This window comes from Oncorhynchus kisutch, linkage group LG5, assembly GCF_002021735.2.
Source record: "Oncorhynchus kisutch isolate 150728-3 linkage group LG5, Okis_V2, whole genome shotgun sequence".
Lineage (NCBI taxonomy): Eukaryota > Metazoa > Chordata > Actinopteri > Salmoniformes > Salmonidae > Oncorhynchus > Oncorhynchus kisutch.
Window position 1 is genome coordinate 3,559,072 of NC_034178.2, and position 121,896 is coordinate 3,680,967.

General features: G+C 43.9%; 3 protein-coding genes across 3 annotated transcripts; 2 read left to right on the forward strand and 1 right to left on the reverse strand.

The window, feature by feature from the left end:
* Positions 1-4,124: 4,124 nt before the first annotated feature.
* On the reverse strand, positions 4,125-18,688 carry LOC109890354 (uncharacterized). Its single transcript, XM_031824107.1, has 5 exons — positions 17,714-18,688; positions 13,366-13,632; positions 13,144-13,215; positions 9,569-9,595; positions 4,125-5,622 (listed from the first exon to the last, which is right to left on the reverse strand). The coding sequence occupies exons 1-5, from the start codon at positions 18,018-18,020 to the stop codon at positions 5,477-5,479; spliced, it is 819 nt and encodes a 272-aa protein (XP_031679967.1). The 5' UTR covers positions 18,021-18,688; the 3' UTR covers positions 4,125-5,476.
* A 45,378-nt stretch (positions 18,689-64,066) lies between these two features.
* Positions 64,067-67,623, forward strand: LOC109890081 (T-cell surface antigen CD2-like). The gene is made up of 5 exons (XM_031824108.1): positions 64,067-64,231; positions 65,399-65,677; positions 65,972-66,217; positions 66,414-66,569; positions 66,703-67,623. Exons 1-5 carry the CDS (start codon positions 64,171-64,173, stop codon positions 66,999-67,001), a joined length of 1,041 nt encoding a protein of 346 aa, XP_031679968.1. The 5' UTR covers positions 64,067-64,170; the 3' UTR covers positions 67,002-67,623.
* Positions 67,624-73,117: 5,494 nt separating this feature from the next.
* Positions 73,118-119,702, forward strand: LOC109890355 (prostaglandin F2 receptor negative regulator). The gene is made up of 11 exons (XM_031824109.1): positions 73,118-73,414; positions 78,572-78,940; positions 83,961-84,371; positions 85,573-85,938; positions 93,457-93,776; positions 93,883-94,003; positions 100,074-100,293; positions 100,431-100,615; positions 101,533-101,640; positions 116,792-117,097; positions 117,194-119,702. Exons 1-11 carry the CDS (start codon positions 73,375-73,377, stop codon positions 117,355-117,357), a joined length of 2,610 nt encoding a protein of 869 aa, XP_031679969.1. The 5' UTR covers positions 73,118-73,374; the 3' UTR covers positions 117,358-119,702.
* Positions 119,703-121,896: the final 2,194 nt, after the last annotated feature.

Here is a 121,896-nt window from a genome sequence, read left to right on the forward strand (position 1 = left end):
CTCCGCGGAGGGCCGAGTGTCTGCCGATTTTCAGGCTGCGTTCCAAACACGTAAAAGACACACCCTCCTCCACTTACACTTGCCTTACGCCCTTGGGGGAATCCCCGTGGCCATCTTTGCCGTCTGTCCAAACAATTAGCCAAGCAAGGATGTTGGCAACATAACCCCTCAGACCTCGTTTGTGATAGTGTGCGAGTGTATAATTCTGTTCACTCCTGGGCCTGAAATGGCCCATAATACAATTTGCGATGATTGTAAGTCTGCTAAGAGAAGTCAACCTAAACTTAAAACCAACATCAATATAGAAAAGTTAACATACAAATGTAAGTCAAAAATAATGCACATGACGGCACAAACACATCTCAAAAATAATTAAGGTTTTGTTTGGTTAGCTTTCACAACTTTCCTGACTTTACGCTTATACATAATACGTTTGGATTTACCCAATATCGTTGGATGGCTGGAATTCGATGTCTGCAGATGCGTTGTCTTCTAGCCAAGATAGGAAATACAATCATAATAGACTGTAGACCAGATAAAGCAGATGACTAAAAACGAAACCGTGGGACAAACGAGTGACGTATTTCCGGGCAAGGGTGATCCATTTAACATTCATTCATTCATGCCTGCCTGCCTGCCTGCCTGCCCGCCCTGCAAGTGTCAACTCGTCATCAGAAGTGTCCACTTAATTTGAGGGCTGAGGGTGTGTTTGGAATGCAGCCTCACTCCTTGATTGATGATTTATGGTCGTCACTAATTAGTAAAGAACTCCCCTCACCTGGTTGTCTAGGTCTTCATTGAAAGGAAAAAACAAAAACCCTCAGACACTAAGCCCTATGGTAGAAAATTACAAGATTATGTTTTAATACTGTTAATGCATCGAATAACGGCTGGGAGCGTCAGCTGAATGGATACATCATGAACAGATAGAATTAAGGGTGAAACTGATTTGTTTCAACAATTAAAACTTGAAAGTGCACAGGATTAATACTCGGATAGTACTAATTGAATATTGTGGGCAGTTTAGGCGAAAATGTTGAGTGGGCAAGTAAAAAATGTCTGGCAGCTAATGATTCACTTTTTCTTGAAAGAAATGTTACCCTTAAACTCCTAGGTTGTGGAGTACGGTGAGAAGAGAATTTAGTCTCTTATTTTACCTATGAATGAAGTGGGCAACAAATCTGTGAGGGACTTGGAGTAGGTTTGGAAAATAGAAAAGGTCTCTTAATATGAACCCTAGGAATATGGAGAATAGGTGTTATATGGAGTGAGAAGGAGTGTTATATGGAGTACCTAGTGAGAAGTAGATGCATGTGTAATAAAATATATATATTTTCTTATTGAAGGACAATATTCCTGCAGGTTTTAAAAATATTAAGTGTGTTTGGGGATAGTACTGTGTAAATGTGATATGAGAGCTGTGTGAGTGTGGACATAAGTGTTCATCTGAAATGTGCATGATGAACTGATTGAAATTTGGATGATAAGTTTCGATATATAACGTTATCTTGGGGTTCTGTCCTCCACGGCCCATCATAGTCTGGGACTGCTAGTAATATCACAGGATGTTATTTTCTATGTATGGGAATTAGCGGCAAGTCTATCGTTTCTGAGAGCCGTTGAGGATTCGTGTGGCGCAGTATTTCCATGACCCGCCGGGCAGCGTCCAGGAAACCAAAGGTCTTTGGGTTCTGGGGAAGTATGGTTGCAAAGCTGAACCTTGTAGCAGCTTAGTCGTTGAAAACGCACATGGATTGATTGATGTGAGTAGCTATGATTTATAATGTTATATATGGATTCTGTGAAGATAACGTTTTGCATTGTATGACTGTCTTAAAAAGGTCTGGGAAATATTCTCAGAAAAAGATTGGCATATATCCACTTTTGGCAAAGGTATCGGACTTGACTTACCTCTAACCAATACAACTATAAACGCTTATGGTATTTTCTCCATCCTGGTAATACATTAAAGAAAATGCTCATAATCAATTACATCACTTTTTATTAGTCACATGCGCCGAATACAACAGGTAGGTACAGTGAAATGCTTCCTTACGAGCCCCTAACCAACTGTGCAGTTTCAAAAAAATGTGAATAAGAGATTAAAGAGCAGCAGTATAATAACAATAGCGAGACTATATACAGAGGGGTACCGATACAGAGTCAATGTGCAGGGTCACCGGTTAGTTGAGGTAGTATGTACATGTAGGTGGAGTTATTAAAGTGACTATGCATAGATGACAACAGAGAGTAGCAGTGTTGTAAAGAGTGGGTGGGGGGCACTGGAAGTAGTCTGGGTAGCCATTTGACTAGGTGTTCAGGAGTCTTAAGTCTTGGGGGTAGAAGCTATTTAGAAGCCTCTTGGACCTAGACTTGGCTCTCCGGTACCACTTTCTGTGCAGTAGCAGAGAGAACAGTCTATGACTAGGGTGCCTGGTGTCTTTGACCATTTTTAGGGCCTTCCTCAGACACCGCCTGGTATAGAGGTCCTGGATGGTAGGAAGCTTGGCCCCAGTGATGTACTGGGCCGTATGTACCACCCTCTGTAGCACCTTACGGTCGGAGGCCGAGCAGTTGCCATGCCAAGCAGTAAAGCAACCAGTCAGGATGCTCTCGATGGTGCAACTGAAAAACCTTTTGAGGATCTGAGGACCCATGCCAAATATTTTCAGTCTCCTGATAGGGAAAAGGGGCTGAACAGAACCAATGCAAAGAAAGTCAAAGTCAAAGCCCCCTCTCATACCTTACCTGCCTACCCACCACTTAACTAACTTAGCACCACCTGGTGCGCTAACCAAAATACAGGGGGTGGTCCATCCAGGTCTTACCTAGTGTGCATAGACAGTAAATACTACAGGTTGTGTATGGCCGCAGGCCTCTTGCCTAAGCACTCCCTAGGTGCCTTCCCCTTCGGGAACAATAACAGAATAATACAAACAAATTCAATAATCATTCAATAATCAAACAAATTCAACAATAATGACTCAAATCTGGATTTCTGATTGTACAGTGGGCAAAAAAGTATTTAGTCAGCCACCAATTGTGCAAGTTCTCTCACTTAAAAAGATGAGAGAGGCCTGTAATTTTTATCATAGGTACACTTCAACTATGACAGACAAAATTTGAAAAAAATCCAGAAAATCTCATTGTAGGATTTTTAATGATGACAGAGGTCAAATGTTTTCTGTAAGTCTTCACAAGGTTTTCACACACTGTTGCTGGTATTTTGGCCCATTCCTCCTTACAGATCTCCTCTAGAGCAGTGATATTTTGGGTCTGTTGCTGGGCAACACAGACTTTCAACTCCCTCCAGAGATTTTCTATGGGGTTGAGATCTGGAGACTGGCTAGGCCACTCCAGGACCTTGAAAGGCTTCTTACGAAGCCACTCCTTTGTTGCCTGGGCGGTGTGTTTGGGATCATTGTCATGCTGAAAGACCCAGCCACGTTTCATCTTCAATGCCCTTGCTGATGGTAGGCTTTGTTACTTTGGTCCCAGCTCTCTGCAGGTCATTCACTAGGTCCCCCCGTGTGGTTCTGGGATTTTTGCTCACCGTTCTAGTGATCATTTTGACCCCACGGGGTGAGATCTTGCGTGGATCCCCAGATCGATGGAGATTATCAGTGGTATTGTATGTCTTCCATTTCCTAATAAATGCTCCCACAGTTGATTTCTTCAAACCAAGCTCCTTACCTATTGCAGATTCAGTCTTCCCAGCCTGGTGCAGGTCTACATTTTTGTTTCTGGTGTCCTTTGACAGCTCTTTGGTCTTGGCCATAGTGGAGTTTGGAGTGTGACTGTTTGAGGTTGTGGACAGGTGTCTTTTATACTGATAACAAGTTCAAACAGGTGCCATTAATACAGGTAACGAGTGGAGGACAGAGGAGCCTCTTAAAGAAGAAGTTACAGGTCTGTGAGAGCCAGAAATCTTGCTTGTTTGTAGGTGAACAAATACTTATTTTCCACCATAATTTGCAAATAAATTCATTAAAATCCTACAATGTGATTTTCTGGATTTTTTCTCTTTCATTTTGTCTGTCATAATGTAAGTGTACCTATGATGAAAATTACAGGCCTCTCTCATCTTTTTAAGTGGGAGAACTTGCACAATTGGTGGCTGACTAAATACTTTTTTGCCCCATTGTAATTCAAATATTGACATGGTTTTCTTAGCTACATACTGCAGCAAGTGTTTGTTTTAAGATGTAAACTAAACGATTTAGCGCCTTTCTCAGTTCAAATTGAAATACTTATTTATTCAACATGAATAGCAAGGCGATTGAGGTAATACGTTTTTGTGTTGCCTAATAGCCTGCTAGAATAGGCTACTGAGAACGGTGTCATAATTTCAATCACTGAATTAAATATTAATAATTTGGATATGAACTGAATATATGCTTGTCAACAACAGCCAGTGTTTGTTTTATTACCTGTAGCCTAATCTGACGGGTTGTTACCTAAATCTAATGTTTTCTATAAACAGCTGATCGGCATTAGAACTGTGAACATGATCACAATTGATTACTTCCAATTGAATGATTGTTATCAGTATGTGGATGGTAATGTTATTAGTGGTTTGAATACACTAATAATTCAATGTTTTAGTTGACAGGTGAAAGAGAGTGGTGCGCTGGGCTCGAGCGGGCTGTAAGGGATGCATGTGGGATATTTGGAGCAGAGGTATGAATAGTTGAATGGGAGATGTTTGACAATTTCTAATTATTATTACTCAATGTCATAGTTTGCGTAACACCAGTGATTTAAGCAGGAATGTAATGTCATCTAAAACGATAATTGGTTTCCATTACGTGGAACAGAATCTGAGATTGAAGTAAATGTTTTAGTATCGAATATTAAGCTGATAAGACGGCACCAACTTTTTGAGGACCCTAGATTTGTTAAACAACAGGTTTTATACGTTCACTAAATCAATGCAACAGGTGAAAATGATAATGTTACCAGAAAGTGGCTCTGGGATTGTTTACTTTAGAAGGTGTCTATTCCGCTTACTGGGAAACTGTATCATCTGATGTGTCTGAAGTATAATTCTGGATACGCGTGGTTTTATCAAGGCTTCCTGCCCAAAATGCAACATTTTTTGGATACAGCATAGTGAAAACAAAGTACATGTTTATTATTTTCAGGACTGATGGAATGTCCACCACCCAGTTGTCTGAGTTTTTACCAAGGATTCTGTATCTCTCCCTTTGAAATGTTTCTTGAGGCAGGTGCCTTGGGAGAAGAGTTAGTGAAATTCCCGCACCTCCATTTCCCTCTCCTTTTTCAGCTGTGTTCAGGTCGCCCCCCGGGCCTCCGCCTCTTTTGGAATTGCCGCAATCGCCGCCTCCGCCGCAATCGCCGCCTCCTCCGCAAATGCCACCTCCTCCGCAATCGCCGCCTCTGCAATCACTGCCATCGCCGCCGCCATCGCCGCCATCGCCGCCTCCATCGCCGCCTCCACCGCAATCGCTGCCGCCTACGCAGCAATCGTCGCCGCCGCCTCCTCCACAATCGCCGCCTGCGCATTCGCCTCCGCCGTCGCCGCCGCCTCAACAATCGCCGCCGCAGCCGGTCCGCCGCCGGCCCCTGTACCGCCACCCCTTTTAGGCTCACCATCGCGCCCTGAGGAAACAGTATACTACAATATACTACAGCCTCTGCTGAACCACCAGTGTTTCACAGACATCAACATTTGTTCCCAGCAAAAAGAGTAGAGAAGGTTCCTTGAAGTTAATTGAAGTATTTGCCCTTTAATTTTGCGTAAGGTTATGAGACCTTGGAAATGTTCTGGATTTACTGCTGTGTAAGTAAAGGTCTCTAGTTCAATTAAAACTCATTTCTGGTGATGCCATTAGGGGAACAGTAACCTCTGCAGAAACACACACAGAAGGACAACATCAATAACAATAAAATATATTTCACAGCGGTTTAGATGGTACAACTATCCTCTACACCAGGTGTTCCCAAACCCCCAGGGTTACACACAATGCCGTCGGGGGTACGCCACATAAAAATGTGATTCACAGTCCATGTATATTTTCCAACGGGGCTATACATTTGGGTGGGTTTTTTCTCTCTTGGGGATTCCACTAACGGTCCGCATGTAGCCAAACGTAGCTGTTGTTCATTCCGTTTGCTGGAAAATGTATAAATGGTTCTTTAAAAAAGGCCCGCGTCCATTGATACACATACCAGCTCTACTGGTAGTACTGCTACTGGTAGTACTGCTACTACCAGCAGTAATACACCTGCACCTGTCGACAACAAGTTCCAGCTAGCATGGATACTGACAGTTGTGAATCTGATGCAGACAAAGAGCTACTGCCCCCTTACCCGGGAAAGCACCAAACAACAGACAGGGATGTTGGACCATCGTAGAGGCGCAAATATGATGAGAACTACATTGATTTGGGGTTCACTTATTTTGGGAGAAGTGCCTTTCCTCAGTCACAGTGTGTTATATGTGCAAAAGTACTATCTCACAACTGGATGAAACCTTCACTCTTGCGCAGACATTTAGAAACAAAACATGCCAATTTGAAAAATAAGCCACAGGAGTTTTGAGCGAGAATAAAGCTGATTTTCAAGTAGTAAGACATGTATAAAAGCAACAGATACTATTAATAAGAAGGGGGTAGAAGCATCTTATATGATGAGCTACCGAGTGGCCAGGACGGATAAGCCCCATACTATTGTGGGGGACTTAATTATTTCTGCTGCCGCGGATATGGATGGGACAATGCTGGGGGAAAGGCCAAAAAAAACAGACAGACAATGCCTTCATCAAACAACACTGTTTCACGACGTATCAGTGACATGGCAGGAGATTTGTGGAAACAATTACTGCTTTGCATAAAAGCCAGTTAATTATATGCGTTACAGCTGATTCCAAGATGGCGTAGCAGTCAGACGTGTGTTTTGTCCCGTCCTGTCCCATGTAAATATAGTTTTTTGCTTGTTCTTTCCCCTTTGTATATATCTTAATCTCACTTTCCATCTACGGACTGAATATACTCTCTTGCAACCCGCCTCACCCAATGTGGTATGTATCTGCTATGTTTATACTTTAGAACCGGAACCCCCTTCAGCAACTAGCTAGCTAACTAACTACGAGCTAGTAGTCAGTTAGCCACTTCAGCCTTAACTTGGACACCAGCCAGCCTCAGCTCAGTCAAAACCTGCCAGTCTACACAGCGCAATATCAATCCAGAGTATATCGTACTGCTTTTTCTCTACCACATCTCCGGATTCCTACCGCAAACTCTGAACCTTTACACCGGATCATCGCAGCTAGCTAGCTGCAATCCGAGTGGCTACTCCTGGCTAACGTCTCTGTCCCGAAGCAAGCACCAGTTAGCCTTGAGCTAGCCTCAAACTAGGAGTAGCTAGGAGGTCCACAATACCTCTTTTGCCAATTGGCCTGGACCCTTTACTGCCCGACACGGAGCCCCACCAATCCATCACAACTGGCCTGCCGAAGTAATCGTCCGAGGTGGTTTCAACAGGCTCTTCCGTTGCGACGTCGCCTGAAGCCCATCTTGCTTGCCCCGGCCCGCTAGCTGTCTGAATCGCCGTGTCTTCCCTAGCGTAGTAGCGACTACTGAATCGGTTCCCTCACTCATCTATTGCTACTCATTGGACCATATGATCACTCGGCTACACATGCCTCTCCCTAATGTCAATATGCCTTGTCTTTTGCTGTTTTGGTTAGTTTTTGTCTTTGTTTGATTTGGGTCAAACGTTTCAGGTAGCCTTCCACAAGCTTCCCACAATAAGTTTGGTGAATTCTGGCCATTTCCTCCTGACAGAACTGGTGTAACGGAGTCAGGTTTGTAGGCCTTCTTGCTCGCACACGCTTTTTCAGTTCTGCCCACAAATTTTCTATAGGATTGAGGTTTGGGATTTGTGATGGCCATTCCAATACCTTGACTTTGTTGTCCTTAAGCCATTTTGCCACAACTTTGGAAGTATGCTTGGGCTCATTGTCCATTTGGAAGACCCATTTGCAACCAAGCTTTAACTTCTTAACTAATGTCTTGAGATGTTGCTAAATTATACCCACATAATTTTACTTTCCTTTCCTCATGATGCCATCTATTTTGTGAAGTGCACCAGTCCCTCCTGCAGCAAAACACCCCCACAACATGATGCCGCCACCCCCATGCTTCATGGTTGAGATGGTGTTCTTCGGATTGCAAGCCTCCCCCTTTTTCTCCCAAACATAATGATGGTCATTATGGCCAAACAGTTCTATTTTTGTTTCATCAGACCAAGGACATATCTCCAAAAAGCATGATCTTTGTCCCCATCTGCAGTTGCAAACCATAGTCTGGCTTTTTTATGGCGGTTTTGAAGAATTGGCTTCTTCCTTGCTGAGTGGCCTTTCAGGTTATGTCGATATAGGAATCGTTTTACTGTGGATATAGATACTTTCGTACCTGTTTCCTCCAGCATCTTCACAAGGTCCTCTGCTATTGTTCTGGGATTGATTTGCACTTTTTGCACCAAAGTACGTTCATCTCTAGGAGACAGAACCCGTCTCCTTCCTGAGCGGTATGATGGCTGCGTGGTCCCATGTTATATATACTTGCGTACTATTGCTTTTAAAGATGGATGTGGTACCTTCAGGCATTTGGAAATTGCACCAGATTTGTCGAGGTCTACAATTTATTATTTTCTGAGGTCTTGGCTGATTTCTTTTGATTTTCCCATGATGTCAAGCAAAGAGGCACTGAGTTTGAAGGTAGGGCTTGAAATACATCCACAGGTACACCTCCAATTGACTCAAATGTTGTCAATTAGCCTATCAGAAGCTTCTAAAGCCATGACATAATTTTCCTGAATTTTCAAGCTATTTAAAGGCACAGTCAACAGTCAACCCACTGGAATTGTGATACAATGAATTATAAGATACAATGAATTATAAATAATCTGTCTGTCAACAATTGTTGGAAAAATTACTTGTGTCATGCACAAAGTAGATGTCCTAACCGACTTGCCAAAACTATAGTTTGTTAACAAGAAATTTGTGGAGTGGTTGAAAAACGAGTTTTAATGACTCCAACCTACAGTAAGTGTAGTTGCTTGACATCATGGGAAAGTCTAAAGGAATCAGCCAAGACCTCAGAAGAAATATTGTAGACCTCGACAAGTCTGGTTCATCCTTGGAAGCAAATTCCAAATGCCTGAAGGTACCACATCCATCTGTAAAAACAATAGTACGCAAGTAACCACCATGGGACCACGCAGCCGTCATACCGCTCAGGAAGGAGACACGTTCTGTCTCCTAGAGATGAACATATTTTGGTGCGAAAAGTGCAAATCAATCCCAGAACAACAGCAAAGGACCTTGTGAAGATGCTGGAGGAAACAGGTACGAAAGTATCTATATCCACAGTAAAACGAGTCCTATATCGACATAGAGTCAAGTTAGGGTAAAACCTACCACAAATTCCACCATTATTAACATTTTCATTCAAATGGTTCTTTGTTTCCAAATGTAAATGATTTTATTGTGAAGCAGTGAATATGAACAATTGATACAGGAAGAGACAGAGAAACATCCTACCTTTCTTTTTCTTCCACACCAACATTCCTGAGGGGTAAAAAAAATATTTATTTTATTTTCCAAGTTGATCCATGGTTCTATAGCTAGTATTCACTATATCAGAGTGAGAAATACCTCTTAAAGTACAAGTCTGCATTAACCATTCTGTCAGCTATTGAGTATGACTTCATCCACATTTACATGCTTAAGCTGCAATAAAAATACATCATTTATGAAAGCACCAATAAACAACATACATACAGTACCTGAACAAGGCCGACTTCAAATCAATGTGAAAGTAACCGGTGCATTAAACAGCTGACGACGAATGCAAACTATGCTAGATAAATCCTACACATCAAATCAAATGTTATTGGTCGCATACACTTGGATAGCAGATGTTAATGTGAGTGTAGCGAAATGCTTGTACAATTTTTTTAAATGTTGTAACAATGTAAGAAATAATACATAAACATGCATTAACACACTGAAATAAAAGGCATACATCAAAAGACTTACTTATGCCTACAATCGAAGGACACATGAAGACAAAAGCTCAAAGAATGACAAATCACAAAATATACACATGCCTTTTTAAAGGGAAGGCTGTGTCCGTGATTCAGCACTGCTGAATGGACAGCTCCTCTGTACAGGTAGGCATAGTGGAGCTCAGTGGTGTGGTGCTGAATGGACAGCTCCTCTGTACAGGTAGGCATAGTGGAGCTCAGTGGTGTGGTGCTGAATGGACAGCTCCTCTGTACAGGTAGGCATAGTGGAGCTCAGTGGTGTGGTGCTGAATGGACAACGCCTCTGTCTAGTAGACAGCTACATTATTCTTCCGTTTTTGGGCAGATTTCAGGGCACGGTTAGGTAGCCTACAATGCGTATATGAAAATGATAACTGGCATGCAGAACTTTATAAATTGTAGGATCAATTGTAAATTGGCACACAAGATGGTTTCCGACCCCCAAGAAGGTTTCCGACCCCCTAGGCTACAGCCACCCTTGTGGAATGGCGCATACAGTGTAGGCCTGTAATGACTTCCCAACAACGGTCTGAGGTGGAGGCCAGGTCATGTGATGCAGCAGTCCATCACTCTCCTTCTTGGTAAAATAGCCCTTAAACAGCCTGGAGGTGTGTCGGGTTATTGTCCTGTTGAATTACAAAATGATAGTCCCACTAAGAGCAAACCTGATGCGATGGCGTATCGCTGCAGAATGCTGTGGTACCCATGCTGGTTAAGTGTGCCTTGAATTCTGATGAGTTCTAAACTTGAGATATTGTTAATTATCAGGTATCCTATTGGAATATTGAGTGCTATAGTCTAGGGTCTAGACCAGAAGTTAATGGTTATCTGTAGGAGGAATGTATATGGTGGAGGCAATTAAGCTTGGAATGTATTGAGTAAAGGATGGGCAATCACATGTGGCAGGCACTGATAAGGATGGAGAGATGTGGTTTAGTGAGGAAGGGGGCCGAGGTCAGACCAGGTCATATTAAGGGAGAAGGAACAGTTTATGGCCACATCACTTAATTTCCTGCCTAGCAATAAAGATGTCATGTTTAGAGAGAAGGAGGATGTCACCCAAATTGGGGTTTATATACTACCACTGGTGGAACCATGTCTTTGTCTTATGCAGCTGTATGACCCAGTGGGTGAATAAACTTGGTTTGAGCTTTATTAAGCATCCGTGGGTTTATTACTCTGTTTATTTAGAACCTAACAGTTGGCGCTGCGAGCAGGGTTCACCCCGATTTACAGTCGAACTAGAGATTCCGAATCAGTGAAACAGGAGCCAGCACCAAAAACAAGGTAGGCACAGTTCCTACACCTGTTACCACTCATGCTGACATGTTGGGGAGATGAGAGTCGTAGGCTGAACCAATTATAGGATACGGACCTAGAATGCCTGAGCTTATTCAGTAGTCCCATTGTATTACCACCAGTTGTAGATTCATGGTATATGGTAAGTCCCGGAAGGTAAGCCCGAGCAGGCTGGTACCTGCAGAGGGTAAGTCCTAAGGGGTAAATCCCAAGTGGGTTGGTTCCTGCGAGGACCATAAAGTATAGGGTAATTCTCGGAAGGTAAGCCCGAGCAGGTTGGTACCTGTAGAGGGTAAGTCCTAGGGGGTAAGTCCCGAGTGGGGTTGGTTCCCTACTAGACCCATAAAGGGAGGGTGAAAGCCCAGCCGCGGTGGCCATAGTGTGTGTGTATGGATAAATTGTCATGCTTGTGTACTAGTACGGCAGATTGTAGAGAAGTAGTCCATGGAGAAGGACAACAGGAGGGAATGTGGATGATGATAAGAAGGTTTCCTATCATTTCTAAAAGAAAGCCACATTCATAGTCAAAAGAAAAGCAATAAGATATTCAAATGCTGTTTGATTTGTGTGTATTAGCAGTAGCAATAAGGAAAGAGGTTGGTTTATGCCCTATTGGGAGGGGGAATCGTGACAGAGTATGTGGCAATAGGAAGACAACTGTGAATGATTTTGGTAATGTGTGTTATCAACAACAGTGATATTTGAGGCATAACACTGGAATAAGACATAAGGTCACCCGTATTCTCCAGTAATACATTTGCAGACGCTATTGGATTGGTTCAAATACAAGGTATTAAGTACCATGACCAATTAATAGGCACAAATACCATAACTATTCTCTGGTGAAGTGGTTAGCGCTACCTTGGAAAATAGTTAATAAAAGGCATGTATTAGAGCCGGGAGTGAAGAAGATCTACACACCCTGGACACCATCAGGAGAGATTTCAGAATAATAACTATTGAAATGGCGACAGACGGCCCCAATTCTCACTATAAAATGGGGCTAGAGGAAGAGAAGTTTAATAAAGCCATAGAGGTGTTGAAAGAGGAGCACGAGCATTCTACCAATTCTCAAATATCGGAAAATTTTTGCAAAATTGTTAAAATTAGTCAGCATTTCCCTGCTAATGGAAAATTCCAATCAAATAAAGAGGGGGTAGTGGACAAGCATTCTCATTGGGATTTAATAGTACAAGCAGCATTGAGAGTGGAAGCTAATTCAGTTTACTCCGCAGATGTACAAGGGGTTAACGCTGCCACCTTGGAAGTCACTAACAGTGGTCTCAATGGCCAAGGTAGGATAAAGAAACAGAGAGGAAAGGGTAGCGAACCTGTGCTAAGGCACCCGGGGATAGCTCCCTGTTTTAGATGTGTGGCTATCGGTCATTGGAAGAACGAGTGTAAGGAATCCGATTAGGTTATTCCATACTGGGCACAGTCCAAATTGATGCCTCCTTGTGACACATTATGAATGAAGACTGTGACCTCCGGCAGGTGGTGCATCTAACCCCTTGTCTTGACTGTTTTAGGCTGGGTTTCTGTACAGCACTTTGAGATATCAGCTGATGTACGAAGGGCTATATAAATACATTTGATATGATTTGATTTTGATTTGATTTAACAGTAGCCTGAACACTACTGTAAAAACAGGTAGAACAGGTATCCCCTTCAGGGGGTATAGCTCACTGTTGTTGCTGCTGTTATGTCAATCTGTGCTTCACAACTATGTACATGTGCAGTGCTCTGTTACTATATATGTGCTGTTCTTACCTGTTATGACAATGAAAACAGTTGCTACAATGGCAGTGACAACAACACCAACAAAATCTCTGTTGGAAGGCTCTGAAATGAAAACACATTTTATATTGATACTTTGACAGGAGTTGATCAGGAATTCAACATAGTGCAGCATTCAAAATGTCCTACAACACTAGCAGTGTTACTGACATACCAATACATAAGACTGTAACACACTTATGAGTGTCCACTCACCTGAACCAAACACCTCTTCACCTGGCTCACTGACTTCCCCACTAACAGTGTTGTTCAGCTTGCAGATGTAATTGTAACTGTTGGTTGAATTGCCAGTGTGGCTTTTAGAAACAATCAGCAGTTTTCCTCCAACAACCCACGGCCCCTCTCCCTCTTTCCAGCTGTAGGTGACTGGTTCAGCATCAGTGGTGTCACCTTCACAGGTCAGAGTGCAGGAGGTTTTGTCTGGGTTACAGGAAGAAGTGATTGTAGGTTTGGGGACTGCCTCTGTAAATAAAGGAAAGAAACAGGAATCATTTGGGAAAATACTTGTGAGGCACTGAATAACCTGCTGTTTCTAAACAACCACGCACACATACACACGTACATCAGTGACGACCCGTATTCAGGGGGGGGGGGGGCTTTCCTGTTTTGCATGCTATTTGGGCATTAATACGTGTCACATATCAGTTTGCAAACAATTTTTTTATTTTTATTTCACCTTTATTTAACCAGGTAGGCTAGTTGAGAACAAGTTCTCATTTGCAACTGCGACCTGGCCAAGATAAAGCATAGCAGTGTGAGCAGACAACAAAGAGTTACATATGGAGTAAACAATTAACAAGTCAATAACACAGTAGAAAACAAAGGGGGAGTCTATATACAATGTGTGCAAAAGGCATGAGGTAGGCAAATAATTACAATTTTGCAGATTAACACTGGAGTGATGAATGATCAGATGGTCATGTACAGGTAGAGATATTGTTGTGCAAAAGAGCAGAAAAGTAAATAAATAAAAACAGTATGGGGATGAGGTAGGTGAAAAAGGGTGGGCTATTTACCAATAGACTATGTACAGCTGCAGCGATCGGTTAGCTGCTCAGATAGCTGATGTTTGAAGTTGGTGAGGGAGATAAAAGTCTCCAACTTCAGCGATTTTTGCAATTCGTTCCAGTCACAGGCAGCAGAGTACTGGAACGAAAGGCGGAATTAGGTGTTGGCTTTAGGGATGATCAGTGAGATACACCTGCTGGAGCGCGTGCTACGGATGGGTGTTGCCATCGTGACCAGTGAGCTGAGATAAGGCGGAGCTTTACCTAGCATGGACTTGTAGATGACCTGGAGCCAGTGGGTCTGGCGACGAATATGTAGTGAGGGCCAGCCGACTAGAGCATACAAGTCGCAGTGGTGGGTGGTATAAGGTGCTTTAGTGACAAAACGGATGGCACTGTGATAGACTGCATCCAGTTTGCTGAGTAGAGTGTTGGAAGCCATTTTGTAGATGACATCGCCGAAGTTGAGGATCGGTAGGATAGTCAGTTTTACTAGGGTAAGCTTGGCGGCGTGAGTGAAGGAGGCTTTGTTGCGGAATAGAAAGCCGACTCTTGATTTGATTTTCGATTGGAGATGTTTGATATGAGTCTGGAAGGAGAGTTTGCAGTCTAGCCAGACACCTAGGTACTTATAGACGTCCACATATTCTAGGTCGGAACCATCCAGGGTGGTGATGCTAGTCGGGCATGCGGGTGCAGGCAGCGACCGGTTGAAAAGCATGCATTTGGTTTTACTAGCGTTTAAGAGCAGTTGGAGGCCACGGAAGGAGTGTTGTATGGCATTGAAGCTTGTTTGGAGGTTAGATAGCACAGTGTCCAAAGACGGGCCGAAAGTATATAGAATGGTGTCGTCTGCGTAGAGGTGGATCAGGGAGTCGCCCGCAGCAAGAGCAACATCATTGATATACACAGAGAAAAGTGTCGGCCCGAGAATTGAACCCTGTGGCACCCCCATAGAGACTGCCAGAGGACCGGACAGCATGCCCTCCGATTTGACACACTGAACTCTGTCTGCAAAGTAATTGGTGAACCAGGCAAGGCAGTCATCCGAAAAACCAAGGCTACTGAGTCTGCCGATAAGAATATGGTGATTGACAGAGTCGAAAGCCTTGGCAAGGTCGATGAAGACGGCTGCACAGTACTGTCTTTTATCGATGGCGGTTATGATATCGTTTAGTACCTTGAGTGTGGCTGAGGTGCACCCATGACTCGGAAACCAGATTGCACAGCGGAGAAGGTACGGTGGGATTCGAGATGGTCAGTGACCTGTTTGTTGACTTGGCTTTCGAAGACCTTAGATAGGCAGGGCAGGATGGATATAGGTCTGTAACAGTTTGGGTCCAGGGTGTCTCCCCCTTTGAAGAGGGGGATGACTGCGGCAGCTTTCCAATCCTTGGGGATCTCAGACGATATGAAAGAGAGGTTGAACAGGCTGGTAATAGGGGTTGCGACAATGGTGGCAGATAGTTTCAGAAATAGAGGGTCCAGATTGTCAAGCCCAGCTGATTTGTACGGGTCCAGGTTTTGCAGCTCTTTCAGAACATCTGCTATCTGGATTTGGGTAAAGGAGAACCTGGAGAGGCTTGGGCGAGGAGCTGCGGGGGGGCGGAGCTGTTGGCCGAGGTTGAAGTAGCCAGGCGGAAGGCATGGCCAGCCGTTGAGAAATGCTTATTGAAGTTTTCGATAATCATGGATTTATCAGTGGTGACCGTGTTACCTAGCCTCAGTGCAGTGGGCAGCTGGGAGGAGGTTTTAAACAATGTTTAAAAAATATGTATATAATTGAGTTAATAAAGCCGCATACAAACATGGTCTCTTTTTTATTTTCTTGAGTAATGCAGCTCCAAAATGCAGGTGTTTCAGCCTAGCTCAGTGCTTTCTGTGGTGGTGGTTCGAGCCAGCAGAGAATGGCTCAGTGTTCTGTCACTCATGGGGACACCATGTCATTGACAGGTTTATGTCCTTAGTAAGGGTAGACATCCGAAATGTCAGCCCTTTGGGTCCTGCCATAGAGTTATATTACAAGTGCCCTTCCAAGAAGGCTCAAGGTCATTGGCCACAGACAAAATGACATCAAATCACATTATATGTAACGTATCTTTGATTGGACTGATTATGTCAACATCATACTTTCAAAGTCTTACCTAGCAGTCATCATCATGAATCAAGTCGACAATCTACTGGCAAATCCTTTTTAATCCTTGTCATATGAAGAGAAATAATGAAGAGAAATGATAGATAAAACATATGGGTTGAAAAGTTGGAGTTGGAAATCGCAAATTAAACAAGGAGTGGTATGGAAGCAATCAGTGGCTAACTGCAGCATTGCAAAGCAACCACTAGCCTGCTATTCAATGGAGTGGCTGTGTGGTCCCACCATAAATCCAGAGAATGCCAGACTTTGATGACAAAGTCTGATGACAAAATTTGCCCACATAGGACCACCTTCCTGTTTAAGTGAGCACATCACAAGGTGAGTCCAAAAATGTATTGTATGCTGCTGCATAAATGATGTAATACGCCAGGGAGATAGATATGTATACTGTAGCTAAGAAAGTAATACTAAGTGTATGCTGTGTAGTAAGCTGTTAGCAGCCCATGTGCTGATAATAATTTGGTCTATTTTCACCGAAGTGGTATTATAAACACATAACTCGTTCCCCGGTGTGTGCTTGATTTGACAGTGCCACTGATAGTAGTTGTGCCACGTGCATATTCAGGACACCAACATTCTATAATAGAATTGTGTTATTTGACGCGTCAAATTAAAAGCTTATTTAACGCGTAAAATAGTGTTATCTGACATTTATCTTTTTTGACACGCAAATGGCGTTCAATGTGCCTCACCATGATAATTTGGTCTATTTTCACCTCTTAATTCAGCCTACTGTTCTAACTTGGTGTTGCACATGTAGTCTATAACCTGTTTTAGAGAAATGTAATCATTGAATATTGTAAGAGCTTTCACTGTCTGTTTATATGCCCCCTTTATTTATCCTACGGTTCTGACTTGGTGTAAAGGGAAAACACTGTAAGAACGGCCCATGTTTTGAATTCTGTCATTGTACATTTCAAAAGTGCTGAACAAATAATTATATTGACTATGTCCACCATTGCTCGCTCATTAATGTCTTAATCGAAATTGCGGAATGCCTCATATCCGCTTGTCGTCCCCTTATGCAATAGTTTGTACATCTCAATTGTCAGTAGAAACCACATTTGTTTAAGCAAGTCAGCCATATCAGCTATATTTTTTTAAAGGCTGTAAATGAGGTCAAATTAACTGTTTTGCTGCCAGACATGGTTCTGCTGATATCCAGGTGTAGCAGTGGTAAGGTGTTGGGACTGCAGTTGGGACTCTGATGTTGGAACAGCTTTATATAGGCCCTAACAGTTTAGTCACCGTTATAGTGCAATGAATGTATTGTTTAGTGTTGTGTTGAGTAGTACATTGTGCTTTGCTGGCATGCATCGTACATATTTTTTTCCCCACCAAGATCTACATGCTAAACACACACACACACAGAAACACTTACTGATAACAGATAATGTATATGTCTTGTCTAGCAGTTTGCTGTTGAACTCCACAGAATAAACTCCACTGTCTGTTTTCATCAATCCACTGATTCTCAGTTCTCCAGTAGTCTGGTCCAGGGTCGTACGGTTTATGAAGGTACCATAGATGTCCAGACCATAATCCTTGTACCACTCTGCCACCTTGTTCTTCCCATGCTTCCATAGGATGCTTGTGATGTGGTCAGGCACTGTGGACTTCTCTGGCTTCAACACCAGATCACCTTCCACTTGATGATAAAGATCTGGAAAAGCAGACATTTCATACATGCATCAGAATATCAATGTATCCAGGGTAACACATTACGGTTAGGGTATAAATATGTAGTCCTAACCCTATTGGCATTGAAAGAGACCTTTACTGTTTATATCAAGAATTCTGATCGCTGGGCATATCTGCCCTATGTAGTCTGCAAACTTTGACTAGTATTTTCCCCATCACCACCACTGGAGCAGAAATGTATCTAGACTACACCACATATTAAAGTATTTGTCTACACCCTGCCCCTTATTATATCACTAGCTAGGTTTCCATCCAATCTGCAACAGAGTTTCATGCGAATATTCTAAAATCTGCATGAAACAATATGCACATTTTCCCACAGGAGATACAGTATGTTACCAATAAACAGACGCTTTGCATGTAAAAGGTTGTGTGATGATGTAGTGTACATACAAATAAATGTGTCCATTCATTTCCCATGTTCAACTCCACTGATGGTTCATCACAAAAACTGTTGTGTTATATAGACTGCTGTGTTATATAGACTGTTGTGTTATATAGACTGCTGTGTTATATAGACTGTTGTGTTATATAGACTGTTGTGTTATATAGACTGTTGTGTTAAATAGACTGTTGTGTTAAATAGACTGCTGTGTTAAATAGACTGCTGTGTTATATAGACTGCTGTGTTATATAGACTGCTGTGTTATATAGACTGTTGTGTTATATAGACTGTTGTGTTATATAGACTGTTGTGTTATATAGACTGTTGTGTTATATAGACTGTTGTGTTATATAGACTGTTGTGTTAAATAGACTGTTGTGTTAAATAGACTGTTGTGTTAAATAGACTGTTGTGTTATATAGACTGTTGTGTTATATAGACTACTGTGTTATATAGACTACTGTGTTATATAGACTGTTGTGTTATATAGACTGCTGTGTTATAGACTGTTGTGTTATATAGACTGTTGTGTTATATAGACTGTTGTGTTATATAGACTACTGTGTTATATAGACTACTGTGTTATATAGACTGTTGTGTTATATAGACTACTGTGTTATATAGACTGTTGTGTTATATAGACTGTTGTGTTATATAGCAAATGTGCCGACTCTGGTCTTGACACATGCGCTTTAGCCAACAGCTACAGTGGGGGTAAACTATCTACATTATGACAGTATTATGGATAATAGTGATTATTATTTGTATTTGCCAAACGGCAGCAAAGCATCGATCATCATGTCACCAGAATAACACCCTTGATATTTATTGGATAGGAGCATCAAGATCACCGTGAACTTTCACCACCATGTGAAGTTCATCATCATTTATTTCATTTGTACTCTAATAAACTGCATGGTTTCCTGTGTCATAGTGTGCTGCCCACACAACATATTTTTTTATTATTTTGTATTTATTTCACCTTTATTTAAAACTACATCACACCACCACGTACCTCTAGGGGTACCATCCCCCCCTGCTCAACTGACACAGTGGCGCACAGAACGCAAAAATATTTTTTGAAATATTTAACCTCCACACATTAAGAAGTCCAATAGCTCAAATGAAAGATAAACACCTTGTTCATCTAGCCAGCAAGTCAGATTTCTAAAATGTTTTACGGCGAAAAGATAGCACATATTTATGTCAAACCACCACCAAAAGATAGGCTAATTTACATAGCCATATTTGTAGAACAATAGATGCAATCACAAAAGCAGGATTAAAAGAAAAATAATTCACTAACCTTTTGAAAATCTTCATCAGATGACAGGAATAGGACATGTTATACAGTACATTTATGTTTTTTTCAATAATATGCAATTTATATCCATAAATCACTGTTTACATTGAACGTCATGTTCAAAAAATGCTACTAGAATGTCCGGAGAAATTATGATAACTCTGCCAGATAACAGAAATACACATTATAAACGTTGGCTAAATATACATGTTCTACATATAGTTAGAAAGATACACTTCTTCTTAATAAAACAGCTGTGTTACATTTATTTTTAACGTTACAGAATTCGTTCACTTGTCAATAATATGAGACGGCGCTCATAGATTAGCAATATGGCTCCGCTATTTCGGAGTCCACAGAAACACATAATAACCACATAAATATTCCCTTACCTTTGCCGTTGTTCGATCAGAAGTCGTGGAAGAAGTCATACTTACCAAAACCAGCGTTTGCCTTTCAAATGTGTGTCTTTGGGTTATCAAACGCGACTAATTTCGGCTGAAATGCACCCAAAATTCTATGGGTTGCGCATCAAAACTTCAAAATTACATATTATATGTCGACTAAACTGGTCAAACTAAGTTCAGAATCGAGCTAAAACATGTTATAAACATACGTAAAAATCCTTAGCCCGAAAGGACAAGACTATATCGTTTGGTGGATCTTGGAACGAAGAGAGCCAAACACCGAGGCGCGCACGTATTATTGCGTGACCCGAGGGTTTCTTCCCGCCAAAGGGTGAGGGAGCGCGCGATCTTCACAATGCGCCCCATTGAAAGAGGACATCGCGCTGAAGAGATAGGAACTGTTCCCAGATCTGTAGCTGGTTGGGAAGGGTGGGGGCGATGACGTCAAAGTTGGGCCAACTTTTCTGCTGACAGAAAGAGTTTGGAAGAATTTTTATTTTATTTTACCTTTATTTAACTAGGCAAGTCAGTTAAGAACAAATTCTTATTTTCAATGACGGCCTAGGAACAGTGGGTTAACTGCCTGTTCAGGGGCAGAACGGCAGATTTGTACCTTGTCAGCTCGGGGATTTGAACTTGCAACCTTTCAGTTACTAGTCCAACACTCTAACCACTAGGCTACCCTGCTACCCTGCCATCAAAGAATGGCTGCCCTGTGAGTTCTGCTTTACATAGAGACATAATTTGAACGGTTTTAGAAGCTTTAGAGTGTTTTCTATTCAATAATATTTATTATATGCATATATTAGCAATTTTTGACAGATTTTTTGTCAGTTTACTATGGGCACGCATTCCTCCAAAGGGGGCAGTATTCTGCCATAGCCTTAACAGTAAGCTAGTTGAGAACAAGTTCTCATTTACAACTGTGACCTGGCCAAGATAAAGCAAAGCAGTGCGACACAAACAACAACACAGAATTACACATGGAATAAACAAGCATACAGTCAATAACACAATATAAAAAAAAGAAAGTCTATATACAGTGTGTGCAAATGGCGTGAGGAGGTAAGGCGATAAATAGGCCATAGTAGCAAAGTAATTACAATTTAGCAAATTAACACTGGAGTGATAGATGAGCAGATGGTGATGTGCAAGTAGAAATACTGGTGTGCAAAAGAGCAGAAAAGTCAATAAAAACAACATGGGGATGAGGTAGGTAGACTGGGTAGGCTATTTACAGATGGGCTATGTACAGCTGCAGCGATCGGTTAGCTGCTCAGATAGCTGATGTTTAACGTTAGTGAGGGAAATATAAGTCTCCAGCTTTAGCGATTTTTGTAATTCGTTCCAGTCATTGGCAGCAGAGAACTGGAAGGAAAGGCGGCCAAAATAGGTGTTGGCTTTGGGGATGACCAGTGAAATATACCTGCTGGAGCGCTTGCTACAGGTGGGTGTTGTTATCGTGACCAGTAAGCTGAGATAAGGCGGAGCTTTACCACGCATAGACTTATAGATGACCTGGAGCCAGTGGGTCTGGCGACGAATATGAAGCGAATGCCAGCCGACTAGAGCATACAGATCGCAGTGGTGGGTGGTATAAGGGGCTTTGGTAACAAAACGGATGGCACTGTGATAGACTGCATCGAGGATCGGTAGAATAGTCCGTTTTATGAGGGTATGTTTGGCGGTGTGAGTGAAGGAGGCTTTGTTGCGAAATAGGAAGCCGATTCTAGATTTAATTTGGTATTGGAGATGTTTAATATGAGTCTGGAAGGAGAGTTTACAGTCTAGCCAGACACCTATGTATTTGTAGTTGTAGATATCATCTGGTGACTTCGATATGATGGTCATCATATGATTTTGGCGCATTAAACTTGGCCTGGTGCGTGCTGACAGAAACACGCATCAATCTCCGATAAAGCATCCGAGCTAGAGAAACAGCATCCCTCTGTCTCCGCAAGTGCAGACCATGTATCTGATGCTGTCTGGACAAAAGGACTATGGCATGTCATACTTTTTCTGGCCAGACAGCATCAGTTATATGGTCTACATATAGCAAGACAGAGGGGCGCTGTTTCGCTGGCTAATTTCAGCAGAGAAGAAGAGACAAAGCGAAAGGGCTCACTCTCGCCAAAATATGTCCTGGATAAGCCCAATGCGTTACCTTTAGCATAATATGCAGACCCAAGCTTGTCGCCTGCATTCCCGCCTTTGGGAAAACAACTCGCAGGGTTGGGTGGAGACATGAGGATCTCGTCAGATTATAGAGATCTCTGGTTTCAGCCACTTGCGAATGAGGAAGGAAAGTTGGCGGATGCACAGTTCACTTTTCGGATGCTGTGGCTTCCCCTAAAGTAAATTGATATTTTGCCAAAATTATATAATTACGCCTGTCTAAATAAAATCATTCAAAATATTTTACCAGAGAGCTTGACTGAGCCACAGAGGATCATTAGCTTCTTTTAAAAAAATAGCTATGGATTGTTTCAAATCACAAGTGCACAAGCCTATGCCTATTTGGGAATCCAGCATCTTGGGCAGCACGCACGGCAATAGGCCTAGCTGATTATTAAGTTGTGGCTGTCAGTGAAAAGCATCTAAAATGTGTGACGATAATGTGTCTTGAGTATAATTTAAAACGTTGAGAAGAGAAGAAGGGGAGGGGTGTGTGGTGAAGATATGGGCGTCTTTCTCCAGAATGCATGCACTCAGCTCTCCAGAATGCATGCACTCAGCTCTCCAGAATGCATGCACTCAGCTCTCCAGAATGCATGCACTCAGCTCTCCAGAATGCATGCACTCAGCTCTCCAGAATGCATGCACTCAGCTCTCCAGAAATGCATGCACTCAGCTCTCCAGAATGTGCTCCGCAGTCTCCCGCTAATAGTTGCCCATTCATTGTTTCAATGTGTGAATTGTTTGCCCTTTGATTGTTTATTTGTATCAATACCCCATTACACATGTAACCAGTAGCCATAGTAAATGTACCGTTAATCCCCGTAATTTGATTACAACAATTACTGTTAATGTATGCATTACAGTCATTTACCGTTCTCATTATCTGAGTGGAAATGTCGTTTGCAGAGTTCACAACCTGCTACACTTGTGAGAAACAAGTTTTGGTTAATTTCCTAACCATAATTTAGGAATTTAGTTAATTATTTCATTGTCTTTTTTGTTTGGAGTGCTCCATGTGAGCAATACGCATGTGTGTGGTTTCTCTGTCCTGATAACGTTGAGGGAGCGAGCGAGCCTGAGCACACCAACCTCCTGAGATGATACAATGTTACACTTCATAAGTCATGACAGATCGAAAGGGAGGAAGACAGGCGGTGTAGAGAGATGAATGCAATTGAAAGAACCTGAATTTTCATGAGGATATTTTCTAGTTTTACATTTTCGGCTTTAGGCCTATGTAGTTGATGGAAGCTATAGGCCTAATGCTGCATTGGTCTATAGACTATCTCTGAGTTCCATGCGCTAATTTCTTTAGCAGCCAGTGGATCAATGGATCAATGTGTCTGTATTGCAAAGGCTGGTGCTCTTGCATTTAGTTGAATTTTAACTTTCAGATTTGTATAATTGAGCTGCCTAATGGTCTTTATTATAACACGCCATAACAAAACTCGTGCATGCGAGAGGGCGTGCACACAGGTCCCATGGAAAAAACGGTCCGCCTAAAGAAATCAGTTGCCCATCCAACTGATTCGTTCTGATGCCATACTCTTTAGGCCCAGACAGCATCAGATACATGGTCTACAGATACTGAGACAGAGAGGCGCTGTTCACCTCGCTCGGATGCTTTATCTGAGATTGATGCAATTTTCTGTCTCTGTGAGTTTAGGTCAAATTAATGTGCAATATTTAAATATTTTATTTGGATGGGTAAGTAGGTACGGTAGGGCAGTCCAGGGGTTTTGATCCCCACATTTTTAGCAAAATAAAATTGTTATTTTGGCATTAATAGTGTCACATATCAGTTTGCAAACAATGTAATTTAAAAATATATATATAATTGATTTAATAAAGCCGCATACAAATATGGTCTCTTTTTTGTTTTCTTGAGCAAGGCAGCTCCAAAATGCAGGTGTTTCAGCCTAGCTCAGTGCTTTCTGTGGGGATGGGGCAAGCCAGCAGAAAATACAGAACGTTGCAGCCTGATTGGCACAGTGTTCTGTCACTCATGGGGACACTACTACTACTACTACTACTACTACTACTACTACTACTACTACTACTACTACTACAAAGCCAGGTCGAAAGGTAGTGCTAGAAAATTAAAGCCCCTTGGGTGCTACCATAGAGTTACATTAAAAGTGCCCGTCAAAGAAGGCTCAAGGTCAATGGCCACAGATAAAATGACATCAAATCTCTATGTACAGTGGTTTTGATTGAACTGAACATGTCAACATCATACTTTCAAAATCTTAGCTAGCAGTCATCATAATGAATCAAGTCAACAATCTACTGGCAAATCCTTTTTAATCCTTGTCATATGAAATAAATCATTACGAGAAATTATAGATAAAACATATCGGTGCTCATCGACCATTGGACATAAGCATTACACAACAAGTGGGATATCACAAATTCAACAATGAGTGGTTTGGAAGGAATCAGTGACAGTGGCTATTCAGTGTCTGTGTGGTCCCAAATCTGGGATTAAGGGGCTCTTTTCCAAATTTCAAATTAAAAACATTCAACACTGGCCATGCTATTAAGGCAGCATGATTTGTGCCAAGCTCAAAACAACTGTTAACTCGGAACTGCGAAAACGTCAGTGAGTTCTAAACAACTGGGAAGTTGTGAATAAAGGAGCTCCGAATGGGAAAATCCGTTTTGAAATCGTCAGAGAGAATAAAGTAGACGGCACGGGTCAAAGTAATTGATTTATGACCCAGTGTCCATGATGACGTGTACATGTCCAAATATGGGCCTCCGGCCAGTCCATCCTGTTCCTGTGGTCACGTGTTAGAGGGTGTGTTATTTTATATCTATATTGCATCCTTTGAAATAGTCATGCTGATTGATGTCTAGGGACCTGGTTGAACTGGGGGGGGGGGGGTTCAGTGTTTGAACTTGTGTATGGCCCCCACCCCCAGTTTTATTGCCCTTATGGTTGCTATCTGAAGAAGCAGGAATGTGTGTGTGTGTGTGTGTGTGTGTATGTATGTATGGGTATGGGGATGTGTGTGTGTGTGTGTGTGTATGTATGTATGGGTATGGGGATGTGTGTGTGTGTGTGTGTGTGTGTGTGTGTGTGTGTGTGTGTGTGTGTGTGTGTGTGTGTGTGTGTGTGTGTGTGTGTGTGTGTGTGTGTGTGTGTGTGTGTGTGTGTGTGTGTGTGTGTGTGTGTGTGTGCGTGTGTGTGTGTGTGTTAGAAACAAGGTCCCTTGGCATTGTGTCCATTTCAAGCTTTAAACAACAATTAAACCGCCATCTAAATAATGTTTCTCAGCTTAGTTTCCTATTTAGTTCTCTTTATATGTACATGCACAGAGCTTCCAGATGGCTCCAGCCTAAGGATTTTCAGTGCATGTACACCTGGGGAGATTAGAACCCCAAAGAAAAGATCCTAAAGGTCATTTCAGATTCAGGTTTATCATGACAGCCGCTTTATGAAAGGCCTTTACTTATGGCTAAACAGCTTCTACACAGCTTATTAATTAATGCTCTGGGATAAAATTAGGTGTTTCTAGGAGGGCTTAAACAAATCTACAGTGAAACAAACATGTATACTTTACACACATATTTATTGACTTTTAAAAAGACCACAGTAACATGACAGAATTTGTGCAAATGCAACGAAATCTGCTAGGGGATATTAAATGTACAACAGTAGTATTCTGTAAGCAGCAATATGTGTTAAATATGTGGCAATCATGACAGCCTCTTTATGAAAGGCCTTTACTTATGGCTAAACAGTTTTCTACACCTTATTAATTAATGATGTGGGCATACCCAGGATTTACATGCAGGACGGTTGATCTACACATGGAGGGAAAACTTACGGAGTTTTGATGGAGCGGGCAAGCGTCTTTGCGTTGGTGAATTGGAAACGGATAATGGTCAGGGCTAACCAGCCCCTTTATCTGTAAGAAATAGTCAACCTTTTGAATTATAACGTGTTAAAATCTATGTACTAAATATTTTTTTATTAAATCACTGGTTTTAAAAATGTATCTCACGCTTTAACGATAGAGGAAGAGGTATTTTCATATTTCAGTTTAGGGGAAGAGGTCATTTCATATTTCGGTTTAGGGGAAGAGGTCATTTCATATTTCGGTTTAGGGGAAGAGGTCATTTCATATTTCGGTTTAGGGGGGTTAATAACTTTATGGAAAACAACAGGAGTCTTCTGTAACCTGCAATACGTTTTAAATATGTTTTACATACATCCACGACTGAATGGTTGCACAAACTCCCTTTTAAGGTTTTTGTTTGAAAGTTGTAACAGGCCTCATTCAACAGTCTACAGATGAACCTAGAGACACCAACAGCATCAACGTTTAGAGCAGCTTGGAGATTATTACACATGTAAGTGGGGAGCAAAGAGCGGAATGAGGCCTGTTACAACTTTCTTACAAAACCTTTAAAGGGAGTTTGTGCAACCATTCAGTCGTGGATGTATGTAAAACATATTTAGCACGTATTGCAGGTTACAGAAGACTCCTGTTGTACTATGAATCACCACTCATCCCTGTTAGATCTTGATGTGTTGGCTCTCTATGTATGTACATGTTTATAATCCACATAGTGTGAATATTGTTTTCCATAAAGTTAATAACCCCTAAACCGAAATATGAAATTACCTTTAGGATCTCTTACCAACCTATTACTTTGTGGTTCTAATCTCCCTCTTTCAAAATCACCACAGTGACCAAATCTCTAACATTCCTGATCCTTCCCATATATTTTAACCCTAAACGTCCCACAATAACTATTGTCTATTGTTAGTCTCAGTGACCTTACTGACAATATCCACGTTTAAAACAGCTCTAAATACATTGTTGGCTACATGTCTTTCATTATGCAGACATTTGTTTTATTAGACTATATTTCTCATTGTGAATACGGTTGTCACCCCCCTTGGAGGCTTGGTGCATGTACAAAGAAAAACTACCAAATTCCACCATGGGTGGCTGTTAACTAAAATAATGGCAATGCGTGTAGTCGTGTTCAGGTTTTCATTGTTTTCTTGTCAGAGTTTTATGGTTTTGCATATGACTGTGCATTATATGCTGTTGTAATAGGGTTGAGGATCAGATCAAGCTGTCACGATAGTCGTAAGAAGCGGACCAAAGCTTAGCGGGGTGTGAATGCATCGTTTTAATGGATGACGAAAACACAAAGTAAACTGAACAAAACAAAAAATGAACAACGACCGTGACGCTATATACCAAATGTGCTGACACAAGCACCTAACATAGACAATCACCCAACAATGACAAAACAGGCTACCTAAATATGGTTCCCAATCAGAGACAACAACTAACACCTGCCTCTGTTTGATTACCATATCAGACCAAACGCAGAAACAGACAAACTAGACATACAGCATAGAATGCCCACTCAGATCACACCCTGACTAAACAAAACCTATAAACATACATAGCAAACTATGTTCAGGGCGTGACACAAACCTATTGGGAATTGTTGATCAATCAAAATGTACCTGTTTTCCGTATAGAATGACTTGTATACAGATTATATTACAACTTTTTGTGTTTTGGCTTAGTGGTTGTTTCTTTACTAACTAGGAAAACTCAACAGTGTGTAAGTCTGAGAAACATTATTGAGCTGGTTGGTTTATTGTTGTTGAAAGCTTGAAATGTACACACATTGAGAAGTGATATTGCAGCAACAGTTTTAAAGTGGGTAATTGTATCATATATATATATATCCTTGCATGTTTGAATTAGAGCTCCTTTAAAGTGTTTTCATCACCTCCTGGTAAACACATTCTTGTAAATTGTCTACGTTGACATTTCTGGTTATGTCTCACATGTAACATAATAATACTAAAGATTATGATAATAATGTTACATTATTTTTTATAATAATACATATCTGCAAACCAAATGTATTTCTGAAAACCCCTTTTTGCATCTTCAATAGTTGTAGATGTTCCAACGTTCGTAGATGATCCTCAGGGGCATATAACAACCAGGGTTGTTGTAGAGTTGGCATAAGTTCAACAATCAGGAGTCAATGTCCTAGCTTTTGTCTTTTTCATAGCCTGTGAGAGAGAATATATTCCACAGCCTTGGTTTTTAATCATACTTTCTAATCAATAAGCGGGTCATGTTGACCCTAAGAGGGCAGAAACTATTGTTTACAAACAGTGTGAATAAAAAAACATTGTTTCATTGTATAAATAGTCTTCATTTTTAAAAACATACATGTAAATGCCTAGAATTCATACCTATCATTCTTAAATAATATATATCTATATACATACACATCACCTTGAATATTCAACTCCCCTTCAAAGAAGTTCCACGAGGAAGGAATGATTCCCCGATTATCGTTTTTATCTGTCCTGGGTCTGCTGCCTGGTGTTTGGAGTTAGGGTAAGGCCGTTAGTACAAGAAACGTAGAATAGCATCTGTTTCATCGGTTCCTCCGATGTCGTTCAGAGTCCCTAATGCATCCAAGTCACCCATTGTGTCAGTTGTCCATCATACCTAAAAAAATGTACAAAATTTTAAAATTTTAAAATTTTAAAAATCGTTGTCCCCCCTGTTTAAAACCCAAATAACTCGTGTTTAATATTACAATAATATCACGATAATATTCAAACAACACTTAAAATATATTTTTCACTTACTCAGCTCCAGAAATATCCATTAGGAGGGCTTCACAGACTATGTTATCTGTCCTGGGACTGCTGCCTGGTGTCTTACGAAGTCGTTCAGAGTGCACACTTTTCGTTTTTTAATATATAAATATTCTTGGGTATGTGATGAATTATATGGATTTACGCCAAAAAAAAATGTCATCGTGAAGGGCAACGTAAAGGACAGGGCGCAGTTTGCTTCTGAGAACCTACGTCTAACAGTCGCTTCCCAATCACCTATGTCCAGTAGCCTTCAAAAATATCTATTAGGAGGGATTCACTTATTCACATTTCTTTTTTAATCTGTCCTGGCAGCTAAATATTCGGGCCTGTGGGTTTGCGCTAAAGCTGTGGTAACCTAGTGTTAAAGTATATGCTCCACGTTCTGTTCCTAACTAGCGAAAGTACGGAATGAGTTTACAGGTGGGGGTTTCGAGACATTCTGTCTACAACCGTGGTGGGGGGCACCGGGCGCTGATTAGAGATATCAATGTTTAACCCCGGGCGGTCGGCCGATATCTGGACATGCCGTATGCATGATAGTGCAAACATTGGTTTCGAACGATTCTCTACAGATAGAATGCTTGGGCCCCTGTTGAACACACACACACACACACGCCCCCATTTGTTTTTGAAACGCACACACACTCCTGCTGCTCCGTCACACGCACACCCGACAGACCGGGGTGATGGCTGGAAAGGACATTTTCCCATCGTTAAAGGGTGAGATACTGTTTTAAAACCATTGATTTAATACCAAAATATATAGTACAAACTTTTTAAAGACAAGTTAGAATTAATTACCAAATTGTACTACTATTTAAACATGCATCATTAGTGTTTTTATGTAAAAACATTGGGGGCCTCCAGTTGTACATTATTACTGTCACGCCTTGGTCTTAGTGTTTTGTGTTTTCGTTATATATTTGGTCAGGCCAGGGTGTGACAGGGGTTTATGTTATTGTATTTCGTATTGGGGTTTGTTGTATTTGGGATCGCGGCTGATTAGGGGTGTTGTATAGGCTTGGCTGCCTGAGGCGGTTCTCAATCATCAGTCAGGTGATTCTCATTGCCTCTGATTGGGAACCGTATTTAGGTAGCCTGAGTTTCGCTTTGTCTTTCGTGGGTGATTGTTCCTGTCTCTGTGTTTGTTGTCACAAGATAGGTTCAGTCACTTTGGTTTTTATTTTTTCATTGTTTTGGAAGAGAAGAGAACGAGCGCCAACACGATTCAGCCCCTGTTTTGCAGGCGCTGTATGGCATACGGCCACATATTCGCCTCGTGCAGCACAAGAAAATGCAGATTTGGTGGATCTGAGGAACACGAGGCGAAGGATTGTGACAAGCCTAAGGCGTGCCACGGGTGTGGCTCGTCAGCACACCTGTGGCGGGGGTGCCCGGCTCGTCAGAGGTCATATGCGTCTGCGGCTGGGGGGGGAGCAGGAGCGGGGGATGGGGGAAGAAGAGGAGGGGAAGGAAGCAAGCCTCATGACCAGAGTACAGGTCCAGAGGGGAAGGCCGCAAGGAAGGAGGAGGAGCAAGAAGCGGCGGATGGAAGAGAGAAGGAAACGGAAGGCACGGGAGTAGGAGAACCAGGAAAAGCGGCGGAAGAAGGCAACCGAGTGGAGGAGCATGAGAGAGAAGAAAGCGAGGGAGGAGTGCTGGAGAAGGAGACGGTGGAAGAGCAAGTGGACTGGGGGGAAAGTGCCCTGGTGGAAGAGATGAGGGGTATGATGGAGGAGCTGGTGGGGGGGGGGTGGTATCTCTCCACTGCCGACATCACCAAAGAAGAGAATGAAGAGGAGGGTGCGATTGGCCGACAGTGAGAGGGAGGGGATGGCCAAGAGAGTGATGGGGGTGGGAGAAACCTCTGGGTTGCTGCTGGTTTCCCCTGGCCCTCAACTTCTGTTGGGTGGGGACACACCTAACAAGACTCAGGACTGGGTACAGGAGGAGGTGGGGAGTTTTTTGTTTGGGGACTCAGCCTCCCCGATTTTTTTCAAATCCAGCTGCAGCACTGGGGAGGGGGAGGATTGTGGGGGTAGACCCAGGGTGCAGGGCACCCCGGAGCCAAACACTATTCCTGCATCCTGGGTTGGTGAGATGGAGGAAGAGGGGGGGATGTCGGGAGTACGGATGGTGTTTTCACCAGTAGATATGGAGCAGGGGAGCATCGGGTGAGTCTCCTGTTTTTGATTTTTTTCTGTCTGGGTTTAGTATTTGTGTATTACATGTTTTTATTTGATTCTTTCATGGGGTCTAATTTTACTTTTGTTACTTTAAATGTAAGGGCTTTAAGGGATTTTGTTAAGAGGAGGGCGGTTTTTAGTTATTTGGAGGGTGTGGGGTTTGATTTTTGTTTTTTACAGGAGGTTCACCTGAGGGATGGAGGGAAGGTTAGTAGGTTTAAGAGGGAGTGGGACAAGGGGGAGTCGGTTTGGGGTATTGGGGGGGTGCACTCATCGGGGGTAGGGATTTTGTGTGGGCACAGGGAGGTAAAAGTGGAGGATTCTTTTGTGGTAATGCAGGGGAGGGTTATAGGGGTGGATGTCACGATAAGGGATTGTACATTTAGATTAGTGGTGGTGTATGGGCCACAGGTGGTGGCAGACAGGAGGGAGATGGTGGACTGTCTGACGCCCCTGTGTGTCACAAATAGGAAATTAGTGATAGGGGGGGATTTTAATACAGATTTAGGAATAGGGGGGGATAGCAGTGCAGGCGCCATTACCAGGCTAATGGCTTGCCATGGTCTGGTTGATGGTGGTCTGCACACTAACCCCAGGGGGGTTGAGCGGAGGCTCGACTATATTTTTGTACCCAGGTCTTTGGGTAAGTTGTCTGGGCGGCTGTTGCCTGTTTTCTTTTCGGATCACGACGGGGTGCTCCTGCAGGTGGGGTCGCCAGTCTGCCTCTTTGGTAGGGGGTACTGGAAGTTAGATCGGGATGTGCTGGAGGAGCAGGCTTTTGTTGACGGGTTTTATGATTTATTTTGGAGGCTTGAAGGCCTCCGGTCCATGTGCGAGGGGGTGTTAGAGTGGTGGGAATTAGTTAAGGTGAGGATTAGGGCTTTTATAATAGGGTATTGCAAGAGGAAAAAAAGGGAGGAGAGGAGGGAGGTGGATCGTATCCAAAGGTTAATTGAACTCGAGTATGAGGCAGGCAACCTCGGCGGGTCGTTTGACTGGGAGAGATCCGCTACCCTAAAGGCGCAGCTCAGGGAGTTGCAGGAGCGGAAGGCTCGAGCTTTCCTGGAGCGTGCGCATAGTGGCTTTCTAGAACACAATGAGACTTGTTCCGCTATGTTCTTTAAGTCGGTTAGGGCCAGACAGAGTAGGAAGGTAATGCATGGCATTAGGGAAGAAAATGGTAGTATAGTTAGAGAACCAGAGGATATGGTCAGGGTGACAACTGATCATTTTCAAGGTTTATTTAAGGAAAGGGAAATAGATGTAGAGCAGGGAAATGTGTTTTTAGAACACTTGTCCAGGCGGTTGCCGGAGGACATTAGAGAAGGGATGGAGGCCCAGATTTCACTAGAAGAGGTTGAGAGCGCTCTTAGGAGGATGGGAAAAGGGAAGGTGCCTGGGATGGATGGGCTGCCGGCTGAGTTTTATCTCAAGTTTTGGGGTATACTTGGACCAGTGGTCCTCGAAGTCTTGAAGGCCATCCTTGAGACGGGGGTCCCGGGGGGATCAATGGCTGTTGGTGTGCTGTCACTTTTATATAAGAAGGGGGAAGTAACAGACCTTGGCAACTGGCGGCCATTGACCATGCTGTGCGTAGATTACAAGCTACTTGCAAAGGTTTTAGCAGACCGGTTGCGCACAGCCCTTCCCTACGTCGTTCATGAGGATCAGACGTGCGGGGTAGAGGGCCGCTCTATTAGATGGAACCTACAGTTAATCAGGGACTCCATCGCTTGGGTTGAAGATAGAGGACTGCCTTTAATGGTAGCAGCGCTAGATCAGGCGAAAGCCTTTGATCGCGTGAATAGATCCTTTTTATTCAGAGTGTTAGGTCGATTAGGATTTGGGGAGAAGTTCATAGGATGGATTCGTACATTATATGTCGGAGCGGGGTGCCGAGTTAGTGTAAATAGTCACTTGGGTGACGTTTTTGACCTCTCGTCTGGGGTCAGGCAGGGGTGCCCACTCTCGGCTCTCCTCTTCGTTCTGTACATGGAGCCTCTGGGGGCTGCCATTAGGGCAGACACAGGGGTGGAAGGCTTGTTAATCCCTGGAAGTGGTGGGCTGCGTGTTAAGATGACGCAGTACGCCGACGACACTTCCTTGCTGCTGTGCAAGGACTCGTGCCTGACAAGGTCCCTTGCCATCTTTGGGGATTTCACCCGAGCGTCGGGAGCGGTTCTGAACCATGCAAAGTCTTCCGCCAAGTTTTTCGGTAGATGGCGCGGTAGAACGGATGTGCCCGGGGGGTTATCTCTCTGTGAGGGGGCCCTGAGGATTCTCGGGGTCCATTTTGAGACCTCCGGCTCAGTGACGCTGAACTGGAACATGCGTATCGCAGTGGTACAGAGGAAGCTAGCAATGTGGAAGGCTAGGTATTTGTCTTTTATGGGCAAAGTCCTGGTCCTAAAGGTGGATGTGTTGCCGTCTCTTTTGTATTTGGCGTACATCTACCCATTGCCGGCTTGTCTGAGGAGGCCTCTAGTGAGGCTTGTGTTTCAGTTCATGTGGAGTGGCAGGTGCGAGTGGGTCGCCAGGGCACGCATGCTCTGTCCCATCGGGGAGGGAGGTAGGGGGGTACCACATTTCCCCCTCAAGCTGGACGCAATTTTTGTTTCTTTCTTGTTAACGGAGCTTGCTCATCCAGTGATACACCCGTCCGGTTACCTCCTGCGGGTGTTCTTCTCGTATCAGGCGAGAAGCGTAATGGTGTGGTCTAACACGGGTCCTCGGGCGGAACAGCTGCCGTGGCACTTTGGTCATGCGGCCAAGTGGCTGCGTGCACACCCTGAGGTTGAAGTTGCCCGAGTAGGTTTAGATCACAGGCACCTGTACGAGGAGGTCAGAAAGGCAGGGAGTCCAGCGCCTGTAGTGGGCATCTCGGAAGTGGTCTGGGAGGGAGTGCAGGCGCGGGGTCTGGACAACAGGCTCAAGGACCTGAATTGGTTGAGCCTCCATAAGTGCTTGCCGGTACGTTCCATCATGTACCGGTATAGTTTGGTGCAATCCCCCACCTGTCCAAGATCCTCTTGTGGCAGGAAGGAGACTGTGCGCCATGTCTTTTGGGACTGTGCCTTTGCCGGAGTAGTATGGGCTAGGGCACGGGTGTTGTTAGGTTTGGTAAGGGGGGATTTTGTATTGACGTGGGCCAGGTTAGAGAGAGGTGTAGGGAGAGCGAGAGGGATGGATAGGGACAGGTTTCTGCTCTGGCTTCTCATGAGTCTCTTTAAACGGGGGCTGTGGGAAGCCAGGCAGAACATGGTGAAGACAGGGAGAGATTGGGGGGTGGAAGGGATAGTGAGGAGGGTGGAAGGAGATTTGAGGGGGAGGATGAAGAGGGAGGAGAGGAAGTGGGGGCAGCATGCTGCTCGGGAGAGGTGGAAGGGGGGTTTAGGGCTGGGTGTCATTTAGATTTGTAAGGGGATAGATTAGGGACGTGGAGATAGGGAAATGTAGTTTGTAGGGTGACGGGGAGGGAAGATGCTCCCCTGAGGTTTGTTTGTGGTTTTTGTTTTGTTTAGTTAAATTAAAATACCATTGTTGAAGTATGTATGAAAATTATGAGTTGTAAAGAATGAATGGTATTGAAGGTAATAAATTATTTTTTATAAAAATTAAAAAAAAAAGGCTGTAATAAGTTTCACATTCCGTTTGTTGTTTTTGTATTTATTCGTTATTTCATGTACCGTCACTTTTTTCATTAAAAACATGAGTAACCACCACGCTGCATTTCGGTCCAACTCTCTTTCAACGAACGAAGAACGCCGTTACAGAATCACTCACCACACACGGACCGAGCGGCGTGGTTACAGGCAGCGACCGCAGGAGAAGCGAAAGGAGGAATGGACATGGGAAGACGTATTGGATGGCAAAGGTTGTTACACTTGGGAGGAGATACTGGCTGGAAGAGATCGCCTCCCATGGGAACAGGTGGAGGCACTTAGGAGAGCAGAGACAGCCGGAGATAAGAGCCGACGATATGAGGGAACACGGTTGGCAAGGAAACCCGAAAAGCAGCCCCAAAAATGTATTGGGGGGGGGCTCAGAGGGAGAGTGGCTGAGTCGGGTGTCAGACCTGAGCCAACTCTCCCTGCTAATCGTGAAGAGCAGTTGCAGTGGGAGAGGCTGCATCACTTGGAGAATTGGACATGGGAGGAGGAACTGGACGGAAAAGGACCCTGGGCTCAGCCTGGAGAATATCGCCATCCCAAGGAAGAACTAGAGGCGGCTAAAGCAGAGAGGCGCTGGTATGAAGAGGCAGCACGGCGACGCGAATGGAAGCCTGAGAGTCGGCCCCAAAAAATTATTGGGGGGGGGCTTACAGGGAGTATGGCTATGCCAGGTAGGAGACCTGCGCAAACTCCCTGTGCTTACCGGGGGGCTAAAGAGACCGGGCAGGCACCGTGTTATGCTAGTGAGCGCACGGTGTCTCCAGTGCGGGTGCATAGCCCGGTAAGGTTCATACCAGCCCTTCGTATTTGCCGGGCTAGAGTGGGCATCGAGCCAGGTAAGCTTGGGCAGGCTCGGTGCTCAAGAGCTCCAGTGCGCCTGCATGGTCCGGTCTATCCAGAGCCACCTCCACACACCAGTCCTCCGGTAGCAGCTCCCCGCACCAGGCTTCCTGTGCGTGTCCTCGCTCCAGTATCACCAGTGCCCGCACCACGCATCAGGCCTACAGTGCGCCTCGCCTCTCCTGCTCTGTCGGAGTCTCCCGCCTGTTCAGCACAGCCAGAGCCTTCCTTCCCTCCTGCGCTGTCGGAGTCTCCCGCCTGTTCAGCGCTATCAGAGCCTTTCTTCTCTACAGTCTGCAAGGAGCTGCCAGTCTGCAAGGAGCTGCCAGTCTGCAAGGAGCTGCCAGTCTGCAGGGAGTTGTCTGCCTGCAAGGAGCTGCCAGTCTGCAGGGAGCTGTCAGTCTGCAAGGAGCTGTCAGTCTGCAAGGAGCTGCCAGTCTGCAAGGAGCTGTCAGTCTGCAAGGAGCTGTTAGTCTGCAAGGAGCTGCCAGTCTGTAAGGAGCTGTCAGTCTGCAAGGAGCTGCCAGTCTGCAAGGAGCTGCCAGTCTGCAAGGAGCTGCCAGTCTGCAAGGAGCTGTCAGTCTGCAAGGAGCTGCCAGTCTGCAAGGAGCTGCCAGTCTGCAAGGAGCTGCCAGTCTGCAGGGAGTTGTCAGCCTGCAAGGAGCTGCCAGTCTGCAGGGAGCTGTCAGTCTGCAAGGAGCTGTCAGTCTGCAAGGAGCTGCCAGTCTGCAAGGAGCTGTCAGTCTGCATGAAGCAGCTAGAGCTGTCAGTCTGCAAGGAGCTGCCAGTCTGTAAGGAGCTGCCAGTCTGTAAGGAGCTGCCAGTCTGCAAGGAGCTGCCAGTCTGCAAGGAGCTGCCAGTCTGCAAGGAGCTGTCAGTCTGCAAGGAGCTGCCAGTCTGCAAGGAGCTGTCAGCCTGCATGGAGCAGTCAGAGCTGTCAGTCTGCAAAGAGCTGCCAGTCTGCAAGGAGCTGTCAGCCTGCATGGAGCAGTCAGAGCTGTCAGTCTGCATAGAGCAGCTAGATCCGCCAGTCAACCAGAATCTTCCAGATCTGCTAGTCAACCAGAATCTACCAGATCTACTAGTCAACTTGAATCTTCCAGATCCGCCAGCCAGCCAGGATCTACCGGAGCCTACTACTTACCTGAGCTTCATCTCAGTACTAGGCTTCCTCTCAGTACTGGGCTTCCTCTCAGTACTGGGCTTCCCCTCAGTACCGGGCTGCCCCTCAGTCCTGAGCTGCCTCAGCCCCGAGCTGCCCCTCAGTCCCGAGCTGCCCCTCAGTCACGAGCTGCTCCTCAGTTCTGTGGGGTTCTGGGTGAGGACTATTAGGCCATGGTCGGCGGCGAGGGTGGATTATCCCAGGACGCGAAGGGGAGGAACGAGGACATTAATGAAGTGGGGTCCACGTCCCGAGCCGGAGCCCCCACCAATGACAGACGCCCACCCGGACCCTCCCTTTGGTTTTGAGGTGCGTCCGGGAGTCCGCACCTTGGGGGGGGGGGGGGGGGGGTTCTGTCACGCCTTGGTCTTAGTGTTTTGTGTTTTCGTTATATATTTGGTCAGGCCAGGGTGTGACAGGGGTTTATGTTATTGTATTTCGTATTGGGGTTTGTTGTATTTGGGATCGCGGCTGATTAGGGGTGTAGGGGTATAGGCTTGGCTGCCTGAGGCGGTTCTCAATCATCAGTCAGGTGATTCTCATTGCCTCTGATTGGGAACCGTATTTAGGTAGCCTGAGTTTCGCTTTGTCTTTCGTGGGTGATTGTTCCTGTCTCTGTGTAGTGTCACCAGATAGGCTGTAATAAGTTTCACGTTCCGTTTGTTGTTTTTGTATTTATTCGTTATTTCATGTACCGTCACTTTTTTCATTAAAAACATGAGTAACCACCACGCTGCATTTCGGTCCGACTCTCTTTCAACGAACGAAGAACGCCGTTAAAATTACAAACTTTATATCATACCATTGTAGGAAAGACTAAAATAATACATGTTTTTTTCAGACATTACATTTCTTCGTGACAGACCGTAGTGATGGATGGAAAGGACATTTTCCTGTCATTAAAGGGTGAGATATTGTGTATTCTATAATAATTTGAGGTCCATAAATATTTGATGCAAAATAATGAAAGCTTAATGTAGTTCAGATAGAGCACGATCAGCAGGGCGGGCGATAGAGTACACAACTGTATCAACGGCTTGAATTTCGGACAAAATAATATTATCAATGAATACAATATATTTGTTTATTAGACCTACCAACATATAGCACAATATTGAGATACTAAAACAATGTATATGCAACCTGTGGACTGATCTAGACTATGTTGAAATAATCTAAATGAATGCAGCGACCACTTCATTAAAAACTATAGATGCATTTGACCGTAGACCATTTTGTTTTATAATGGTTACATGTTCAGTACACACCCCTGCATTCTATATTATAAAGTAGGCTGTTGGTCTTTGAGGTCCGTTATGTCAATTTGCCTTTATACATCTCATTGACCTACTGTCAACTCCCTCAGTTGTAAACATCTACAATAATCATTAGACGTACGCGTCGGAGTTATCAAACCCCGTGTCGGGGTTTGTATAGAGTTGGTTAAATCCGCTCTTTGCTCCCCACTTACATGGGTAATAATCTCCAAGCTGCTCTAAACGTTGATGCTGTTGGTGTCTCTAGGTTCATCTCTAGACTGTTGAATGAGGCCTGTTACAACTTTCTAACAAAAACCTTTAAAGGGAGTTTGTGCAACCATTCAGTCGTGGATGTATGTAAAACATATTTAGCACGTATTGCAGGTTACAGAAGACCTGTTGTACTATGAATCACCACTCATCCCTGTTAGATCTTGATGTGTTGGCTCTCTGTATGTACATGTTTATAATCCACATAGTGTGAATATTGTTTTCCATAAAGTTATTAACCCCCCCCTAAACCGAAATATGAAATGACCTCTTCCCCTAAACCGAATTATGAAATTACCTCTTCCTCTATCTTAAAGCGTGAGATACATTTTTAAAACCAGTGATTTAATTCAAAATATTTAGTACATATATTTTAACACATGTTATAATTCAAAAGGTTGACTATTTCTTACAGATAAAGGGGCTGGTTAGCCCTGACCGTTATCCGTTTCCAATTCACCAACGCAAAGACGCTTGCCCGCTCCATCATAACTCCGTAAGTTTTCCCTCCATGTGTAGATCAACCGTCCTGCATGTAAATCCTGGGTATGCCCACATCATTAATTAATAAGATGTGTAGAAAACTGTTTAGCCATAAGTAAAGGCCTTTCATAAAGAGGCTGTCATGATTGCCACATATTTAACACATATTGCTGCTTACAGAATACTACTGTTGTACATTTAATATCCCCTAGCAGATTTCGTTGCATTTGCACAAATTCTGTCATGTTACTGTGGTCTTTTTAAAAGTCAATAAATATGTGTGTAAAGTATACATGTTTGTTTCACTGTAGATTTGTTTAAGCCCTCCTAGAAACACCTAATTTTATCCCACAGCATTAATTAATAAGCTGTGTAGAAGCTGATCTTTTCTTTGGGGTTCTAATCTCCCCAGGTGTACATGCACTGAAAATCCTTAGGCTGGAGCCATCTGGAAGCTATGTGCATGTACATATAAAGAGAACTAAATAGGAAACTAAGCTGAGAAACATTATTTAGATGGCGGTTTAATTGTTGTTTAAAGCTTGAAATGGACACAATGCCAAGGGACCTTGTTTCTAACGCACACACACACACGCACACACACACACACACATACACATACACATACACATACACACACACACACATTCCTTGTTTCTAACACACACACACACACACACACACACGCACACACACGCACACACGCACACACGCACACACACATACACATACACATACACATACACACACATTCCTTGTTTCTAACACACACACACACACACACACACACATCCCCATACCCATACACACACACACACATCCCCATACACACACACACACACACACACACATACCCATACATACATACACACACACACACACATCCCCATACCCATACATACATACACACACACACATTCCTGCTTCATCAGATAGCAACCATAAGGGCAATAAAACTGGGGGTGGGGGCCATACACTTTCAAAAGTTCAAACACAGAACCCCCCCCCCAGTTCAACCAGGTCCCTAGACATCAATCAGCATGACTACTTCAAAGGATGCAATATAGATATAAAATAACACACCCTCTAACACGTGACCACAGGAACAGGATGGCCTGGCCAGAGGCCCATATTTGTACACGTCATCATGGACACTGGGTCATAAATCAATTACTTTGACCCGTGCCGTCTACTTTATTCTCTCTCTATCGTCACTGAACAAGAAGGGTGCGGTCCTTATTTAGAATCGAAACCCATATAGACATTGTTTAAAACCATTCTGACTTTCCATGTTGAAAATCAATATGAAGACCGTGTTTAGACTATTGTCCATCCATAATGTCGTTACAAATATAATTTTTTCAGTGATATGAATCCCTCTCGGTGGCTGCGCTTCTAACTTGAAGTTGCAGCCCACATAGTGTTCATAAACGACATTATCTTACATATAGCTATTGTTCATGATAATCAAAGATTAGGATGTGATGTTGTAGGCTAGACTATACAATTAGCACACAATAGCAAACCAGTAGTGTAACACATATTAGGTAGGCCAAAACGCTACGTTCGCCCCTGCCAGTCGGTTCAACTTACCTCCGGAGACCACCATTCGTGCCAGACAAAGCCAGAAACACAATCTGATGAGCGTTAGTTTGGGCATATCTGCTAGACTGTTTGTTTGTAACGATAATAAATAGCAGTACATTCAAATGAGATGTGCTAAAACACTGTGTGCTTCATCTAGGCTGCTTCTGATCTTCTTTTCCCGAGGCTGTGAAAGTGAAAGTAAAATGTGGTTTAGTTCCTCACTATTCAAGACCTCTTCGTGGAAATAAAACAACGTTCAATTTGACTTGTAAATAATGTTTCATAGCTGCAATACAATCACACTTTATACCAACACATTGCATTATGTGTATATGCTATTTAAGAAATAATACTTGAGAGGTTTCGCTTCGTGGCTATGATGATAAAAATGTCATAACACATGGCCTCGAGTGTATTTAGACTTTTATACAACGGGTTACCAGCATTAAAAATCAAGATTATTTCACAAACAATCAATTTTCTGACAAAACATGATGCTACATTCACTAACACTGGTTGTCAGGTGACATTTCAGGCGTTCTCTGGTCGTTAGTTATTTTCGTATTGACTGCCATGTAAAGAAAAACTACCCAAGTGCTGGTAGATAGTTCCCGAACCTTGGTTTCTAGGGGCGCTGTCCATGGTACTGAAAACAGTGCTGAAACATTGTAGCAAAGACATTGATACAGCAGATCAGAATAGAAACCACACTATTCTGTCACGGGGTACTGTCACGCCCTGACCTCAGTTATCTTTGTTTTCTTTATTATTTTGGTTAGGTCAGGGTGTGACAAGGGTGGTTGGTTAAGTTTTGTATAGTCTAGGTGTTTTTTGACCTGTCTAGGGTTTTTGTATATCTATGGGGTTTTAGTATGTCTAGGTATATGTAGGTCTATGGTGGCCTGAATTGGTTCCCAATCAGAGGCAGCTGTTTATCATTGTCTCTGATTGGGGATCCTATTTAGGTTGCCATTTTCCATTGTGGTTTTGTGGGTTATTGTCTATGTGTAGTTGCATGTCAGCACTCGGTTTATCATAGCGTCACGTTAGTTTTGTTGTTTTGTTAGTTTGTTTAAGTGTTCTTCATTAATTAAAGAAGAATGTATTCTTATCACGCTGCGCCTTGGTCTCATCATTACGACAAACATGACAATGACACAAGTAATTTTTCCAACAATTGTTACCAGACAGATTATTTCACTTATAATTCATGGTATCACAATTCCAGTGGGTGAGAAGTTTACATACCCTAAGTTGTCTGTGCCTTTAAACAGCTTGGAACATTCCAGAAAATGATGTCATTGCTTTAGAAGCTTCTGACAGGCTCATTTATATCATTTGAGTCAATTGGAGGTGTACCTGTGGATGTATTTCAAGGTCTACCTTCAAACTCAGTGCCTCTTTGCTTGACATCATGGGAAAATCAAAAGAAATCAGCCAATAGCTCCGAAAAAAATTGTAGACCTCCACAAGTCTGATTAATCCTTGGGAGCAATTACCAAACACCTGAAGGTACCACGTTCATCTGTACAAACAATACCATGCAAGTATAAACACCATGGGACAACGCAGCCATCATACCGCTCAGGAAGAAGACACATTCTGTCTCCTAGAGGTGAATGCACTTTGGTGCGAAAAGTGCAAATCAATCCCAGAACAGCAAAGGGCCTTGTGAAGATGCTGGAGGAAACAGGTACAAAGTATCTATATCCACAGTAAAAACGAGTCCTTTCTCGACACAACTTGAAAGGCCAGTCAGTAAGGAAGATGCCACTGCCACAAAAACCCAGACTACGGTTTGCAACTGCACATGGGGACAAAGATCGTACTTTTTGGGGAAATGTCTTCTGGTCTGATGAAACAAAATTAGAACGGTTTGGCCATAATGACCATCGTTATGTTTGGAGGAAAAAGGGGGAGGCTTGCAAGTCGAAGAGCACCTTTCCAACCATGAAGCATGGGGGTGGCAGCATTATGTTTTGGGGGTGCTTTGCTGCAGGAGGGACTGGTGCACTTCACAAAGTAGATGGCATCATGAGGATTGAAAATTGTGTGGATACATTGAAGCAACATCTCAAGACATCAGTCAGGAAGTTGAATCTTGGTTGCAAATGGATCTTCCAAATGGAGAATGACCCCAAGCATACTTACTTTTTTTGTGGCAAAATGTCATGTTTCCCTATACCCCAGCTGAGTGCCATGCACGAGGGGGGGAGGGATGGTCTCGGGCTCCAGGGTGTTAACCATGGGGCTATAGCGGCCAGACAGGGCATCCGGCTTGACATTTTTGAACCGGGTATACAGCAGGGCCCATCTCGCTTGCCTGGAGTTGAGGCACTTGGTCGTGCGGAGATACACCATGTTTTTGTGGTCGGTCCACAGAATGAACGGATGTTCCGCCCCTTCCAGCCAGTGCCTCCAGTCCTCCAACACCATCTTCACCGTGAGAAGCTCCCAATTCCCCACATCGTAGTTCCGCTCTGTGTGTTGAAGCGGTGGGAGAAGAAGGCGCAGGGATGCAGCTCAAGGTCCATGGCAGAACATTGGGACAGGACAGCCCCCACTCCGACATCCGAAGTATTGGCCTCCACCACAAACTGACGAGAAGGGTCAGAATGAACCGAGATAGGGGCTGTGGTGAAGTGGTGTTTGAGGTCCCGGAATACCCGGTCAGCGGCAGAGGACCATGTGAACGGAACCTTGGTAGAGGTGAATGCAGACAGGGGGGAAGCCAGGGTGCTGTAACCCCAGATTAAACTGCAATAAAAGTTGGTTTGCCCCAGGAAACATTGTAGCTGCACTCTGGACGTTGGCTGAGGCCAATCCACCACCGCTCTCACCTTCCCGGGATACATCTGGACACTCCCAGCAGAGATGATGTAACCCAGCTAGGGAGTCCCCAATGTAGGTCTCCATAGCCTTGGTCTCCGGTCCCGACAGAGAGTACAGGCATCCCCGGGGTGGATTGGTGCTAGGGAGAAGGTCAATCCCGCAGTCATAGGGGCGGTGAGGCGGAAGCAAAGTGGCCTGGGCCTTGCTAAACACCTCCCGGAGGTCCTGGTACTCCGCGAGGATAGCAGAGGGGTCCGAGGCACCTTCCGAGCCCTCAGGATGATGTCCCAGGGCAGGTTGCACTGACTTCAGACAATGGGTGTGGCAGAATGGACTCCAGCCCATGATGGCACCAGCAGACTAGTTGATGAAGGGATTGTATTGCTGGCCAGGAGAATCCAAAAATCATGGGAATCCGAGGAGACTTGATGAGCAGAAATGTAATAGTCTCTCTGTGATTCCCTGACACCAGTAGGTTGATGGGAGTGGTATTATGAGTGACCCGGCCTATAGAGCGCTCGTCCAGTGCTCTAACATCCATGGGAATGGAGAGGGGCTGAGTGGGGATGTTCAGCTCGGAAGCCAGGGTCACATCCAAAAAGCTCTCATCAGCCCCAGAGTCAATGAGGACCCGAAGAGATTTAGACTGGTTTCTCCACAGCAGAATGGCATGAAAATGGGTGCGAGCAAGGGAAGCAGAAAAGTTCTCCATATGGCCCACCAGAGTTCTCGCTCCTACCGGTGAGCCTGGTCTTTTAAAGGACAGGAGGACTCAAAATGACCAAGAGTCCCTACATAAGGTAGGTGATGAGGTAGGCTATCTTGGAGCGATCCGAGGGGAAGGAAGAGGGCTGAAGTTCAAAGATGAGGGCACACTGAGCTAGAAACCCCCAACAGGTGCTCGGCTCTCCATTAAAGCATTCCGGGGCAGGTAAACTGGGCTCCCAAGGAGGTGGAGTGACCAATGAGACGGCGCTACTAACAGCTGAGTTACTGAGGGGCTGTGGGGTTACCACAGTGGTAGGCTGCCTCACAGACAACCCGCGGAATTGCTCCAGAAAAATGTCCAACGCCATGCCATGGCGTTCAGCCAACGTTTGGACCCCCCCCATGATGCCACCAAGCAATTCCTCGTGCCAGTTGATGGTGGCTCCTTGCAAGGAGATGGCATTATGCAGCTGGCCGGGTCTGCTGGGTCAGTCATGGCCAGTTTGTACTATCACATTTTAATTAATAATATCCTTTTGTGACTAGGGGGCAGTATTTTCATTTTTGGAAAAATAACGTTCCCAAAGTAAACTGGATATTTTGTTAGGACAAGATGCTAGAATATGCATATAATTGACAGCTTAGGGTATAAAACACTTTAAATTTTCCAAAACTGTAAAAATTTTGTCTGTGAGTATAACAGAACTGATATTGCAGGCGAAAGCCTGAGAAAAATCTAATCCGGAAGTGCCTCGTGTTTTGAAAGCTCTGCGTTCCAATGCGTCCCTATTGAGCAGTGAATGGGCTATCAACCAGATTACTTTTTCTACGTATTCCCCAAGGTGTCTACAGCATTGTGACGTAGTTTTACGCATTTATGTTGAAGAATACCCGTAAGCGGCTACATTATGTAAGTGGTCACCTGATGACTCTCAGAGAGTGACTCTCCCGTAAAATACAGAGGTAGCCATTATTCCAATCGGTCTTACTGAAAAACCAATTGTCCCGGTGGATATATTATCGAATAGATATTTGAAAAACACCTTGAAGATTGATTACAAACAACGTTTGCCATGTTTCTGTCGATATTATGGAGCTAATTTGGAATATTTTTCTGTGTTTTCGTGACCGTAATTTCCAGGTCGATTTCTCAGCCAAACGTGAAGAACAAACGGAGCTATTTTGCCTACAAAAATAATATTTTTGGAAAAAATTAACATTGGCTATCTAACTGGGAGTCTCGAGAGTGAAAACATCCGAAGCTCATCAAAGGTAAACGATTTAATTTGATTGCTTTTCCGATTTCCGTGACCAAGTTACCTGCTGCTAGCTGAACAAAATGCTATGCTAGGCTATCGATAAACGTACACAAATGCTTGTCTAGCTTTGGCTGTAAAGCATATTTTGAAAGTCTGAGATGACAGGGTGAGGGTCAGCGCAGGCAGAAATGGTCAACACCAGGAAAACTAGAAAACAGGAACAATCGCGAGACAGGAACAGAGGGAAAACATGCTGGTAGGCTTGAAGAAACAAAACGAACTGGCAACAGACAAACAGAGAACACAGGTATAAATACACAGTGGATAATGGGGAAGATGGGTGACACCTGGAGGGGGGTGGAGACAGTCACAAGTACAGGTGAAACAGATCAGGGTGTTACAATACCTTGCACAGACGAGGCAGCATTAATGAAAGGGTGTTGAGTCCCATTGGCTCCATGGTATACCACAAGTTTTCATGATCGGAGAGCTTTCGTCTGGGGCGTAGATAAAAGGCTTGGGCATGTTCTGGTCATTTAGAGAGATATTTTTCTAGCAATGCCACCGGGCAGAGCACAATCCCTATCTTTTTATACGTGCAGCCCCGACTATTGTCTCCGTCTCTTTCCATTCGATTTTTGTGGTTCTTGATTTCTTCAGTGAAACTCAGTGTTGCGTATCTCAATCCATTTTTGTCCTCTTTTATTACGAATGAGAATGGCTTCAGTTTGCGATTTCCTTTGTTGCCTCTTCGGCCAAAGTGCAAGTGCAAATGCAAATCAAACCACACCTTATTCAGTAACCGTCTAGGGGTGGCGGGGCTCAAGGCTTCGGACTCGCAGAGGATTATTAGGTCCTCCTGTGACTGTGTTATACCTGGGTGGTGGTCGGTTCTGTCCCTGTCCTCCCTTCTCAGCTGTTTTATGATACCAGCAAAGACATTGTTTGCGTTTAAGAACTCAATATCTCTCATCAGGCACCAAGACGGGCTCAGTGGAGGCTCATTTAAGTAGCGGTGTACGTAGAAACTTCTGTTTTAAAACATTTGCCAGACCGATGTTTATCCACTTTTCTGACAGCCATTCCAGAAAGCATTTCGCTGCCCAATTGGTTTGTCTTGATGTAGCTTTTTAATTGATCTCCTTTTCCATGTCGTCTATAGCAGCACTAGTGATTTCTGCATGTCTAACGTTAACGCCATGCTCAGGTTGCTGGTCCACTTGCTCTTCTTCTGGTTTAATTGATTTCATATCCTCCTCCTCTTCTTGTTGGCATCATTCTTCATAGTGGTTAAAACAAATAAAAAGTAACATTAAAATCATCCATGACGACTTACAGGTGTTAAGACTAGTAGTTCTAAAAGTAGTAGTGGTAGTGGGTTGCTAGGTAACGACGTAAACAATACCACTTTATATGAACGTGGCCATGTGCATGTTGTCTCATTTATCATCGGCAGGAGAGGCTTTAACAACATGTTTTTCTACATTCCTTGATGTAGTCATGCCCATAGATGGTCATTGGCGCCTCCCTGTGTGTATAATTGGCTACAATGCACAGAATTACATATACAATTTAGAATTGATAGGATCACTGTGCTATAATGCAACAAAGGTTGGCAATACTGTAATATTCAAAGGTAACTTAATAACTATAGTTAATTTAATTGTCCTCCTGTCCACTGAGCCTGAGGGCTTTTGATTCACCAGCCTGTAACCATTGACCTGTAGACCTACTGTTTGTGGCATGCACACAAAAGCATTCACACAATGAAATATTTTCGTCAAAACATCATACATTTTTGTTGCATGGATTAACATTTCATTATAATTCACATTATTCAAAGTTTATAACAATTATAGTAGCCTGGGCTAAACATGACAGCACATTGCATACAGGATAACAGTATGATGCATAATAACCCAAAAGAGAGATGAGTTTACTGAAGAGAAACAATTCTTCCCTGTATGGAATCTAAATATTTGTCAAACAAACTATAAATTCAACAAGTGCTTTTCAACTGGTTTCTTCTGGTACAGAGGCTGTAGCTGTACTGGTCTCTGTTGGTACAGAGGATTTACCTATACTTCCCTATGTAGTAGACAGAGTATCTGAGCTACTCTCTATTGGTGTACATGCTGTATCTGAGCTGTGTCTACTGGTCCAGAAGGTGCACCTGAACTATAGTTTACTGGAGTAGATAATGTACCTACATGCTGTGGCTCTGAGACCAGCTGACAATCCTGGACTGCTTCTATTAGGAGTGTCTGTACTGTCTGACACAGAGCTAGTGGGTCTCCTCAGACCTGCGAGGTCAAGTGTTCCTCTCTCTCTCTGTCTACCTGACCACTGCTCCTCTGGCTTTCCATTGTCTTTACTATATTTCCTTGTTCTACGCCCATCTGATAGCAATGTGAGTGTCTTGTAGATGGTGGTCTTAGTGAAACACATGTTGGGGGATTGTGGGAGCATGTTGTTGTTTTAGGAAAAGTTGGGGCCATGATGTATGGGAATTTGGGTTGGACGTGTTTGTTTCTGAGAAGTTAGGTTCTTTCACCTACTTTCTCTCTGACGCTCGATCTTCATCCCTTCTCTGAGGGGTTGGTGGAGACCTCTGACCGTCAGTCTGGCTGTCGTGTGTGGCTCCCTTGGTCCTCTGACCCTGGCTCCACCTCAGAGTGGATGTCCTCCTGTTGATGGGAATAACTTTCTTATTTTCTATTAAATAAATAAATCCCTCTTCTTCCTTCCCTTCTTCCTGTGTTTTCCATTCTTCCCCCTCTCCCTCTGCTTTCCCTCTTCCTCTCCATCTCTTCTACCTTCTTCCTCATCCTCGCCATGTCATCTTCCCTTGTTCTCTCACTCTGTCTCTCCATCTCCCCCTGTCTCTGCATCATAACCTCTGACCCTTGCCTCATGTGACTCCTGGTCAGATCCATTCCCATAATCCTCTGTCCCCCACAGTGTATCCTGATTGTGGTTCAGGCTGTATCCATCGCTGGTATGTGACATCCGAGAGGGCTTTGGAAGGGGTGAGATGAGTCTGTGACATGTCCTTCTCCTGTCTCTTGCTCTCTTCCTTCACTTCCTTTTCTCTTTCTCCCTCTCTGTTTCTAGATACCTTAGTCAGTGTCCTCACCTGAGAGCAGGCTATTACTCTCAACATCACCTGTGTTATCAATAGATCCTGCCTCATATAGTAACGCCTGCTTCTCTTCCTCACACTCTCTAGTTATCACAGCCTTGCTGGTGTGGGTAATCTGGTTATACTTAACAATAAGACCTGAGGGGGTGTGGTATATTCACAATATACCACAAACCCCGAGGTGACTTATTTCTGTTATAAACTGGTTGCCAACGTAATTAGAGCAGTAAAAATACAAGTTTTGTCATACCCGTGGTACACGGTCTGATATAGCACCGCTTTTAGCCAATCAGCATGCAGTTCTTTGTCCTGCTCTGGATATCATTCAACTTATCACACTTTCCCTTTCTTACTTTCAAAATCTGAATATTTTGTTGACCTGGAATCATTCTTTGATCCTGAGATAGCTAGAGATACACTTGTTGATATGAAAAAATATATTTCCATCAAACTTCAAGGATGAGACTCAAATAATAAAACATTTATGGTAATATTTACAGTAAAGACATGGACTTACCTTTGAAACACTTCCAGCAGATGAGACAGGCCTCTACACATGGATGAACAGCCAATAGAACAGAAGCCAAGACACCAATCACAGCACCAGCTATTAGGGGACAATAGAAACATGTAAATACAGTAACAGTTTTTATTTTTCAAGGTCAAATATTTCTTACATAAATAAATACATCACACACACACAATAGTATACACAGCACATACACTACCGTTCAAAAGTTTGCGGTCACTTAGAAATGTCCTGGTTTTCCACGAACACATACATGAAATGAGTTGTAAAATGAATAGGAAATATAGTCAAGATGTTGACAAGGTTATAAATAATGATTTTGAAATATTAATTAATTGTCCTTCAAACGTTGCTTTCGTCAATCCTCCATTTGCATCAATTACAGCCTTGCAGACCTTAGACATTCTAGTTGTCAATTTGTTGAGGTAATCTGAAGAGATTTCACCCCATGCTTCCTGAAGCACTTCCCACAAGTTGGATTGGCTTGATGGGCACTTCTTATGTACCATACGGTCAAGCTGCTCCCACAACAGCTCAATAGGGTTGAGATCCGGTGACTGTACTGGCCACTTCATTATAGACAGAATACCAGCTGACTGCTTCTTCCTTAAATAGTTATTGCATAGTTTGGAGCTGTGCTTTGGGTCATTGTCCTGTTGTAGGATAAATTTTACCCTGTACAAATCTCCCACTTTACCACCACCAAAAGCACCCCCAGACCATCACATTGACTCCACCATGCTTGACAGATGGCATCAAGACCTCCTCCAGCATATTTTCATATTTTTCTGCGTCTCACAAATGTTCTTCTTTGTGATCCGAACACCTCAAACTTAGATTTGTCAGTCCATGACACTTTTTTACAATTTTCCTCTGTCCAGTGTCTGTGTTATTTAGCCCATCTTGTTTCTGGACATTTTGAGCCTGTAATCAAACCATCAAATGCTGATTCTCCAGATACTCAACTAGTCTAAAGAAGGCCAGTTTTATTGCTTCTTTAATCAGACCAAAAGTTTTCAGCTGTGCTAACATAATTGCAAAAGGGTTTTCTAATGATCAATTAGACTTTTAAAATTATGCACTTCGATGAGCTAACACAACGTGCCATTGGAACACAGGAGTGATGGTTGCTGATAATGGGCCTCATACGCCTATGTAGATATTCCATTAAAAATTAGCCGTTCCCAGCTACAATAGTCATTTACAACATTTACAATGTGTACACTGTATTTCTGGTCAATTAGGGGGAGCAGTGTATCCTAGTGGTTAGAGCATTGGACTAGCAACCAAAAGGTTTCAAGATCAAATCCCTGAGCTGACAAGGTACACATCTGTCACGTTACCCCTTAACAAGGCACTGTTCCTAGGATGTCATTCAAATTACGAATTAGTTCTTAACATAATGAATAGTGTTTGACCTGAAATCATCATTTGATCCTGAGAGATTAAATCCAATTTAAAAGGAGCAAAAGCAAAATAAAAACACCATAGTATTACTTAAAGATGTGGGCTTACCTTTAACACTTCTTGTAGATAAGAAATACTCCAACAACAAGCAAAACTAAGGCCAGGACACCAAAAGCAGCTAGTATGAGGATCCATGGAATAAAACACATGTCAGATTTATCTGTGACTGTCTCTTTGTTTCTCTCTACTCACAAACCTGCATAGTTCTCCCATCTGATATACAAAAAAAGTCCCTTGCATTCTTATCACGGGGACGTTTGGAGAGAGCCGCATATAGGGTTTGCTTATAAGAGAAGTAAAAAGATAACCAGAAACAGAAATGTCTTTAAAAAGTGTGGACTAACCAAGGTTCTTGTTCAGCACCTTAACACATGACACAGTCGTTGGCAACCTTTTTGTGTTTGAACCTTTTACATGTTTTGCTCCCGAGTGGCGCAGCTGTGTAAAGCACTGCATCTCAGTGCAAGAGCCATCACTACAGTCCCTGGTTCGAATCCAGGCTGTATCACATCCAGCCATGATTGGAAGTCCCATAGGGCGGCGCACAATTGGCCCAGCGTTTGGCTAGGGGTAGGCGGTCATTGTAAATAAGAATTTGTTCTTAATTTACTTGCCTAGTAAAATAAAGATTACATTTTAAAATGTTACATCCCCGCCTTTAGCTAGTACCTAAAAAGAGGTCCCGATCCATCATTGGATCACAAGTCCCGACCTTCCATTTAGGAAACAATGACTTTACAACGAATTTCACTCTCTGCTGAAAGGTCTGTATTTTTCCACTAATCATACACCCCCACTGAGCTGCTTGGTCAGCTGTCTGATAGTGATTTCTCCTGTTGTACTGTTCAAGGATGTCCTCCCTTTAAAATCACGAAGTTCCCATATCTCAGCACTGTCCTATTCCACCGCCTAGTTCACACCATGTTTCCAGAGGATCTCCTGTAGAACTCCACCACGGATCCCAGGGTTGAGAATGACATTGCCGTTTGTTATGACAAATGGGTGGTGGACGGTCCAGCTGTTATGGGATGAGAACAGAGTTACACCACAGTTAACATGACAGTCACATTGCCCTCACACGGTATAAATGGACTGAGTTATTGTAGGGAACAATGTTATTACCCTGTAATACAACAATCTTCTCCCTAGTTTATTTTCTAGACAGTACAAAGGCCCCAAAAGCAACACCTGGCACAAAATGCAGTAACTGAAACCAAAAATATTTTAGGGCGGGGAAACAGAAGGTGTGGAGAATAAATGGTGGGTGAACTCTAGCTAGGCTAGTAATTAGCCTAAATTCAGTTGTAGTATTTTCCAATGGTATAAAGTACTTAAGTAAAAAATACTTTAATGTACTACTTAAGTAATTTTGGGGGGGTATCTGTACTTTACTATTAATATTTTGACAACTTTTACTCCACTACATTCCTAAAGAAAATGTAACAATTACACCATACATTTTCCCTGACACCCAAAAGTACTCGTTACATTTGGAATGCTTAGCAGACAGGAAAATGGTCCAATTCAAACACATCAAGAGAACATCTCTGGTCATCCCTACTGCCTCTGATCTGGCTCACTTAACACAAATTCTTCCTTTGTAAATGATGTCTGAGTGTTGAAGTGTTCCCCTGGCCAAACACAAATGCTTCCTTTAATATAAGGAATGTGAAATGATTTACACTTTTACTTTTGATACTTAAATATATTTAAAACCAAATACTTTTAGACTTTTACTCAAGTAGTATTTTACTGGGTGACTCACTTTCATTTGTGCAATTTTCTACTAAGGTATCTTTTCTTTTACTCAAGTATGACAATTATGTACTTTTTCCACCACTGGTATTCTGAATAACCTTTTATGTCAACAAAAGAAAATACATTCGTAAGCAAAAGTAATAGAAAAAGGCTATATATATATATATATATATATATATATATATACATACATTTGGTATTGAGCCAAATGTATTCCTAGGACAGGAGAGTTGTGAAGGAGTGTCGATCATGGATGATTGCGTACAAACACTTGGTCTCACTAGACTGAAATCTCAGCTTTCTTTAATTGTGTCTCGATTTATAAATGGTCTACTAGCCCGGAGAAATACATCCACTTACCATTGACGAATTGTCCGCCATAAATGCAACAGAATATAGTGACTAGGCCTATTATACTGGGAGTTGAAATTCCTTGGTCAGTCATTACCCGCAGGTGCGATCCATGTGAAAGTGTTCTTCTTTCGAGGCCTCACATGCTCACATGGAGTGTAGTCGACCACGGTGGCCTGCGGAAGTCATCCTAGATCAAGGAAAGGACATTTGGATGTAAATTCTCTCTTTGACTGATTAAAATTAGAAAAACGTACAATAATATGCAGTTTGGGGGGGAAGGCAATTGGAATTTCCAAAGTACAGGTGATGCAACTAACTTTATTGAACACTAGATGTAAGTATAGTTCTACAATCCATGAAAACTAGTTCACTGGCTTGCTCCATTCAGATTCAAGACCAATCACCTACTCTTGGGTCTTTCTTTTCCTCTATCCACCAGAAGTACAACACATTCTGCCATATTGCTTTCACTTGTTCAATCCTTTCAGATGTGCTCCCCATTAGGTATATAGGGCTCAGTTTGGAATTGGTAAGTGATTACAGTGTATGAGCTTGCCACTCCTCTAAGTACAGACCCAGGGTTAGTTTTGTATGATGACATAGCGTTAGATTGAGAAAAGAAAAGCTGATCTGAAACCAGTATCATAAATAAACTTTTAGTAATATCCTTTGTTTTTCTCTTTTCTTTTTTTACATCATTTATGAGAATGCCCAAATATGGAGTTGTGACATTTAATGACACACAATGAATGTGACCTGGATGTCTATTTTGACATACATTTTATAAGATCGTTTTGTTTAAAAAAAAGGTTGTGTTTAGAATATGCCTGAGAAAATGCCTGTGTTGATACGGATGAGAAGTTGAAGAGTTTGTTTGAAGCTTATTTCAAGATATGGCATCTCTGGACTGCTGAGGGAGTAGATACAGTTGAAGTCGGAAGTTTACATACACTTAGGTTGGAGTCATTAAAACTTGTTTTTCAACCACTCCACAAATTTCTGGTTAACAAACTATAGTTTTGGCAAGTCGGTTAGGACATCTACTTTGTGCATGACAAATCATTTAAACAGCTTGGAAAATTCCAGAAAATTATGTCATAGCTTTAGAAGCTTATGATAGGCTAATTGACATTTGAGTCAATTGGAGGTGTACCTGTGGATGTATTTCAAGGCCTAGCTTCAAACTCAGTGCCTCTTTGCTTGACATCATGGGAAAATCAAAAGATATCAGCCAAGACCTCAGGAAAAATTGTAGACCTCCACAAGTCTGGTTCATGCTTTGGAGCAATTTCTAAATGCCTGAAGACACCACGTTCATCTGTACAAACAATAGTACGCAAGTATAAACACCATGGGACCATGCAGCCGTCATACCGCTCAGGAAGGAGATGCGTTCTGTCTCCTAGAGATGAACGTACATTGGTGCAAAAAGTGCAAAACAATACCAGAACAACAGCAAAGACCTTGTGAAGATGCTGGAGGAAACGGGTACAAAGTATCTATATCCACAGTAAAACGAGTCCTATATTCGACATAACCTGAAAGGCCACTCAGCAAGGAAGAAGCCACTGCTCCAAAATCGTCATAAAAAAGCCAGACTACGGTTTGCAACTGCACATGGGGACAAAGATCATACTTTTTGGAGTAATGTCCTCTGGTCTGATGAAACAAAAATAGAACTGTTTGGCCCTAATGACCATCGTTATGTTTGGAGGAAAAGGGGGAGGCTTGCAAGCCGAAGAACACCATCCCAACCGTGAAGCATGGGGGTGGCAGCATCATGTTGTAGGGGTGTTTTGTTGCAGGAGGGATTGGTGCACTTCACAAAATAGATGGGAAAATGTGGATATGTATTTTAACCTTTATTTAACTAGGCAAGTCAGTTAAGAACAAATTCTTATTTTCAATGAAGGCCTAGGAACAGTGGGTTAACTGCCTTGTGCAGGGGCAGAACAACATATTTGTACCTTGTCAGCTCTGGGATTCGATCTTGCAACCTTTCGGTTACTAGTTCAATGTTCTAACCACTAGGCTATGCCCCATATATATTCCATAAATTGAAGCAACATCTCAAGACATCAGGTAGGAAGTTAAAGCTTGGTCGCAAATGGGTCTTCCAAATGGACAATTACCTCAAGCATACTTCCAATGTTGTGGAAAATGGCTTAAGGACAACAAAGTCAAGGTATTGGAGTGGCCATCACAAAGCCCTGACCTGAATCCTATAGAAAATTTGTGGGCAGAACTGAAAAAGTGTGTGCGAGCATGGTGGCCTACAAACCTGACTCAGTTACACCAGCTCTGTCAGGAGGAATGGGCCAAAATTCACCCAACTTATTGTGGGAAGCTTGTGGAAGGCTACCCGAAACGTTTGAACCAAGTTAAACTATTTAAAGGCAATGCTACCAAATACTAATTGAGTTTGTAAACTTCTGACCCACTGGGAATGTGATGAAAGAAATACAAGCTGAAATAAATCACTCTCTATTATTGTTCTGACATTTCACATTCTTAAAATGAAGTGGTGATCCTAACTGACCTAAGACAGTGACTTTTTACTTGGATTAAATGTCAGTAATTGTGAAAAACTGAGTTTAAATGTATTTGGCTATGGTGTATGTAAACTTCCGACTTCAACTGTGTGTATATATATACACATACATACACACTGCGTGTACAAAACAGTAAGAACACCTTCCTAATGAGTTGCACCCCCTTTTGCCCTCAGAACAGGCTCAATTCGTTGGGGCCTGGACTCTACACATGAAGATAGGAGAGGAGTCTGTTCCACACTGCCATCATGACATCCAGCCCCATCACTTTTATGACCATGTGCACCCCAGCAAGAATGGAATCGTGATATTTGCAAAAGCACTGAAAGACACTGCTTTAGAGCGGACCACCTCCAATAACTACAGGACCAGAGACTGCCCAGCCCTACTGGAGCCCCAGGGCCATTTCACAGCACACAAGGAGCAAAAAGCTGCATGTATGCCACAACATCCCTGGTCCCAGGCTACATGCTGCCCCTGGTTTTCATGTACCCCCCACCCCCCAAATAGTTTTGACAGTGAATATATGAATGTATTTTCCTTTTATAACAATGGCCACAGGAACTGGATCTGGAACAGGCTCTCTGGCCACTAGAAAAGGTTCTGACTGAAGTCCGCTAGCGTCCAGGGGTTCTGGCCCACTGGCTGCTGAAGATTCTGGGGGAGGTCTACTAGCCTCTGTATGTACTAGCTCACTAGCCATGGGGGAAGGTTCTGGAGGACTGCTAGCTTTCCAAGGTTAGGGTAACCTGGGAAAGGAGTCTGGTTGCCCCCTGGGAATGGGCCTGGGTGGCGCCATGGGCTGATGCAGACCTGAAAGACTGGACGTGAGTTAGGATCGTGGATTGGAGGGAAGAGGTCCCTGAAGCAATAACAGTTGGTTGTATTCATTCATGTCATATTGGGTGCAAGCTACTGAAGTTTTAAGGAAGTATGTTTAATGTAAAGTACATTTCAATTTATAGAACAAATAGCCGGTGTCAAAAAATTAAAGGAATTGCTGTAGATCGTACAGACATGTCCTCTCAGTCAATAACAGTTGATTGTATTTATGCAAGTGATATGGGGTGGACTCTATTGAAGTTTTTAGCAAGTATGTTTTACATATAATAAAATTCATTTAAAATAGCCAAAGTAAAAACATGTTTTTTTAAGTAATTGCCGTAGATGGGTGTCACGGCATGACTTCCGCCGAAGTTGTTCCCTCTCCTTGGTCGGGCGGTGTTCGGTGGTCGACGTCACAGACCTTCTAGCCATCGCTGATCCATTTTTAATTTCCATTGGTTTTGTCTTGTCTTCCATCACACCTGGTTCCAATCCCATTAATTACATGGTGTGTATTTAACCCTTTGTTTCCCCTCATGTCCTTGTTTATTGTAAGTGTATGTGTACGTCTGTACTGGTGTGCGCGTTGGGTTATGTTACCCATTGATTTTTATTATTATGTTTTCTGGTGGGTTTTGGTAAATAAACTGCGCCGTTGGAAACAGTTATCTCTCTCCTGCATCTCACTTCTCTGCCGCCAGTTAAACACCCTTACAATGCGAGGGAAGAGGTCCCTAAACCAATAACAATTGGTTGTTTTCATGCAAGTGATATGGTGTGGAAGTTATTAAAGTTCAAAGCATGTATGTTTGACATGTAGTTAAATAAATGTAATTTAAAATAGCCAAAGTCAAAACACACAAAAGTAATTGTTGTAGATTGTACAGACGAGGTCCCTGAACCAATAACAGTTGTTTTCATGCAAGTGATATACGGCGGAAGCTATTGATGTTTTAAGGAAGTATATTTGGCATATGATATTAACTTAAATGAAAATAGGCAAAGTTCAAAATTACAAATGTAATTTCCATAGATTGTACAGACCAGGTCCCTGAATCAATAACAGTTGGTTGTATTCATGCAAGTGATATGGGGTTGAAGCTATTTACGTTTTAAGGAAGTTTTGTTTTTGTTTTTACATATTAAAACATTTTATTAATTGGAAACAGCCAAAGTAAAAAAAATAAGATAAATATTTATAATATTTCTAAATCATGTGGTAACCTAGCTATTGAAGTATTTCTGTTAACACAAGGTTTGAATTGCACTTTTAAGACGGTCCCTTATCTGTGACGACACAGAGAATAAGCCATAGAAATTATCATATAATTTTGGGGAAAAGTAGATTGTACAGACGAATTCCCTGAACCAATAAATTGGTTGTATTATTGCAAGTTATATGGGGTGGAAGCTATTGAAGTTATAAGCAATATTATTATTATTTTATTTCTTTAATTACGTATAATGATATTCAATTATTTGGATGGGAGAGTAGAGGTCCCTGAATGTATTTCAGTTGGGTTGAGTTTTATTTCATGTGGTTACAAAGCTATTTAAGTTTCAGTTAACACTACATTTTAATTGCACTTTAAGCAGTGGCGTGTATTCATCGAAGCAAATGTGTGTATGTGACCAACGTTTTTTGGGGGGGATTTACATGCAATATTCTTTGTGGACTTTACTGGACAGAGGTTGCCATCTGGTTTTGTGATTTAAAAAAAAAGGTGTCTTTGAATTTATTCTGTCACTGTCTTATTGTCTCGGCCTTTAGGCCTGTATATCACGGTCACAAGGCAGATGAATTAACAGGTTATAGAGCAAACAAGCAATTATCACCCAGGTAGTAATAATACTTTTTTTGCGGGGAGGGGTTTATCCACGCACTAAGGGACCGTTTTCAGACGGTTAAATATTACGTTAATAGACGTTAAATATTTTTGGGAAAACAGAACGGAACAGGGAAAACAAGGGGTGCAACTTGTTCGCCATCGTCAGCTGATATGACATTTATATCATGCCATGTTCTGTTGAGGAATTGAGGAGAAGTCGGAATCTAAAGCTAAATTCATCGCACTCTAGTAGTGATCCTAAATTCAGTTGGAGCATACAAAATCAATTTTCATAAAAAAAAAAAAAAATAGTTAGCAAACGTTCCGGGGTGTAGAATTAGACTAACAGCAACCAATACCATATTATATTGCAAGGGCAATCCGATTTTTCTAGGACAGGAGAGGAAGTGAAGAGGTGATCAGCGGTCAGCCAATGGAACGCAAGTGCGATCTATATGAAAGTGAAATTATTTTGAGGACTATTATGGGTGTGTCGTGTGTTTGTTCATACTCACATCCAATGTAGTCGACCACGATTACCTTCTTACGGTTTGAAGTCATCCGAGGTCAAGGAAATAATTAAAATTCGGAGATGTTGCCGATGAGGGTGATTATTATTATGAATACCTGTGTGATAACTCGATCTGGCAGAATCGAGATACGAGCGCTTATTTCAGAGAGCGCTCCGTAAGCCACGCCCCAGTGGGCAGAGCTAGGCATGTTGGACCGGGACATGTTTTACACGATAAAAATACTCATTTTACTGTGGGTCCGCAATGGTTCTGTGTAGCCTAGTTATGCTAATATGTTTGAGATCAGTGTATTGCAGTTAATTTCGTTTGACTTAATAAGCAAAATATCTTTGAGTAGTAAACAGGGAAACAACGATCAAGACCCAGACATTTCGCAATAGAACATACAATCGTTTCCTACCTTAATTATTGGGATCATCTAATTACCACCAGCGTTTGGAATATGATGAGCTCTTTGACAAAACAGACCATGGGAGATTTATTTTGAGAAAGGTCCGCGGTGGGTCTGTGTAAACTATGCAGTTATATTGGAGAAAGGTTTATAGCAGCGAATGTCATCAATTATTTTACTGTTATGGTATTTATAAGTAGCAGCCAAGGAAACGAATTGTACTCACTTAGTGATATAACATGTCGATTTTTCTGCCTGTGGCGTTCTTTACCTCATTTATTAGGATGTCCTGGTGATCACAACAACTACTTATTTTGCTCAAATAGATATAGAATTAAATGGTGTTTTCTTTGAAGAGATGAGTCTGGCCAGAACATGCAGTTTTCTAGGCATTCACTCTGCATTGCTTTATTTGACTGGTTTTAGGCAAGATATAGTATCTTGAAAGCATTTTGTGACAACTGCTGATGTAAAAAGTATTTTAAAACATACTATTGAATAGAAAGGATTGACTTAGTCATTTGGCCTCCATATCCACCAGAGACATTTCCATCACCCAGTTAAAAGCCATTTTTGTTTAAGTGTTTAGCAAATATAATGCCATATAAAAGGTGTTGAATCAATGGCTCATTTGTTTGGTGGAGAAAAAAAACAGTAAAAGTGTCAGAACCAGTCAGTTGGGGCCCACTTGGCAGCTGGGGTGCTTTTAATCTGAAACATAGGAAACATAGCAAAGTCCCCCTCTGGCCTGACCGTTCAAGTACATGACATTGCTAAGTGAGACTTACTGTTATAGGAGTGTTTAAGCAATTCTAGATGTAACTTTGGATTGGAGATGTTTGATATGGGTCTGGAAGGAGAGTTTACAGTCTAACCAGACACCTAGGTATTTGTAGTTGTCCACGTATTCTAAGTCAGAGCCATCCAGAGTAGTGATGTTGGACAGGCGGGCAGGTGCAGGCAGCGATCGGTTGAAGAGCATGCATTTAGTTTTACTTGTATTTAAGAGCAATTGGAGTCCACGGAAGGAGAGTTGTATGGCATTGAAGCTTGCCTGGAGGGTTGTTAACACAGTGTCCAAAGAAGGGCCAGAAGTATACAGAATGGTGTCGTCTGCGTAGAGGTGGATCAGAGACTCACCAGCAGCAAGAGCGACATCATTGATGTATACAGAGAAGAGAGTCGGTCCAAGAATTGAACCCTGTGGCACCCCCATAGAGACTGCCAGAGGTCCGGACAGCAGACCCTCCGATTTGACACACTGAACTCTATCAGAGAAGTAGTTGGTGAACCAGGCGAGGCAATCATTTGAGAAACCAAGGCTGTCGAGTCTGCCGATGAGGATGTGGTGATTGACAGAGTCAAAAGCCTTGGCCAGATCAATGAATACGGCTGCACAGTAATGTTTCTTCTCAATGGCAGTTAAGATATCGTTTAGGACCTTGAGCGTGGCTGAGGTGCACCCATGACCACCAGATTGCATAGCAGAGAAGGTATGGTGAGATTCAAAATGGTCGGTAATCTGTTTGTTGACTTGGCTTTCAAAGACCTTAGAAAGGCAGGGTAGGATAGATATAGGTCTGTAGCAGTTTGGGTCAAGAGTGTCCCCCCCTTTGAAGAGGGGGATGACCGCAGCTGCTTTCCAATCTTTGGGAATCTCAGATGACACAAAAGAGAGGTTGAACAGGCTAGTAATAGGGGTGGCAACAATTTCGGCAGATAATGTTAGAAAGGGTCCAGATTGTCTAATCCGGCTGATTTGTAGGGGTCCAGATTTTGCAGCTCTTTCAGAACATCAGCTGACAGGATTTGGGAGAAGGAGAAATGGGGAAGGCTTGGGCGAGTTGCTGTGGGGGGTGCAGTGCTGTTGACCGGGAGTAGCCAGGTGGAAAGCATGGCCAGCCGTAGAAAAATGCTTATTGAAATTCTCAATTATAGTGGATTTATCAGTGGTGACAGTGTTTCCGATCTTCAGTGCAGTAGGCAGCTGGGAGGAGGTGTTCTTATTCTCCATGGACTTTACAGTGTCCCAGAACTTTTTTGAGTTAGTGTTGCAGGAAGCAAATTTCTGCTTGAAAAAGCTAGCCTTGGCTTTTCTAACTGCCTGTGTATAATGGTTTCTAGCTTCCCTGAACAGCTGCATATCACGGGGGCTGTTCGATGCTAATGCAGAACGCCATAGGATGTTTTTGTGTTGGTTAAGGGCAGTCAGGTCTGGGGAGAACCAAGGGCTATATCTGTTCCTGGTTCTAAATTTCTTGAATGGGGCATGCTTATTTAAGATGGTTAGGAAGGCATTTTAAAAAAATTACCAGGAATCCTCTACTATCCTTCCAGGATACCCCGGCCAGGTCGATTAGAAAGGCCTGCTCGCTGAAGTGTTTCAGGGAGCGTTTGACGGTGATGATTGGAGGTCGTTTGACCGCTGACCCATTACGGATGAAGGCAATGAGGCAGTGATCGCTGAGATCTTGGTTGAAGACAGCAGAGGTGTATTTAGAGGGCAAGTTGGTTAGGATGAGATCTATGAGGGTGCCCGTGTTTAAGGCTTTGGGGAGGTACCTGGTAGGTTCATTGATAATTTGTGTGAGATTGAGGGCATCAAGCTGGGGTGTTAAGCATGTTCCAGTTTAGGTCGCCTAGCAGCACGAGCTCTGAAGATAGATGGGGGGCAATCAGTTCACATATGGTGTCCAGAGCACAGCTGGGGGCCTATAGCAGGCGGCAACGGTGAGAGACTTGTTTTTAGAGAGGTGGATTTTTAAAAGTAGAAATTCAAATGGTTTGGATACAGACCTGGATAGTAGGACAGAACTCTGCAGGCTATCTTTGCAGTAGATGGCAGTTCTATCTTGTCTGAAAATGTTGTAGTTTGGGATGAACATTTCAGAATTTTTGGTGGTCTTCCTAAGCCAGGATTCAGACACAGCTAGAATATCCAGGTTGGCAGAGTGCTAAAGCAGTGAATAAAACAAATTTAGGGAGGAGGCTTCTAATGTTAACATGCATGAAACCAAGGCTATTGCGGTTACAGAAGTCATCAAAAGAGAGTGCCTGGGGAATAGGAGTGGAGTTAGACACTGCAGGGCCTGGATTCACCTCTACATCGCCAGAGGAACAGAGGCGGAGTAGGATAAGGGTACGTCTAAAAGCAATAAGAATTGGTCGTCTAGAACGTCTGGAACAGAGAGCAAAAGGAGGTTTCTGGGGTGATAAAATAGCTTCAAGGTATAATGTACAGACAAAGGTATGGTAGGATGTGAATACAGTGGAGGTAAACCTAGGCATTGAGTGATGATAAGAGAGATATTGTCTCTAGAAACATCATTTAAGCCAGGTGATGTCATCGCATGTGTGGGTGGTGGAACTGAAAGGTTGGATAAGGTATAGTGAGCAGGACTAGAGGCTCTACAGTGAAATAAGCCAATAAACACTAACCAGAATGGCAATGGACAATGCATATTGAAATTAAGGAGAGGCATGCTTAGTCGAGTGATCAAAAGGGTCCAGTGAGTAGTGAGGTTGATTGGGGTCACGCGATTTAGACAGCTAGCCGGCCCATCGGTAGCAAGCTAGCATAGGATGGAGGTCTGTTATTAGCCACCTCGTGCATTTCCGTCGGTAGGATTAGTGGGGTTCCGTGTGGTAGAAGGGATGAATCCAATTCGCAAAAAAAAACAATAGATATAGTTATAGAGGCCCAAGAAAAAGAAAAAAAATATATAGATAACATAATAATAATAACAACAATAACAAATAACATAAAGAGATGTGTAGAAATATAATCATCCTCTGTGTCTGTAGATAATCTTTAGAGGTTAATGTATTTGTCATGTCAGCCAGGCCAATCTTTTCAAAGTAACACTATCTAGTTGAGTAAAATAAGGAGTCTATGGCTTCATTCCTTGTTTCGTTTTAGACTTGTTTCCTGGTAAATAACCAACAACCATCATGAGGAAACCGTCCATGTCAGGTGAGGAAACAGTCCATGTCAGCCTAGCGCATCTTTTTAAATAAACACCATTTATTTCAATCTCTAGTTGAGTTAAAAAAAAAAAAAACGTTTTGTTCTGATTAAAAGACAATACAGAAAATTGCAGTAAACAGTGCCACGCTCAGGCAGAAAACTATTTGAAAACAATAAGTAGTTTTGTTGTGGTCACCAGGAAATTTGAATAATTCAGGCAAACAACGCCACAGCGGGGCAGAAAAAACAGCATGTTCTATCAAAGTGAGTACACTTAGTTTCCATGGCTGTCACTTTGAAATACTATAACAGTAAATGAATAGGTGACATTCAACGCTATAAACCTTTCTCCAATACAATCGCATAGTTTACAGACCCACCGCGGGCCTTAGACAAATACATCTTCGTGTAAAAAGTCCCACTATGGTCTGTTTTGTCAACGAGCTCATCGTATAACCAGGTAACTAGATGACTCCAATAATTAAGGTAGTAAACGATGGCATGGTCTATTGTGAACTGTCTGGGACTCGTTGTTTCCCTGTTTACTACTCAAATATATTTTACGTATTAAGTCAAACGAAATTAACTAAAATACACTGGTCTAAAATATATTAGTTACACAGAACCATGGCGGACCGACTGTAACATTATAGGCTTTTTGTATTAAAATTCGTCCCCGTCCAACATGCCTGGCTCTGCCCGCTATGGGGTGGTTTACGAAGCGCTCGCTGAAATAAGCGTTCGTATCGTCGTATTCCACCGGATCTCATCACACCCGCAAGGTGTAAATTCTCTCGTAGCATAGGCTGACTAAAACTACCGGTAAACTGACTGTTTCAAGTTGACAAAAGGCAATTGGAATTCCCAAAGTGCACGTGATGCAAGTAGCACTAGATGTCAGCATAGTTCTACAATCCATGAAAACTGTCGTTCACTGGCTTGCCCTATTCCAATTCAAGCCCAGTTACCTACACCTGGGTACTTCTGGTAGATTGAGGAAAGGAAAGATATCAACACGTTCTGCCATATTGCTTTCATTTGTCCAATCCTTTCAGATCTACTCTGAGCAGGTATATAGGGCTCAGTTTTGAATTGGTAAGTGACTACAGTGTATGAGCTTGCCACCCTTAAGCACAGACCCAGGGTCCGTTTTGTACGGTGACCTAGCGTATAGGTTGAGCTAGGAAAAGCTGATCTGAAACCAGTATCATAAGTCAACTTATATGACTAATGTACTTATTTTTCTTACATCATAATTTATGAGAATGTCCTAATATTTAGTTTTGTGGCATTTAATGCCACACAATGAATGTAGCCTAGATGTCTATTTTGGCAGGAATTTTATAAGAACATTTTGTTACGTTTAGGATGTGCCTGAGAAAATGCCTGTGTTGATACTGATGAGAAGATGAAGAGTTTGTTTGAAGCTTATTTTAAGATATGGCATCTCTGCACTGCTGAGGGAGTAGATCCATACAGGGCCTGCTGGTTGGTTAATTTCGTCTTCTGAGACACACACAGTGAGACCCAGGAAAGAGTCTGACAACTAAACTGAAACCTGTACATTTTTCTCACAGTACATGTAGTAACAACACAATGGTCTGTACATTACCACTGGCATTCCTTGTCCTTCATGGATTTCTCTCTCTTTCAGCAGGTAAGACTCTCTCCTTCTATCCCCCACAAGCCTGTGGATTGGTTGAGGATGTTTTGTTTAGTCTGTTTGTTTTTACAGTAAAAAAAAGATGAGTAATTGTTTGATCAGTTATTTGAGAAGAGGATGTCTATTGATTTTAAATAGCACGCTTTTCATTTAAATGATCATCAAATAGGGTCAATCTGGTAAATAAAAAAGTCTTATCCATTGATGGTCACATTCATGGATTGCTATTGAATCTGTACATTTGATCACAATTGATTTGAGCAATGTTAGGGAGAAAATGAACAATGACATGGGCATGAAAAATGACTTTGAAAATCAAATGTCTCTTCTGTGGTGCCTCTGTGTTCTCTTGTAAATGTAACAATGTCATCTATTTTTTTAACAACTTCCTTTGCATGATTTGATATTGCAATTTTATCTCATTATTAGAATGATTTGTATGGATTTTGTAAATGCTATTTAGATATTTTAAGATCATTATGTGGGACAATACTTATTTCTTTACTTAAGTGTTTTTTTCCATGCCAATGTAATTTATTTGACTTCAATTACCATTGATATATAAATGTATAAGATATCGGTCATTTGACCAAGATTAACATCCTATTTACTCAAGGAGAAGGAGAATCTGACCATCTGTGTCTATGAGATTGTCCCCAGATCGGCCATTTGTTTTGAAGAGGTCCTGTTGTAGTATCTGTTGCCTTTCAGACAGTTGTGGTTTTAGACATGTTCTGTTTCAAACACCCAGTACACAAAAACAGGAAGATTTAATAGAATGATCTGGGTTACTGTGGCTAACCCAACCAGTTGAACACATATTTTCAAACAGTAGCATTATTTGAATTTGATCCAAGTTAAAAAAACACTTGGTAGAAGCTGTTTTAGAGCATATTTGCCTAGTAGTTGTCCTAACTGACAAATGATGAGAAACTAACAATGGACAATTGTACTTGAAATTAACTTATTTTACTTTGAAATGTAGCATGCATAATTGGTCATTTATACTGTAAATACATGCTTGACCAAAAATGTCAATAATAAGATTTGAATTAGATCACATTTTCTATCTCTTTATTGACCACAAAACATAATAAAAGTATGTTTCCGTCAGCAACAACAGATAATTATTCTGATCTCTTTTCTTCTCTTCTATCACAGATTCATGCAATTATTATTTCCAACATGGATCTTTCTTCTCCATCCCTCTGAAATACACTGACTTGAGTTCGAAAGAAATAACCTGGAAACACAATGAAAAAGTTATATTAAAAAGAAAGAATGGAAAGTTCAAACCAGGCAAGCCTGAGGACATCTTAGATGATGGGTCTCTCCAACTCAAAGGCCTGGTGTCAGCAAACGAAGGTACTTACAAAGCAGAGGTGTTCAACAGTGATGGGAAAAGCATCAAAGAAGAGTCCTTCAGACTGTGTATGAAGGGTAAGTCTCTTTCTCTCTTTCTTTCCAACCATACAAGTACCGTATCCTCTCCTTTAGAGACACTGGGGCGGCAGGGTAGCCTAGTGGTTAGAGTGTTGGACTAGTAACCGGAAGGTTGTGAGTTCAAACCCCCGAGCTGACACGGTACCAATCTGTTGTTCTGCCCCTGAACAGGCAGTTAACCCACTGTTCCCAGGCCGTCATTGAAAATAAGAATGTGTTCTTAACTGACTTGCCTGGTTAAATAAAGGTAAAATAAAAAAAACTGATGGTGGCCATTTTGTTTCTCTCCAGAAAAAGTCTCCAAGCCCTCAGTGCAATTCACCTGTTCTGATAAGGACATCACCTTTACCTGTTTCTTGACCAACACTGAGGGAGTGACTTTCAAGTGGAGCAAGAACAGACAGCCTTTAAATGAGAAAAGAAATCCAACCTTGATCATCAGTCTGAAACAACTGAAAGAGCCGGACACCTTCACCTGCTCTGCAGTCAACGAGGTCAACATGGAGACAAGTGACATCATCAAACCAACATGCAATGGTACAGTATGTTTTGAAGGGCTCAATTGCAATTCTCTGCGAATCTGTCTTTCTTTTTCTCTGTTTTCTTCTGTTTTCAGGAAAAAAGTGACTAATGTTTAAGATTGTTGGCGCAACAAATAAAAAAAGACAAAGAAAGTAAAACATGTAATTTGTCTCTCCTCTGCTCCACCCCTCATCCCCCACCCTCCTCTCAGCTGTCTACAAATCGGGTGATCTGCGTTCACTGTTTGGTTTGGATTTCTGGACCATGGTGGGCATCCTGGCCGGGGGAGGGGGCTTGGTACTCCTCATCATCATCACCTTGGTGTGCTGTTGCCTCAGCCGACGCAAGAGCCAGATGCGCTTTGAAGGTAATCGCTTCAGACCAAAGCTCAAATGTCTATGGCTATTGTGTTGGTGTTCTGTGCACAGAAACATTTATGGTGTCTACAGTATCTTTATTTTGTTCCCTCCCTCATTTCATCTGTTCATTCTCCTTCACAGAGGAAAGACAGTTGAGACTAGCCCCCCTGACCAAGACCCAGCATCCTTACCACTCAGAGGGCCAGACAAAGCATCCTTCTCACCCAGAAGGCCAGAAGCAAAGGCAGAGACCCCCCGGTGGGGCCCCACCTGGTTCCACGGGCCCCAGGCCCACGGCCAGAGCCTCCAGCCAGGCTGCGCCCCAACCCAGGGCCCAGGCTCGAGGGAAGCCTCCACAGACACCAATGGATGATGATGAGGAGCAGCCCCCACCACTACCCCAGCCTAGGAAGAAAGGCTCTCACCCCGCCAGGCAATGAGTCTGGAAACAGGTTTCGCCTATATACTTTCTGATCCAAGGAAAGGAGTTCCAGCAGTCTACATGTTGTAGATATTGAAAATGTTGTTATCTAAAGAATAGAAAAGGAAGGGAAAAATACCCACACAGTGTTCTTTTCTTCCAATGCCTTTTCAAAATTCTGTTTCATTGTTTTTATGTTGAGTTGTAGCCTACCTATCTATCCACCTCCTCTTGAAGTAGTGACCTTAACTTGATGTCTGTGTGGTTGTCAATAAAAACTAAATAACTACAGGCACATAGTCATTGATGGGAAACATTATTTGAAAATACTAAAATACACAGGAAATAAGTATTTCAAATACAAATAATTAAAATGCATATGTATTCGAACCCAGGTCTGATAGCTAACAATTGCAAGATGATAATAATAGTTCTGAAAATGTTTCCATTCACATCATTGCGCATTTGAGTCATTCTCTGTATTCACATCTCTGAGTAAAGCTATCATGTAATCAATTGTTTTCCTGTTACATCGCTGAGGCCTCTTGGCGGTGGTTTTGGCACGGCACCAACGAATAGCATGCAGGGAGCAAAGATGCTGAAAGCAACACTTATCTGAAGCCCTCGCTTCCACACATCTTACCTCCTTTTCCTGTGTGTGTGGGAGGGATATGATGCTGTGTGTGTGTGTGCGCATTTGTGTTTGCTGAACTGCACATGACTTAACACAGGTTTTTGCACCCATTTTTTTTTACAAGCATTTCGCTACTCTCGCATTAACATCTGCAAGCATGTGTATGTGACCAATAAAATGCTATTTGAAAAAACCTCTCCATCACACGCCTGTTCACTATATAAACCCTAGATGGCGCTTTGCTTCCATGTTCATTTAATCTGCTCGCATGACTATTCAACAGTAATAGTGGAAGTGGGTGGGCCAGGGACCTACTTGTGGGCCATTAACGTTTTCCTTTGAATCACATTTAAACGAGTTAGTTGACAGAAATCTGAATATGTTCCTGAAAGACTTTGGCTGGGTCACTGACAGCGAGTAAACGTTTGGGAACCAGTTTGATGACAGACCGGCAGGAGTCACAATAAAGTTAACCGAACGTAGCAGGCGTAAGAGAAACGCCTGAACGGAGTTCCCACATCCAGATTTTCAGCGGAAAAGGAAGCTAGGTTGAAAATAGCTGTATCCCTGATATCAAATCAAATCAAATCAAATTTATTTATATAGCCCTTCGTACATCAGCTGATATCTCAAAGTGCTGTACAGAAACCCAGCCTAAAACCCCAAACAGCAAGCAATGCAGGTGGAGAAGCACGGTGGCTAGGAAAAACTCCCTAGAAAGGCCAATACCTAGGAAGAAACCTAGAGAGGAACCAGGCTATGTGGGGTGGCCAGTCCTCTTCTGGCTGTGCCGGGTGGAGATTATAACAGAACATGGTCAAGATGTTCAATGTTCATAAATGACCAGCATGGTCGAATAATAATAAGGCAGAACAGTTGAAACTAGAGCAGCAGCACAGTCAGGTGGAAGTTGAAACTGGAGCAGCAGCATGGCCAGGTAGACTGGGGACAGCAAGGAGTCATCATGTCAGGTAGTCCTGGGGCATGGTCCTAGGGCTCAGGTCAGTTGAAACTGGAACAGCAGCATGGCCAGGTGGACTGGGGACAGCAAGGAGTCATCATGTCAGGTAGTCCTGGGGCATGGTCCTAGGGCTCAGGTCCTCCGAGAGAGAGAAAGAAAGAGAGAAGGAGAGAATTAGAGAACGCACACTTAGATTCACACAGGACACCGAATAGGACAGGAGAAGTACTCCAGATATAACAAACTGACCCCAGCCCCCCGACACATAAACTACTGCAGCATAAATACTGGAGGCTGAGACAGGAGGGGTCAGGAGACACTGTAAACTCAGGTTTATCACTCAGAGCCATGTTCGACAGTCTGAACTCTGACCCCTAAACGAATCACTTCCCGTCCCTGGGTTAAATCATTGTGCCCTTAGGCACAGATCTAAGATCAACCTACTGCCTAAAACAAAGTGAAAAGGCTGTGGTTTGACCTTCAGTTTCCTGTCTGGGTTGTTAATATTGTACAGTCAGTCACTTTCAGTTATTCACACTGAGGTACTAAGGCTTCAGCCTTCAGACAGAGACGTTATTCACATGCATTCCATGTTAAAGATAGGTAAGGAGAAAAAGGGTCAGAAAGACAAGAGCCATGTGTGGTCAGTCACTCTGTTGTGTGGCCCAGTATAAATAGAGGTCTGGGTGACTGTGTGTGTGTGATGTGACCGTGAGCCGATACATCCACCATTTGGCTTTGGGCACCTGCCAGCCGTGCGCCTGTCCCCAACACACACACTTGTTGCACACACACACACACACCAACACCCAAATCAAATGTTATTCATTACATTCTTCGTAAACAACGGGTGTAGACTAACATTGAAATGCTTAGTTACACACACACACACACACACACACAGTCTTGTACAGCTAACCAAAAATACAGTCCCATTCAAAATCCTATTTTCTCCAACCCTAAACCTAACCCGCACTCTTACCCACTAATTGTAACCTTAATCATAAACCCCCTAGAAATAGCATTTGACCTTGTGGGGACCAACAAAATGTCCCCAGTTGGTCAAATTGTTTTTTGTTTACTATTCATGTGGTCCCCCCCACACACAGAGGTAAAAATAAATGCATCTTAATGCAGCATCTTGCACCCTGTCCCATTCAACCACTGACACTCCCTTCACCCCAGTCCCCAGGGGTCATGAACCCTGACCTTTCACCAGCACTTCTGTCCACCCACTGGCTTTCCTAATACTCCTTGGCATGTGTGTGCATGTGTGTGAGTGAGTGTGTGAGTGTGTGTGAGTGAGTGAGTGAGTGTGTGTGTGTGTACACGTGTGACAGCCGTGAACTTTAACCCTTGCCCTCCCTCACACAGCGTGACTTTGTATATACCTACAGCAAATACAGTGGTCAGTCTTCAGAGGTGTCAGGTTCTTCTGCAACCCAGTCCCAAAATCAATCCCCAGCACCAATCCCTATTAATTCGCTCACACAGACAACATTAAAAATATATAGATTTAACTAGGCAAGTGAGTTAAGAACAAATTCTTATTTACAATGACGGCCTACCCCAGCCAAAACCTAACCCTAATGACACTGGGCCATTTGCGGGACTCCCAATCACAGCCAGTTGTGATGCAGCATGCAATCGAACCAGGGTCTCTAGTGACACCTCTAGGACTGAGATGCAGTGCCTTAGACCGCTGCACCACTCAGGAGCCCAAAACATACACACACATTTATACTGACTCTACACACACACACACTGACATACAATCATCATATACTTTGCTGCTACTCTGTTTATCATATTTCCTGATGCCTAGTCACCTTACCCCTATACATATCTACATCTATCATTCCAGTATCCCTGCACATTGTAAATATGGTATTGGAACTGACCCTGTATAGCTTACTTACTTCTTGTGTTCTTATTTCACGTGTTTTTGGTATACCTTGTGTTATTTTTAACACTAAATTGATATTGATTACTGCATTTTGTGGTTTAGAGCTTGCAAGAAAGGCATTTTACTGTACTTGTGCATATGACATTAAAGGGGAATTTCATTCAGAAACAAACTTTTGGTATTTGTTTCATTAGTCCACTGTTGATACGCTCCCAAAATGTTTTGCATGTCAGCAGTCAAGTTTTCAAGATATTGAACTTAAGAAAAAAAGTGTCTCCAGCCACATCATCATTCAACTTCTGATACATGTTTTGGGGCAGCAGGTAGCCTAGTGGTTAGAGCGTTGGGCCAGTACCTGAAAGGTTGCTGGATCAAATCCCCGAGCTGACAAGGTAAAAATCTGTCATTCTGCCCCTGAACAAGGCAGTTAAACCACTGTTCCCCATTAGGCTGTCATTGTCAATAAGATTTTGTTCTTAACTTTTTTATTTATTTTTTATTTCAGCTTTATTTAACCAGGTAGGCTAGTTGAGAACAAGTTCTCATTTACAACTGCGACCTGGCCAAGATAAAGCATAGCAGTGTGAACAGACAACACAGAGTTACACATGGAGTAAACAATAAACAAGTCAATAACACAGTAGAAAGAAAAAAAGAGTCTATATACATTGTGTGCAAAAGGCATGAGGAGGTAGGCGGATAATTACAATTTTGCAGATTAACACTGGAGTGATGAATGATCAAAAGATCATGTGCTGGTAGAGATACTGGTGTGCAAAAGAGCAGAAAAGTAAATAAATATAAACAGTATGGGGATGAGGTAGGTAAATTGGGTGGGCTATTTACCGATGGACTATGTACAGCTGCAGCGACAAATAAAGGTTAAAATAAAAAATCATGAGGCATGCCAATATATCTTCCAAACACCAGCTTCGAGGGCATTATCACTTTTATACAACGGATTACCAACATATTCAAATAATAATTTACATATATTAATAAAAATATATATTTTGATTAATTTATTCATACTATTTCATCCTTCCGTCCACAAAATATAGTCCCGACATAAATCCGGGGTTGCTACCCAAGCCGGCTGGTAGTTTGTTTTATTGGTTTGGTTGCCAGAGACGTGACCCAGTAGTTAAGTCTTTCTGTTCTGTATCTATGTACGTGACCCAGTCAATAGAAATACACAAAAATTATGCTGATTCATGATTTCGACTGGCTGAGAAAAGGTGCCTGCCTGTCTGTCTCATCCCAACATGTTCATTATTATGCGACAACTGGAGAACTAATTTCAACATTGAAACAATATTGCAAATGTCAGAGAGACAGACAGCAAGGTTTGTACAAATCTCCGCTGTTGATAAATAAATGTTAGTCTAAAATAAATGTGAGATAATATCTATATGCTTTTTATAGTGGAGATCATCTTTATAAATTGCCTGGCTGGGCTAATGAGACAGTGGATTGCGCAGTCAGATGGAACACAGTAAATAGGCACTTTAACATCATAGATGTAGCTTGCAGTAACTTGTGGAATAGACACCGGCTGGAATGCGGTTTTACCCAATCAGCATTCAGGATTAGACTCACCATTGACAAATAATATCTTGACAACTTGACTGCTGACATGCCAGACATTTTAGGACTGTATCAACAGTGGATTAATGAAAATATAATTTTTGAGTTAAATTCCCCTTTAAAACTTGAAACTACACACCTCTTAGTGGCCCCTTGTAGATGTGAAATGATCTGACAGCATAATTTCAATAGGCTAATACCCTGACTACACTGCTAGCTTTGCAAAATAAATTTAGGAATCTACGTTAATCAATTATTGCACCCAGCGTCTGCAATGCCAAGGGCTAAAATAGAAGTCATTCCTATTTCTGACGCAGATCGAGCTGAAAGTCCTGCCTCTCCCATCTCCTCATTGGTTTATAGAAGCAGGTGCCCACGTGCCATCTCCTCATTGGTTATACCCACGTAGGTGATTGAAAGATTAAATGTTTTGCCGGTTGTCGTGGTAATACTATGAAAGTTTATATGCAATCAATATATAAATTCAAAGATTGAAAAGCCTGGAAGGAGGAGAGATGACTAGAAACGATTCGGTTGACCGTTTTATGTGTGGATTAATCCTCGGATTTCAGGTAAAATAACAACTCAATGTTTACATCCCAGGACAAATGAGCTAGCACCAGCAAGCTAGCTAAATAGGACAAATTGGCGAGCAAGTGCAAGCTAGCTAAATAGGACAAATTAGCTAGCAAGTGCAAGCTAGCTAAATAGGACAAATTAGCTAGCAAGTGCAAGCTAACTAGCTAAATTGCCATACATGTTTAATGCTTTTCGACCTGTCCCCAAATTGATGGCATTGGTTGAGTTTGTTTTGATATTTTAACCTGCGTATCGTGATCGCGTTTGTGTAGGGGGACAAAATAAATGTATGCATGATAGCGCCTGCGCGCAGCCGGTTTGGGTTCCGTGTAACGTTACACATACTGTATCGATGATGATATTCTGTATGCCTATTATTCAGCTCCAAATAGCCACTAGTGAGACCACATGAGATGAGACAGAGCTACCTGTGAAAATCCCTCCGCTACTCCCCTCCTCCAAAAACTGACTTCCGGACACGGCAACGTTGTTCCCTCCCTCTCCAAAACCAAACCAGTGGACTTTCACTGTACGCACGTCCATTTAACGGATATCCGAACGTCTACTCGCCAGTGTCGGTTCTCGTAGACAGCTTTTTGAGGATTTCTGAGAGGTCGCCGGTGGTTGGGTTTTTGAACTGAAGGTCCGAGAGGACTCCTTTCACCCGTGGCGGATTTTAATGACAAAGGAACGAACTGGGAGTTAAAAAGACGCGAATTTGCAGGATGGAACATCTATCTCTTCTACTCTTGTTTTTATCGATGGGTAAGTTATATTTGAAAAAGTGTTGTCAAACGGTCTGATAATATCGTCATAACGCGTGTGCTGTCGTTTAGTGGAACATATTAGATTGACATGTACACGCGGGCACGTTTTCACTTAACCTGAATCCCCATTGACAAAGTAATTAGTCAAATTAATTTAAAGGCAACGCTATCAACAGATTTTTACTGATCATGCTGTTTCTCCTAAATTAATGGCATGACTGAGTTTTTCCAAAACGAACCTTTTTTAATATATGAATAGATTTTCCCACGCCCAACTTCCTAGTTACATGTAGGCTACCGTGGTTGGTCACAGATGAGGGTGTGTGGCAATCTTCCATTTCAGCTCTTGAGCCTTAAATCCCAGTCGAAACTTTTAATCGTTCAATCAAAGGAGAACGAGCGAGATAATTGATGTCATTAAATTAATCAAAAGATAAGATGACAACCACTGACAATGGTCCAGTTACGTGGAGGCACCATAACACGCGATGGATAGCCGTCCAATTCGCATAGACCCCCTTGATCAGTTGACAATTTAACTAATGTAGTTGAATTTGGACTGGAGCACTGTCCACCACTGATGGACTTATGCTAACCAATGACTAATAACAGATCTCAGTGATCAAGGCAGGAATATCCTTTTCGTTTAGTTGACCGGACCCATTTTATTTCACAACGGTGTAGGATGGGGAGTGTGTGTGTGTCTGGCAACGTATACTCTGCGTCGCATAAGGCTTCCCTGTGCCATTGTTTGTGTGAGCGGCTGAGTTTAAATTAGTGTGGTACCTTGAGATGATCAAATGTCTCCAGTTAACATGTCTCCCGCCTTCATGGAGCAGGGGTGTGTGCCCGTCCGCCCTTTCCTACGGCTTTAAAGGCTTCCGCATGGTTCCCAGCCGAAACCGTTCAGAAGAGTTCGTGCATATTATAAAGATATATATTTTTTTCTTTGGGGGATTTTTCTTGAGGCAAGCCGGAGTCTACGCCATTTCGTCGTGACTGGTCAGTATGGATTCTGCAGAAAAGTCTGTCATTCAAAGTGTATTCATACACTTTATTTTAACTGAAATACTGCACCAAACAGCGTAGTTAATGTCGCGTTTACATTTCTGTTCAGTGTCCATGTAAAGTGTTGGCCCCATGTTTAATGATAAAAAATAAAAGATCCCAGAAATGTTCCATACACACAAATCTTTACTCTCAAATTTGGTGCACAAATTTGTTTCCATCCCTGTTAGAGAGCATTTCTCCTTTGCCAAGATAATCCATCCGCCTGACAGGTGTGGTATATCAAGAAGCTGATTAAACGCCATGATCATTACACAAGTGCACCTTGTGCTGGGAACAATAAAATGCGATTTTAAAATGTGCCATTTTGTCACACAACACAGGGCCACATATGTTTTGAGGGAGCGTGTAATTGCCATGCTGACTGCAGGGATGTCCACCAGAGCTGTTGCCAGATAACTTAATGTTAATTTCTCTACCATAAGAGCCTATTTCTGCTGTGATGCAATTACAATGGCACACAGAGGCCAAAATGAGCTCGTACTGGCTTTCCGTACACCACTCTGCACTGTTCGGCGAACCGCAAGGAGTATGAATGCCCAGACATCTGCAGAGGCCATATCACTGTAAATACTGCACGGCCAATGCAGATGGTGGATTGTACATGCATCGAATTGCCATCGCCATTAAGCCCCTCCATTGTCCTCCATCCGGGCCTCACCGCAGACCACGTGTACGCCATCGTGTGGGTGTGTGGTTTGCTGATGTCAATGTTGTGAAGAGTGCCTCGTGGTGTTGGGGTTATGGTATGGGCAGGCATGAGCTACGGACAACAAAAACAATTGCATTTTATCGATGGCAATTTGAATGCACAGAGACACCGTGACGAGATCCTGAGGCCCATTGTTGTGCCATTCATCCGCCACCGTAACCTCATGTTTCAGCATTATATTGCAGAGCCTCATGCCACAAGGATCTGTACACAATTCCTGGAAGCTGAAAATGTCCAAGTTCTTCCATGGCCAGCATACTCACCAGACATGTCACCCATTGAGCATGTTTGGGATGCTCTGGATTGACGTTCATGATAGCGTGCTCCAGTTCCCGCCAATTATCCAGCAACTTTGCACAGCCATTTGAGGAGTGGGACAACATTCCACAGGCCACAATCAACAGCCTGATCAACTCAATGTGAAGGAGACGTCGCACTGTGTGGTAAATGGTGGTCGCACCAGATACTGACTGGTTTTCTGATCCATGACAACAGATGCATATCTGTATTCCCAGTCATGTGAAATCCATATTAAAGCCTAATTAATTAATTTAAATTGACTGATTTCCTTGTGAACTGTAACACAGTAAATCATTTTAAATTGTTGCATTCATATTTTTCTTTAGTATAAAATTGCGTGACTAAGATCTCCATGGCAAAAACGTCAATTAATGACACTTTTTCAAGCTAAGGTCTTTATACGGGAGTACATGAGCACACATTTGATTTTTCCTAACAGTTTGGCTTGGCGCCAGTCGATATGAAGCATGCTGATGATTTTTAGGTCTATAGCCTAAACCAGGGGTGTCAAATATACTGCACACGGGTGGTTTGAGTAAATGTATTTAATATACAAACTTAATATATTAATGTACTTTTATTACTAAAACCATCAACTGTAGAAATGATAATGGACCTACATTAATTTATTGGCTCTCCAGTTTGCAGAAAATCACAAATGAAGTCTAGACAGTCAGAGTATCAAACTCCAAAAACAATGAAAATGAGTTTGACATCCCTGTCCTAAATAATAAATACATGCACACCTCCCCAAACATGTTGATGACGTACTACTGCCCTAGCTCTCCAAAACCCTTCTCTGTGTGTGAGTTTCAGCAGTGTTTTAAGAATTTTTGCAAAATATGCTCATATGCCCCTTTTCATATTGGCAAGAAGGAATCTAAAAAAAAAAAAAAAAAAGATGGACTTCATGCAGCAGTTTTGCACAGATCAACAATCTGTGTCTCTAGTTGACAAACTATACTTCCTCAGATTACAAACAGGTGTTCGTTCGGGGATACTAGACTGCTAATTAGCATAGGTGGCCACTTATGTCTTCTGTAAACAAGTGATATGGCCATGTGGGAACATTAACCCCAAAAAGGTGTGTAGTAATTTCAACTTTTTAAAATGATATATTTATATATGAAAGATGCGTTATGTCGACACAACCATACCGCAAGCGATGCGTGTTAATGTTAGAGCAAGCGTCGGGGCTCTGAACAAAACTTCCCGGGTCAGAAGATGCTATCGTGAATAGGCCCGAAAGTAGTTGGCACCTATGAATGGGCTACTACTGCCCATTCTTCCATTTGTGTGTGTGTTTGAGCGAGCTTCCGATAGCCTGCGTTATTCAGGTTTGTAGAATGAACACAGCAGGAAGACTGTTCAGATGCTGTATGATTCCGTTGGTCTTTCCGATGTGGTAAATCCATGATCTACTACTCATAGACCACCTGACCAGTTAAATCTCTCCACTTTCCTCAACTGGGCTGTCTCATATTGCTTGTTTACTCTGTGGCCCTACGACTCCGACTGTTTGTTTGGATAAGAGTTACTTAAGAGTTGGGTGCTAATATTAGTCACACTCCTAAGTGGTGTCCGGCCAATATAATATCCCTTCTCTTATGACGTAGGGTAAGTCAAAGAGATGACACCCCCAGAACCAGACTGTTCCAGCAATGTTTTATGGACCACCTTCCCTCAAATGTCTATTTCTCCAGTTCCTTGAGTGTCCCAACACGCTAGGACAGGAAAAAGGGTTAAGTGTACTGTATGTCAACAAGGTGCTTTGAAGTGATATGTTAATCACTAAGGGTCCAACTAAGGCAGTGGTGTAGGATCATATTGGAATGCGGCCAACGTTACCATTAGGAGTAGAGTGTGATGGAAATGTTCCCAGAAGGCTTTGCTCTTTGGTTGTTCCAGTTGGGATTTAACAGGGACTATTTCTGGGCTGTGGGGTCGTTCTTTTGAAAGCTGCTGGTGCATCGTCACTTTGTTCTTGCCAAATGAGCTGACCTCTACCATTTTTCCTGATACTGTTCTTTGGTTTGTTGTGTGTGTGTGTGTGGGTGGGGGAGCATGCGTTGCTCCATGCTGGCCGTGGCATGTGCACGCTCTTCCCCTCAGCCTGTTCAGACAAGCCTGGTGTGTGGGTGGTGGAGCATGTGTTGCTCCATGCTGGCCATGGCATGTGCACGCTCTTCCCCTCAGCCTGTTCAGACAAGCCTGGTGTGTGTGTGTGTGGGTGGGGGAGCATGTGTTGCTCCATGCTGGCTGTGGCATGTGCACGCTCTTCCCCTCAGCCTGTTCAGACAAGCCTGGTGTGTGTGGGTGGGGGAGCATGTGTTGCTCCATGCTGGCCATGGCATGTGCACGCTCTTCCCCTCAGCCTGTTCAGACAAGCCTGGTGTGTGTGCTTGTGGGTGGGGGAGCATGTGTTGCTCCATGCTGGCCATGGCATGTGCACGCTCTTCCCCTCAGCCTGTTCAGACAAGCCTGGTGTGTGTGCATGTTTGCTGCTCTTTCCCCGATGCCCATCCAAACAAGCCTGTACTTTATATAGGTCTTCTCTCTCTAGCTAGAGTAAGTGGTCTAGGCTGTTCCCTTCTCTAGCAAGACTGTCTCTCTGTATGCGTGCGTCTAAATGGTCTGTTGTGGCTTTCCTTCTACTCCAGTTTAAAAATGTTACCATAGGCTTTGCTTTCACCTGTTACTATATGTCAGTGGGAATAAAGGAAAGGAGACAAGGAGAGGAACCACTTCAGATTATTGATTCACCCATTGAGTGCAGCGACGCAAAGGTTCAGGTGTCAATATGTGGGCGTTTTTATAGAACACACACCCACACACACACACACACACTGTGGGTTTAGAATCAGAGGAATCAAACCAAAGGTAGTATCTAAGTGTATATTTAGCCTGCCCTGTGCTAAATATATCCATGTATCTCTCAACTGTATGTGTATTGTTAAGCAGAGAGACTTTCAAGAGGTTAGCTAAGGAAGTCTGATGTGGTAGGAACGCTGTCATTGTGTGGGGGATTTTGCTAATTTTATGTATCTGTCAATGACATGTGTGTGTTCTTTCTAGGTGTATCCCATGCCAGGGTGGTGTCTGTGTCCCCTGGCCCTCTGCTCCGTGTGGAGGGCCAACCTGTCTCACTGCGTTGTGATGTCACTGACTATGAGGGGCCCAGGGAGCAGGATTTTGATTGGACCATGCAGCAGGGGGAGGCGGCGTCTATCCATGTAATCTCCACCTTCGAACCAAACTACTCTGATGTGTCGCTAAGCGACCGGGTGGCCAGTGGTGACCTGAGCGTGGTGCGGCTGGGGGACAGCGTGGTGGAGCTGAGGATACGGGAAGTGAGGTCATCAGACAGTGCCAAGTACCTCTGCAGTACACCCAGTACGGACTCTGTCTTCAGCGGGAACTACGACGCAGGGGTCACGCTCAAAGGTGGGTCAGACACGAGTATGAGAGAGACTTATAGACGTCTTAACCATCAGTGTGGAATCACCGTATATACATTTAGGAGAACTGTATTAACTTCAAACTAGATTAGTCAGACCTCCATTATGACTTCTAGTTTACATACTGAGGTTGGCTGGCTGTGAAGACCCATACAGCGCGTGTGTGTGTGTGTTCATGTCCTCTTGCTGTGATTGTGGTTCGTGTGATCTATTGAACGCGGCTCATATCCCTTGCTTACACATGGCTCGCTCTCTTAAGCTGGTGTGTTTGTCAGACCACACACACACACACACGTGTCTGCTTATATACTGTATACACTACAGTACACTTACATGGACACAGCTGCACTTTCCATACATGGACTGGTTCAGGATCAGCTATGTAACTTTTAACCCCAATTATGCTAATCTGCTTTGGGGAGGGAAAACCGGTTCCGAGATCTGCTGCTTTGGGGAAACACTAGTGAGAGGTGATCAAGTGTTGATTTCACTCATGTTCACACATGTTCAGTCTTCTAACACACACACACACACACACACACACACACACACACACACACACACGGAGAGCAGATGCCAGATGGGTGTATTTATCTCATGTCAAATGGGGGTTGTTATTTCTGTTGAGCTGACTGTTGCCCTGTTCTGAACAGTGAGCTGAGGGAGAGGAAAAGAAAGAGGCTTAGTGGTGAATTGTGCTGACGAGGAGAGCTGGAACAGGTAGAGGGGTGAGATTATATTGTAAAATCTAAGTGCTCTTGAACTAGTAGGTGATTTTTAGTGCTGCTTGTAGCCGTGCTGTAAAACAATGTTTCATGGTGATGTAGTTGAACTAGTAGACGGTTTGTATACACAGTACAGTGAGATCCATTGATGTAACACCAAGTAGTGTAAATTAGTTTACTCTGCCTCACCTACACAGGTGACTCTTCATACCAGTCTACTGACCTCTCCTATGGGTGTGTCGACACAAACCGCATTCTCCACCAACACTTTCAGTTTTGTGTTTGCTTGACTCGCTTGTCTATCATTTTTTTCTTCCAACTGAAGTGGCCTTGACATGTATACGGTGCATTCGAAAAGTATTCAGACCCCTTGACTTCTTCCACATTTTGTTACGTTACAGCCTTATTCTGAAATTGATTAAGTGTTTTTTTTCCTCAATCTACACGTTACCCCATAATGACAAAGCAAAAACAGGTTTTTCATATTTATTTTCACGTGTGTGTATACAGTTGAAGTCGGAAGTTTACATGCACCTTAGCCAAATACATTAATATGCAGTTTTTCACAATTCCTGACATTTAATACAAGTAAAGATTCCCTGTCTTAGGTCAGTTAGGAATACCACTTTATTTTAAGAATGTTGAATGTCAGAATAATAGTGTGACTTATTTCATCACATTCCCAGTGGGTCTGAAGTTTTACATACACTCAATTCGTATTTGGTTGTATTGCCTTTAAATAGTTTAACTTGGGTCAAACGTTTCGGGTAGCCTTCCACAAGCTTCCCACAATAAGTTGGGTGAATCTTGGCCCATTCCTCCTGACAGAGCTGGTGTAACTGAGTCAGGTTTGTGGGCCTCTTTGCTTGCACACGCTTTTTCAGTTCTGCCCACAAATTTTTGAGGTCAGGGCTTTGTGATGGCCACTCCAATACCTTGACTTCGTTGTCCTTAAGCCATTTTGCCACAACTTTGGAAGTATGCTTGGGGTCATTGTCCATTTGGAATACCCATTTGCAAGCAAGCTTTAACTTCCTGACTGATGTCTTGAGATGTTGCTTCAATATATCCACATAATTTGCCTCCCTCGTGATGCCATTTATTTTGTGAATTGCACCAGTCCCTCCTGCAGCAAAGCTCCCCCACAACATGATGCTGCCACCCCCGTGCTTCACGGTTGGGATAGTGTTCTTTGGCTTGCAAGCCTCTCCTTTTCCCTCCAAACATAACGATGGTCATTATGGCCAAACAGTTCTATTTTTGTTTCCATCAGATCAGAGGACATTTCTCCAAAAAGTATGATCTTTGTCCCCATGTGCAGTAGCAAACCGTAGTCTGGCTTTTTTTTATGGCTGTTTTGGAGCAGTGGCTTCTTCCTTTCTGAGCGGCCTTTCAGGTTATGTCAAAATAGGACTTGTTTTACTGTGGATATAGATACTTTTATACCTGTTTCCTCCAGCATCTTCACAAGGTCCTTTGCTGTTCTGGGATTGGTTTGCACTTTTTGCACCAAGTACGTTCATCTCTAGGAGAGAGAAAGCGTCTCTTTTCTGAGCGGTATGACGGCGATGTGGTCCCATGATGTTTATACTTGTGTACTATTGTTTGTGCAGATGAACATGGTACCGTCAGGCATTTGGAAATTGCTCCAAGGATGAACTCCCAAGAGGTCTACAATATTTTTTTTCTTTTTTTTTTTTTCTCTCTCCTGAGGTCTTGGCTGATATCTTTTGATTTTCCCATGATGTCAAGCAAAGAGGCACTGAGTTTGAATGTAGGCCTTGAAATACATCCACAGGTACACCTCTAATCGACTCAAATTATGTCAATTGGCCTATCAGAAGCTTCTAAAGCCATGACATTTTTCTGGGATTTTCCAAGCTGTTTAAAGCAGTCTACTTCGTGTATGTAAACGTCTGACTCACTGGAATTGTGATCGATTATTTCACTGTCTGTAAACAATTGTTGTAAAAATTACTTGTCATGCACAAAGTAGATGTCCTAATCGACTTGCCAAAACTGTAGTTTGTTAACAAGAAATTTGTGGAGGGGTTGAAACACTTAGGTTGTAGTCATTAACTCATTTATGTAAACTTCTGACTTCAACTGTAAAATATGTGTGTGTGGAAACAGGATGCACTTGAGCTCAATTTCAAGTCTCATAACAAAGAGTCTGAATACTTATGCAAATATTTATTTTATTTTTATATATATATATATATGGAAATACCTTATTTGCATAAGTATTCAGACTCTTTGTCATGAGACTTGAAATTGAGCTCAGGTGCATCCTGTTTCCATTGATCATCCTTGATGTTTCTACAACTTGATAGGATTCCACCTGTGGTAAATTAAATTGATTGGCCATGTCTGTATGAGGTCCTACAGTTGACTGTGCATGTCAGAGGAAAAACCAAGCCATAAGTTCGATGGAATTGTCTGTAGAGCTCTGAGATGGGATTGTGTTGAGCCACAGATATGGGGAAGGGTACCAATACATTTCTGCAGCACTGAAGGTCCGCAGGAACACATGGAAGAAGTTTTTGGAACCACCAAGACTCTTCCTGGGCCGGGCGGCCAGCTCTATCGGGGAGAAGGGCCTTGGTCAGGGAGGTGACCAAGAACCTGATGGTCACTCTGACAGTGCTCCAGATTTCCTCTGTGTAGATGGGAGAACCTTCTCTGTAGCACTCCACCAATCAGGCCTTTATGGTAGAGTGGCCAGACGGAAGCCACTCCTCAGTAAAAGGCACATGACCGCCTGCATGGAGTTTGTCAAAAGGCACCGAAAGACACTCCGATCATGAGAAACAAGATTCTCTGGTCTGATGAAACCAAGATTGAACTCTTTGGCCTGAATGCCAAGCATCATGTCTGGAGGACACCTGGCACCATCCCTACAGTGAAGCATGGTGGTGGCAGCAGCATGCTGTGGGGATGTTTATCAGCGGCAGGGACTGAGGGACTAGTCAGGATTGAGGGAAAGATGAACGGAGCGTAGATCCTTGCAAACCAGCTCCAGAGTGCTCAGGACCTCAGACTGGGGGAAAAGGTTTGCCTTCCATCAGGACAATGACCCTAAGCACACAGCCAAGACGACACAGGAGTGGTTTCGGGACAAGTCTCAATGTCCTTGAGTGGCCCAGCCAGAGCCCGGCTTGAACCCGATTTGAACGTATTTGGAGAGACGTGAAATAGCTGTGCAGCAACGCTCCCCATCCAACCTGACAGAGCTTGAGAGGATCTGCATGGGACCAACTCCCCAAATACAGGTGTGCCAAGCTTGTAGCATCATAGCCTCAAGTCTTCTAGGCTATGTCATTATGTGGTGTTGTGTGTAGATTAAGGGAAACAAACAATTTAATCCATTATAGAATAAGACTGTGGAAAAGTAAAGTGTTCTGAATACTTCAGAATGCACTGTACTCACAGACACACCACTGACAATTCTTTGCTCCCTCCCTGAACAGACTGAATGCTGCTTCTGCTATGACAACTGTTCATGATCCACTGAATGGCTTTCAGCACATTCAACATTAATAATGGCTTTCTGACAGGAATATAGACAGGAATATGTTTAGCTAGTTGGGGGGGGATGTTTAACTGATGAGTGTGACAGTGATTTGGCAGCTCCAGGACACTAAGTCCAATATCAAAGACTTGGTAGAATGGCAACTAACTAAGCTTAGAGTAAGAAAGTTCATCAGAATATGAACACTTCAAAGCACAGTATCATTCTTGTTTAGAGGCTGGGGGAGTGAGGAAGAGGGTAAGAGAGGGAGTGAGATGAACAGACATTGCGACAGGCATATAATGCCTGTCTCTCGCTCTTTCTCACTGCCCCCCCCCTTTATTTCTCTTCTGTTTATTCAGCTGTGAGGTTCAGAGTAAACAGGGCTTCTCTCTCCTCTGATGTGATTATCAAATCTAAACCCTCCTTACACATACTGTTGACAGCAGCACCCCTCACTGACAGCCTAAAAACCGTGTGTTTTTTTGCGTGTGTGTTGGAGCGGGGGGGTTAGGAAAATGGGCAGATAAGGAAGATGCGCACATGTAAGCTTTACATCTATTATATTTTTCATGGATTATAAAAGCAGTAATGACTCTGAAGATGAACGAACATGATGACATGTTGAAATGTTGTTGGCTTACGGCAACATCTGTTAGCCTTCTCTGTCACTATGAGATTTAACATGCAGTAAAGAACCACGCCGCTGTAGTGAAGCAGCAAATTAACGACGCTAGGAGTGTGTGTAACCGTCTGTCCTTTCCCTACAGTCATTGCTAACACCCTGAAGGTGGCCCCGGAGGCCCCAGAGCCCGTGGTCCCCGAGGGTGGCGACATCACCCTCTCCTGCAACGTCACCCGCCACTTCACTGATCCCACCTACCTGTCCGTCACCTGGTCTCTACGGAGACCAGGTATCCCATTGGTGGACATCCTGACCGTTGGCCCAGATGGGGATGTGGTCACAGGAAGTGCTTCCGCCCAGCGCTACGCTGACGGAGGGCTCCGATTGGCTATTCGCAGAGATGGGGCATTTGGATTGGTTGTTGCCGGGGTGACGCAGGCTGATTCAGGGATGTACGTGTGCACAGGGAGGGAATGGATTCACGAGGAAGGGGGTCAGTGGAAGAACATCGTGGAGAAGACTGTGGAGATGGGAGCTGTGGCAGTCACACCTACAGGTAAAGGGGATGGGGTGTGTTTTGTATGTACTTTAGCGTGTGAAACATTCAGCCGATCCTAAATCACTCCCCTTTGACCTTAACCCCGAGATATTTGCAGATCTGTACGGTCTGGATTGGTATAAGCAGTGCAATGGAGCTTCCACAATATGGCTTCCACCTTACAGATGTAAAAATATCGAAGGGTTAGGACCAGCTGAGAGAGAGGGATCTGGGGGATGGTTGTCGTTTCTATGGCCCCTACTTTGTTTTAGCCTAGCAGCATTTCTTTGTGTTGGAGAGGCTCTTGACCTAGAGATCCATCTCAGGCCCTCCCCCTGTCAGGCCTTTATCCCTGGGTGTGTGAGGAACCCCTGACACACACAGTGGTTGCCTGGGACACCATATCCCCCGAAACCTCTCCTACATGGTGAGTGATTTTAAAATGGGGTGAGAGTCAGAGGGACTAGCTTAGCAGGAAGACAACATGGAGGGACAGGGCCTTCCTTTACATGCTGTATCTAAGTACAGACTAGTGTAGCCATGCAGCCACTATTGACTGTCTACTGAGATGCTAAGGTAAAGAGGATTGGAGAAGTCTAACAGGGGCCTTTGTCCTGGCTCTCTTGTCTAAATATGCATAGTGAAGTCATCTCACCTACCAGATATCCCAGTCTCCTATAGTAGCAGTATCCAGGATTTAATTTGAGAAATATAACCCCCTCAAAATGGTTTCACTTCAGTTCAGTCTCTGGAGTCATGAGTCGTATCATGTTTTAATTTGACTTTTCCTTCCATAGCTTTGAAACTCTTAACATTTAGCCTAAATCATTCTTGGCGTATATTCACTTTTAATTGTTACCCATTTATACTTGACATTTTGTGGGTTCTAAAGCTTTTGAAATTGGCTTTTTAATAAATAGTAATCCTTGATCTTCTTCTATATGTGGGTCTTTCAACTTCTCACTGTTGGTTCTTTTGATCTGGATGGTTTTAATCAAGTTTTACATGTTGAATCCCTTCTACTCCGTCTTCTCTTGATGTGTAGAGTACTTGTATTTCCATATCCAACTGTGCTGGAGTGTTCTATATTTTCACCATATTGCTTCTACTTATCCAACCGGTCCAGTTCTACAGGTGTCTAGCAGTTAGGACCTAGGGGTTGTTTCCTTGTTTATTGGTTCTAATGGCAGCCATTTTGTCTTCTCCCTGCGCCTTCCAGCTCGTTCCCTGTCTGTTGTGGCCAAGTCCAACACCACGCTCAACATGGACGACACCCTGACCCTCACCTGCCTCGTCTCCGCGGGTAACTTGGCCTCCCTGGCCCTGGAGGTCACCTGGCTTGTGGACGGACGCACAGCGGTCAGCCTGGGCCGTGACGGGTTGGTCTCAAACGGGTCCCCCTCTGTGGGGCTGGAGCGGACGGGGCCAGGGGAGTTTAGGCTGGTGGTGAGGGGGGTAAGGGGGTCTGACAAGGGGATGTACTCCTGTAGGGTCCGGGCCTGGGTCGGAGGAGGAGGAGGAGGAAGATGGTACCAGGCTGCAGAGAAGACCTCCAACCCAGTACAAGTTCTAGTCACACAGATCAGTGAGTGAAAGTGCTGTTAAAATATCTACTGTATGTTTTTCAGGTCTTGAAATGCAGTCCAACCAAGATTACCATATCTAACATACTATTAATAGCATTGGCCTCTCACTAGGCTTACTTTGAACACACATGCTTCACCATGGCAGTACATTAGTGATGCCTTGTCCTACACAGGGACACACAGGAACGAACCCCCCCCCCCCCACACACAGGCACCCGCAGAGTGAGCCTATCCATTAGACAAGCCTTTTTTCTGACATACCTGCCCCCACAGTGAAAAATATTGATTATTCATGCCTGTTAAGGCCTAGCTAACTCCTTTCTCTGGTTTTACACCCTGTTTCGCTCCCGCTCTCTATTTAACCAGGCAAGTCAGTTAAGTACAAATTCTTATTTACAATGACAGCATGGTTGCTCTGGGACCTAAGCGGTGGTGTAGGGTGTATATGACCTGACAGGTTCAAGGTGCCGGGGCGTCACTCATGCCATCCTGTGTGTGTGGGTGGTCGTGTAGGAATTCATTAGTGACCACTGTAGCAGAACATTTTCCAATGGATAAGTTCATGTCATCCCTCTAAGTTTGGTATAGATTTTCATGACCTTTTTGGCCAGTGGTTCTCAACTGGTTTTTCCTCGGGACCCAAATTGAATCAGGTTGTCTCAGTCCCGACCCAATATTCTCATCGCAAAAAAAATTGACAAAATACAATCTGGATTTTTAAAATGTTATATAGATAGTAAATGTAGCAATTATATGAAAAGGGAACAACATTCCAACCTCTCATTGTCATTAATTAAATATTGCCCTATATTCTTGGTGAAGAATGTTAATGATAGGTTTGGATTTCTGAACTTTAAATGTTGTTCATCATTTGTTGTAATATAGACCTGAGGAGTGTCATAGCTGAGGGGCTACACCAGAAGTTGGTGGTTAAGCTTGGAATGTACTGAGTGCAGGGAAAATGATCACGTGGCAGGCATTGATAAGGGGAGAGAGCCATGGATTAGTGATTGAAAGGGGCCCAGGTCACGCTAAGTGAGAGAGAGGTTTATGGCCCGTATCACTTAGTTTCCTGCCTAGCAAGAAAGATACAATGTTTGCTCAGATGTGTAGGGGTAGGCTCAACATAGGAGAAAGGGTTCAATATCAGTGCTTGTGTGAAGTATCTTTGTCTAATGCAGCTGCATTGGCCCTCTGGGAAGAATAAACTTGGTTTGAGCTTTTATAGTGTGTTTTTACACTGAAAATTAGAACCTAACAGTAATAAACTCACTGGTTTGAGACTTCCAAAATCAACCAAAGTAGCATTGCTTAGAGTTTTATATTGACACTCTGAAGAAACCTCCTGTGACCTAAATTTGCGTCGCGATCCAGCAGTTGAGAATCGCTGCTTTAGGCTACGTGTTGTATTTCTGTGTGAGGAAATGCCATAAAGTCCATTGGGTTAGCATGATAATAAGCAACCCCACTGCTCCTAGTGTATGAAACCATCTTAGAAATCAGATCTTGAATGCTCTACACAGCAGCTGTTTGTGCTGCAGTAGCTGTGGGGTTAAATCTGCTCTGGAACTAGGTCTGCCTGGTGCTGGTTCTCTAGAGTCCCAAACCTGACGCTCCTCTGTCACACACACACACACACACACCGCTGTGCAGTGAAAACGGTCATGGAGGAAAGGAATGCGTAGCCAGAGTGTAGGAGTTCCCCTCTAGTATCACAGAGCCCTACACCAACAGACTCACCAACTGAATGTAGGTGTTGGTGGATACTAGATGTCTGTTTTCTGTCTGCCATTGTGCATGTTGAGAGAAGTGCCCTGGGTTAAGCCTAGTGGGAGAGGGTCGTAGGAAAGGCCAGACATCAATGAAAGATGAACTGTGCCTACGTCTGGAAGACCCACGCACACACACCCAGACATTCACACTCGCACCCAAATCCCATGAAATTCAGACCTACTACGCTGAGGAAATGGTAGTATACAGTGCCTTTGAAAAGTATTCAGACCACTTGACTTTTTCCACATTTTGTTACGCAACAGCTTTATTCTAAAATTGATTAAATAAAACAAGCTTCTTAGCAATCTACACACAATACCCATGACAAAGCAAAAACATGGTTTTAGAAATGTTTGCACATTTATTATACATTAAAACTACATTATGTAAATAAGTATTCAGACCCTTTGAGCAAAGTACAGAGATCCTTGTTGAAAACCTGCTCCAGAGCTCTCATTACCTCCAGACCTAGGTTGAAGGTTCATCTTATCTCGACAATGACCCTAAGCACACAGCCAAGACAACACAGGACAAACCAGGAGTGGCTTAGGGACAAATCTCAATGTCCTTGAGTGGCCCAGCCAGAGCCTTGACTTAAACCTGATCGAACATCAATGGAGAGATGTGATAATAGCTGTGCATCAACGCTCCCCATACAACCTGACAGAGCTTGAAAGGATCTTCCGAGAAGAATGGGAGAAACTCCCAAAATACAGGTTTGCCAAACTTGTAGCGTTATACCCAAAAAGAATTGAGGCTGTAATCGCTGGCGACGGTGCTTCAACAAAGTACCGAGTAAAGGGTCTGAGTACTTATGTAAATGTGATATTTGTTTATTTGTTTTTGCTCATTTATAAAAAATATATCTGAATAGCAAAATACCCCATAATGCTTTGTCATTATGTGGTATTGTGTGTAAATTGAGGGGGGGACTATTTAATACATTTTAGAGTAATGCTGTAACCCAACAAAATGTGGAAAAAGACGAAGGGTCTGAATACTTTCTGAATGCACTGTATGTAGTAACGTGTGCACACACACTCTATCCAGGATACCACTATAAACCTCTGTCCAACAGTAGAGGTGTAGTATAAAGAGTTGGAAGTCACTGTGTCCTTCTAATCCCCTATGGAGCTACAGAGTGGGCTACCCTGGTGCGTCTCCTTTCCTTGACTGATTGGTACTATTCTTTGACTCTATATCTGCAGTCCATCACAACAATAGGTACTGTATGTCACAATGATGACGGAAGCATGACACACACACACCACAGGTGGCACGGCACCTTAGTTGTGGAGGACGGCTCATAGTAATCACTGGAACGGATTCAAAGGATTGGTAACATAAACATGGTTTCCAAGTGTTTATCATTCCATTTATTCAATTCCAGCCATTATTATGAGCCGTTCTCCCCTCGGCAGCCTCCTGTGGTTACACGCGTGCACACACACACTTAATGAACTTTACTTAAAGGTGCAATATGCAGAAATCCTGTTTGCTAATATTCAAATAGTTTGCCTAATTTCAGTTTGTGACAAAGCAAGCAGTCATTCTGTAGATAATCACACTGTACCACACCTTTTCAATAGCCCAAAATCTTGTTTTTAGTTGTTTGAGGCTGTTGCACAAAACCAAATTAAAAGATGCCAAAACTTTCAATGAGGATGACAGATCTATAACTCTCATTTCTATGTGAATTTGGTCTTTTCGCCCAAAAAGTGACATGTTACAACTTTAAGTTGCTGTTCTTCCTCCGTCCTACAACCCCCCCCCTGTGGTGTTAGTGCTGTGTTACCTCTCCCATACAATCACCCAGAGTCACCATAGAGTTCAATGGGTTCTCTCCAGTGGAGGCTCCCGAGAGGAGGGGGAGGACCATCCTCAGTGAGTTTCATTAAAAATAAACCGTTAAACTTGAATGTTACACTTTTTAGATAAAACAATACAAAATATATTCACCAAATCATTGATTAAAACGCAATGTTTTGCAATGGTCTACAGTAGCCTCAGCAGCACTCTGTAGGGTAGCACCATGGTGTACGAATGATTCACACCCTAGATCAGCTAGATGCAGTCAAGAGTGTGGAAGGTGGTATTGAATGCGTCACTGTCTCTCACCTTGATTACAAAAAATGACCTCGACCTGCGCACCTATGTTGACTTCCAGTCATAGGCTCGGTTGTGGCAAACTCATGATGGGGATAGGGAAGATTAGAGTATCATGTAGTAGCCTAAACCTATCAATGTTACATTGAGCTGGGTGAATCCAATATGCTGTAACAGAAAATAAGGTGCTTCGATCATTTAATAAATGATCATTCTCCCTCATCATAAACGGCACCAACCACCACTGGTTCTCTCTCCATGTCACCTTCATGTCTTGAGTCAGGCTTCAGGATGCTCAGTGGCTGCTTTCAGCTGAGGGAGTGGAGGAAAAGTGATGGAGGGTGTTGACAGGGTGGAGACTGAGTGGAGGAATGCACTCTGGGTCATATCTGGTTCAACACAGACACACACCAAACACACCAGTGAAACCAGAGACCCTCCGATGAAGGCCGGAGCTTCTTGGCAGTGGAGAGAGTCCTCTGAGAACATTCCTTGGAACATGCTTAGTCCCTTTTCTTTCTCTCTCCCTCTCCTTTTCTCTCGCCTCGCTCACCCATCTGTCTCTGTCTTCACTCCAGATAGAACACCTGCTTGCTCTGTCCTAATAATTAAATCTCCCCTTGGCGTTTTAGTTTGTGTCGCTGTGTGTGTGACACACTAACTATATTAGGTGTGTGTGTGTGTGTGTGTGTGCAGACACGTACGCTTGGGTGTGTTTTATTATTTATCGGCACCAATGTTGAAATATTTTCATGAAATATACAGCATTTCATTAGTTACGTCTCGTTTGTGTGGTAGTCTGTATGAACAGGTGAACTCTAGTACGTTAGTAAACGTCTCTCGAGTTCAGATGGTCAGGTAGTTCCTGTCTGTTGTAAGTGAATGGTATCTCTATGGTAACACAACAAAACACTTGAAAACGGAGCAGAACTCCACACTCAAATGTCAGTGTCTCACTCTTAGCTCCCAGGGAAACATGGTGGCTGAAGTATATTGTTCCCTTACTGTACGAGGTCAAAGTACAACACATTTTATGTTCTTACCTGAACTTCGTTCTGACGTAAGATTGAATGACCTATTTCAAACACAGGCCAGGCTGTGTTTACCGTTGACACTCCAGACCTGTATTAACAGTGAGTCTCACACACACACACACCCCCCCCAGAGATATCTGGCAGTTAACACTGCGTCAGCTTGCCCATGCTGACACAACCCTAAGACAGGTCTGATCCAAATCAATTGAAACGCAAACTGGTTTTATGAGAGCTTTTAATCAACTGAAATGTCCTCCGAAGTGTCTGTCTGTTCAGCGAATGTGTATGTGCTTGTAGTTTTTTTTTTATAGGTCACACTCTTTAAGGCAAGCAAGCACATAATCCTGCATATGGTTAGTTTGTAGATCAGTGGTTGTCAATCCCTATGCTGTGCTAGGCTATACCCAAACCATGTCTGTTTTTCAATACAACCTTTCAAGTAAACAGAACTGTGGTTCTAGCTAGAGTGCATAGCATCCCAGTGTTTAGCCACAACCACAACACAGCAGTAGGTCCATATAATTACATGCATATGTATGAAGAACATTTAATGTATTCTACATCTCTATGGTCCATACCAACCAGTTGGGAACCACAGCCAGGCTAATGGAAACCTAGTGTTGTTCGGTTTCAAAATGTGCATCAGTCTTTTGTTTTTGTTGAGGGCCATTACCTTCTTCGTCAGAGCAGAGTAGTGTTCTTCAGTGCCTGGTATCAGCTCTCTACTGGGTGGACTATATTTCAGCTTTCAATTCCCTTAACAAATGGCCCTGGAACAGCTCTTGTCCTGTGCATAATGCCTCAGTTTAAACGGTCTTGGGTAAGTAGGGGTGGGTGGGTGTGCACCTGTGCACATGAGTTTGTTCAAATGTATGTTTCGTTCCATTTGTAGGCCATTAGCAGGAAATGTGTTTGAGTCGTTCTGCAGTGTGTCTTCCTTTTGGTCTATTAATGGAGCTACGGTGTGTGTGAGAAAGGGGGATGAAAGCGGAGGAATGGGCACATGGGTAATTGGCGGGGATTCTCTCCTCACAAAGGAAAGAGGATTTTCACAGATGATCTTGTGATGATCCTCACAGCAGGGTAGCAGATGGTGCATGATTCAGCCCCTGTGACGTCCAAATGACACAACGTGGAAAACCCACGACCACACACACACACTAATCGAGAGCAAGGAATATGTGTGTTCCCTGTTCATTGGAGCATAAAGGGACAATCTGTAGAATAGAGGTCTGACTGAGATACCAGCCCCATCACCTACTGAGACCCCACACACACTCCGCTACTGACACTTAACATTGATACACTGTGTGTGGTGTGTAAAAGCCTCGTTCGTTTCACACTGATACACTGTGTTTGAGAAGCCTGACTGCCCCATTTGCGCGCGCACACACACACACACTAGGAATGGGGTTTAAAAATAATTTCACTATTCGAATAAGTATCATGAATTTGTCAGATATTCGTAATACAAAAAGTATTATTTATTTATTGCTTAGGTTTTTAACCTGAGCACTGCTGTGGGAAGGAGAGAGGCTGATGCTCTGTTGCTCTGCTGAGGGACCAGTGAGATGGGGGCTAGCGAGACGAGTACCCAAGGCAACGCAACTACAGCCAACACAGGCTAACGTGTAGAAGCAATTTATCATCCCATATATCAATACCTGTCTTGATTGCAGGAGCCTAGAAGCTAGCTAGCCAGCTATTGCTAGCTAGGCTAATTGAGGCCATATGCTGTGCTTTCTCCCCAACCCCATTCAGATAAGACAGCCTACCTGTTGGATATTTTTGTTCTATCTTGCACTGCATTAGTGAACTCTCATTCCACTTGCTACACATTGAGCCTCTTTGATTGGCCAACATTAACAACAAGCTACACACGTAAAGGCTACCGGTTGGCTACCAGTCTTTTATGGGGCGCATGTCATGAATTACATTAAAGTTTGTTTTTATTAAATTCATCATTTGAAAGGTCATGGTATAAGAATGTCACATGGATATTTTACCTTGGAAAAATACTTGAAACACTTTCTCTGACAAAATTATTGCTCCCGATTATTTGAATACTAACGCCCGCTCGGATATTCAGATAACCGTACACATCCCTAACGCGCACACACCACCCATCGGATATTCAGATAACCGTACACATCCCTAACGCACGCACACACCACCCCCCATCAGATATTCAGATAACCGTACACATCCCTAACGCGCGCACACACCACCCCCCATCAGATATTCAGATAACCATACACATCCCTAACGCGCGCACACACACACACACACACCACCCCCCATCGGGTATTCAGATAACCATACACATCCCTAACGGGCGCACACACACCACCCATTGGATTCATGGCTACAGACAGGGAAGAGCTCTGCTCACCACTACCTTAGTGGATGTGAAGTGGCTTCCAGATTATTCATTTTTAACTGATCTGGTTCTGTATACAGCAGGAGTCAACATTACCGTGGATGTTATTTCACCATGTCCCTTGTACTGACATTTAGAGTGTTTGTACTGACATTTAGAGTGTTTATTAATGTTTCTCGCTCTCTTTCCCCCCCCCCCCCCCATCTTTCTGTCACTCCCTCCAGAGCCTAATTTTGCAGTGACCCTTACCCTCTCGTCGGCCCCGCAGGTCACAGGTGACCCCACAGAGCTGGCGTGTCATGTGACCAACATCACTCACTTCCTTGCAGGGGGCCGACTGGGCGTGGCCTGGGAGTACACACCACTTCCTGGTCCACCCGGCGACCGCCTGACAACCACACAGACCACCCTCCCTATTGGTTCCCTGGATGCCCAAGGCAACCTGAAGTCTGGGACGCTGTACCATGATAGGTTGGAGTCTGGTGCCATCGTTCTGACCCGAGTAGAGCCGGATACATTCAAGCTTCGCTTCCTACGCACACAGGTAGGTGTGTGTGTGTGTGTACCTCAAGCACAATCATTTGTAAGACAGACAAGTTTGTATTAAAGCAAGAGCTGCTAACAAGGTGTGTGTGTGTGTGTACCGTTAGGACGTGGACATGGGGGCGTATGCGTGCAGTGTGACAGCGTGGACTCCCTCTAGGCAGGGTGGAATGGAGGAGGCAGCAGAGTTCCTCACCCCCCCTCTGACCGTCCGATGGGAACCCAAACGTAAGTAGTGATGACGCTCTCATTTCTTCTTGCTCTTCTCCTCCCTCCATCCTTTTTTTATTTATCTTTTGATGAAACCACCTGAATATAGCAATGTTGCTATTTAATACATTTGTCATTCTGCTATGTTCATTTGTTTTCTATGTGATGTGTTGGAGGTAATAAGGGACGTGTGTTCTGGATGGGAGTCCAAGCTAGAGGATGTAAAACATTACCATGTAACCTTGGCTTGTTTCATGTTGGCTGCTCAACAAACATGGCAGAGGAAGTAGAGGCGCCAATGTACAGTGGGGCAAAAAAGTATTTAGTCAGCCACCAATTGTGCAAGTTCTCCCACTTAAAAAGAGGAGAGAGGCCTGTACTTTTCATCATAGGTACACTTCAAATATGACAGACAAAATTAGAAAAATCCAGAAAATCACATTGTAGGATTTTTAATGAATTTATTTGCAAATTATGGTGGAAAGTAAGTATTTGGTCAATTCTTTTATATATTTTTTATTTAACCAGCTAGGCTAGTTGAGAACAAGTTCTCATTTACAACTGCGACCTGGCCAAGATAAAGCATAGCAGTGTGAACAGACAACAGTTACACATGGAGTAAACAATTAACAAGTCAATAACACAGTAGAAAAAAAAGAGTCTATATACATTGTGTGCAAAAGGCATGAGGAGGTAGGCGAATAATTACAATTTAGCAGATGAACACTGGAGTGATAAATGATCAGATGGTCATGTACAGGTAGAGATACTGGTGTGCAAAAGAGCAGAAAAGTAAGTAAATATAAACAGTATGGGGATGAGGTAAAAATTAGGTGGGCTATTTACTGATTGACTATGTACAGCTGCAGCGATCGGTTAGCTGCTCAGATAGCAGATGTTTGAAGTTGGTGAGGGAGATAAGTCTCCAACTTCAGAAATGTTTGCAATTCGTTCCAGTCGCAGGCAGCAGAGAACTGGAACGAAAGGCGGCCAAATGAGGTGTTGGCATTAGGGATGATCAGTGAGATACACCTGCTGGAGCGCGTGCTACGGGTGGATGTTGCCATCGTGACCAGTGAACTGAGATAAGGCGGAGCTTTACCTAGCATGGACTTGGAAATAACTTGTAGATAAACTTTTGTTATCTCAATACTTTGTTATATACCCTTTTTGGCAATGACAGAGGTCAAATGTTTTCTGTAAGTCTTCACAAGGTTTTCACACACTGTTGCTGGTATTTTGGCCCATTCCTCCATGCAGATCTCCTCTAGAGCAGTGATGTTTTGGGGCTGTTGCTGGGCAACACAGACTTTCAACTCCCTCCAAAGATTTTCTATGGGGTTGAGATCTGGAGACTGGATAGGCCACTCAAGGACCTTGAAATGCTTCTTACGAAGCACTCCTTCGTTGCCCGGGCGGTGTATTTTGGATCATTGTCATGCTGAAAGACCCAGCCACGTTTCATCTTCAATGCCCTTGCTGATGGAAGGAGGTTTTCACTCAAAATCTCACGATACATGGTCCCAATCATTCTTTCCTTTACACGGCTCAGTTGTCCTGGTCCCTTTGCAGAAAAACAGCCCCAAAGCATGATGTTTCCATCCCCATGCTTCACAGTAGGTATGGTGTTCTTTGGATGCAACTCAGCATTCTTTGTCCTCCAAACACGACGAGTTGAGTTTTTACCAAAATGTTATATTTTGGTTTCATCTGACCATATGACATTCTCCCAATCTTCTTCTGGATCATCCAAATGCTCTCTAGCAAACTTCAGATGGGCCTGGACATGTACTGGCTTAAGCAGGGGGGACACGTCTGGCACTGCAGGATTTGAGTCCCTGGCGGCGTAGTCTGTTACTGATGGTAGGCTTTGTTACTTTGGTCCCAGCTCTCTGCAGGTCATTCACTAGGTCCCCCCGTGTGGTTCTGGGATTTTTGCTCACCGTTCTTGTGATCATTTTGACCCCACGGGGTGAGATCTTGCGTGGAGCCCTAGATCGAGGGAGATTATCAGTGGTCTTGTATGTCTTCTATTTCCTAATAATTGCTCCCACAGTTGATTTCTTCAAACCAAGCTGCTTACCTATTGCAGATTCAGTCTTCCCAGCCTGGTGCAGGTCTACAATTTTGTTTCTGGTGTCCTTTGACAGCTCTTTGGTCTTGGCCATAGTGGAGTTTGGAGTGTGACTGTTTGAGGTTGTGGACCGGTGTCTTTTATACTGATAACAAGTTCAAACAGGTGCCATTAATACAGGTAATGAGTGGAGGACAGAGGAGCCTCTTTAAGAAGTTACAGGTCTGTGAGAGCCAGAAATCTTGTTTGTAGGTGACCAAATACTTATTTTCCACCATAATTTGCAAATAAATTCATAAAAAATCCTACAATGTGATTTTCTGGATTTCTTTTCTCATTTTGTCTGTCATAGTTGAAGTGTACCTATGATGAAAATTACTGGCCTCTCGTCTTATTAAGTGGGAGAACTAGCACAATTGGTGGCTGACTAAATACTTTTTTGCCCCACTGTATGTCTGACAACAGGAAAGCCTTGTATCATGGCACACCACAAGCCTAGGACACACAGACTGATGCATCAGTCTCTAACATACCAGAGATGGTGTCAGTCAGTTTGGCGTGAGTATTTGTATTTATTATGGAGCTCCATTAGTTCCTGCCAAGGCAGCAGCTACTCTTCCTGGAGTCTGTCAAAATGAAGGCAGTTATACAATTTTAAAAACATTACAATACATTCACAGATTTCACAACACACGGTGTGCCCTCAGGCCCCTACTCCACCACTACCACAACTACATTACAAAATCCATGTGTGTGTGTATAGTGCATGTGTATGCATGTGTCTGTTTGTGTTGCTTCACAGTCCCCCCTGTTCCATAAGGGAAATTTTTCTGTTTTTTTTAAATCTAATTTTACTGCTTGCATGGGTTTGGTATTTTATTAGGATCCACATTAACTGTTGCTAAAGCAGCAGCTACTCTTCCTGGGGTCCACATGAAACATGACATAAAACAGGACAAGAATAGCTCAAGGACAGAACTATATACAATAGGGAGGGTGGTCTACTTGATGTGGAGTAGTCATGTAGTCATGGCTCTATGTAGAACTGTGCGCCTCCCGTTGTCTGTTCTGGACTTGGACTGTGAAGAGACTAGAGGTCGACCGATGAATCGGAATGGCCGATTTAATTAGGGCCGATTTCAAGTTTTCATAACAATCGGAAATCTGTATTTTTGGGCGCCGATTTCCGATTGTTTAAAAATATATATTTTTTTATACCTTTTTATTTAACTAGGTAAGTCAGTTAACACATTCTTATTTTCAATGACTGCCTAGGAACTGTGGGTAAACTGCCTTGTTCAGGGGTAGAACGACAGATTTTCACCTTGTCAGCTCAGGGTTCCAATCTTGCAACCGCACAGTTAACTAGTCCAACGCTCTAACCATTGCATTCCACGAGTAGCCTGCCTGTTATGCGAATGCAGTAGAAGCCAAGGTAAATTGCTAGCTAGCATTAAACTTATCTTATAAAAAACAATCAATCATAATCACTAGTTATAACTACTAATCCAGTTTAGCAGGCAATATTAACCAGATGAAATTGTGTCATTTCTCTTGCGTTCATTGTACGCAGAGTCAGTGTATATGCAACAGTTTGGGCTGCCTGGCTCATTGCGAACTAATTTGCCAGAATTTTACGTAATTATGACATACATTGAAGGTTGTGCAATGTAACAAGAATATTTAGACTTAGGGAGGCCACCCATTAGATAAAATACTGAACGGTTCTGTATTTCACTGAAATAATAAACGTTTTGTTTTCGAAATGATAGTTTCCGGAAACGATCATATTAATGACCAAAGGCTCATATTTCTGTGTGTTATAATGAAGTCTGATTTGATAGAGCAGTCTGACTGAGCAGCAGCAGGCCCGTAATCATTCATTTAAACAGCACTTTCGTGCGTTTTGCCAGCAGCTCTTCGCAAGCACAGCGCTGTTTATGACTTCAAGCCTATCAGCCTAATGGCTGGTGTAACCAATGTGAAATGGCTAGCTAGTTAGCTGGGTGTGTGCTAATACTGTTTCAAACGTCACTCGCTTTTAGATTTGGAGTAGTTATTCCCCTTGCGCTACAAGGCTTTTGTGGAGCGATGGGTAACGATGCTTCGAGTGTGGCTGTTGTCGATGTGTTCCTGGTTCGAGCCCAGGTAGGGGCGAGGAGGAGGACGGAAGCTACACTGTTACACTGGCAATACTATAGTGCCTATAAGAACATCCAATAGTCAAAGGTATATGAAATACAAATGGTATAGAGAGAAATAGTCCTATAAATGCTATATTAACTACAACCTAAAACCTCTTACCTTTTGAATATTGAAGTCTCATGTTATAAGGAACCACCAACTTTCATATGTTCTGAGCAAGGAACTGAATTGTTAGCTTTTTTACATGGCACATATTTTTACATGGCACATATTACTTTTTTCTCCAACATTTTTGCATTATTTAAACCAAATTGAACATGTTTCATTATTTATTTGAGGATAAATTTATTTTATTGATGTTTTATATTAAGTTAAAATAAGTGTTAATTCAGTATTGTTGTAATTGTCATTATTACAAATAAAAAAATTGGCCGATTTAATCGGTATCGGCCTTTTTGGTCCTCCAATAATCGGTATCGGCGTTGAAAAATCATAATCGGTTGACCTCTAGAAGAGACCTCTGGTGGCATGTATTGTGTGGTATGCATGGGTGTCTGAGCTGTGTGCTAGTAGTTTAAACCGACAGCTCAGTGCATTCAGCTTGTCAACACTTCTTACAAAAACAAGTAGTGATGAAGTCAATCTCTTCCACTTTCAGCCAGGAGAGATTGACATGCATATTATTAATGCTAGCTCTCTGTGTACATCCAAAGGCCATCTGTGCTGCCCTGTTCTGAGCCAATTGCAGTAGTCCCTTTTTGTGGCACCTGACCAGAAGACTGAACAGTAGTCCAGGTGCGACAAAACCAGGGCCTGTAGGACCTGCCCTGTTGATAGTGTTGCTATGAAGGCAGAGCAGTGCTTTATTATGGACAGACTTCTCCCCATTTTAGCTACTGTTGTAAACTGTTTTGACCATGACAGTTTACAATCCAGGGTTACTCCAAGCAGTTTAGTCACCAACTTTCTCAATTTCCACATTATTTCTTACAAGATTTAGTTGAGGTTTTAGTGAATGATTTTGTCCCAAATGCATTGCTTTTAGTTTTAGAAATATTTAGGACTAACTTATTCCTTGCCACCCACTCTGAATCTAACTGCAGCTTTTTGTTAATCGTTGCAGTCATTTTCAGTTGCTGTAGTATCTGCTGACGTGTATAGTGTTGAGTCATTTAGTCAAAGCAGGTGGCATGACTTGAGTAAAGTAAGGGACCTAGACAGCTGCCCTGAGTGACAGCTATGAGTCCTAGTTTCCTCTGTTGATTTGAGTCTAAATAGTTCTCAACAGTTGCCTTTCGGCATTCACACACTCACAAACTGAACTCTGTGAACCCTGCAAGGCTGGTTAGATGATGGTGATCTAGTGTAATAGCTACTGAATAGCGATGTGATGAGGATATACAGTAGGGAGTTTTTGTCTTTCTCCCTCTAGTTCGGTCTTCCTCTGTTTCCTCCCACCAACTCTGGGATTCCCCTTCTCTCTCTGTTCATCTCTCTCTGTCCATCTCTCTGTAGAGCTCAGTCAGTGTCTTTGTCCATTCATGAAGTCCGGACTTTCCTACTGATGGTCTGTCCACTCAGTCCCTGTGGTTACTACAGACAGCTGGTTGTTAGGTTACGAGTGTCTGTCTGTAGTCCTGGTTACTCCCTACCACTCTACTAGCTTCAGGCTCTATCTTGATTGATTGCGTTGCTTCCATTGCCATTACCTCGGTACCCGGCCCACACTATCGCACAAATCCCAGCTGCTCTCATGGTCCTTGATTTAGGTTGCGCTCCAGGTAGCTTTCTAAGTCCTAAGGATGAACATTTTGGTGATTGACTGACTCACTGATTATTAATTGATTGATTTGATCTGTCTCCCTCCAGGGCCATCTCTAACCGCCGTGGCACAGCGTGTGCGTGAGGCGGTGGCAGGCGGAGCCACCTTTGAGATGAGCTGTACCATATCCCATGTGCACTTGCAGGACCCGGGCTACTCTGTGCTGGTGCAGACTCAGGACAGTGTGGACTCTGCCACTAGAACCGTCCTCTCTCTCAGTCCTGACTCTGTACTACAACATGGAGGGGCTACAGACCCTAACCGCAGGTACACACACACACACACACACACACACACACACACACACACACACAGTACTGAGCAGTATGTATCATAAGATGAATGAAGTTGTTGTGGTATTACTAGTGAGCTATGTTGAAAGTAAACTGGGTTCTGACTCCCAGGGACAGCCTGGTTCTGACTAAGACGGGTCCGGCTGAGTTCCGCTTCCGTCTGGCTGGAGTGCAGCAGGCTGACAGGGGCTTCTACTGGTGTGACATCACCGCCTGGACCAAACAACCAGGCCAGGCCTGGACCAAAGCTGTCAGCGCCAAGTCCAACAAGGTCCAGATCAACTTCCAGGAGACTGGTACGAGGATAGAACACACACCCTCACCACCACTGAGTTACATGTGTCCTACTGAGTCTATATACCCACTAGACTTTTACTGAAGCTCACACATGAACCCTAAATATGCTCTTGCACATGAACCCTAAATATGCTCTTGCACATGAACCCTAAATATGCTCTTGCACATGAACCCTAAATATGCTCTCGCACATGAACCCTAAATATGCTCTCGCACATGAACCCTAAATATGCTCTCGCACATGAACCCTAAATATGCTCTCACATTCCCTGCATCGGCCTAGTTGGCTGTGTTTGATGTTCGTTGGAGAGAGATGTAACTAGTTACTGAAACCTCTACTACTGTCTCTGGGGAGGTAGACCCCTTGAGCTCTCTTTCACTGTGGAAAGACACACGCTCTCTCTCTTACATTTGAGTAATTTAGCAGACGCTCTAATGCAGTGCGTCTTAGAGGAGCAAATATAGCGAAGTGCCTTGCTCAAGGGCACATCAGCAGATGTTTCACCTAGTCGGCTCGGGGATTCGAACCCGCAACCATTCGGTTACAGGTCCAACGCTCCTAACCGCTAGGCTACCTGCAGCCCTTCTTCCTCTCTGTGGGGTGGAAGCTTCAAAACGGCACCCCATAACCAACCTCTCCTGGACAAATCAGTTAGAAGCCGTTAATCAGTTATGATCCGTATCACTGGCTCTCTTTATCGTGTGTGTGTTGAACATGTGTTAGAGGAGACACCATACTGAGTCCCTCTGTAGGTGCTTATCCACACACACACACACACACACACACACACACACACACACACTCTGACTGGCTCAGTGAGCTGAGAGGAGCTGTTTGGATGAACACCTTTGAAAGACCTGGCGAAGGAGTGAATGTAACCCCTGACCTCTAACCTCTGTGTGTTCCTTCCTGTAGGCCCCTCGTTCGCTGTGGCCATCCGCTCTGACACCACCACTTTGTATCCCTGGGAGACCGCCAAGATGGTGTGTGCCCTCAGCATCTCTGGAGCATCACCCAAGTCAGGTAGGGGATGACACACACACACTCTCATCAGGTGATGACTTTATCCATAAGACACAACCTTCCAGTGTTGAGAGTTAATTAGTTTCTTATCAGCTGTCTTGTTCACATCTCTCCATCCTCTCCTCCCTTCCTCCTGTCCTCCTCCTGCCTCTCTTATCACTGTTCTCCCATCTCAGGGAGGAGTGCAGTGTGATCTCTTATTGGAAGTCATTCTGTCTCATTCTCTCTTATCAACTCTCTCTATCACTTTGTCTTCCTCTCCCTCCCTCAGCCATTAGATTACATAACTCTGTGTCTCTGTCTGTCGGTCTCTGTCTCCTTTCTCCTCCTCCTCTCTGTCTCTTTCATATTGTTATCTTTCTATATTCTTCAGTCCAGTCTAACACGAGACCGGTCAGAGATCAGAACAAAGTGTTCTGCTCATAGCAGCTGTGTGTGTTTGTCTGAATGTGATTGTGTGATTATGCAAGTGGGGGGTGTCATTTTTCAGAACCCCAGCTGTCGGGGTGTGTGTGTGTATTCACATGCTGTTATTCACGTGCATATCAGAGAACGTAATGGAATGTCATGGTAATCTTATGGTCAGTTGCAGCTTCTTTTCCTGATGGTGGAACATAGCAATTAGTTACCTACAGGGAGACAGCTAGAAGGCTGCAGGGGAATGGTATTACTGAACTTCACTGTTAGTCTGTTAGTTAGTTACCTACAGGAAGGCTGCAGGGGAATGGTATTACTGAACTACACTGTTAGTCTGTTAGTTAGTTACCTACAGGGAGACAGCAGGGGAATGGTATTACTGAACTACACTGTTAGTCTGTTAGTTAGTTACCTACAGGGAGACAGCTGGAAGGCTGCAAGGGAATGGTATTACTGAACTACACTGTTAGTCTGTTAGTTAGTTACCTACAGGAAGACAGCAGGGGAATGGTATTACTGAACTACACTGTTAGTCTGTTAGTTAGTTACCTACAGGAAGACAGCAGGGGAATGGTATTACTGAACTACACTGTTAGTCTGTTAGTTAGTTACCTACAGGAAGACAGCAGGGGAATGGTATTACTGAACTACACTGTTAGTCTGTTAGTTAGTTACCTACAGGAAGACAGCAGGGGAATGGTATTACTGAACTACACTGTTAGTCTGTTAGTTAGTTACCTACAGGAAGACAGCAGGGGAATGGTATTACTGAACTACACTGTTAGTCTGTTAGTTAGTTACCTACAGGAAGACAGCAGGGGAATGGTATTACTGAACTACACTGTTAGTCTGTTAGTTAGTTACCTACAGGAAGACAGCTGGAAGGCTGCAAGGGAATGGTATTACTGAACTACACTGTTAGTCTGTTAGTTACCTACAGGAAGACAGCAGGGGAATGGTATTACTGAACTACACTGTTAGTCTGTTAGTTAGTTACCTACAGGAAGACAGCAGGAAGGCTGCAGGGGAATGGTAACATTAAAATGATCAGAATAGTACAAATAAAAAGAAACCCTTGAACGATATATATATTTACTTACTACCTGTCAAAAAGTTTCAGAACCTCTACTTGTTCAAGGATTTTTCTTTATTTTTACTATTTTCTACATTGTAGAATAACAGTGAAGACATCATAACTATGAAATAACACACATGGAATCATGTAGTAACCAAAAAAGGGTTAAACAAATCTAAATATATTTTTGATTCTTCAAAGTAGCCCCCCTTTGCCTTGATGACCGATTTGCACACTCTTGGCATTGTCTTAACCAACTTTACCAGGAAGGCTTTTCCAACCGTCTTGAAGGAGTTCCCACATATGCTGAGCACTTGTTGGCTGCTTTTCCTTCACTCTGCAGTCTGACTCATCCCAAACCATCTCAATTAGGTGGAAGTCTGGGGATTGTGGAGGCCAGGTCATCTGATGCAGCACTCCATCACTCTCCTTCTTGGTAAAATACACAGCCTGGAGGTGTGTTGGGTCATTGTCCTGTTGAAAAACAAATGATATTCTCACTAAGCCCAAACCAGGTGTGATGGCGTATTGCTGCAGAATGCTGTGGTAGCCGTGCTGGTTAATTGTGCCTTGAATTCTAAATAACTCAGACTTTGTCACCAGCAAAGCACTCCCACACCATAACACCTCCTCCATAGATTATGGTGGGAAATACACATGCAGAGATCATCCGTTCACCCACACTGTGTCCCACAAAGACACGCGGTTGGGAGCCAAAAATCTCCAATTTGGACTCCAGACCAAATGACAAATTTCCACCGGTCTAATGTCCATTGCTCGTGTTTCTTGGCCCAAGCAAGTCTCTTCTTATTATTGGTGTCCTTTAGTAGTGGTTTCTTTGCATCAATTGGAACATAAAGGCCTGATTCACAGTCTCCTCTGAACAGTTGATGCTGAGATGTGTCCGTTACTTGAACTCTGATATATTTATTTGGGCTTCAATTTCTGAGACTGGTAACTCTAATGAACTTATCCTCTGCAGTAGAGGTAACTCTGGGTCTTCCTTTCTTGTGGCAGTCCTCATTAGAGCCAGTTTCATCACAGGGCTTGATGGTTTTTGCGACTGCACTTGAAGGAACTTTCAAAGTTCTTGAAATGTTTTGCATTGACTGACCTTCATGTCTTAAAGTAATGATGGACTGTAATTTCTTTGCTTATTTGGTGTACAAATGAACTCAAGCTTACGGACAATGTCAAATGTGATATAGCGAAGCACCTGCGTGAGTTGGGTGCTCAATTACGCAGGTACTTTCCTGAAACAGATGACACAAACTGAATTCGTTATCCCTTTCGCGCCCTGCCTCTCGTCCAGAAACAAGCGTTTCTGTGAAAATGTAATTTAATCATAAGCCACTGCCATATTTCTGGATAGGGCTGCGCTCAGAGTATCCTGCCTTGGCAAATCGCGCTGTTAAGACACTGATGCCCTTTGCAACCACGTACCTATGTGAGAGTGGATTCTCGGCCCTCACTAGCATGAAAACTAAATACAGGCACAGACTGTGAAATTATTTAAGACTGAGACTCTCTCAATACAATCCAACATTGCAGAGTTATGTGCATCCATTCAAGCACACCCTTCTCATTAACCTGTGGTGAGTTCATCACAATTTTCGATGACTTAAGGTTTTATATGTAAGATGGTTAAATAAAGAGAGAAATGGTTTATTATTATTTGTGCCCTGGTCCTATAAGAGCTCTTTGTCACTTCCCACGAGCCGGGTTTTTGACAAAAACTCACTCATTCTTATGTTTAATAAATGTATAGTGTGTGTGTGGCAGGCTTCCAATGATGGCAAAAACAGTGTGCTGACCCTGGTGCTAGAGGGGGTACAGCTGACCCTGGTGCTAGAGGGGGTACAGCTGACCCTGGTGCTAGAGGGGGTACAGCTGACCCTGGTGCTAGAGGGCGTACGCAGCTGGAGGTTGAATGTTTGAAGGGGTGCGGAACTATAAAAAGTTTCGAACCACTGCTCTATAGAAAGGAGAGTGACTGGATAGTACCTGACAAGACTGATGGTTTGGTGTAAGTGTTGAGTAATCGACAGTGATACTCTATATACAACACTTACAGTGCAGGAACAAGCCTGAGCAGGAGAATCACATTCCTATGCAGCACTGGAATGGACCTACCCACAAGACCTAGCGTCACAGAGAGACCACAAGATGACACAAACAGCCACCTTTCCTTGTTTCCTTTCCCAGCTGATATAACAGACCAATATTTTTTTTAAATCCATCATGTCCTTTCAGATTAGTGGACATCAAGGAAATACATGTATATTAGACCATTAGGACGCAGCCGGTGTAGTGATTGTCTGAGACCGACAGAATGCACATGTGTTGGTGGGAATGTTGCACTTGTGATCTGATGCTGTTGAGAAAGCTAGCTAGCTGTTGGCCTGGCATGTTGATGCCTGCTGACCAAAACTAACGGGAGACGTCAGATGTTCACAAGGTGAGGAATGCACAGCAAAGGTATAGTGTGTGTGAGTGGTTGGGACACGAGGATGTTGTCATCAAAGAGCAGAGTTATGTGTTTGTTTGTTTGGCAGCAGTTGGAGCTGACAAGCAACAGCTGTTTTTCTCAGATGCTGTCGTCTCTGTACCCAGAGTGCGGAGTCTGTTTCCTTAGGGGGGACACTGAAGACGTTGCCCCTGCTTGTGCCAGTTGCTGCCATGAGGACATAACATAAAAAGGACAACAGGAGGTTAAATTAAGATAAAGAGAAAGATGGAACATAAAATAGTTTATTGGTTTTAATTTTCTTTGAATGGAGTGGAATATGGACTCGGCCCAGTACCGCATCACATCCGGCCGTGATTGGTAGTCCCATAGAGCAGCTCACAATTGGCCCAGCGTCGTCCGGTTTTGGCCGGGGTAGGCCGTCATTGTAAACAAAAATGTGTTCTTAATATTTAAAAAATGTAAACCCACTAAAGAAGCATGTAAACGTCTGACTAGGATTGAACCATCCTTTACGACTAGAGCAGTTCACTGAGTCTCTAGTCTCCTCTCCTAGCCTGCCCCACAGAATCAAACTAGCCTGCTAAACCTGTTCTCTCCTAGCTTGCCCCACAGAATCAAACTAGCCTGCTAAACCTGTTCTCTCCTAGCCTGCCCCACAGAATCAAACTAGCCTGCTAAACCTGTTCTCTCCTAGCCTGCCCCACAGAATCAAACTAGCCTGCTAAACCTGTTCTCCTCTCCTCTACAGCCAGTAATTAATAGTTATATTCCATCATCCATTTCCCCCTCACAGGGAGAAGAGGAGACTGGAGAGACCTAAAGGAGTGGTGAAGAGAAAACGGTCTAACTCACTGGTGCGGGGAAAGAGAGACTCACTCAGGCCATTAAGTCCTTCTGGTAATAAAGGGGAGGACGGCTTGAGCATAGAAATAGAAGGGGTAACAGAACAGACATTGTGTGTGAAATGGCACCCTACTGCACAATATGTCTCTTTAGATCAGCCCATAACTAAGAATTACAACATTTTTCACATTCCAACCAAATATTGGCGACACAATAGAATTTACGCGACGTCGTGACTTGTTAGCGTCAATTCAAAATGAGACACCCAAAATGGCCGCTGCCCGTCGGTCATGGCCCATTGCTCGTAATTGGAATGGCCGTTCTGCTCATTGTGATTCTACGAGGTCCATGCAGTGTTTAGTATTCCTGTGTGCTGTGTTGTAGCAGCGCTTTATAGCCCACGTGTAATAGACTTTGTTCTATCAGACATCAGTGGCAGTATCCCTGTTGAGTTCTGTGTTCTGGATGCCTGTAGTGTCTCTACCACTATTGGTCTTTACCTTCTGCTGCTGCTGGCAAAACTAACTAACTCCCCCCTCTGGGGATCAATACATGGAATGAACCAATCAAATGTATTTTATTCAGTTCATTTCGATGTGAAGACAATCTAGTTTTATTTCTCCTTAGCGGATCCTGGTGTTGAGGTGGAGGGGAGGATGGAGGTGGAGGGGAGGATAAAGGGGCCAGTGGGAGGAATCTTACATTGTTGTGTTGTGGTGGGGATCAAGCTTGTTAATGGGAATACTGGTGATAATGTATTTGTTTTGCCGTCTTGGTTATTGTTGCAACGCATGTGGTTCAAAGAGCAGTGTATTCAAGGAATTACAGTCCACTGAAACAGCTGGGACCAATCTGAGGCTGTGTGTGTGTGTGTGTGTGTGTGTGTGTGTGTGTGTGTGTGTGTGTGTGTTCGCAGGCATGTGTGCATGTGCGTGAGAGAATGTTATCTGCAGTGCAGGGGGTCTTGGCAGGTACCTTTTTTTAGTTTCTCTAAGGTGTGGTGCATCACCTTAATTCCTCTTTAGATATCTTCTATTTGTATAGTGTAATGGGTGTTCATACAACTCCAGGGATGTGTTGTTTCAATATCTTCATGTTCTCTCTTCCTGTCCTTTGTTATAATTGTATTCAATGTCAAAGGAGGCAAACGGTAGCTTTATGAGGCTTTATAACTTAGGAGATCCTTTCAGATAGGAACTGAGTGGCTTCATAGAAACACTGCTTACTATTCAATATAAAAGGCCCAGCTACCAAACTATTAATCCTTTACACTCACAGCCCCTGTCATCCCATATACTGGTTGAAAATGGCAGATTTGGTCATTAATGAGCACCTCAATTGGAATGCAGGGGCTGTACAGTAACATGTTGTATATGACGTCAGAGCTCAAGCTGTCTGCTTTCCAGTGTTGTATGAGTTTCAACTGGCAGATGTTCTAACAGTGTTTATACGACGGGTGGGTTAGAGTTCCCATTGTTAGAGCCTCTCCTGCATGATATGAGACAACATACACATGGTCCCGTTCATATAAAGTGGCATTGTTTACATTGTTATCTAGCAACGTACTACCGCTACTACTTTTTACAAATACTAGTCTCAGCACCTGTAACTCGTCTCGGATGATTTTGGCTTTAGTAATTTGGTTTGTAATCTGAGCGAGGGGAATGCTGTAAATCCATGTGTTCTGAAAGATGAGACGTTGAGGATTATAATACCGGTTTGATGTCATAATGTGTACTTCACATTTCCATATTTTAAAATGTATTTATTTACAGTATCAACGTTTATTTGCTATTTTTGGTGTAAAATTACAAGATTACATGTTATACCCTGGATTGTTCTGAACAGAATGAGCCTATTTCTCGTATTGTGAAGAAAATTTGCAGCCGAACACGCACGGAACTACTAATGTTGGCAATAGAACAGGCTTTCAAACGATGCACACCTGAACCACGTTGAGCTTTATAATGGGCTGTTTTTTGATTGACATGCATGTTACTGACACTTTCCCTCGACTGAGATGTCAAGAAGGCAGAGCAACGCCTTATGGACCTCTTCCCATTTAAGCAACCATTTTCTATGTTACTGAATGTATCCAGAGTATTTTTAGATTTTCGTTATGAGAAACTCTGCAAAAAGTACTGTAAATGTAAAATGCACATAAAGTGAAGTGTACAGTCGTGACCTAAAGTTGAGAATGACACATTAATTTTCACAAAGTTTGCTGCCTCAGTTTGTATGATGCCAATTTGCATATACTCCAGAATCTTATGAAGAGTGATCAGATGAATTGCAATTTAATTGCAAAGTCCCTCTTTGCCATGCAAATGAACTGAATCCCCCAAAAACATTTTGACTGCATTTCAGCCCTGCCACAAAAGGACCAGCTGACATCATGTCAGTGATTCTCTCGTTAACACAGGTGTGAGCGTTGACGAGGACAAGGCTGGAGATCACGTTGTCATGGTGATTGAGTTCGAATAACAGACTGGAAGCTTCAAAAGGAAGGTGGTGCTTGGAATCATTGTTCTTCCTCTGTCACACAACTGCCATCATTGTTTTGCACAAAAAGGGCTTCACAGGCAAGGATATTGCTGCCAGTAAGATTGCACCTAAATCAACCATTTATCGGATCATCAAGAACTTCAAGGAGAGCGGTTCAATTGTCGTGAAGAAGGCTTCAGGGCGCCCAAGAAAGTCCAGCAAGCGCCAGGACCGTCTCCTAAAGTTGATTCAGCTGCGGGATCGGGGCACCACCAGGACAGAGCTTGCTCAGGAATGGCAGCAGGGAGGTGTGAGTTCATCTGCACACACAGTGAGGCGAAGACTTTTGGAGGATGGCCTGGTGTCAAGAAGGGCAGCAAAGAAGCCACTTCTCTCCAGGGAAAACATCAGGGACATACTGATATTCTGCAACAGGTATTGGACTACTGAGGACTGGGGTAAAGTCATTTTCTCTGATGAATCCCCTTTCCGATTGTTTGGGGCATCTGGAAAAAAGCTTGTCCGGAGAAGACCAGGTGAGTGCTACCATCAGTCCTGTGTCATGCCAACAGTAAAGCATCCTGAGACCATGTGTGGGGTTGCTTCTCAGCCAAGGGAGTGGGCTCACTCACAATTTTGCCTACGAACACAGCCATGAATAAAGAATGGTACCAACACATCCTCCGAGAGCGACTTCTCCCAACCACCCAGGAACAGTTTGGTGATGAACAATGCCTTTTCCAGCATGATGGAGCACCTTGCCATAAGGCAAAAGTGATAACTAAGTGGCTCGGGGAACAAAACATCAATATTTTGGGTCCATGGCCAGGAAACTCCCCAGACCTTAATCCCATTGAGAACTTGTGGTCAATCCTCAAGAGGCGGGTGGACAAACAAAAACCCACGAATTCTGACAAACTCCAAGCATTGATTATGCAAGAATGGGCTGCCATCAGGATGTGGCCCAGAAGTTAATTGACAGCATTGCAGAGGTCTTGAAACAGAAGGGCCAACACTGCAAATATTGACTCTTTGCATCAACTTAATGTAATTGTCAATAAAAGCCTTTGACCGTTATGAAATGCTTGTAATTGTACTTCAGTTTTCCATAGTAACATCTGACAAAAATATCTAAAGACACTGAAGCAGCAAAATTTGTGGAAATTAATATTGGTGTCATTCTCAACTTTTGGCCATGACAGTCTTGTCAGGTGAACTGTTGTGTTCTCACCTTTTGGTCAGATAATTTCCCCTTAATCTCCAAACTGTTCCCTTATCATTGGTTATGCATATTATTTTTTGTATTTCTTCTGTTAAAAACATTTCAATTTGGCCCTATCCATGCTGTCCCAATTCTAGGAGTCAGTCGTAACCCTTTTCACATCAGCCCAGCTACCAAACTATCTCTTTAAGACTAACGTCCACTGACCAGTCCTCAATTAGGTCTGCAGGAATCGGCCTGATTGGTCCTTTAGTCCAGCGGTCCTCTACGTTTAGGCTCGTGTCACATCCAGTCACCTCTTGAATCCGGACACCGAGGTTGTGGAAACGAGGGGTCGCGGTGCCCTCCGTTCCATCTCTATAAATATAGATGTGTCCCTTCCTGCCTTTCCCCATCTTATTCATCATCATCATTACCATCAGCATCTTCATATTTTTTACTAAGTAGGCCTTGTATTAGCAGTTAGTCACACATTGATGCGAAGTGAAAATGTTACTTAATGTTAGGATTCACCCCATAGTACCTAATTATTTATTTTTACTTCCAACTCTCCAGTGGCGAACTCTGTATTGGTGGTTAAGATGTCCAGTCATTAGAGGCTGCTGGACAGGATAGCAAATCTGACTGAAGAAGTCATACCACATTCTGGATCACTGGCACTGCCCTCTCTCTCGTTTCTTGCTCTCTCGTTGCTCTCTCATTGCTCTCTTTTCTCTCGTTGCTCTCTCTTTTCTCTCGTTGCTCTCTCTTTTCTCTCGTTGCTCTCTCTTTTCTCTCGTTGCTCTCTTTTCTCTCGTTGCTCTCTCTTTTCTCTCGTTGCTCTCTCTTTTCTCTCGTTGCTCTCTCTTTTCTCTCGTTTCTCTCTCTTTGCTCTCTTTCTCTCTCGTTGCTCTCTTTCTCTCTCTTTGCTCTCTTTCTCTCTCGTTGCTCTCGTTTCTCTCTCGTTGCTCTCTTTCTCTCTCGTTGCTCTCGTTTCTCTCTCGTTGCTCTCTTTCTCTCTCGTTGCTCTCGTTTCTCTCTCGTTGCTCTTTCTCGCTCGTTTCTCTTTCGCTCTCTCGTTTCTCGCTCTCTCGTTGCTCTCTCGCGCTCTCGTTGCTCTCTCGCGCTCTCGTTGCTCTCTCGCGCTCTCGTTGCTCTCTCGCGCTCTCGTTGCTCTCTCGCGCTCTCGTTGCTCTCTCGCGCTCTCGTTGCTCTCTCGCGCTCTCGTTGCTCTCTCGCGCTCTCGTTGCTCTCTCGCGCTCTCGTTGCTCTCTCGTTGCTCTCTCTCTCGTTGCTCTCGTTGCTCTCGTTGCTCTCTCTCTCGTTGCTCTCGTTGCTCTCGTTGCTCTCTCTCTCGTTGCTCTCGTTGCTCTCGTTGCTCTCTCTCTCGTTGCTCTCGTTGCTCTCGTTGCTCTCTCTCTCGTTGCTCTCTCTCTCGTTGCTCTCGTTGCTCTCTCTCTCGTTGCTCTCTCTCTCGTTGCTCTCTCTCTCGTTGCTCTCTCTCTCGTTGCTCTCTCTCTCGTTGCTCTCGTTGCTCTCTCTCTCGTTGCTCTCTCTCTCGTTTGCTCTCTCTCTCTCGTTGCTCTCGTTGCTCTCTCTCTCGTTGCTCTCTCTCTCGTTGCTCTCGTTGCTCTCTCTCTCGTTGCTCTCTCTCTCGTTGCTCTCTCTCTCGTTGCTCTCGTTGCTCTCTCTCTCGTTGCTCTCTCTCTCGTTGCTCTCTATCTCTCCTCGTTGCTCTCGTTGCTCTCTCTCTCGTTGCTCTCTCTCTCGTTGCTCTCGTTGCTCTCTCTCTCGTTGCTCTCTCTCTCGTTGCTCTCTCTCTCGTTGCTCTCGTTGCTCTCTCTCTCGTTGCTCTCGTGCTCTCTCTCTCGTTGCTCTCGTTGCTCTCGTTGCTCTCTCTCTCGTTGCTCTCTCTCTCGTTGCTCTCTCTCTCGTTGCTCTCTCTCTCGTTGCTCTCTCTCTCGTTGCTCTCTCTCTCTCGTTTGCTCTCTCTCTCTCGTTGCTCTCTCTCTCGTTGCTCTCGTTGCTCTCTCTCTCGTTGCTCTCGTTGCTCTCTCTCTCGTTGCTCTCTCTCTCGTTGCTCTCGTTGCTCTCTCTCTCGTTGCTCTCGTTTCTCTCTCGTTGCTCTCGTTTCTCTCTCGTTGCTCTCGTTTCTCTCTCGTTGCTCTCTCGTTGCTCTCGTTGCTCTCGTTGCTCTCTCGTTGCTCTCGTTTCTCTCTCGTTGCTCTCGTTTCTCTCTCGTTGCTCTCGTTTCTCTCTCGTTGCGCTCTCGTTCTCTCTCGTTGCTCTCTCGTTTCTCTCTCGTTGCTCTCTCGTTTCTCTCTCGTTGCTCTCTCGTTGCTCTCTCGTTGCTCTCTCGTTTCTCTCTCGTTGCTCTCTCGTTTCTCTCTCGTTGCTCTCTCGTTTCTCTCTCGTGCTCTCTCGTTTCTCTCTCGTTGCTCTCTCGCGCTCTCGTTGCTCTCGTTGCTCTCTCTCTCGTTGCTCTCTCTCTCGTTGCTCTCTCTCTCGTTGCTCTCGTTGCTCTCTCTCTCGTTTGCTCTCTCTCTCGTTGCTCTCGTTGCTCTCTCTCTCGTTGCTCTCGTTGCTCTCTCTCTCTCGTTGCTCTCTCTCTCGTTGCTCTCTCTCTCTCGTTGCTCTCTCTCGTTGCTCTCGTTGCTCTCGCTCTCGTTGCTCTCTCTCGTTGCTCTCGTTGCTCTCGCTCTCGTTGCTCTCTCTCGTTGCTCTCGTTTCTCTCTCGTTGCTCTCTCGTTGCTCTCTCGTTGCTCTCTCTCTCGTTGCTCTCGTTGCTCTCTCTCTCGTTGCTCTCTCTCTCGTTGCTCTCTCTCTCGTTGCTCTCGTTGCTCTCTCTCTCGTTGCTCTCGTTGCTCTCTCTCTCGTTGCTCTCGTTGCTCTCGTTGCTCTCTCTCTCTCGTTGCTCTCGTTGCTCTCGTTGCTCTCTCTCTCGTTGCTCTCGTTGCTCTCTCTCTCGTTGCTCTCTCTCTCGTTGCTCTCGTTGCTCTCTCTCTCGTTGCTCTCTCTCTCGTTGCTCTCGTTGCTCTCGTTGCTCTCTCTCTCGTTGCTCTCGTTGCTCTCGTTGCTCTCTCTCTCGTTGCTCTCTCTCTCGTTGCTCTCTCTCTCGTTGCTCTCGCTCTCGTTGCTCTCGTTGCTCTCTCTCTCGTTGCTCTCTCTCTCGTTGCTCTCTCTCGTTGCTCTCTCTCTCGTTGCTCTCGTTTCTCTCTCGTTGCTCTCGTTCTCTCTCGTTGCTCTCGTTGCTCTCGTTGCTCTCTCGTTTCTCTCTCGTTCTCTCTCGTGCTCTCTCGTTGCTCTCTCGTTGCTCTCTCGTTGCTCTCTCGTTGCTCTCTCGTTTCTCTCTCGTTTCTCTCTCGTTGCTCTCTCTCTCGTTGCTCTCGTTGCTCTCTCTCTCGTTGCTCTCGTTGCTCTCTCTCTCGTTGCTCTCGTTGCTCTCTCTCTCTCGTTGCTCTCTCTCGTTGCTCTCTCTCTCGTTGCTCTCTCTCTCGTTGCTCTCGTTTCTCTCTCGTTGCTCTCGTTGCTCTCGTTTCTCTCTCGTTTCTCTCTCGTTGCTCTCTCGTTGCTCTCTCGTTGCTCTCTCGTTGCTCTCTCGTTGCTCTCTCGTTGCTCTCTCGTTGCTCTCTCGTTGCTCTCTCTCTCGTTGCTCTCTCGTTTCTCTCTCGTTGCTCTCTCTCTCGTTGCTTCGTTGCTCTCGTTGCTCTCTCTCTCGTTGCTCTCTCTCTCGTTGCTCTCGTTGCTCTCTCTCGTTGCTCTCTCTCGTTGCTCTCGTTGCTCTCTTCGTTGCTCTCTCTCGTTGCTCTCGTTGCTCTCTCTCGTTGCTCTCTCTCTCGTTGCTCTCTCTCTCGTTGCTCTCTCTCTCGTTGCTCTCTCTCTCGTTGCTCTCTCTCTCGTTGCTCTCTCTCTCGTTGCTCTCTCGTTGCTCTCTCTCTCGTTGCTCTCTCTCTCGTTGCTCTCTCGTTGCTCTCTCTCTCGTTGCTCTCGTTGCTCTCTCTCTCGTTGCGCTCTCTCTCGTTGCTCTCGTTGCTCTCTCTCTCGTTGCTCTCTCTCGTAGCTCTCTCTCTCGTTGCTCTCGTTGCTCTCTCTCTCGTTGCTCTCGTTGCTCTCTCTCGTTGCTCTCGTTGCTCTCTCGTTGCTCTCTCTCTCGTTGCTCTCGTGCTCTCTCTCTCGTTGCTCTCGTTGCTCTCTCTCTCGTTGCGCTCTCTCTCGTTGCTCTCGTTGCTCTCTCTCTCGTTGCTCTCTCTCTCGTTGCTCTCTCTCGTAGCTCTCTCTCGTTGCTCTCGTTGCTCTCTCTCTCGTTGCTCTCGTTGCTCTCGTTGCTCTCTCGTTGCTCTCTCTCTCGTTGCTCTCGTTGCTCTCTCTCTCGTTGCTCTCTCTCTCGTTGCTCTCTCTCTCGTTGCTCTCTCTCTCGTTGCTCTCGTTGCTCTCTCTCTCTCGTTGCTCTCGTTGCGCTCTCTCTCGTTGCTCTCGTTGCTCTCTCTCTCGTTGCTCTCTCTCTCGTTGCTCTCTCTCGTTGCTCTCTCTCGTAGCTCTCTCTCGTTGCTCTCGTTGCTCTCTCTCTCGTTGCTCTCTCTCTCGTTGCTCTCGTTGCTCTCTCTCTCGTTGCTCTCTCTCTCGTTGCTCTCTCTCTCGTTGCTCTCGTTGCTCTCTCTCTCGTTGCTCTCGTTGCTCTCTCTCTCGTTGCGCTCTCTCTCGTTGCTCTCGTTGCTCTCTCTCTCGTTGCTCTCTCTCTCGTTGCTCTCGTTGCTCTCTCTCGTTAGCTCTCTCTCGTTGCTCTCGTTGCTCTCTCTCTCGTTGCTCTCGTTGCTCTCTCTCTCGTTGCTCTCGTTGCGCTCTCTCTCGTTGCTCTCTCTCTCGTTGCTCTCGTTGCTCTCTCTCTCGTTGCTCTCTCTCGTTGCTCTCTCTCGTTGCTCTCTCTCTCGTTGCTCTCTCTCTCGTTGCTCTCGTTGCTCGCTCTCTCGTTGCTCTCTCTCTCGTTGCTCTCTCTCTCGTTGCTCTCTCTCTCGTTGCTCTCTCTCGTTGCTCTCTCTCTCGTTGCTCTCGTTGCGCTCTCTCTCGTTGCTCTCGTTGCTCTCTCTCTCGTTGCTCTCGTTGCTCTCTCTCTCTCGTTGCTCTCTCTCTCGTTGCTCTCTCTCTCGTTGCTCTCTCTCTCGTTGCTCTCTCTCTCGTTGCTCTCTCTCTCGTTGCTCTCTCTCTCGTTGCTCTCTCTCTCGTTGCTCTCTCTCTCGTTGCTCTCTCTCTCGTTGCTCTCTCTCTCGTTGCTCTCTCTCTCGTTTGCTCTCTCTCTCGTTGCTCTCTCTCTCGTGCTCTCTCTCTCGTTGCTCTCTCTCTCGTTGCTCTCTCTCTCGTTGCTCTCTCTCTCGTTGCTCTCTCTCTCGTTGCTCTCTCTCTCGTTGCTCTCTCTCTCGTTGCTCTCTCTCTCGTTGCTCTCTCTCGTTGCTCTCTCTCGTTGCTCTCTCTCGTTGCTCTCTCTCGTTGCTCTCTCTCGTTGCTCTCTCTCTCGTTGCTCGCTCTCTCTCTCGTTTCTCGCTCTCTCTCTCGTTTCTCGCTCTCTCTCTCGTTGCTCGCTCTCTCTCTCTCGTTGCTCGCTCTCTCGTTGCTCGCTCTCTCGTTTCTCGCTCTCTCGTTTCTCGCTCTCTCGTTGCTCGCTCTCTCGTTGCTCGCTCTCTCGTTGCTCGCTCTCTCTCTCGTTGCTCGCTCTCTCGTTGCTCGCTCTCTCTCTCTCGTTGCTCGCTCTCTCGTTGCTCGCTCTCTCTCTCTCGTTGCTCGCTCTCTCGTTGCTCGCTCTCTCGTTGCTCGCTCTCTCGTTGCTCGCTCTCTCGTTGCTCGCTCTCTCGTTGCTCGCTCTCTCGTTTCTCGCTCTCTCGTTGCTCGCTCTCTCGTTGCTCGCTCTCTTTTCTTCATCTTCTCTAGAACATCTTATTCTTTATTTTCTTCTTGTTCCTTCCCTCTTTGTCTCTTTCTGTGAGATGTTCTCTGAAGGTGGCTGTAGACACACACACATAGTATTGATGTGTAATCTGTGTGTGGGTGGGACAGTAATGATAGTGCCTTTTAGACACATTAATGACCGGTTAAAGCTGCTCCTCTTTAGACCTTTGCTAAGAGCCCCTAGCACAGAAACACAGATCTATGAATACATGGATAGAGAAATAGATGTATCCATATGGAAGATGTGTACTGTGTTCTATGTTCTCTCAGTGATAGCATGTCTATTCACATGTAGAGTTTTCCTTCAGATCCATGAATTCCCATCACAGATCAACATTGAGACGGTGGCAACACCAGACACTAACTGTAGGTTCAGCGATAGACTGATAAAACCTTTGGCCTCAACCACATGGAAAGGATTTCTATAAAATACTTTACATTTTCTCCTCCCCCTTCTACTTCTGTGTCTCTATCCAGTCCCCTCCCCCTCTATTCTGTCTCTCCGTCCCATTCCCTTCCCCCTCTCTTCTCTCTCTAGCCAGTCTCCCCTCCATGTCTCTTCCTGTTGCTCTAGCCAGTCTCCCCTCCATGTCTCTTCCTGTTGCTCTAGCCAGTCTCTCCTCTTCCTGTCCCTACATCCACAGTTTCAATCTGCTGATGTTAGCTCTATTACATAAAACCAATGAAGTGGTTTTAATAGAATTCTCTCCTCTTCCTCCCTCAGATGACCTGTCCTACGAGGTACGTTGGTACCTCACGCGGCTGAGAGGGGGGAACAAAGGCACCCTACTGGCCAGCGTGGACCGCTTCGGTCTGGTCAAGAAGGAGGCGCGCAACGCCAGCAGTGACGTGTCCCTGGAGCGCACAGACACACACACCTACGCCCTGAACATCCACGCCACCCAGGACAGCGATAGCGGGGAGTACCACTGCCAGGCCACGCCCTGGTACCTGTCTGCCTCCACAGGGGCCTGGACACACGGGGCTGAACTCACCTCTACCAGGGTGTTCCTCACTGTACGATTCCCCAGTGAGTAAGGATGGGGGGGGGGGGGGGCACACTGTGTGTGTGTGTGTACAGTAACTAACACTTTCTCTCTCTCTCGGTCTCTCTGTCTCCCTCCAGTGTGGGACTCTCTGAAGCTGCCTCTGCTGTACGGTTCTGTAGCCTCTGTGTCCGTGGGGCTCTTCTCTCTCCTCCTGGGTTTCATCTGTGCCCACTGCTGCTGCCGCAACACCACACACACCCCCCGCTCACGCAACAAACTCATGGACTTGGAGATGGATTGACTAGCACAGGCCCGCTGGAGCGACCACCGCTTCTCCAGCTGATGAACTACGAGCACGCGCACGTTACCGCGCCGGCACATTACCACTGCAACGGCAGACAATTGACCAATCACAGCCCTTCGGGTGCGCTCCGTGGAGCTTTTAAGCGCACCAACGGGAGAGGAGGAGGAGGAGGAGGAGGAGGAGGAGAGACAATAGGACATTTACTGTGGAGCTGTAGAGGGGAAAAAAACACTGAACTGAATCAACTGCTAAAGAAGAGTGCAGGATATCTAGTCTGCCTATGTGAACGTATTGATGTTAGGTATTGCACAGAACAGCCCTGGAGTATTCCTACCTTAGTGGACTTTGTCTACGTTTGTCCTCATCACTAGTTTTTGAAATGAGACTGCTTTTAAATGGAGGTGTGTGTGTGTGTGTGTGTGTGTGCTATATTTGTGTGGTTTGCCACACCTGAGGCTGGGAAAGAGCCGCTTTACCTGTTTTGTCCTGCCCTGTTCCTGGTGAGATGTAATTTCAGTAACTCAACAGCAACTAGCCAGGTTCCCTGGTGCACGTTGATGACCTCAGAGGCTCTCCTCTAGAGCGAGTGAAAGACACTTAAGGACCCAGAGCTCACCTGCTGTTACCCCTTACACTGACACTGGTGCTACCCCCACTGTGAAGGACATTGATGTTATGTTGGACCTAGGGTTTATATGGGGCAGGTTGAGGAGCAAGCTGGCCAATAAGAGAGTGGACTAGTGGTGGTGACTGAGAGGGGTGGTATGATATGGACTGACACAGTCAGAGGGAGACATTGTTTATATAGGTAGCATACTGGATTAATGCGTGGAACCAGCTGGAACCTACAGTGCTCCACACACACTCCCAGCCAATGCCTGGCTCTAGCTGAAGAGTCCCAAAGTGGCTTCCTCATCTCCTCTCCTTCATCTGCACTGATCAATAAACACAGGATGGATCTAAGCAATATAATGTTTGAAGCCTACCCGTTTCATTCACATCAGTGCAGATGAAGCGAAGAAGACGGGACGAGGAAGCCAGAGCATGGAGATACACCCCTGAAATGCAATGTAGTAGGATTAGAGAGAACTGTTAACAAACCCATTCCTGAAAGCAATCTCCATGTCACCTCCCAGTTTAGTAGGGCCCAGTCCCTTAGGGAGTCTTCTTCCCCTGTCTCTGGTACAGTACAATAGCTGTGTGTCCATAGAAAGGACTATGCTGTGTTTGTATGGGGCTGGGGCTCTCAGGGCTGTTGTGTGTGTGTGTGTGTGTTCCTGGGGTTAGTGGTTAGCCCAGCAGTATTCTGGCCAGTGACAAAGACCAGCCCTACCCTCTACTAATTACCCCAACCTAGACCCAGAAGGCCTTTTTAGAATGGTCCTGTACCTGATGTCAACTACCACCCCTGAAATGCTACCCTGTCTACACATGCTCCATATACTGCCAACACTCAACATACTGACATGCACAACAACAGTAAACACACACTGCTTGATCGAGCACTCCTCTTACCCAATGCCATGTACCCCAACATCTACAAATAAAATCACACTCCTCGTGCACACACAGACAACCCTACATACACACACTGTCCTGTATACACACTGCCAATGTAACCCTGTGAGAGGCACCAGCTGTATCTAGGTTCTGGCCAGGTACCAACTGGGGCTTTGGCTCTGGGATCTGACCTGGTTTAACTCACTAGCGCCCCCAATGGGAGAAGAGCTGCTGTGTGCCAATCAATAAACCAGGGCCCTGTTAAAATACTTAGAAATTGTATCCTTCCTTATCTGACATGACTGGATTGGTGAAAGATGTGTAGTGGAACCCTGGCTATCAGCTGCCATACATCTGTATGAGATCAGACATGTAATTGAAGGAAAGAGATTCATTTTATAGTATTGGTATCAGGCCTCGAGCTGTCCCACTGTGTGGGTGAAAGGTGCCCCTAAGCACTGACCCAAGGTCTGTTCTGTGTGCAACCTCGTAATTATTTAGTTCAGGTTTGGACTTGGGGATGCTGATCCGAGATCTATTTGAAGAACCTCCCTAAAGTCTAGAACCACAGACAGATAGGACAACCGCCAACACAAAACACTGCAAGTTCTTTTTAAAGATCCTTACTGTCATTTTATTTTTTGTAATTTGAAATAGATTTCTATGTCTTTTTGTAAATGATTGTAAAGCCCAATATGGATTTTTATCTAACATGAATATCTTATTCTGTGCCGATGTTTCTCTGGGTAACGATCAATCAGGGTTTTTTATGATTCGCCTCTGCTTCCAGGCCTCTGAAAAACTTCAAATATTTCTGCCAGAATAAATGTTTTATAACAGTACCACGACTGAAGCTGGTTTGTTGTATCCCTCCTTCCTTCCCTCCATCTCTTGTCGTCCTTCAGGGATCAGCTTCTGTGTCCTCTCTCTCTCTCAATTACAAATGCAGATGAGTGTTATGTTTAGAACTGTCAGCCTCCAGTGAGTTATTTTCCTCACCTTCTCTCACGTTCTCTCTCTTCTTCCCCTCTATCTTTTTCACTCCTGTTTTTCTTAATCCCTCGCTCTCCTTTACTCCCTAAATGTTTCTTTCTCTCCCTCCATCTTCCTCTCGCTTTCAAAAGATTGACCCAGATATTGGTGCTGTATCCTCCATTCCCCCTCTGGTGATGAGTGTGTGTGTTTCATCTGGACACATCCTATAAGGCCTTGGTTGATCCTCAATGGTGGTTCCTGTATTAGACATATCATTTCTGGGATCTGTTGGTTGGGCCTGATGGCTCAGAACAACAGTTTACAACAACTCTAGACCTGGGTGGCCAGGTCCAGAGTTGGACCTGGCCACCCAAATGGACTCCTAGCCCCCGGCTAACTAAGTAAACACTCCTGTCGGTCTGATTGCAATTGGCTAGAATTAAGCAATGTGGTCAATTGTGTGATATTCTTAAGCCTAATCAAATCCTGCTTCGTAAACCATGTACATCCCTTGTCAAACTCATTCCAACGAGGGGCTGAGTGTCTGTGGGTTTTTGCTCCTCCCATGTACGCGATTGATGAAAATAAGGTCACTAATTAGTAAGGAACTCCCCTCACCTTGTCTGGCTTAATTAAAAGGAACAAAACTAAACCTTCAGACACTAGGCCCTCCATGGAATGAGTTTGACACCTGTGAGGTACAGGTTAATGATTCTGGTATGTTGGTTGCTCTAGCTCCTCAGCAGCAGCAGGAGGGGACTGCATGAGTACACAGCATAGAGTAAATGTTAAACTTGAGAGGAGGCGAGTGTCCAGAGGGGTGAGCCATGCCCCGGAATGTGGCGATGACTCTTCAACGCCTCGCCATGGCAACTGTCTACAGAGGGGGGGGGGGGGGACAAGTTGGGGGTGTGATATCTGATCTGCCTCCACCTCCAAACGCTGTTTTTCACACACACACATACACACGTAACCTACATCTATGTTTAGTTTCCCCCTATCCACAGTTATATTCTGTCAATACTATACACACAGAATACTTGGGCACATACACCTCCAGTAGTGTCATACTCTAGGAGTTGGTTGGAGCATGCTTTGTCCTTGTAAGGCTGTGTGTGTTCTCCAGGGCGACCGTCCCTCTGTGCCAACTTCCTCTGTGTCCTCACCCATCACTGTCACAGCAATCAGGAGGACCTGGCTCATAGAAATGAAATCAATCAAACAAACAACCCATGGATGTGAAAATTGATTGGATTTCAGTCACATGGCCATTTGGTTCAATATCTCCCTCCCATAATCCATATACATCTTCACTATTATCTTGCAGTTATTTAACCTCTGGCACTACGGCTGCTGGTGTGCTTCTAAGGCTGTTTATAGATCCGTTCATACGGCTGTCATAACCTGTTATGTATGCTCTATGAATGCTCACAGCCTGCGGGAAGCTACGTTGAAGCCCTTCAGTTATTCTGTCTGTTGTATCATTCTAGAGGGGACTGAAACCTGACCCTTTCTAACCACCAATATGCTTCTAATCACTAAGTAGCCCTGACCCCTGACCTCTAACCCTTAATGGGGCGGCAGGGTAGCCTAGTGGTTAGAGCATTGGACTAGTAACCGAAAGGTTGCAAGTTCAAATCCCTGAGCTGACAAGGTACAAAATCTGTCGTTTTGCCCCTGAACAGGCAGTTAACCCACTGTTCCTAGGCTGTCATTGAAAATAAGAATTTGTTCTTACCTGACTTGCCTGGTTAAATAAAGGTACTTTTTTTTTTTTTACATAAATAAAGAACACATATCCCATCAGCTCTGACTGCATCACCCTGTTTGTCCATCCATGCTGGCACAGCCATCTTTCTGAGTGACTAACATTGTAATGCCTATTAGCTCTGCTCATGTTGATTTAGCACAGCCATACAGACACTATAATAAACACAGGACGGAGCCACAGAGACTTCTGCCAACGCGGAGCAGACTTTATTAGCCTTCAATCAGCCTACATTAAGGCCCTGCCTGCGGTCATCTAATCTAGGGATTCCAAAACTCGGCCCTGGGGCCTCC

Coding starts and splice junctions, on each gene's coding strand:
- LOC109890354 (XM_031824107.1), bottom strand. CDS start 18,020: ATGTATGAAATGTCTGCTTTTCCAGATCTTTATCATCAAGTGGAAGGT. Junction 13,633..17,713: donor ATATACATTATCTGTTATCA/GTAAGTGTTTCT, acceptor CTTTATTTACAG/AGGCAGTCCCCAAACCTACA. Junction 13,216..13,365: donor TGAAGAGGTGTTTGGTTCAG/GTGAGTGGACAC, acceptor TTTTCATTTCAG/AGCCTTCCAACAGAGATTTT.
- LOC109890081 (XM_031824108.1), top strand. CDS start 64,171: ATGGTCTGTACATTACCACTGGCATTCCTTGTCCTTCATGGATTTCTC. Junction 64,232..65,398: donor ATTTCTCTCTCTTTCAGCAG/GTAAGACTCTCT, acceptor CTTCTATCACAG/ATTCATGCAATTATTATTTC. Junction 66,570..66,702: donor GAGCCAGATGCGCTTTGAAG/GTAATCGCTTCA, acceptor TCTCCTTCACAG/AGGAAAGACAGTTGAGACTA.
- LOC109890355 (XM_031824109.1), top strand. CDS start 73,375: ATGGAACATCTATCTCTTCTACTCTTGTTTTTATCGATGG. Junction 94,004..100,073: donor CGTCCGATGGGAACCCAAAC/GTAAGTAGTGAT, acceptor GTCTCCCTCCAG/GGCCATCTCTAACCGCCGTG. Junction 101,641..116,791: donor TGGAGCATCACCCAAGTCAG/GTAGGGGATGAC, acceptor TTCCTCCCTCAG/ATGACCTGTCCTACGAGGTA.